Source organism: Triturus cristatus, chromosome 3_2, assembly GCF_964204655.1.
Source record: "Triturus cristatus chromosome 3_2, aTriCri1.1, whole genome shotgun sequence".
NCBI lineage: Eukaryota > Metazoa > Chordata > Amphibia > Caudata > Salamandridae > Triturus > Triturus cristatus.
The window spans coordinates 1,039,668,411-1,039,790,306 of NC_140584.1; the positions used below are offsets into that span (position 1 = coordinate 1,039,668,411).

At 48.4% G+C, this 121,896-nt stretch overlaps 1 protein-coding gene across 5 annotated transcripts; it reads left to right on the forward strand.

Moving 5' to 3' along the window:
* Positions 1-33,438: 33,438 nt before the first annotated feature.
* METTL27 (methyltransferase like 27) lies at positions 33,439-119,626 on the forward strand. 5 transcript variants are annotated; one of them, XR_014980058.1, is made up of 8 exons: positions 33,439-33,561; positions 66,139-66,269; positions 86,723-86,849; positions 91,205-91,333; positions 106,368-106,503; positions 107,057-107,149; positions 117,431-117,791; positions 117,937-119,626. XR_014980058.1 is itself a non-coding variant. In XM_085649710.1 (8 exons), exons 4-8 carry the CDS (start codon positions 86,730-86,732, stop codon positions 117,652-117,654), a joined length of 702 nt encoding a protein of 233 aa, XP_085505836.1. In that variant the 5' UTR covers positions 33,446-33,561; positions 48,391-48,513; positions 66,072-66,269; positions 86,723-86,729; the 3' UTR covers positions 117,655-119,626. The 5 variants fall into 5 exon arrangements, 3 of the variants coding, with proteins under 3 accessions (XP_085505835.1, XP_085505836.1, XP_085505834.1); XM_085649710.1 differs by adding an exon at positions 48,391-48,513 and having other exon boundaries at positions 33,446-33,561; positions 66,072-66,269; positions 117,431-119,626; XR_014980057.1 differs by lacking the exon at positions 66,139-66,269.
* The last annotated feature ends 2,270 nt before the right edge of the window (positions 119,627-121,896 follow it).

The window sequence follows — 121,896 nt, forward strand, 5'->3', positions numbered from 1 at the left end:
TTTGCTTACAGAGAGGTCCCACAAAAAGGAGTTGGCTACAGCCCCTTTGAATTGTTGTTTGGGCACCCTGTGAGAGGCCCACTGTGTTTGGTGAAGGAAGGATGGGAGTTACCTCTCAAAAAGCCTAAGCTAGACATAGTGGACTATGTACTTGGTCTCCGCTCCAGGATGGCTGAGTATATGGAGAAGGCATCCAAAATCCTTGAGGCAAGCCAGGCCTTACAGAAAGCTTGGCATGACCAAAAGGCTGTCTTGGTTGAGTTTCAGCCAGGACAGAAGGTATGGGTGTTGGAGCCAGTGGCCCCAGCAGCACTCCAAGACAAATGGTCTGGACCCCATACAATCCTGGAAAAGAAGGGAGAGGTCACCTACTTGGTCGGCCTAGGAACTCCCAGAAGTCCCCACAGGGTACTCCATGTTAACAGGCTTAAAGCATATGTTGACAGGGCAGACATGGGCTTGCTCATGGCTACAGATGAGGGACAGGAGGAAGAGAGTGACCCTCTCCCAGACCTGTTGTCTCAGAACCCTGAAGATGGCTCAGTTGAAGGAGTGACCCTTGGAGGCAACCTCACTGCCCATCAGCAAACTGAATGTAGACAGGTTCTACAATCATTTTCACATATGTTTTCCTTGATACCTAGTCAAACTGACTGGTGTACCCATGTGGTGGACACTGGTGACAGTCTGCCTGTAGAGAACAAGCTTTACAGACAACCTGACCACGTCAGGGACTGTATAAAGGCTGAGGTACATAAAATGCTGGAATTAGGTGTCATTGAACCCTCAGAGAGCCCCTGGGCTAGCCCAGTGGTTCTGGTCCCCAAACCTCACACCAAAGATGGCAAGAGAGAGATGAGGTTCTGTGTGGACTACAGGGGTCTCAATGCTGTCACCAGGACAGATGCACACCCTATTCCAAGGGCAGATGAGCTCATAGACAAACTAGCTTCTGCAAAGTTTTTGAGCACATTTGACTTAACAGCTGGCTATTGGCAAATCAGATTAGCTGAGGAGTCTAAGGCCAAAACAGCATTCTCAACCCCAGGTGGGCACTACCAGTTTGTGGTGATGCCCTTTGGTCTGAAGAATGCACCTGCCACCTTCCAAAGGCTGGTGAACCAAGTCCTTACTGGGTTGGATGACTTTTGCGCAGCATATCTTGATGACATTGCTGTCTTTAGCTCCACCTGGGAGGATCACCTGATCCACCTGAAGAAGGCTCTTGAGGCTCTGCAAAGGGCAGGCCTCACTATCAAGGCTACTAAGTGCCAGATAGGGCAGAGTAAGGTTGTATATTTGGGCCACCTTGTAGGTGGAGGCCAAGTTCAACCACTGGAGAGTAAGATACAATCCATCAAGGACTGGTCCCCTCCAACCACCCAGACTCAAGTTCGAGCTTTCTTGGGCTTGACTGGGTACTACAGGAAGTTTGTTAAGAACTATGGGTCCATTGTGACTCCTCTTAATGATCTGACATCCAAGAAGATGCCCAAAAAGGTTCAGTGGACAGTAAGCTGTCAAAAGGCATTTGATGACCTGAAGGAAGCCATGTGCTCTGCACCTATCCTGAAAAGTCCTGACTACTCCAAAGAGTTTATTGTCCAAACAGACGCTTCTGAGTTGGGTGTGGGAGCTGTGCTGTCACAACTTAATGTAGATGGTCAAGACCAACCCATTGCTTTTATTAGCAGAAGGTTGACCCCCAGAGAGAAGAATTGGTCAGCTATTGAGAGGGAGGCCTTTGCTGTGGTGTGGGCCCTGAAGAAGCTGAGGCCATACTTGTTTGGCACTCACTTCAAGATTCAGACCGACCATAAGCCCCTCTTGTGGCTAAATCAGATGAAGGGTGAAAACCCCAAACTGCTTAGGTGGTCCATTTCCCTACAGGGGATGGACTTTACAGTGGAGCACCGGCCAGGTACTGACCATGGGAATGCAGATGGTCTCTCCAGGTACTTCCACTTAGGACATGAAGACGAGACTGGTCAAGGCTAGTTTAATGTCCCAGCGTTTGGGGGGGGGGGTTGTGTAGGAGAGTAGGGTCTGCTATCCTATGGTCACCCCAAATTTTTGCTTTTTGCTTCACTGGTTTTTGACATATTGAGGCTGTGGGCCTGCCAATCAGACCCCCAGCCTGCTGTTCTCTCTACTAAATTAAAACTATGCACCCTAGGTGCATAACCAATTGGAAGTGGATCACCCTGTCAGCCCCTGTACCAGTGTACACTAGGTACCCAGGGCATTGGTGTACCCAAGGCCTGCCAAGGGCTGAAGCATGTATTATGCCACCCCAGGCTTGGCCTAACAATTTGACACAACTGGCTGATCACTCAGCTGGGGTAAGTTGGTGTAATCACCTCTTACTTAGGTGTAGTATACCTATACCTACCCTTAAATGGGACACCTGGTAACCTATAAGTCACTCCTATGGCAGGCCTTAACAATCCTGAAGGCAGAGTGCTTGGTTCCATGTGAGATGGTGCTCTGACATGAGCTGAGCCTGTCTGCAGTGGTCGGAACAACTTCCTTCTACTGTTTCCAGATATCGTCATACCATATACTCTTAAGTGCATTATGAACCTCGCGGTTAAATGCTATCTTTGGTTTGACTTTATCAAAACATGTCGAGTAAGGTGTCATACGAATTGGAATACTAACCCCTCGCCAATTCTGGCGACGGGGCTAGCATTCCACCCCTCTAGAGGGACACGACATGTACAGTACCTGAAACCCGGGTAAAATCAGACATAGCCTCAGCTCCACAAAATGGATGCTGCCACCACAGACACAAGTCTGCCCTCCTGCTGCTGGGAGTCCTTCCAGCTTGGGAGGTGTGGACAAAGGGTTTCCTGCCAGGGGAGGTGCGTGCACCACCCCAGACAGGATTTTGTGTATTGGTCAGGTAGGGCTTGAAAGAAACCAGACATGCCTGTGGCTCACAAGGAGCCTCGGTGCATATGCCAGTTCAAACCGGTCCTGGGGCACACCAGTCCCGGGCCTGGGGCGAGCTGGACAAAGGATTGGGGGTGTAACCACCCCCCTTCCTGGTCCCACCCATAGGGAGGGACCTAGCAGGTAGTCCGGCCCCTAGAATCCGCTTAAAGGTAGGAGCTGTGTCCTAAGACTTCAGACATCCTGGAATCAACTTAACACTAAGAAGAAGACGGGAACTTCGACGCTCTGCTGCACAGAGGACTGAAGCCAATCTCCCCTGTGGTCAGGGAGTGACCACCTTGCTAACGCAAGCACCATCCAGCGAATCAACGTCTGCTTTGCCGCCGCCTCCCGCCGGAGCCTGAGCCTGAGCCCAGAGACTGACAAGACCTGGACCTCCAGACCTCTCACCGCCCGATCCACAGTCCCTGAAAAGAGGAGACCCGTGGAGGCACCGAGACACGTGGAGCCAGCCATCTTGGAACGACTACGACAAGCTGACAAGTGCAACAACCGAGGCTCCCTCCAAGTTGTGCTTTGGGATCTGAGAAGCCCAACACCCGAGCAGCATCTGCACCAAAGGTGAGCCCTCCAGCATCTCCACGATCTGCGTGGGGCCCTTCTGCATTTTGCCACTCGACGCGCCTAACCGGTTGCTGGCCCGCTGGCTAGTAGCCATCTTGGCGACGAACTCTACGAAATACACCACTGGTCTGGTTGCTCCAGACTGGCCCTTGCTCCCCTCCAAAGGAGCAGTCCTTCTGACCTTGCTGGTCAGAACCATCAGCTTATTTCATCTCCTACAACAATTGCTTTTGCCAAGGCTTGATTGCTTCGATCAAGTCGCCGACACCGCCGACAGTGAGAGCCTGCGTGGGACAGCTCGTGAACCGACTCCTGGACGTCGTCGACCTCCAGGGATAACGTGGCTGCAGAGACAAGCTACACCTTTTCTTCCTGTTTGCACCCGACATTGCCTGGTACCCACCTGGTGCCACGCGGGTCACTGGCTAGTGACTGTGAACACTGTCCCCTCTGCTTACAGGTCTTCAACATCTCCGATCCACTCTTGGATCCACTGCATCTCTCCCGGACCGACCGCCTGCAGCATCTTTGTCTTCAGGCTCCACGGAACAGATAGAAGAAACCTGACGCACTCCGAGGCCTATGCACCCGCTTCCTGTGGGTGAGGTAAAGCTGGCACACCTGTGCCCAAGTGTAGTATTACATCTCTAGTGCCTGTGTTCCAAATCTTGAGTTCCTAGTCCATCCGGAAGATCCTCTTTGCAGTAACTTTGTACTTTTTACGCACCCATTGAAACCTATGGGAGCACGCGTGTGACTATTTGCTCTGCACACGCCACCCGTGGACCTCCTGGTCACTAACTGACGTTAGCTCCTTGTAGGCCCAGCGATTCTAGAGGCCCTAGGCCTTTTCCCTTTTCTGTTCGTGGTACTTATACCACTATTTTAGTATATGGTTTGAGTGGCCACCAGGGCCTATCCATATAAAGTGCAACTTCTGTGTATTCTGTGATAATCTTGTTTGACGATTTGTGCTCCTGTGCTCATAAAGAGACTAGGGGTTACTTTGAGAAATAAATACATATATATTTTGAATATATATCTGTGTGGTGTCCTTTCAGTGGTATAAAAGGGGGTTGCATTTGGTAAAACAGCTGGCTTAACACGTTTCAAGAGTTTAGCCTCAAAGACTGCTTAGCCTACGCTACCACTAGGGCAGCTAGTCCGAAAAGGTTGACTTACAACCACACCATAAGGGTTGCTTGGCATGGTACAAGGTGATCACTTTAACTAGTGAGCATCATATACCAGGCCAACTTCTCACAATTTCTTTGCTAGTGTTAGCACGTGTACTGCATTACAGAGCATGTTAGTTGAAATAGATGTTTTAAACTATACAGTGTCTCTGGTTACTCACAGTGTGAACAGGTAGGATTATCTAAGCGAAAGAGTGTCTTGTTCCCACGAATTCTGAGAGGCCCTGAGTCGCATGTCTTATCTTCCTCTACAAGGACGTACCGGCATTACTGACTACAGCCTTGACGGAACCTCACTTTTTCACAAAGCACTGAATCCTTACCGCGGATCAGTCCATAGGGGATGGATTCTAGTCTCCTCATTCCTCCAGCACCGCATCAGATTAACTCCTGAGAGGTATCGTCCATTAATCCTATCATCTAACACCAACTCGGAACATACTACTCCTTTTACGGTTACTTCGGATTATAGCGCTGCCTCTTACTTAACTTGCCCTGAAGAAGCCCCTTTCTGGGCGAAACGCGCTGGCTGTTCTGTTTTGTACCAAGAGCACATTGTGAATAAAAAACAAAAGAATCTTAAACAACGACGTGAAAATTCTTCTCTGTTTCTCCCTAACTGATGTATTCACTGTTAATAATTTTCTGTAATATTGCCTCTCATACCCCTGTGTTAATCTTGATTATTAATGGTCATATAGCAGCTGGTCATCTGAGGCGGGCAATATCTCACCACTTTTTTGTGACTTTTCCAGGCAGTGCGGACACCTATAACCCTGCTGCATGTTCTTTCTCTTCTAAAGTAGGCCCTGATTCTTATGTTCTAGGATATCCAGTCATTGGTAGCTCCGCTGTAGTACGGAGAACGAATGGGATACAATAGCTAGCCGGATAGGGGTCCTGGGCACTGAAGCGTGTTTTTGGTACACCACAATACACCAAAGTCCTGGTTTCCTGTGCATAGTTCTGTATATGTGCAGAATCCCTGCAACACAATCTCGTGTTTGATGGACAATTTGGTTCAGTTTAGTTCTAAGGAAATGTAAGAATTTCTGAGCAAGCGTGGAATTGTACGAGAAACGTGCTTTATTCCATTCGGAGTTTAATGGTATTGTGTAAAAGCTTAAGAAAACCATGGAAGAGGGAATCCAGTTGGCCAGATATAATGGGTTGTGTTGGAAAGAAATTTTGAAAAAGAGAATTGTGGAGTACACATTAGCACATCATCAGGTTACAGGAAGGTCTCCATTTGATATGTTTAAGGGAAGAGTACCTGGTACCTGATTTCAAGCTGGTTCCAAGATGAATGGAGTGGAATATAGGTCGAGTGTTGGGGTGGGTATGAGAGGAGGTGAGATTGGAAGAGTTGGAGTTGCAAAAGTGAAGAAAAGAAAACTATTGTAGGAAAGTAGGATCTGTGTTCATGGTTGCTCTCCACTTTTTTCTGGTGTTATGCTGTTTTCTGAGTAGCCTGAATGGGATCTTGCTAATCGGGACCGCAGTCACTGTGCTCTCTCCATAAATTTAAACAATAGTAAGTAATTTGGTACCTCCACAATTGGCTACTGGTGTACACCTGTATGTCCCTAGTATATGGTACTAAGGTATCCAGGGCATAGGTACAGAAGGGGTCTCCTATGGGCTGCAGCATGTATTATGCCACGTATGAGAGACCACTCAAACTGTGACTACATCCCTGCCACTGCAGCCTGTGTGAGAGGGTGCTTGCACCCCTCACCACAGATATAAGTTTCCTTATATCTGAGGTCACTACACTTAAAACCTATGTCACCCCTATGGCAGGCTCTTCAGTCTTGAGGGCAGGGTGCTTGGTTAAATGTGTGAGTGTTCACCTGCATGAGCAGGGCACCCCTAGAAACCCTGGAGTTGATTCTCCAAGCTTTGAAATTGTGGTCAGCCATGTAATACATATAGTAGACTGCAGCCTGTGTGAGAGAGTGCTTGCACCCCTCACCACAGATATAAGTTTCCTTATATCTGAGGTCACTACACTTAAAACCTATGTCATCCCTATGGCAGGCTCTTCAGTCTTGAGGGCAGGGTGCTTGGTTAAATGTGTGAGTGTTCACCTGCATGAGCAGGGCACCCCTAGAAACCCTGGAGTTGATTCTCCAAGCTTTGAAATTGTGGTCAGCCATGTAATACATATAGTAGACGTCAAGTCAATTACAAAATGTCTAACTATATATTGGCTGCACTGAAACTGGTCATGTTTGATTTCAAACATGTTGAAATCCAACCCCAACACCGATTCCAGTGTTGGATGTAGGATCACATATACAGGGGGCTCCCCTAGTATGGCCCCCTGTACTCCCAGTACCAGCCTTTCGGGGTCTAACAGCAAGCTAGTGCTGCTGCCGACCACAGACATGATTCTGCCCTCCAGCTGCTCAGCCAAGCTCAAGCAGGGGAAGCTAGAACAATAGGTTTCCTGTTGCAGGGAGGGTGACCACCTCCACAGACAGAACTTAGTGTATTGGGCTGGGGTGGGGGCACTTGCCAGCGCCACCAGACTGCTTTGAAGGGTACAGTTGGTGCCCTCCTTGCATACTCCAGTTTGAGCATGTTCAGGGAACCCTTGGCTCCTGCTCTGGTGTGAAACTGGACAATGGACATGGGAGTATCCTCCCCTCTGTCCAGCCCCTCCTCTTGAGAGGGAGCCTTGAATCGTTCCAACACTTTTCCTAGGGTACTTAAGGGATTACCTGTGGGTGGCACTTCAGATTCGTCATGAGAGAAGATTCAAACTCGAAACCACTTCAACTTCAACTGTTTGGGCACCTTACACTTAGCCTGGAAACAAGACTGCATCAAGAAAGACTCCTGCTGCTCCTGGTCTCGCTATTCTGCAAGTCTTCTTCATCGTCTGTGCCTGCACTTAATCCAGTTTCCTCTCTAGGCCTGTGGGCATTAAACACACCCAAAGGAATCTCCCTTGGAGTGAAGGAGTCACTCCCCTGCATCTGCAGGCACCACAACGAAGCTAACCGGCCTGCTGCTCCTGAAGTCCTAAGTACTCCGAAAGGCACAGCAACACAGGTGGTAGTTCTGCAACTCCCTCGAAGCTGACCTGTCTTCTCAGCAAGTTTGAGGCCAGTATCCTCCGTCAGAAATGCTGGAACAGAACCCCTGTGCACCGCGTTGATTTGCTGTTGCCAAGGCTTGTTGGCTCTGTCCTCCAGAGATCTTCGAGCTACAAGAAGCTCCAGCCTCCAACATCTCCTCCTGCCAAGGTCTTTGTCCTTACCACATCCTCTGCACCGTGGGCCTGCATATTTGATGAGCTGCTTGAGGTCCTCTTGCGACTACTGTGCCTTTGGCCTGTGGGTCCGCTTGAGGTTCTTCTTTGGCTTCAGCGGGCTCCCCTGCTTGCTCAGGCCTGCTCTGACTCTCCTGCACTTGGTGAGTCCGTTGGACCTTGCTGGTCCTAACGCTTTACCTTTTTCGTTTACCTCGTCTGTTGCTGCTGCCAAGGCTTGTTGGCGCTCCCGCCAGACACCGACACCCTGGTTCTTGACTCCCGAAACGGGCCAGCTCGTGAACGGCTCCTAATCTTCCACATCGTCCCCTGGTCCTCACAGCTGTAGCGACTATTTCAATGTCATCGCTTTTCCATGTTCTGTCATCTGGGGTCTTTTGTCTTCCGTACCTTCTGGTCACTTCCGAGTGGCATAGACCGTCCCCTCTGCTAGCAGGTTCTCCTCTTCAAGAATCCATCCTTGGATTCCACCGGACTCTTACACCTTCTTCGCCAGCTGCATCTTTTCTGTAGTCCTCCATTGTGGTCTACGGCGGTTTCCGATGTCAATTAACACCCATGCACCCGGCTTTCCTGGTGTGGGTATCCTGGTTCCTGGGGTATCCATAGATGAGGTGACTCTGCAACCTACCATCTTCCACTGGATTTCTTGGGTGGGTCTACTCGGAAGGGTCCTTCTTGAAAACTGCAACTGCGACTTCTCCATTGATTTGCATTGAGTATGCAGCTGTGTTTCCACTCTGCACACAGCCTCCGTGGGGTTCCTGGGTACTTACCTTGGGTGGTTCCTTGTGTCCCTAGCTCTTCTGAGTCTTCTGGTCCAAGTCCCGACTACAGTTGCAGTTCGCATTACACTTCTTTAGTACATGGTTTGGTTTCCTCCTGGAGACCACTGTGTATTTGTTCATACTTACCGGTTTACAGTTGAAGTATTGTGTGTATTGTGTTGATATCTCCGGGTAGGAGATATACCAATGTGTTAATGTGTATCATAAATATACTTATTTCTATAACTACCCTGTGGGGTTCTTTTTCGTTTAACCTACACTATGTGATTAGTTCTGGTAAAACAAGCTGCTTAAGACTCCTTCTGGACTAAGCCTGAAGGCTGCTCTCCACAGCTACCACTTAGAGAGCTTTCGATGGTTGTCTAAGACCACTAAAATCACCATAAGGTTGTCTGGATTACTGCAAGGTGCTTCACTTAAATAAGTGTGCACCATATACTAAGCCAGCATCCTACATCTATGAAGAGAGAAGAAGAACGTTTTGGAAGTGAAGAGAATGGGTGAAAGTGAGAGCTCCCACTGGAAGGGAAAGGTGGTCTAACTTTGCACGGCCACTTAGAGTAGTGAAATGATTTCGTAAAGCTGTGAAAACCAACGATGGCTGATGTGGAACCTAGGGCAGATTTCAGTGCTCTAGAAACATGGGTCTGGGCAACTGGATTGTGCAGGGGTTGCAGTGAGATAGGTTAAACATCAAGGTGGCAATTACGATCCGGTAAAAAATTTCCCCGTGCGACTCGTATCCGGTCTTTCTACCGTACGAATCGTACAAGTGCCGTACGAACTGGCAATCACGATTCGCATGGTAAAAAGTCCATACGAACCGCATCGGGAATGATTTCCCACACGTCCTCGGGTCGGAAAATGTGTCCGACACGTCCTCGGACGATGTACCGTACAAATGTGAAAGGTGAAGTCCGACCGAGGAATCACGATCCATCCCGTGCGTCCGATGTTACAACTGTATGGAAAAAACACCGTCCGCACCGAACTCCCATAGCAACCATGGAGACATGTGCCCGCATACGCGCCCAACACTCCCCCCCGCCCCCGTACATCCGAGACGTACCCCCCGTGTATGTACACCTCCACCCGTGTATGTACACCCCTGTACGTCCGAGTCGTACCCCCACCCCTGTACGTGTCGTACCACCGTCAATGTACACCCCAGTACGTTCGAGTCCTACCCCCACCCCTGTACGTGTCGTACCACCGTCTATGTACACCCCAGTACGTTCGAGTCCTACCCCACCCCTGTACGTGTCGTACCACCGTCTATGTACACCCCAGTACGTTCGAGTCCTACCCCCACCCCTGTACGTGTCGTACCACCGTCAATGTACACCCCAGTACATTCGAGTCCTACCCCCACCCCTGTACGTGTCCGACCCCCATGTATGTACACCCCAGTACGTTCGAGTCCTACCCCCACCCCTGTACGTGTCGTACCACCGTCTATGTACACCCCAGTACGTTCGAGTCCTACCCCCACCCCTGTACGTGTCCGACCCCCATGTATGTACACCCCAGTACGTTCGAGTCCTACCCCCACCCCTGTACGTGTGTACCACCGTCTATGTACACCCCAGTACGTTCGAGTCCTACCCCCACCCCTGTACGTGTCGTACCACCGTCAATGTACACCCCAGTACGTTCCAGTCCTACCCCCATCCCTGTACGTGTCGTACCACCGTCTATGTACACCCCAGTACGTTCGAGTCGTACCCCCACCCCTGTACGTGTCGTACCACCGTCAATGTACACCCCAGTACGTTCGAGTCCTACCCCCACCCCTGTATGTGTCGTACCACCGTCAATGTACACCCCAGTACGTTCCAGTCCTACCCCCACCCCTGTACGTGTCGTACCACCGTCTATGTACACCCCAGTACGTTCGAGTCGTACCCCCACCCCTGTACGTGTCGTACCACCGTCAATGTACACCCCAGTACGTTCCAGTCCTACCCCCACCCCTGTACGTGTCGTACCACCGTCTATGTACACCCCAGTACGTTCGAGTCCTACCCCCACCCCTGTACGTGTCGTACCACCGTCAATGTACACCCCAGTACGTTCCAGTCGCACCCCCAACACAACCTCCTAAGTACGGAGCGCACCCCAGGCCCCAACATCACAACCGCATGTACGAGTCGTACCAAGCCACACACAAGGACAGCACCGTACAACCAAATGGCCCATGTACACACCGTACACACGCTCAAAACGCACGTACACAACCAGGACAAAACAAAACAACACAAGAATACACTATTCGAATGGCACAAAGCCACTAAACATGGCCAACAAACACTAAAAAAACACATTCACTGACCTGCAACTGCCAAAAACAAACAGAGGCCCAAAACACCACCACTCCTTATAACACACCCACCCAAACTTCAAACACAGCCACACCCACCAATGGACCAATAAAAAGGGCCCACACACACAAACCATGAGCCTTTGCAACAGACTCACTGCTGCCAGACACCACAGAATCATACTACAAGCTACACCACACCTTACACTTGCACACCTCCACACAACCACCTTCACAAACACACCCTCATCACATTCACACACACACACCTGCACAACCACACCCACACACCCACAACCATCCACACACACCCCCCACCATCCACACCCACACCCCTCACCATGCCCACTAACAAGAATCCAAAGTTCAGTAACCGAGAGTTGGAGGTCCTTGTTGATGAAATCCTCAGAGTCGAGCCACAGCTCTTTGGAACATTGGTCAGACAGACCAGCATGGCAGCAAAAACAGCCATGTGGCAGACCATCGTCGATGCTGTGAATGCTGTTGCGGACACCAGAAGGACCAGGCAGGAATGCCAAGCCAGGTGGTACGATCTGCGGAGGAGGGTCCGAGCCAAGATGCTGGAGGAACACAACCAGGCCAACGCCACTGGAGGAGGGCCCTCCCGCAGACCCGTACACTACCAGCCCTGGGAGGAGAGGGTGATGGCCATACAGCCGGTGGAGGCAGTCGAAGGATTAGGAGGACTCCGAGACCCGGGTGAGTACACGAACAACGCACCTCACATGGGGGGTCCTCATCCACAACCAAAATCACTAACAGGCACGCAACCACCCCAACCTATCGCATGACTCAACCACACTCCATGAACACGCACATGCCACTGCCGCCACCATGCCCCATGCACCCAGCTGGACAATGTCAAGTCACAGGCCACAGAAGACACCAACACATGACACGGTAACCCGGATGGCGGGAGGGTGGGCCCCATAAATCACATAGTGCAACTCAGAAGCAGACAACAATGCCCTCTGCCCATATGGCCCAGGTCACAGCCAGACAAACAGTGTGTCCCCACACAGGAAAGACTCGCCAGCAAATGGCGGACGCCTTGCATCAACACATGGGGGTGAAGGCACTGTTTTGCACATGACATCAGCTAATGAACAGCCAACACTGTGAAAGAGTGGCAGCACACACAACCACAGCAGCAGCGCACACACAGACACTACACCCAATGGGTGCCTGGAAATCAGAAACAAACTCACATCAACAAGCCAAGGGCCATTCAAAGGACTGGAAAAAGTGTGTGTCTAGGAAGCTGGGCTGAGGTGACAGAGGGTGACACACAGAGGGAGGGAGAGGGGGACAGAGAGGGAGGGAGAGGGGGACAGAGAGGGAGGGAGACACAGGGACACGGACAGAGGGAGGAGGCTGACACACGGAGGGAGGGAGAGGGGGACAGAGAGGGAGGGAGAGGGGGACAGAGAGGGAGGGAGAGGGGGACAGAGAGGGAGGGAGACACAGGGACACGGGCAGAGGGAGGAGGCTGACACACGGAGGGAGGGAGAGGGGGACAGAGAGGGAGGGAGACACAGGGAGACGGACAGAGGGAGGAGGCTGACACACAGAGGGAGGGAGAGGGGGACAGAGAGGGAGGGAGACACAGGGAGAGCAAATCAGCCGTGTGTTGGGTGGGAATGTCTGCTCGTCAGCATGTAGACTGCGTGCATGTAGCCAAGGGTGGCCAGTGCCAGAACCCCCCCTCTTCACCATGGCAAAACACAGGGCCATGTCACAACCTGTTCACGAGCACAACGACAGCTACCTGCATTATATAAGTGTGTGGATCCACTCCATGTGCACATGTACAGTGCTACACGGAAGGCGCCAATGCATGGCTCGCCACACCTGCCCACTCCACTGCTGACTGCAGTCACACTTGACGCAGCAAGTAAGACTGTGCCACACATAGTTAAAGGGGCCAAAGTGCTGCACAAGGGACACACCCATGCACAAGTGCACTGTGAGTGGAATGCAAGACAGATCCTAATTCCAAGAGGAAAATTGCCAACTTTTAAACTGATGAAACATGGATGTTGCATGGACCAAAATTAACATTGTCTCTCTCACACACAGGTCAACGTCGTGGTTCACCCCCCAACACTGGGGGGGAAGACTCACAGGACCCGGATCTGCGGGAGCCCGATCCCACCGGCAGCGACGACTCTCACCACTCTGTGGACGACCCCGACCGACCTGGCCCCTCTGGGGTCCAACCACCTGCAGCACCTGCGTCAGGTACAACTGTGCCAACCACCACCCCCACTCCTGCCACATCCCAGGAGACACCCAAGATCCCTGCCCCACCACCACAATGCAGCCAGGCTGGCCAGGAGGGACACGGTGTCCCGGGCACCCAGGAGGAGGCAGGCGACAACGCCTATGCCACCCCTCAGGGGTCCCGGAGACCCGATGTACCCACAAGGGCAGGCCAGGTGCAAGTGGGCAGGGGTGGTGGGAGTGGAGGACGGCGGAGGCGCGAGCCTGACCAGTTGACTGGGAAACCGGTATTTTCCCATGTCCGTAACATCATGGACACATACCGGCAGGACACCACGGGCATGGCCCAGGTCGTGTCCACCCTCAATGAGATCAAGGGGACCCTCGATGAGATGAAGACCCAGCAGGCCCAGCAACATGCGGAGCAACATGCCTGTCTACTGCAACACCAACGGAGGATGGAGGACAGACAGGCTGAGCAAATGACGGTGTTCCAGGGGATTCACGATACACTCCGTCGGATGGCCGACAACATGGGCAACCCTCCCTGTGCCAGATGGCGTAGAACATCACCACCCACAGGGAGGGATCAGGAAGAGGAGGAGACATCCGACGGAGCATCCCAAACATCGTCACGGCCTGCTTCTGAGGGTCCCCGCAGGAGGCCGGGTCGTCCACGGAAAGGACCGTGAGGGTCGGCGCTACATCACCATCTCCCAGGACACCTGGCCTGGCACCTGGCCCACTGGAGCAACAGCATCACAGCATCAAGAGACATTCTCTGCCACATGGCCCTGCAGGTCACTGTCTGACCAATGTTGACAAAGACTGTGGCATGGACTATGAGGATTTCCAATGGCAAGGACACCAACTCCCCTACTGAACTTTGGATTCCAAACTCCCGGAAAGCCCCTCACTTTATCCCCCCCCCCCAAAAATAAAAAATCACACCATGAAGAGAAGATGCCTGCTGGTTGCATTATTACCTTACATGTGTGTTGTAAAGTCTAAACATGCCTGAGTTCTCTTCTGAATCCAACCATCCACACCCTGGGGCCTGGGTCTGGCACAGGACACACGGGTCACAGTGTATTAGGCAAGACAGACATGGAGCACCATACACACCCGTGATGGGCCCAACCAGCTGAGGGGGTGGCCGCACTATGGTGCTGACAGACACATTGAGTACAGCAACAGTCATGCGCAGAGGTCAGGGATCATGTGGAGTGTCCTGGGGGGCACCCAGGTATGTGTAGACAGGTGGCAGAACCATGTCCTGCAAGCCTGAGTCCGGTGGATGCAGAGAATGGGGGCCTGGCCAACGTAGGATACATGGGGATGGCACATGTCACAATACCCACACAGTCATGGACATCATGCCCAATACACAGTCTCAGCCCACACACACAGCTTGCATCTTGCTACTCGACACATCGACACATAGCCACTATCCGGGAAAACCATGCCAGACATGCTGGATGCACCGTGGCAACACACCAGCATTGACTGAGAAGAGGCACCTTGGAGGCATAGGGACACCTTTATTAGTCATGTTTTCGGGATTGCAGAGGCAACTTGAAGTACACATGAACACTTCTTGCGGAGTAACATGTGGGTCCAACACTGGCACCCCCCTTCTGCAGCACAAATGCGTGTTAGCCATGGAACTGGCACACAATTGTCGGCTAACAGCTAAACACCCACAGCTGCTCACGGAGAGACTGCCATACACCATTGATCCGCTGATGTGGAAGTCCCACACCATGTCAAACCAATGCTAACCGTATGTGTCCGAGGGCAGTGTCACACACATTGATGCCATCATCACAATCCACTATCCCATCACTGATGACTGTCAACCAGTCAGACCATCTATTCAGGTGTACACAGCTGCATGTCGTGTCCCATGGTGATGCTACATGGCTGCAGAGGAACCAAACATCGACAGGGGCAGTGTGCATACATCGTGAACAACTGCCACACCCAATACACCCCTGATGCATCCCTTACCCTATGGAGACTTCCAAACGTGTCCGTGCCTGTAACGCTGAGTCAGCCCACGATGACGTGTCCATGAGGAATAGCAGTGCCACAACAATGCAACCAGCAGGCGGCATGCGCAAGTACCTGGGGAAGAGAGACACACAAGAAGTCAGCCACAAAAAGCACAGCCACTTGCATGTGCATTTACTCGGCACATGTATGGATGACAACATGCTAGGTGACAATTATGACTGGGGAAATACAACCATCACTGCCACCATCACTCCAGTGACACACCCACGCACACCTCTGACTCACGTGCCATACATGCAGGTGGAGACACACATCACAACACATGCCACACGGGGACCAATGCGTGCACACTCAGACACTGGTACTCACCACTAAGCAAAGAAGTCGCGTATGAGCCGACTCCGGATGTCCTCTTGCGGCTCCACATCCTCCACATCACTCGCCCCATTGCCAAGCCCTTCGTCCTCCACGGGTGGATGGTCCTCGTCATGTTGATCCAGGATGAGTGGCACAGCTTTCTCAACTGCCATGTTGTGCAGCATGCAGCAGACCATGAAGATTTTGCAGACCTTCGCAGGGGCATATGGTAGCGCGCCGCCGGTCTTGTGGAGGCACCGAAATCGGCTCTTCAGCAGGCCAAACGTCCTCTCTATCACTCGCCTTGTCCGGCCATGGGCGGTGTTGTAGCGGAGCTGGGCCGGCGTGATGGGGTTGCGGAGAGGTGTGAGCAGCCATGGCATGTTGGGATAGCCAGCGTCCCCTACATGGGAAGCACATGGACATCGTTAGAAGTGGTGAAGCGGTCGTGCTGGTAGGCTATGCAAAATACAGGACAGACAGACTGTACCCACCAACAACACATGCTCTTTCGTTGCGCAGCTGCATCATCATTTCAGGCATCCTGCTACGCCTCATGATGTAGGCATCGTGTGCTGATCCTGGAAAACGAGCACAGACATGTGAAATCACCATGTTGGACTGACACACCACAAGGGCATTGATGGAGTGGTAGTGCTTCCGATTGCGGTACGCTACCTCCCGTGCGTGTGGTGGTACCAAAGCTACATGTGTCCCATCTATGGACCCAATGACATGGGGCATCCCTCCCAGGGCATAGAATCCACGCTTGACCGCAGTCAACTGTTCAGGGGTTGGGAACTTGATGAAGTCATCCAGGTGAATCAACATGGCCTCTACGAAATCATGCAGCACACGGCAGAACATGCTCTGGGACATGCCACCAACATGAGCTATGGTATATTGAAAGGTACCCGTGGCAAGAAAATGTAGGGCAGCCATTACCTTCAGCTGGGGTGTCAGTGCCGTAGGATACCTGTGCTGCGGTTGCAGGTGTGGTGCCAGTCTCGCCGTCAACTCCAGAATCAACCGTCGTGGGAAGCGGTAGCACCGGATCCGATCATTCTCCCGCATGGCAGCCAAGTCCGGAATTGGTCGGGCAAGAGGCGGCGCTCTGCAGTAATTTGGAAGTGACAAGGAAGAGTGAGTGCACTACGACAACAATTCATATGTACTGAGCACATGTTAATCTGTCAATACACATATGCTACATAGGGAGTCAGGTATGTGCTACATGCCCTGGACACGTATGGCTGCCAGGTGACACTCCTACCAAGACCCAGCTACACACGGAGATTGAGAACCTCCCCATGCCATGCCATGGGAATAGCTGTGTCCCAGTGCAAGTGAACAGCCAGACGCAAGACAGGAGTGACATACGCCCACACATCAGCAGAAGTAGGATGCCGATTGCAGAGACTGGTAGCGGAACACTAGAGCCACAGGTCACATGACATTACACTAGGACAGGCCACACACCTTGCCATGAAGGTGCACATGTCATGACTCACCACACATTCATTGTGAGGATGCAGACATGTCCTTGTCACGCTATTCCGTGTCCCATGCATACATGTGCACCTCACATCCGATACCACATGTGGCATGGTGTGCGGAACAGTGTGCAATGTCAATCTACACACATGTTGGTTGCTGCAACAGCTGCAGCTTTTGAGGGTGCTCCAACATCAACCTGATGGGAAGCCCCCACACATACATGACATAGTCACATTGTGCACCGTGGGTAGTGACAAGTCAGGTGTGGTAACCCCGGTACCGGGCATCAGGGGACACTTCCATGTGTTGGTGTCCGTGCCATGCCAGTGACGCTCACCCCAAGTGTGCAGTACGACATGCACACATGTCAAAGGAGTCAAGGGCATGCCTGGCACACATTGCACCGTCACACAGTACATCTGTACACATCTCATCATACATCTGGTGCCTTCTCGACTCAGGAGTAATGTTCCACATCACAGCCTGTTACACCTGTGCCCCACACATGTAGTAATGCACAGACGATGCCTTGATGTCCATTCATGGACAAGTATGTCCATCCATGGACAAGTATGTCCGCCCTATTCCTACCTGTGTGCCGCCTGTCACCACTGTGATGTGTGAAAACCGCCGTACTGCTGCTAAGAGGGCCTGTGTACGTTCCCATATCACTATGGGAGTGCTGCCGTATGTGTACCCATCGTGATGGCGAGCGTACAGGCATGTGTACGGCCCGTACCACTACGAGTACGCATACGCAACAACACCCATAGTGGTAGGGCCGTACGCACGCCTGTACGCTCCCTATCACTATGGGTGTCCTCGCGTATGCGTACTCGTAGTGGTACGGGCCGTACACACGCCTGTACGCTCCCTATCACTATGGGTGTCCTCGCGTATGCGTACTCGTAGTGGTACGGGCCGTACACACGCCTGTACGCTCCCTATCACTATGGGTGTCCTCGCGTATGCGTACTCGTAGTGGTACGGGCCGTACACACGCCTGTACGCTCACTATCACTATGGGTGTCCTCGCGTATGCGTACTCGTAGTGGTACGGGCCGTACACACGCCTGTACGCTCACTATCACTACGAGTACGCATACGCGGGGAAACCCATAGTGATAGGGAGCGTACAGGCGTGTGTACGGCCCGTACCACTACGAGTACGCATACGCGAGGACACCCATAGTGATAGGGAGCGTACAGGCGTGTGTACGGCCCGTACCACTACGAGTACGCATACGCGAGGACACCCATAGTGATAGTTAACGTAGGCACGCGTGTACGGGCCGTTGCAATGCATTTGGGGTGCCCTAGGGCCCCGGGACGCACCGTACCTGTGTGTGAAGCTCCAAATTACATAGGGGACACATGAGGGACAAGTATTAAGGCCTACATGCATGCTGGTTGTCATGGAGACCAAGTTCAAATTTTGAATTTGTTCTGGAAGGTGCACAGCAGAAGTCAGTTGGAATGAATCTACTTTGTTGCAATGTGTTTGTGGGGCTGACATCATGCAGGAGAAAAAAACCGATAGAGAACCCACAGACTGCTAGGTTTGAAGGGATTGGAGGAAACATAGGATGCAAATGTGAGTGACCAATCACTCTGTACTCCTGTGCATGAGATGGGCCAGCAAGGCAGATATAAGGCAGCCAGGTCCCATGAGGGAGCACTTGCCTGCACATCTCTGTATTCCACGACCCAGCTGCTGCTACTGATTCCCTGGAACCATGTCAAAGGCTGTGGAGAGGTCACAGCCATTCACCCTGGAGGAGAACATGGCTTTGGTGGATGTGATCCTCCCACGGTACCCCATGCTGTATGGGCGACCAGGTTATCAGGTGAGTGCAGTGTCCACTGGCACAGACTGTGTCCCTTTTTTGCGACTGTGACTTCTGCCATTGTGTCCAGGTGTGACACACATGCTATGTACTGTAGGGGGGGTCCCAGGGGGGGGGATGCCTGATGTCTCCCAGCAGTGCCCTGAGACAGGAGGGGTGGGGGCCTATCACTCCCAGCAGTGCCCTGAGACAGGAGGGGTGGGTGCAGAGTCCTCCCAGCAGTGCCCTGAGACAGGCGGGGTGGGGGCCTATCACTCCCAGCAGTGCCCTGAGACAGGAGGGGTGGGTGCAGAGTCCTCCCAGCAGTGCCCTGAGACAGGAGGGGTGGGTGCAGAGTCCTCCCAGCAGTGCCCTGAGACAGGAGGGGTGGGGGCCTATCACTTCCAGCAGTGCCCTGAGACAGGAGGGGTGGGGGCAGAGTCCTCCCAGCAGTGCCCTGAGACAGGAGGGGTGGGTGCAGAGTCCTCCCAGCAGTGCCCAGAGACAGGAGGGGTGGGGGCCTATCACTCCCAGCAGTGCCCTGAGACAGGAGGGGTGGGTGCAGAGTCCTCCCAGCAGTGCCCTGAGACAGGAGGGGTGGGGGCCTATCACTCCCAGCAGTGCCCTGAGACAGGAGGGGTGGGTGCAGAGTCCTCCCAGCAGTGCCCTGAGACAGGAGGGGTGGGTGCAGAGTCCTCCCAGCAGTGCCCTGAGACAGGAGGGGTGGGGGCCTATCACTCCCAGCAGTGCCCTGAGACAGGAGGGGTGGGTGCAGAGTCCTCCCAGCAGTGCCCTGAGACAGGAGGGGTGGGTGCAGAGTCCTCCCAGCAGTGCCCAGAGACAGGAGGGGTGGGGGCCTATCACTCCCAGCAGTGCCCTGAGACAGGAGGGGTGGGTGCAGAGTCCTCCCAGCAGTGCCCTGAGACAGGAGGGGTGGGGGCCTATCACTCCCAGCAGTGCCCTGAGACAGGAGGGGTGGGTGCAGAGTCCTCCCAGCAGTGCCCTGAGACAGGAGGGGTGGGGGCCTATCACTCCCAGCAGTGCCCTGAGACAGGAGGGGTGGGTGCAGAGTCCTCCCAGCAGTGCCCTGAGACAGGAGGGGTGGGGGCCTATCACTCCCAGCAGTGCCCTGAGACAGGAGGGGTGGGTGCAGAGTCCTCCCAGCAGTGCCCTGAGACAGGAGGGGTGTGTGCAGAGTCCTCCCAGCAGTGCCCTGAGACAGGAGGGGTGTGTGCCTATCACTCCCAGCAGTGCCCTGAGACAGGAGGGGTGGGTGTGATGCACAGTGTGAGCCTGGCTCATTGATTGTGTAGTTGCCCTCATTCCACCTGTGTCCTTTCAATGGCACGTACTGCTTTTGGCCTTCCCCCAGAGGATCATGTCCCTATGACAAAGTTGCAATGCGTTGGATGCACACTATGCCTTGTTGTAAACAGCAAATGTGTTCTAATCTGTGTCCCTGTGACATGTGCAAGGTCTATTGATGTGGTGTCACTTGTTCATCCTCACAGGTAGACGCCTCTGCCAAGGAGCAGATATGGCTGGACGCCGTCAGCGCCGTGAGGAGTGCGGATGGTCGGAGGCGGCACCTGTCCCAGGTGAGGAAACGCTGGCAGGATATCCGGTGCTGGACGCGGAGGATCGCACGGGTCCTGCTGGGGGACTCACCTGAGAGCCACAAGAACCGCGGGCGCCGCCGTCTCTCCCACATCCAGAAACGTGTGCTGGCGGTGGTCTTTCCTGACTTGGACAGGCGTCTACAGGACATGCAGCAGCCGGAAGGGGGTAGGTACATGTGTGTGTTTGTTGTGTTTCACCAGCATTTGTAAGTGCACTGTTCCATGGATACACTTCCAGGGTTTATGGTGCTGTGCAGATCCTGTACCCCATAGTATTGCAGTGCTCTCCTGCCTCCCTTCCCCTCCTTGCAATGCGTTCCCTGGTCTGTGTGTAGTCACTCCATCACAAGGTTATGTAGCCTGACACCTTCTCCAAGTGTACAATGCCTGCAGCATCATGTGTGGGGGTGGTGTGTAACAGGTTTTGTGACCTTGCCTGTGCCCTGTCCAGTTCTGGACTTGTGGGTTCCATGTCAGTTGGCACCAATGCTGAGTCCAGACATGGGAGTTAATCTCTCGAGTGCCAGGCCTTCCAGCAGGCATGTCCCATGTGGTGGCCTGTGACATGATGTGCATGAGTGTGCGTTACGCATAGTGCAGGGATGTTAGCGTGTGTTGCAGTCATTCCCATTCAGGAGCATGGAGTTGTGTGGCCACTACTGTCCCCAGGGGCATATTTTCCTAGGTATCATGTGTGTAATCCGAGAATGTCGACAATCTCTGTGTCTACAGCATAGGTTGTGCTCTGTGCCATTGTCCCCTGGCACCATGTTTCTTGACGTGAGATGTATTACAAGTGTCCACTGTCCAGCCTGACCTGATTTTCAAAGTACATACTCACGGTGGCCATTGCCTGTGTGTCTTGTTGCAATCATCTGATGATGCCCATTTGTACATGATTATTTGGACAGGTGCACCTTGGGTATTTGGTGTGCAATCCTGAATAGTTGCATCCCATGTGTATTTCACACAGACTAAGAGATGTAAGTGCTTCCTGTGTCTCCACAGATTTGTCTCATGTAGGGGGTGGGTGGGGCGGCCATGGCCTACATGTCAAGACCTGTCATGTCCTTGCTCGGACTGGCCAGTGTGTGATGTTTGTCTGGACATGCACTCAAGGTGCAGCGTGCCAGTCAGGGTGGGCATGTTATCAGTATTACCTATGCTGCATGTGCCTCTAGTTCCTGGATATGTTCCCTGCTCATCCCAATTTCCTGCCACGCTGTGTGGTGCAGATGCAGTGCTGTATTGTCCCCAGGGCCTTGCTCCTCAGTCGAAATTCCATGTCATCTCATTTGCTATTGTGTCATGCTCTCCATAGTTTTTCCATGGCATGGTGGGTCACACAACTGTGTCTTGCAGGGCCGACATATGTACCTTGTTTTGTAGTTGTAACTCTTCCTTTGTTTCAGGCTATGCACTGTAACCTAAGTAGATTTGACTCATGTGACATATGTATACAGGTGTATGATTAATTTCTGTCTCTTCACCCTGCCCACAGCATCGTCGGGGGACACGGAGGGAGACATGGACACAGACGGCGCGGAGGGACCGAGCACCAGTGCCAGCGGTGACATCGGGGCTGGCACTTCGAGTGGGACTGAGGCGGAGGAGAGTGAACCCGGGGACCTGTCAACTGGCACAACAGAGTATGAAGCTGATGGGTCCGAGGATGATCTCTCCGAGTGGGCGGTGGCTGCACCACCATCTGACAGCAGCCCTACATCTGGCACCGCTCCCTCCATTGGCATCAGCCGCCTCCCATGTGCTCGTGTCCCTTCCCAACGTGCCCGGTCACCACATGTCTCCTTCCTGCCAGGCACCGCACCCCCTGCCCCTGTCTCCACTGCTGCCGCCAATGCTGAGTCTGTGGACATCCAGTGGCAGTTGCAGATTGGTCAGACTGCGATCCTTAATGTCCTCCATGCCCACAGCCAGGTCCTCAACAACATGGAGGCATACTTGGAGGGCATTCATTCATCGCAGGCTGACCAACGCAACTTGCTGAGGTTCATAGACTCCACACTGACTGCAGCAGTGGGTCTCCTGCAGCGCTACGTCCCACCCCCTACCCCTGCCCCTTCCACACTTCCCACTCCCATGCCTGTCCCACATACACCCAGACGTAAGCATGCACCCACCACAACAGACACAGGCACCACACCAGCAGGGAAGGTCCGCCGCACACCTCCTGACACGCACACACAGGGTGAAGTAGGCACACCCACTGGGTCGGGGGGAAAACGTGTGACACGCAGCCAGAGTGGGAGTCCGCATTCCACCAAATCCACTCCCTCCAAATCCCCTCCCCTCAGCTCTCCTGGCCAGATCTCCCCCAAAGACTCCTTCATGGCCGCTCTGTCCCTGAGCCCCACAGTGACACCACCCCGCAAGCGTTCAAGGAAGTCCACGGTCAGGGTGCTTGAGTCCCCCCCCCTGTCCACACCCTCCCGCAGTGGCGCTGCGACCCATCCCTCTGACCCCCCCCCCTCCTTGGGGCCTGTGGTTCCTTCGGGTGCAGGGGAGTCCCTGGAGGACCTTGCCGAGGTGTGCAGCGCGCTCCTAGAATCCACCTTTGGCCCTGCCCCACCCCCTGTGGTGGAGTCCTCCATCCCTGCACCCACGTCGCCTACCCTTCGCCCTCCTGTCCCTGCGGTGCCTGTTCCTTCCCCCCAACATGATGCCCTCACCCCTGTGGAAGACAACGGCTTGTAACTGTGCAGGCAAGCTAGGGGACACGCATCCCACTGTGTCCCCCATCCAGCTGTGACTCCTGGACTGCCCTATGGGCTTTGTAAATATTGAACTTACTACATACCAGTTTTTGGATCATGCTGAATAAAGCTATTTATTTTTTGGCCTTGGAACACTCCTGCTTTGCTGGCGTTGCTGTTGGTGGGGCTGCTACATGGTTGTGGGTGTTGGTCATGTGTTGGGTGTGTGGGTAATGTAGTAGTGTGCTGCTCATAGGGGGGACCCTGGGATCTGTGTGCCATCACACGGTGTTAGCTACCTTTCTCCATTCATGTAAGCAGTTGCTGCATGTTGCAATTGTCCCAAGGTGTATTCCTTCCTCTGTGTACCCTGACTTCTTCCCTGCAGGGTGTCCCCTGACTGTAGCACAGAGCTGTGTGTCCATTAGCTGGGTGTGTGACGTAGTCCTTCACCTTTGCACATGCATGCTGAGCGATGTCTCCACCTGCATCATTCGTGGCATCCTTGGTAGTCATTGTACTTGTGTATGTGGCCTATTGACATGACTTCATGTGTACATGTTTTCTTTTCTGCGCTATGCATGCGTATACTCCCAGCCTCGCACACATGTGGTACATGTACTGCAGGGTCTTTGTGCACCTGACTGACATTTGTGGGCATGGTATCTGTGACTACTCCACCCTTTGCGTTCCATGGGCACTGCTGGGAGTGATGGGCACCCACCCCTCCTGTCTCTGGGCACTGCTGGGAGTGTTAGGCACCCACCCCTCCTGTCTCTGGGGACTGCTGGGAGGACTCTGCACACACCCCTCCTGTCTCTGGGCACTGCTGGGAGGACTCTGCACCCACCCCTCCTGTCTCTGGCCACTGCTGGGAGTGTTAGGCCCCCACCCCTCCTGTCTCTGGGCACTGCTGGGAGTGTTAGGCACCCACCCCTCCTGTCTCTGGGGACTGCTGGGAGGACTCTGCACACACCCCTCCTGTCTCTGGGCACTGCTGGGAGGACTCTGCACCCACCCCTCCTGTCTCTGGCCACTGCTGGGAGTGTTAGGCACACACCCCTCCTGTCTCTGGGCACTGCTGGGAGGACTCTGCACCCACCCCTCCTGTCTCTGGCCACTGCTGGGAGTGTTAGGCACACACCCCTCCTGTCTCTGGGCACTGCTGGGAGTGTTAGGCACACACCCCTCCTGTCTCTGGGCACTGCTGGGAGGACTCTGCACCCACCCCTCCTGTCTCTGGCCACTGCTGGGAGTGTTAGGCACACACCCCTCCTGTCTCTGGGGACTGCTGGGAGGACTCTGCACACACCCCTCCTGTCTCTGGGCACTGCTGGGAGGACTCTGCACCCACCCCTCCTGTCTTTGGCCACTGCTGGGAGTGTTAGGCCCCCACCCCTCCTGTCTCTGGGCACTGCTGGGAGTGTTAGGCCCCCACCCCTCCTGTCTCTGGGCACTGCTGGGAGTGTTAGGCACACACCCCTCCTGTCTCTGGGCACTGCTGGGAGGACTCTGCACCCACCCCTCCTGTCTCTGGCCACTGCTGGGAGTGTTAGGCACACACCCCTCCTGTCTCTGGGGACTGCTGGGAGGACTCTGCACACACCCCTCCTGTCTCTGGGCACTGCTGGGAGGACTCTGCACCCACCCCTCCTGTCTCTGGCCACTGCTGGGAGTGTTAGGCACACACCCCTCCTGTCTCTGGGGACTGCTGGGAGGACTCTGCACACACCCCTCCTGTCTCTGGGGACTGCTGGGAGGACTCTGCACACACCCCTCCTGTCTCTGGGCACTGCTGTGAGTGTTAGGCACCCACCCCTCCTGTCTCTGGGCACTGCTGGGAGTGTTAGGCACACACCCCTCCTGTCTCTGGGCACTGCTGGGAGTGATAGTCAACCACCCCTCCTGTCTCTGGGCACTGCTGGGAGTGTTAGGCCCCCACCCCTCCTGTCTCTGGGCACTGCTGGGAGGACTCTGCACACACCCCTCCTATTTCACAATATGTACGCTCATGGCATACACGGATGTGCGTACGCTCCATGCATTCGAGGTGAGGGTACGGGTCGTACTTCCACTGTTGGGGTGGGGGTACGCTCCATACGTACGCGGGTGGGGGTACGGGTCGTACTTACACTGTTGGGGTGGGGGTACGCTCCATGCATTCGAGGTGGGGGTACGTGTCGTACTTACACTCTTGGGGTGGGGGTACGCTCGATACCTACGCGGGAGGGGGTACGTGTCGTACTTACACTCTTGGGGTGGGGGTACGCTCCATGCGTACGCGGGTGGGGGTACGGGTCGTACTTACACTGTTGGGGTGGGGGTACGCTCCATACGTACGCGGGTGGGGGTACGGGTCGTACTTACACTGTTGGGGTGGGGGTACGCTCCATACGTGCGCGGGTTGGGGTACGGGTCGTACTTACACTGTTGGGGTGGGGGTACGCTCCATACGTACGCGGGTGGGGGTACGGGTCGTACTTACACTGTTGGGGTGGGGGTACGCTCCATACGTACACAGGTGAGGGTACGGGTTGTACTTACACTGTTGGGGTGGGGGTACGCTCCATGCATTCGAGGTGAGGGTACGGGTCGTACTTCCACTGTTGGGGTGGGGGGACGCTCCATACGTACGCGGGTGGGGGTACGTGTCATACTTACACTGTTGGGGTGGGGGTACGCTCCATACGTACGCGGGTGAGGGTACGGGTTGTACTTACACTGTTGGGGTGGGGGTACGCTCCATGCATTCGAGGTGAGGGTACGGGTCGTACTTCCACTGTTGGGGTGGGGGTATGCTCCATATGTACGCGGGTGGGGGTACGTGTCGTACTTCCACTGTTGGGGTGGGGGTACGCTCCATACGTACGCGGGTGGGGGTACGGGTCGTACTTACACTGTTGGGGTGGGGGTACGCTCCATACGTACGCGGGTGGGGGTACGGGTCGTACTTACACTGTTGGGGTGGGGGTACGCTCCATACGTACGCGGGTGGGGGTACGGGTCGTACTTACACTGTTGGGGTGGGGGTACGCTCCATGCATACGGGGTGGGGGTAGGGTCCGTACATATCCGTCCCCACGCTATGTGATGCTTGTGCGGCCCGTACCCAGGCCGTTGCCATGTGGGTACGAGCCGTCCCGCCATTGTTGGGGTGACGTGGGTGTGGGCGTGGTACGACTCGTACACACGCTCTTCAGGCGTGGGTACGGGACGTACCTGTCTGGTTGTGTTGCCGGTTCGCGTCGTGACGGACTTCCGTTGTGGCGGTTGCTGGCTTAGCTGGACACGCCCCCACCCCCTCGTAGTGACATGGGAGTCAGGTATGTCCAGGGCATGTGTGCTGTGTGACTTTGGTGGGGGGTTTGTGGCCTGCCCTGGTCCTGCCACCCCCACCACACCCCACTTTCCCCCCTCCCTTAGTTGTTCTGACCTTCTGCGGCGTCTGCGTCCGAACCTGTAGAGGAGGTCGACTGCTATGAGGGCCGGGATGACACGTAGGTTCGGGTCCATGTCTGTCCGTCGCGTACGGGTCCTCCTTGTTCGCGTCGTCCTGTCTGTCCGTCGCGTACTGGTCCTCCTTGTTCGCGTCGTCCTGTCTGTCCGTCGCGTACTGGTAGTCCTTGTTCGCGTCGTCCTGATTTCCCGGCAGTTTTTGGCAGCCGGAAAATATTCACCGTGCGGGATGACGTCGGTGCGAATCGTAATTCCTGGTTCGTGAATGGCAGGCTGCGAGCGTCCCGACGTCAGGTCGGCGCTTTCACGGATCGCATTTGTAGGTTTATTTTGTTCGGTCGGGGTTTTTTACGATTCGTACGGAAATGGTGTTCCCGTGCGAATCGTAATTCCATGTTTTTAAAGTTTTACGACCGGGTATGAGTCGGATGGAAAAAAGCCTCCGTCCGACGGTTCGTACCCGGTTTTTACAGGATCGTATCTGGCACCCAAGTGTTTTTATCAATTTTTTTCTTTCTTTGCTAAAACAAGTTAGTTTTCAATGTTTTCCTGAAAGGAGCAGTGCCAATATATTTAAGGGCATGGCTTACACATATACAGTATAGTTTGCATAGACTGCCACCCTGCCCACACATTTGCATAGATTCAACTGGCATACATGATCACTGCTTTGTGCACTTTGCAGAGAGGCCAAGGATTGGATGACCAGTTTTCTGACACCCTTTTGTCGCACTGACAGGTACTAATAGAATCTCACATTGCCTTCTGCTACAACTCAATTGTGCCGCATTAAAGAATCAATTAAAATTATGTTCTAGACAAGGGTAATATGCTGACTGGAAAAAAAACTTAACGCAACCTCTTGGAAAAAGAAAACATTCATAGGGAATGCAAGATTAAGTATTTGTTCAGAAATCGATCAATGTGGTTTGCAAGAAAAGTTGAGGACATTAATGCAGGGTCCGCATCATGGGACTCGGCTCAACGTCCGTTTTAAATTACTACCGGTTCTGAGACCAGGAGAAACCTGGCCCATTTAAAGCCTTGCCCTCGCACTTCCTTGGGAGAGCTCCCTATCCTCGTGCTCAAGGTGTCAAGGTTCAGCAGACAATCAGAGAGACTGGCAGCCCCGGGCCACCATTACATGAGCCTGAGACCTGAGATTCACGGCAGGCGTCGCAGCTCCATCTTGCGGTCAGAGGTCAGGTTTTGCAGAAATCGCTGGAGAGGTGGGACCCCCGTTAAAGTGTGAAACCCAGTCACTAATAACCTCCTACCTCCATAGATTGAGCAGTGTTTCTGAACGAGGTGTTAATAGTAAATGGATAGGGAAGGGATCTGGTCCATCGGCTAGGCTGCCGACTTTGGTGCTGGAAACTATTATGTTCTGGGCCCTAGGCCCACATGCTGTCGGAATGACAACACGGACACTTAGGTATGGTACTGGAAAACTAGCCCAGAGCACGTGCACTCTGGCCCTCTTATTAGCGTGGTCACCTGACTGGTGACATCTGTGTTGGATGGGAGAGGGGGTGTGTGTGTGGGCCAGCCCTCGAGGAAGTGGCTGGCAGAAACACTAGACTGTGTCCAGCAGGACACAACATTCCTCTCAAATTTTATTGAAACGAAGAACAACAAACAAGAGTCCAACCTATGGGAAGAAATGAGAAAACAACTAAAATAAAGGAAGTGTCACAGTTCAGAGATGTAGCTCGCAGGACAGCGGTGGACAGGTGCAGCGGGGAGCACCCGGACGACTTGGCACATGTCCATACTTTCACCAGGTATATCTGGGGAAGAACACAGTGCTGATGATATCCGGACCTTTCAGCTTCGCTTCAGTTGAGGGATGGTCCACCTACGTGATGTTCATCGGTCCTGCGTACTCTTGCTGTGAGGCAATTAGTGTCTTATTGTTCAACATGGATGCATCAGGAGCGTATAGATGAGTCCACTGTAACACACTGGATGATTGTGTCGCTTGATCCTTTGATGACAGTCTTGGCATTGTGTGATCTGTTGATTCCCTGTAGCGGGGCCTGGATGCTTCCCGGAATCCATTGGTGGGGCAAAGTAACGTCTATCTCTCACGCTCTGGGAGGCCCCTTGGATGAGTTGCCCCGGGACTGCATATGGGCTCTGACTCTAGAGCCACTGCCTCGTCACTCGTGCAAACTTCAGGGGTGGATGTGTCTTGGTCAGAAAACATGCTTTCGCTACCAGGATCAGGATCAGGATATGCGCTGGTTAAACAGATGGTCACTGTATTTTCGGATCGTCGCTTGTTCTGGCAAATGGTGTAGGACTCCAGTTATTGTACTTGATGCTCCAAGGATGGTAGTGATGCACATGACAAATGATGAAGTGGATGCCATGAGACGACTCGCACAACATGTGGTGATGACTGGCAGTGAGTAGGGATGACTGGCGAATCTTTGCAGTCATGATACTCGTCGGACACTTGGTTCAGATCTTCTGATTTGGCATTTGTGTAAGCAGAACAGGGATGCCCTTTTCTTCACGCAGCCGGCGACAGGTGGCTGACGGTCACTGAGAAGAATGACATACCCGCTCCCCAGTGGCTGGCGTGTGTTAGAAGGTGCACTCTGGTGAACGGAGTCCCTTTGTTGACTTTCACTGCGCACCAGTTGTCGTCTGCTTTCTTATCCTAGGACCATTACCGTCCTATATTTCTCCACTCCGTATCTTTTCTGAAAATGTGGCGAGAAGGCCACGCAAACTTGTAAGGATTTCCTGCTCACTCTGTCGTGTTCTTTGAGCTTTGCATTTGCTCCCGCCACAGACCTCTCACCGGTCCGGTCCTGTCAGATAGGACGGCGTCTTCTCAGGTGCGTCTGCCAATTTCAGGGACGGTAGTAGAAGTAGGCATGCTTTGAGGGATCCCTATATTCCGGCTGTAATTTAGGGTTGCTGTGAGAGGTAAGTATCTCCCTTTTCTTGCGTCAGTAGTGGTGACGCACCACTCGGAGTGCTGGACTCTCCTCCTGCCCTGTAACGGATTGTTGCACACCACAGTCTTAGGGCAGTATCGGGGGCACTCTCTGAATATTTTCTGGCCCACTGCTGGGCGATGTTGGTGCAGGTGGGGTGATCACGATCTCTCTTCCTCCTGCTTTCGGGCCACACGGGGCCCCTCTACCCTCTGGGAATCTCCTCGGTGTTTTGCAGATGGCGGGTAATCGCCCTTCTGTCTCCTCTTTGCTTTGCCTCTGCTCTGGAAGCAGTGGCGCTGTATACTTGCTTTTCTTGCTGTGGTGGTCACTTGCCACAAATAGTGTATATACTTGTCTATCACTTTTCTGAGAAATATCAGCCAGGTTCTCTTTACTGCGACGGAACCATTCCCCGCAAGTTGGCATGCAATGCTTGTTTTCCTCATCAGAGCTTGTCACTGTTGCGTGGCTTCTTCTCTCGGCCCACTACACTTTCAGCTTTCCAGGGTAGGTTATTCTCTGGCTGAAGGCATTGGCATCCGGGTGTCTCTCTCTTCTGGTCGGGCCCTGTCTCTCCACTGGCCTGGGGGGGGGTCTCTCTCTCTCTCTCTCTCCACCAGCCTGGGGGGGTCTCTCTCTCTCTCTCCCGGCCTGGGGGGTCTCTCTCTCTCTCCATCGGCTTGGGTGGGGGTCTCTCTCTCACCACCGGCTTGAGGGGGTTTCTCTCTCTCTCCACTGGCCTGGGGGGTTTCTCTCGCTCTCCACCAGCCTGGGGGGGGTCTCTCCTGTGCGCCGTGTCTTCATGGGCTTTATTGTTTCTCAGTCCTGTCGCCTTCACTAGACCTTGTTTGGCCCCTTGATACTTCTCTTGTCTATATACACTTTTGCCCAGTTTGTTCTGTGTTGTAGTGATGATGTCCTGCTATCAGGATCATGAAGTGCTCTTCCCCTCGTGTAGGAGAAAAAGTCTGTAAGTTTCCTCTTCACTGCTAGGATAGCTTTCTTGGCTGCCAACGTTGGGCCTAGCAGTCAGGCATGAGAGTTAGTAGTCTCTATTGTCACTCCAAGTGAGCTCATCTGCACTGCCTCTTTTGGAAAACAGTCTGGGTTCTCTCCCTCTGGTGCAGTTGTGTATTGGCTCTCCTTAGGCTTTACGATATGGCTGCTCTTGAAAAATAGGATCCTTGGCAACTTAGGTGGGAGACCATTGATAGGGGGCGTGCACGACGCTCTCCTCGCCCTCTCTGTTTTCTTTGTGCTCTCTGTGATACTGTGAAATTATATTTTGGTGTTTCAGGGTATCTGGGTCTGGTGAGGGAGAATGGTGCAGCATGCTCTCCGAGTCAGTCCTTACCGTCACCCTTTCCTCCATTTCAGATGCAGTACTGCTCATTGGCCACACAATGGCAGTGTTGCTTTTGTAACGCCCCACTGTCTGGAGCTTCCCAACGCTGCGGGCCTCACACAGCTCCTCCGATCCGGCACTACGCACGTGCAGGAATATTCTTCCACCGGCTCCTATCCTTTGATTGCCAGCCTCATGACGAGGCACCTTCCATGAAGCATGCTGACTGCCGGCCTCCACAGGACCTCCATCTTCACCGTGGTGAGTCTTTTTTTTTCTTCTTGGGAGTGAACAGTCATGCTAGGTGCACCTTCAGTTAACTGCATGAAAAGACACTTCTTCCCCCTCTCCGCAGTATATTTCTTGGTGGCGCCTACCGCAGACAGTCACTTTTGATTTTTCCACAACCTTCTTGGCCGCATTTGCTTTGCCACGCGCTTCCGCTCCTCTGCAGCCGCTTCACTCGCTGAGCAGGTCTCGCTGCTGCCCGAAGCCACTCTACGGGACTCGTCATATGCGGCAAGTCTGCCTTCCTTCACAGTGAGTCAATTTAACCGGGCTGTGCAGGGGGTAACGTGTACTTTAAGTGCTCGGGGAGGGAGACCTCCACCTCTCGACTTTGCAGTGCACATTCTTCCGCGGCGCTGGCCGCACTCAGTCTCTTCACTCCTCTTCACCCCCACCGCAGCAACCTCACTCAGCTCACGCGCTGCGCGGGGTGGGGGGGCTGGATCTGCCACCTCGTACACGGTGTAGCTCAGCCGTCGGGGTCGCACACAGCTTGCGGCCAGTCTTCTTGTCAACTGCCCTCAGGCTCCCTTCGCTGCACCCGCTTGAGCTCACCTCATGCTCGCCGGGTTCTTCCTGCTGCTCCCATGCGGGGTGAGCTCCTGCTTCCGTGGGCTCTTCGGTCGGGCCTCACTCGGCCTCACGGCAGTCATCAGCGGCGGCGGCCGGCGTCACAGCAGTCCGGTCCCGCGCTCATCCGCTCTTCGCCAGCAGGCGCTTCGAGGCGGGGTGGACTTCCGCCCGCCACCTTCACCCTGGGGGCACTTCACACCACGAACCGCCCGCTTACTTCCAGTATCACGATGGGGGTCTCACCTCGTTTTCCTGCTGGCCGCGTCTGCTGGGTCATCGCGGCCGATGCGGGTGGGCTCCGTTCGGGCCTCTGTTGGGGGCTCAGCAAGTTGGTGGCAGGGCTCGCCACCGGCTCCTCTCTTACAACACCGGAGCCTCAGCAATTCTTCAGTTTGGGTGCCGCCACTTTGCATTTGCCATGCATTGACGAGCACCTCAGGTGCAGGGTGGGCTCCCGATCACCACACTTACACCCCGGGGCTCTTCGCACGCCCGGCAGGACTTCCGCTGAGCTACGCTATCTGCAGGGGGTGCCCTAGACACGGGCAGCACATTCCTTTCACGCTACCTTCACAAGCGGCGGCAGCACACGCTGGCAAAACCCGCTCGTCGCCAGTGTTATGTTCGGGGCCCTAGGCCCACATGCTGTCGGAATGACAACACGGGCACTTAGGTATGGTACTGGAAAACTAGCCCAGAGCATGTCACTCGGGCCCTTGTATTGCGGGGTCACCTGACAGGTGACGTCCGTGTTGGATGGGTGAGGGTGTGTGTGTGTGGGCCTGCCCTCGAGGAAGTGGCTGGCAGAAACACTAGACTGTGTCCAGCAGGACACAACAGAAACCAGCGTTCGAGCCTTGGGGTCGCGTCCACATCCTGTGATTCTGGGCAAATAACTTAATCTCCCCGTGCCTGAATGTGTAATGTAAATACAGTGCTCGTGTAAAGCACTCCAATACCTTCGGGTCGAGTTCGCGCTATCTAAAATATGCAACAACAAAAAATAGGCCCCACTAGATGGCGCTGTGTGCGATGCGAGAGTTTTTGTGATACGGTTCTCGTGGATAGGCCCCACTAGGTGGCGCTGTGTATGATACAAGAGTTATAGTGGGAACTGCCGTCTGAAATTATAGTTAATGGAATATGGCTCAAACCTTGCGTTCTTGGCAGAACTATCAAGTTCCTCGCTATGTTGTGTGGCAATGTTGTCAGTCCTGAATTTTCAACAACAAACTAGGTACATCCTGGGACTTGTAGTATTAATGTTTACAGTCTTTTTAGTAAATACGGCTCCAAATTCCCCAAAGCGCTGTAGGCTGAAAAGCCGGACTTCCTGCGGGAGACATGGAGCCACTTAACACCTACACGACGATAGCTGTGGATACCGAATAGTTAATTTTACGGTGTCCGCGTGTGTAGTCATATGACCCCGTGTTGTGTGATGTCACTTCCTACTGTTTAAAGCTGCTGATCTGGTGCTCAGCAGCATGCAAGCGTCAGAATCGCAGCAAGGAAGTACAGCAAAGAAACAAACGGGGGACTAAACGCTTTGCAGGGCTATTAAAGGTGAGTGCGGACTCGCGCTAGAAGGTGTCTGTCACAGCTGTCTGTCTGAGATGCTGAGCGAGAGTGCATGCTGTAAACTATAATCGGAGCAGCCCGTGGGTGTGTACAAATCACGTGCTAGCATCTTGGAGACAGTATTGTATCCAGAAAAGTTTGTGGCTGCTCCTACTTTTCAATGTGAGCCTGTTATTGCTATAAAAACAGACAGGTATCTGTCTCCGGGAGGGCAGGTGCGCTTAGGCATGTAATATCTGGAATAACAAACTATTGGGAGAAGTGGGTGCAGGTATCTGTCCCCAAGACAGATATTATCAGTAGAAATGATTGGTGAAGGTGGGGGGTATCTGTCCCTGAGACTGCAGGATATCATTAAAATGGATGCTGGCATCTAACGCCTGCACAGCGGATTAAGAGTGAAAGGGGCTGCAGATGTCTGTTTCTGGAATAGAAAGTTATCATTCTACATGCATGCAATCACCCACAGTTGATGCTAGAATCAGCTAGCATGTTCATACATACAGTTGTTACCAGAGCACAAGTCCTATAAAAAGAAATGGGGGGGACTGACAATATGCAAATGACCTCATGACGTCACATGCTGAACGTGTCGCGGTGTCTGAAAATTACACCGGGGCACGTTCAGCTTATTTCTGTGGGGCCCAGCTTCTTGGCAGGGGGGACGGTGTCCACCCTGTGAAAAGAGTCGGGGGACGCTGTGTACCTGCGTGTACCCCCGACTCGAGCCCTGGTTGTTACTGTTACAGGGTCTGGTGGCTTAGTAGACTAATGCGTCCACTGTAGGGGTCTGTGTTCGACCTCATGGTCACAGGTTCAAATCCAGTTGCGTAGCAAAGGGGGGGCCGCTCCAGTTTTGGGGGTGGTGGCGGCCTCCCCCATCTCTTACCTGCCGCTCCGGCGGGGCAATCTTCCCTACCCTGCATTTTAGTGTGTTGAGGCGGCAGCAAGAATCCGAGAAAACCGCCAGCCCCCCTTGCCCCGGCTCCTCAATGCGGCTGCCGCAGAGCAACAAACGCAGAGACTGCCCCCTACGCCACTGTTCTCGGGAGGTCCACTCAGCCTTTCATCTTTCTGAAGCAGATAAAATGAGTACCATTGAGTTGGGTAACAATAAACATCTGTTCTTCAGCGCCAAGATGCCCACAGGTGAATGTGCACTTTACAAATACACTTTATATGTATGGGACAAAATGCATGTGGTAGAAGTGTGTGTGGTGTGGGATATTAAGTAAAGGTTCACAAGGGTATTTGTCCATTACACAACAGATTATTACCTGTGTAGGAGAGTAGGATCTGCTTCTTATAGTTACCCCCACTTTTTAATGATGTATCACTGTTTTTGACTTAGACTGACTGGAATCCTGCTATCCAGGACCCCAGTCTAGATGCTTTCTCCTCTAAATTGATTGCATGTACTTTAGGTATACTCCAGATTGGATACTGGCGTACCTTTATCAGTCCATAGTATATGGTACCCAGGGCATAGGTACCCCAGAGGCCTCCCAGGGGCTGCAGCATGTATTATGTTACCCCTGGGAGACCATTCAAACTGACACCACAGGTCTGCTACTGCAGCCTGTGTAAGGTGGTGCATGCACCCCTTACCTTACTTAGATATAGTTTCACCATATCTATGCTAAATCACTGCACATATAAACCTATCAGTCACCCCTATGGCAGGACTTATCAATCCTGAAGGCAGGGTGCTAAGTTTTATGTGAGAGGGTGCCCCTGCATGAGCAGATCCCCTCTGCAGACTTCGGAACCTATTTTCCGGGGTTGTTTGTGATGCAGCCAACCATATATATTTAAGTGCATTATAACCTCGCGGTAAATGCTAACTTTAAAACGGCTGCTTAGAAACATGTTGTGTTTGGTGTCAAACGCCTTGGAATCATACCTCGGGGAGGTATGATTCCACCCTCCCAGAGGGACTTATGTGAAACATGGGTACACCCGGTACCAGCTTTCTCGACCTGGGCATCACAAAATGGATGCGGCCAGCCACAGACACGAGTCTGCCCTCCTGCTGCTGAGCTAAGCTCGAGCAGGAGAAGGCTTGATAATAGGTTTCCTGTCACATGGGGGTGTGACCACCTCCCAGACAGGATTTAGTGTATTGGGGCTGGGTGGGTTTACTCTCAGAGTGTTTGAAAGTCTGCACTGGGGGCACATTTGGTGTCCCTGTGCATAGTCCAGTTCAAACCGGTAGCAGAAGCCATTTGCTCCTGCTCTGGTGTGAAACTGGACAAACGACATGGGTGTATCCACCCCTCTGTCCTGACCCTCCCATAGGTTGGTCCCCAGAGTTTGTCTCACCCCTTCCTTGGGTATAAAGTAGGAACCCTGACTACAGGACTTTAGATTTTACCTGGACTAAACTGTGCAAGCAGAAACCAAGTACTTCGACGATCTACACTTCGCTGGACGACAGAAGGATCTCCCTTGGAGTAAAGGAGTTACTCCCCTGCAGCAGCAGGCACCTTAACGCATCTGACCGGTTTGCATCTCCCAAGCTCCTGAGGACTCCGAAGATTTCTGCAACACAGGAGGTGAGTTCCCGAGCTTCCCTGAGGTTGATCTGACCTCTCAGCAATTCTGAGACCCGTATTCCTCGTGGGGACCGTGCAACCCGAACCCCTGTGCACTGTGTACTTTTGCAGCAGCATATGCGTTTTGGCGATCCCTGAGGCTGTGCTTTGGGCTACGTGTAGTCCTGACCCTGAGTAGTATTTCCACTGAAGATTTCCGGCCTACACTCCACAAGTGTTCCGTGGGCTGGTATTTCGTGATTAAGCTCGAGGTCCCTTCGCGATCACTGGTCCATTGGCCTGTGGGACCCTGTGAAGGTAACCTTGACTTTCTTTGGGCTTCCCTGGTTGCTCCAAACGTGCCCTGACTCTCCATTGCTTGGAGAGTCCCAAGGACCTTGCTGGTCCTCACCTTAACCTGTTTCCTCTGCCTGCATGGGTTGCAGTTGCCAAGGCTTGTTGGTGTTCGATCCGGACACTGACCCCCCCCCCAGCACTCGACATCCTTTGTGGGACAGCTCACCTCTGGACTTTGGTCATCGTCGACGTCTCCTGGTCCCCGTGGCTGCAGAGCCAAGTATCCTATCTTCTCACCTGAAGCACCTGACATCGGTGGGCATTCGTCTACTGAGCCCCTGGTCACCCTGAAGTGACCCAGACTCTGCTTTCAGGTTCTTCTCACCTCGGATCCAGGCTTGTATTCCACCGGAAACTTTTTATCTTCCCGGCAGCAGCACTTCTCCGCATCACGCCATTGAAAATGACTAGGGTTTTCCGACACCACTTGACCCCTATGCACCGGCTCCTCTGGGATAGGTAACACGGGCACCTCGGTACTGACAAGGGTGCTGGCCTTAGAACTTTCTATGTTCCAAAGGGTTTGCTTGAAGTCCTCTCCGAAGTAACCTTAAACTGACACTGCACCTGTCCTCCGTGGGACCCCTGTGTCACTACTTTGGGTGGTTCCTTGGGGTCCCAGCGATTCTATGTGCTCTAGGCACTGTTTCTAGTTAAGTCATGGGTTGTTATACCACTTTCTTAGTATATGGTCTGGTCTCCCCCGGAGCCCGCTGTGTATTGTGCTTTTTACTGTCGTTGCAGTGATTTAATATTTTGTGCTTTGTGCTCTGATCTCATAAAGAGCTTAGTAGAGAGTGTTTAGTAATAAATACATATATTTTATATATCTCTTGTGTGGTTCTCCTTTCATTTGGTAATTCAGGAGGTTCTGATCTGGTAAAACAAGCTGCTTTACATTCCTTCGAAACTTAGCCTGAAGGCTGCTCTCCACAGCTACCACTAGGATAGCTTTCTATAAAGGTTGTCTGTAACCTAATCATCAATGAGGTGTGTTTGGACTGGTGCAAGGTGCCCACTTTAATTAGTGGACAGCATATACCAGGCCAACTTCTCACAACCAGGGCCACTGGAATAAGGCAAGGTGGGACCAAATTATGCAGCTGGGTTTACGGAATTATGCGGCATGAACATACACATTATGTTGCATAATGCAGCACATTTTGTAATCTTATCAGTTCATTATTTTATCACTTGTACACGTTGTAATACTGCCTGGAAAAGGTTTTTACCTCATGAGTACTAGTTGACACCAAAATTCAGCACACGTTTCTATATTTTTAGTACCTTTTTGGTCTGTTCTAGAAACAAATTTTTGTTGTTAAAATCTGCAAATTATGTAGCAGATGGTGGTTATGTGGCAATCCATATTCATGCAAAAAATGCCACGGTCGCAGAATAGCATACTTCGAGTGGCCCTGATTATCACCATTAGCAGGTTGTCAGAAAAAGTGCATGTCGGTGTCTGTCCCAGAAAAAACAGGGTCTGAGTAAAGGTGCATGTTAGTATCTGCCCTGAAATAGCAGATTATTATTAAAACTGCATGCTAGTACTTGTACCATAGGTAGCGGGTTATCCGTGAAAATATATGCATCACTCCCTGTGGCATCATAGTATAAGTGAGAATGCATACTACTAACAGTTAGCCTTTTAGTGGAAGTACATGCATATATCTGTCCTTGAGACATCAGACTAATAGTACAAGTGCATGCTGCTAACTGTCCTTGAAGGAGCAGGCTAATAGTAGAAGGGCATGCCAATATCTGTCCTTGAGGCAGAAGACTAATCAGTCAATCAATCGATAGATTTGTAGAGCACTGATGTCACCCGTGAGGGTATCCAGGCGCTGGCAGGATCCAGTTGATAGCTGAACAGCCAGGTCTTCAGGGACTTACAGAACTCTGGAAGAGATATAGATGTCCGTGGATGAAAGGGTAGCTTATTCCATGTCTTTGCTGCTAGGTAGGAGAAGGAGCAACCTCCGTATCTAGGACTTAGGATGTGGGGGTGAGCGTTGGAGGAAGGGACGCTGAGTAGAAGTGTCTGGTGGGCTGATAGAAGTTCAGGCGGTGGTTTAAGTAGGCAGATCAGCAGTTGCGTACGGCCTTGTATGTATGGGCCAGGAGCTTGAACTGGCATCTTTTTTGTACAGGGAGCCTATGAAGTTCCCTGAGGTATGGGGTGGTGTGGGTTTGTCAAGGGAGATCCAGGACGAGTCTAGTAGTGGGGTTCTTCATGGTCTGTAGTCATCAGAGAAGGTGAGCTGTGATCTCTGCGTAGAGAGCGTTGCCGTAGTTCGGTCACCTGGGGATGAGGGCCCGGGTGATGGTGTTTTTTTTTTTTTTTTTAGCTGTGGGGTAGCCATTTGAATATCTCATGAAGCATGCGAAGGACGAAGAAGTAGGAGGAGACTGAGTTGACCTGAGTCATCATGGTTAGCTTGTTGTTCAGAATGATGCCTAGGTTCCTAGTGTGGTCAGTTGGGGTAAAAGTCGGTCTGAGTTCCGAGGGCCACCAGGATGCATCCCAGGGGGAGCTCTTGTTTCCAAAAACCAGTAACTCTGTCTTGTCCGAGTTGAGCTTCAGGAAGTTGACGACATCTGTTTATGCAGTTGTGGAAGTTGGTCGTGGTGTTGGTGGTGTATTCCAACAGGGAGAGGATGAGTTGTGGGTCGTCGGCGTAAGAAATGATGTTGAGTGTGGCTCAGGGGTTAGAGGCGGCAGACCCGGAAGCTGAGATCGGTCATGGACCAGGGTTCAATTCCCCGCATCGGCGGGTCTTGGGCTAAAAATTCCACGGACTCGATAATTCTCGCCCCGGTACCTCCTCGACTCACGGGTTCACACTCTGCGACTCTGGGCAATAGCTTGCTTAATCTCCACAACGGCCCCTCGCGGCGGGATGCCTGACTTTCACCTTGTGGATACCCTGCTATCTCACAGGGGAATACCAGGACGGGTTCCCTAAGCAAGCGCCGGGAAACCCACAGCGGGTAGCTGTGCGCTATATAAGCTCAACTACATTTACATTTACATTTTGGCAATGCTGGCTAGAGATGTCATATAAGTGTGGAAAAGTGTGGTGCTGAGTGAGGATTCTTGTGGTACTCCACAGATGATTTCCTTGGGTTTGAAGGTCAAGGGGGAAAGGCAGACTTTTTGCGTTCTTCCAGTGAGGAAAGAGGCGATCCATTTGAAAGCGGCTCCTTGGATGCCTGTGTTGTAATAGTAGAAGTACATGTCCTCGAGGCAGCAGGCTAATGGTAGAAGTACACACCAGTATCTGTCCTCGAGACAGAAGGCACATAGTAGAAGTGCCGGTATCTCTCCTTAAGGTAGCAGATAATAGTAGAAGTGCATGCCAGTATCTGTTATTGCACCAGCACCCGTTCTGAACACGCCGCCACTGACCAGTATACGGTGAGGCATGTACTACCTCTGTCCCACCTGGCCCATCAGTCGCCGGTTCGAGTGACTGCACTTGTCCAATCCTCGCGGATCCCTGCCTATTATCGGTTAACAAGCTACTTAGCCCGTTCAAAATCCTGTTTCTTGCAGTTGGCAATTACACAGGCATGTAAACTAATGTCCGGATGATGATCCTGCAATTCTATGTATGGGATCCAAACGTCGTCGACTCCTCAACACACTAACACAACCATACTTATTTCAAATGTGTAATGGTGTCTCCCTTTATTTGTGCTTGTTGAATTGATGAAGTTATTTCATTCACTAAGCTTTGCCTGAGCCTTTCTGTTTGTCCATTTCTTGCTTGACGCAAGACTGTGTTCCCACTTCATTGTTTGTCCCAATTTTTGTTACATTAAAGAGATTCCTGTGAGAAGTTGGCCTGGTATATACTGTCCACTAGTTATAGTGGGCACCTTGCACCAGTCCAAACAACCCCTTATTGATGATAGGTTAAATACACCCTGTATTAAAAGCTATCCTAGTGGTAGCTATGGAGAGCAGCCTTCAGGCTAAGTCTTGAAGGATTGTAAAGCAGCTTGTTTTACCAGTCTATAATCTCTGGAATTACGAATGAAAGGGAACCACACCAGGTATATATGTAAAATTATATGTATGTATTTCTAAACACACCCTACTAGTCTCTTTATGAGGCTAGATGTCCAAACACATAAGTTACACTTCAAATATTACAGTAAAATAGCACAAATACATGTCAGGCCCTAGGGGCAAACCAAACCATATACTAAAATAGTGGTATAAGAACCACGATTTAACTAGACACAAGGCCTAGAGCCTGTAGAATCGCTGGGACCCCAAGGAACCACCCATGGTATTGACACAGGGGACCCACGGGGGCCATGTGCAGTGTGAGAAGACAGCCGCGAGCTCCCGTTCGCTTCTATGGGTAAAGTCGCGGTTAGAGTTTTAAAGATTAGGGACACTTAGAAATGAGTCAGGACCAAACCCTTTTGGACTTAGGAAGTTCTAGGGTCAACACCCACGGGAGCACCGGAGTACTCGTGTTACCTCACCCAGGGAAGCCGGGTGTATAGCGGTCAAATGGTGTCGCATCGCGTCATTGTTTTCAATGGGAGCTGGCAAATAAGTGCTGCTGCCGGGAAGATGCGAAGTGTATGAAGAGATCCAAGTCTGGATCGAAGTCGAGAAGAACCTGAAAACAGAGGGGACAGAGTTGGGGTCACGTGCCAGTGACCAGGGGCATGATAGACGAATGCCCGCCGATATCGGGTGACTTCAGGTGAAGTTTGACTCTTCAGCCACGAGGACCAGGAGGCGTTGAGGATGACCAGGAACTGGATTCAAGCTGTCCCACAAAGGATGTCAAGTGCTGCAGCGTCGGTGCCCGGATTGGACACAACAAGCCTTGGCAACAGCAACCCACGCAGAAAGGAGAAAGATGCTTCGGTGCAGACCAGCGAGGTCTGAGGGACTCATCACTTGGTAGGGAGTCAGGGCATGTCTGGAGCAACCGGGGAAGCCCAAGGAAAATCAAAGTTACCTTCACAAGGACCCACCAGTCGACGGACCAGGGATCGCGAAGGGACCTCGAGAGGAATCACAAAATGGCGGTCCACGGGTCACTTGGGGTGACTAGGCCGACAATCTTCGGGGGATTCTCTGCTCGAGGTGGGGGCTATAAGTAACCCCAAGCACGACTTCAAGAGATGTCGAAGTCAATGCACTTGCAAATGTGCACGGTGACCAGGAGTTCCGGTTCCACGTTACTCACGAGGGCTGCGGGTCTCAGCTTTGCTGGGGACTCGGGTCAGCCTCTCAGAAGTCTGGAAATCCTCTTCCTGTGTTGCAAAGTCTTCGGCATCTGGCGGGAGCTTCGGAGATGCAGACTGGTAATTGCTTCGTTGGTGCCTGCCAAGCAGGAGAGTCACTCCTTGACCCCAAGGGAGATGTCTTCAGTCATCTAGTCTTGAGTAGAGCGTCGAAGTTCCAGGATTCAGTTATGTTATGTGTTAGAACCGGCGGTCTCTAGTTGGCAGAGGTATACACTTCTGACAAATAGGGACCCACCAACTCTAGTCAGGGCAAGGGGTTTACACACTCAGATAACCCCTGCTACCCCCTTGGTAGCTTGGCAGAGCAGACAGGCTTATCTCAGAGGCAGTGTGTTAAGCATTTATGACCACATACAGTAATAAAGTGAATACACTACAAATGGACACAACACAGGAGTTATTATAAAAATAGTATTTTTATATAAGGCTTAGCGCAAGACCAAATAACGACAAAAATATACCACAATCTTAATAAATACTTTTTGGAAGGAAAAAAAAAAAATAGTCTCATTAGGGGGCAAGATGGCGGCCGTCAACCTAGCGGTGTGAGTCGTCTCCGCTCCCGCTCCCACTATTTTACTCCCTGACCCGAAGAGAAACGGCGCCAAAGGAGGACCAACTGATCGGCTTGCAGCAAGGTTCAAGGTGGAGATTCATGAGCCTCCGGAAGGAATAAAGGAAAAACGCTAGTCTATTCACAGATTTATCCACGCTGACTTTTCAACGCTATCGGCTGTTCCGGTTTAAGCTTCCATCTGCATACGGCTTATCAGCTTTTCTCGGCTTCCCTGTTCTCTTCAGTGCCGAGTTGGTCTCATTGCGTCTGATACTTTGTTGCTACGATTTCATCGTTTCATCGTTTCAGGACTGCCTGTGTTCTGTATTGGCTGCGTCCTATGTGGCTTGCCTTTCTCCAGCTCCCCCGGCTCTGCTATTTCACCCGGCGCCTCCCGCTCTGGTTTTGGCGGGTTAGACATCCAGTGCCCTGCTCTATCCTGCGTTCTCACATAATGCCACCAAAAAACATCAATCAGCAGGCGAAACCCCCGAATACTCGCAGTGGCAAGAGCAAACATGCTCCAACCAACGACACAGAGGAGCCTGAAGTCGCTAATCTTATGCGTGGGACAGCCAAAGCTGGTGAGTCTACCTCTGTTTTCTCTACCAAAAAAAAACGGGGAGAGCCTCTCTGTAGGGGCACAAATCAAACTGTACCTGCACTTTTCGAGAAACACGCTGTTAAAAATACTATCAATCAGCCCATTATGGCATCAACTGTCTCCCTTGCACCTGCAGATACAAAAGCAGACGGTAATACTGTTGCAAATTCTGTAGTCAATGATACCTCATGAAATCCTGACTCTGAATCTGTTGTGATGCAAGTCTCTGATCCTTTGACTGTATCTGGAACACTATCGCACAGCATTCTGGGACTTGCAATTTCAAATATCTCGAACTCTCTTGGCGGAACCGAAACAGGTGATGGGGAGCTATCTTGCGATAACGTATATCCTTCGACTAGTCCCGTAATTCTTACTGATCAGCTTGTGTCAGTCTCTACTGAAACTTTTCTTCAAGATACTGCTCTGGAGCCCACTGAGAAATTTTTTTCTATGTCTGATTTAATATCTGATGAAAGTTTGGATAAGGATTGGGCTGATTACCCGGAGGACGGCAGTCTGGGTGACGAGACGGGGGCAAGTGAGACTTCTCCTGGCTCTAACATAACGGTTAAGAAACACAGGGTCAGGCGGACACCTGCATCTAGGAACAGATCTAATGGTGCTGAGGATTTTCTATCTGTACAGCCGGATTCCCTAAATGAGCAAGCTATTTGTGAAGAACCTACCTCTGATCCATCTTCGGTAGTGACTCTCGCCATGATATATCAAACAATGTTGGCACATAGATCAGATACCAAAATGGAGATTGCACGCACACAAGGCACTTGTCAAAAAGTTAAAAATGCTCTGCGCCGTTTCACAAAATTCTGTACTGACATAACTGCCAGAGTTTCGGAGGCCGAAACCCGGATTTCTACCCTGGAAGATGAAGTCGCCACACAAAAGAAGGAACTTGCTTCTGTTAAGGCACAACGGGACGATGTCAGTTTTAGGCTTGCCGAGTTGGAAAACCAATCGCGGAGAAATAATCTGCGTGTCTTAGGCGTCCCTGAGAATCTTGGGGGAACAGATGTCCGGAAATTTATTTGCGATCTTTTTTCTACAGCATTTCCGGAACTTACTTCTTGGGACTGGCCGCTAATTATTGAACGTGCCCATCGATCTCCACTTCAAAGTAAATCTAAGCCTAAAGATGGAGAGTATCCGAGAGCCATTCTGGTCAGATTTAATAACTTTTTAGCCCGAGAAGCTATTTTGGATCTGGCCAGACCTAACAAAAAACGTTCTGCTAATGGCTGTTGTTTTTTTGTCAGGCCGGATTTCTGCCAATCGACTGTCACTAAGTGGTGGCAGCTACGGCAATTAATTGCCGGCTTCCAAGACAAAAGGCGCTACTGTTTATTTACTAAATCCAGCCAAACTCAAAGTTATCTTTAAGAACCAAACAAGATTTTTTGCTTCTGAAATTTTGGCCAAAGAATATCTGGATTCTCTATAATCTAATGTTAATTTCTTTACAGCGCTGTCCCTTTTTTTTTTTTTTTTTTTTAAATTTTTTTCTGTCATCTAACATGTTTAACATGTTATAGTTCTGGACAAATTGTTAAAATTGATATTGTTTGCGGGCTGGATCAAGCTGATTTTTGAATGTTTCTTTCTTTCTCTTCGGGTTATCTGGGAGGGGGGCGGGATGGTACTCGCTGATCCCAGGGACTGGCTGTCCCTGTGCCCCATAAGGTGGGTAGGGGTGGGGGGATGGTGTCAGGGGAGTGTTTGCTGGGGTGGTGGGGGTGTAATTCAACATCAGTCAGAGTTGAGCAAGACTGCTCGACTGGTTATTTGTTGGTCACGGAGTGTAGTTCAGATTTGTTTTCTACTGATGTAATATTTGGTAAAGCAGTGGAATTTTTTGCTATTTTTAGTGGTCTCCAATCTTATAGGAAGCTATGTGTGATAGACCATAATTTTTATAATTCTTTTTTCTGCTTCTTTATTCAATGCATAAAATAATCAAAATATGTACTCTTAATGTTAATGGTCTCAATGATTCAAAAAAGAGAGCCATGCTGACTAGAATGATTTATCTGTCACAGATCGACATACTCTGTCTTCAGGAGACACATTTATCTTGGGAGAAAAAAGATTTGCTAAAGTTTCTTGGACTGGACTTGTTAATAGCCTCTAGGCAGACTTGCATTAAACGAGGCGTAGCTATACTTATGCACCGGAATCTGGGTACAGTTATTAAGATCGCTGCTGATAACTGGGGCCGGTGGGCTATGGCAGAACTTCTTGTTTGTCAGTGTAGGTTTTTACTTTATTCAGTTTATGGCCCTAATCTTGATGATTCTGAATTATTTAATTATCTAAATCAGGAGCTTGCTCTCAGCAATATCCCTATTATTTTTTGCGGGGATCTTAATATCCACTCCTATGCCGATGTTAATATTAGACAAAATTCAAGATATAATGGTCTGAAACCACGGTCTTTTAGGGCGCTGAGGTCTCTGGTATTAGATAATGCCCTATCTGATGCTTGGCATATTATCCACCCAGACGAGTCTGGTTTCAAGTTTTTTTTCTGCTCCGCATAAGAAGTTTGTTCGTATCGACTATTTTTTTTATCCCAGCTTTTTTTGGATAAAACTGAGGTGGAAGTTCTGCCTAGACTGTTATCTGATCATAATCCTCTCTGCTTAAAGCTTAGTTTGCCGTCAGTTGGACAGTCACATAAATCAACTTGGACATTTCAACGGAATTTACTCTCACAACCAGATTATGTTCAATTTATGTCTAATGTTATTCAGGAGTTTTTTTTTAGATAAATAATGATTCGGCCTCAATCCCAGTAGTTTGGGATACATTTAAATCAGTTGTACGGAGAGAGACACTAAAATATGCCAATCTTCAATTAAAGGACAAGCGGAGTAAATTTAAAAGCGACTGTGATATGGTTCTGAATGCAGAGAAACGGCTTGCGGAGAGTATTAAACTGAATAAAGACATAGAAGAATCTCAACAAGATCTCTCGATTAAACGTAGTTCTGTTTATGCCCATATAGCCGACCAGGTTGCTTCACTCTATAATCAATATCGGACAGAAAGCTATGAACTGAGTGAACAAACTGGGAAAGTTTTAGCACAAAGATTACGCCAAAGAGCTATGGCTAATGAGATCTTTAAAATCCAGGATCTCTATGGGGAGTTTAAAACCTCTAAAGCTGATATACTAGCAGCATTCAATGAATTTTATCAATTGCTATATCATCAATCTGACACTGTATCCGGTCTTGATATTAAACATTTTCTTGACAAGATTAAAATCACAGAAATGTCATTAGATTCTTCGGAGTCTCTTAGTACCTTAATCACTTGGGAAGAGATCGAACTGGCCATTACTGGTCTCGCGGTCGGAAAAGCCATGGGTCCGGACTCTATCCCTCTAGAATTCTATCAAAAATTTAAAGGAATTTTAAAGCCTGAGTTGATGAAGACTTTTCGCTCTGCTTTCGCTGGTAATCCACCGGAGTCATGGTCTCATGCTATTATTGTAATTTTTAAAAAGAAAGGTAAAAATAGCGAAGAACTTGGCTCATATCGACCTATCTCCCTGATCTCCACTGACAGTAAGATCTATTCTAAAATCCTCGCCAATAGACTTAATCCATTGATGCCGACTCTCGTATCCATTAGACAACACCGCTTTATATTGAAAAGAGATACTACAGACCATGTTAAAAAGATAATAGCATTACTTGACTGGGCTCAGATCTCTGAATCCCCAGTTGCGGTGGCCCTGTTGGACGCAGAAAAAGCATTCGACAGGGTCTCCTGGGAGTTTTTATGGTCTGTCATGCTCTGGATGGGCTTTCCTATCGCATTTATTAATGCAATTAAAACCTTATAGACTAACCCTAAAGCCGTTATCAGAATCACCAACTCTCTTTCTAGTGGTTTTGCGACAACAAGGGGGACTAGACAAGGCTGTCCCTGTTCTCCCCTCCTGTTCGCATTATACCTAGAACCATATCTCCGCAATTTATCTTCCGCTGCTGACATCATACCTGTACAAATTAACACCAACTTATTTAAAATCTTTGCATATGCAGATGATGTAGCTGTCACCACCACAGACATTAGACGTGCATTACCCAAAATTATTTCTCTTGCGGAAGAATTCGGTCTTTTATCTGGCTACAAATTGAATGTGGCTAAAACTCAGTTAATCCATTCCGATGCTGGTCGACCTAACGAATTGGTTTGTGATGCTCAGGCCCAATATTTGGGGATAACGATCTCTTCCAGGGTTGACGAGATCGTACGCTTGAATATTGAGCCTGTCCTGAACTCTTCTAATAAAACTCTAGAGAGATTAAACAATCTACAGTTCTCTCTTTATGGTCGAGCTAATATAATCAAAATGCTAATTTTTCCTAAGTTTTTATATTTATTTCGAACGATACCTCTTTTGTTCTCTGCATTTTATTTTACAAAAATTGATAGAATGATTTCTAGATTTCTGTGGGGGTATCGTCGTTCTCGTCGAGCGCTCAAGTGGTGCTTTTTACCCAGGCTGAAAGGGGGCTGGGGAGTCCCCAATTTCCGGCTGTATTATTGGCTTATCTCTATAAGATCTATGGGTATACTTATTTTCTCGGACACTGTCACTGAAGATTCTCTCTATCCATCTGTCTATGAACTATTATTGGGCAAGGCAGCCCCTCAATGCTTAGTTAAAATCATTGAACCCAGTTATTATAAAAAAACTAAATTTAAGATTATCCTAGCCTGTGCTGCAATCTGGCGACAATTTAGGAAAAAAATTCTTGGTTTGGGTGTAATTAGTTATTATTCTCCTTTGCATAATAATCCTGCTTTACCCTCTGTTTTTCATGATCAAATTATTAGAGCATGGTTTTTCTTAGGAATACAGACTCTTGGTGACTTATATCAAGATACTCAATTCTCTTCATTTTCTGTTCTCCAGACTAAATTTGGCCTATTACCACATTATTTCTTTAAGTATCTTCAAATTCGGAGCTTTCTAGAATCAAATGGCCTTCTCACTCATTCTTGCATGAACTCTAATAAGATATTGGAAACTATCAGGAAAACAAAGAAAATTGGCCCAGTGTATCAAATGATTAGCAATCTATGTGAAGATGATCTATTCTCGGCTGAGAATAAATGGCAAAGGAAGTTAGATTTATTAAACATTGATATGGGAAGATCAATTGAAATATCTATGAAAGTACTTTTTAATGGATCTCTTCAAAGTCAACACTATATGTCTATTTTTGACCTTTACTACTCTCCTGTTAAGATAGCTAAGTGGAAGGTTGGGGGAGAGTCAAGATGTAATCGTTGTGTAGAGGTGGATGCGGACTCTATTCATATGTTTTTTAGATGTGAGAAACTTTCTCGCTTTATTACTGATATTGAATCTTTTATTAATAATACTTTAGGCATTGTTGTGAAACTTTCTCCTGAATTGGTAATCTTTGGCATTCAAACAGATCAGGCCGGGATAAGATCCCAGGTTGAAGAAGCATTTCTGTTCATTTGTATGTCTGTTTTTCGGTTCTGCATCACCTCCCGCTGGATTGATAATGAACCCCCAACCTTTCATCAATGGCAATGTAAGTTACTCCATATTTATCATATAGAAATGGCTATGTATAGGCTTAAGGGGATAAGGAAAAAAAAGCAAGGTTTAAAAATGTGGGACCCAATTACTAAATGGATTTAAAGTATTCTCTCTATTTCTGCATTATTGTTGTCAACTTCTCTTGCGTGTAAACTATCTTGAACTTTTTTTTCTTTCTTTTTACTCTGCTCAATGTATGACTGATTGTTGAAATAAAATAATAAATAAAATTAAAAAAAAAAAGGAAGGAAAAATAGTAGTTCAGGTAAAGTTTCTTCTTAGGAAATAGTTCTTTAGCAACAAAAGTACGTATTCTTCTTAAAACACAGTTCTTGGCAACAATGTGACCCCCACAGGAGTCACACGACGTCGAGTTTACGATATTCCCAAGGTTCGGCGTCGACCGCGAGGAGCGCTACGTCGAGCCTGGAGTCGCAACAGAACCCCCAAACACAGTACCTTTGGAAATGAAGAAACCGATGATCCACGACGTCGAGATGTCGGCGTTGGTCGTGCCTCGGATTCGGGTCGATCTGCAGCGGCGTCGAGAGGTGTCGGGCCGGAGCAGCGCTCACAGCGTCGAGAAGGGCGTCGAGTCGATGCGATCAGCAGCGGCGTCGAGACGGGGTCGCTTAGAGCTGGAGCCGATACTCACTACTCAGCGGCGTCGATACCGGCATCAAGACGGGGTCACTTGGAGCTGGAGCCGATACTCACTACTCCTGGCGTCGCTACTGGCGTCGATCGGGCCCGGCGGCCGGCGTCGAAGGCTCGGAACACTGGAGCCGTTACTCACGATGTCGAGCTGGATTCGGCGGCGTCGGCGACGTCGAGACTGCAGATTGCCCCTGTGCACTGGAAATAACACTTTCCAGCAACCAGCAATTCAGTAGAGGGTGAAGTCCTTTGACCCTGTGACTTCAACAGGAAGCTGGCACTCTTCCAGCCCTTGGAGATTTTCTAGCAAGCTTTTGAGAGTACACACCAAGTTCCTTTCTCCTTGTTCCTTGGCAAAAATAAAGAAGCAGCTTCAGGTTCCCCCCAGCAGACAGCACACTGGCAGAAGGGGGGGGCAAGTCCTTAGATCAGCAGGCTTCTTGTCCTTGGTAGAGGTTTCCTTGTCAGAAGTGATCTGAGTTCTTGGTTCAGGGGTCCTTCTCTTATACCCCTTTTCTGCTTTGTTCCCTTTGTCCAAGCAGGGAAATTACCCCCATCCTGGGTTTGTTGTGGGTGCTGCCAGGCAGAGGCACCTCGCCAATTCACTGAGCAGGGCAGGGTCCTCAGCCGCCCAGCAGGAGGCGGAGCCAGTATTGTGTCAGGCAGGGCAAGCTATCAGGGACTACTCTTCCCCCACTCTAAGTGTAGATGCCTCATTCACCCCACACTGACTCATTCAGACCTCTGGAGCCACCCAGCCCCTGACACACACACCAAACCAGCAGAGACCGGTGGATAGTTGGACAAGAAAATAGCCACTTTCTAAAAGGGCTATTTTCAAACACAGAATTTAAAAACCATCCATCCTAAAGGGTGTGTTATTAAATTCTGAGTTCAGGGATACTAAACTCTACCTGCTACCATGCTCCCTGAGTCAGATAGATTATAATGGAGTTAATAATCAGTCTGCCCAGTCTGGCCTATTGGAGGCAGGTAGCCCTTCAATAGTGAAAAACGAAAATGGCTGTAATTCACTATTAGGTCATGCCACACACATCGGGGCATGACCTACCTTTTACCCACAATGCACCCAGCTCTAGGGCCTACCATAGAGGTGTCTGAGATGTGGCAAAGTGAAGGTTTAAGAGACTGGCAAGTAGGTTTTCCTTGCCAAGTCGACATGGCAGTCAGGGACTGCACACAGGCTCTGCGATGGCAGGCCTGAGACACATTTTACACGCTGCTTCTGTGGGTGGCACAACCAGTGCTGCAAGCCCACCAGCAGCAGTTGACTTACACGCCCTTGGCACACGCAGTGCACTAGACTAGGGTCTGAACAGTAAGTCAACCAAGCCAATCATGGTAACACCAATCAATGTAACAATTTAACATAGGGAGCACTTGCACTGTGGCACTGATCAGCAGTGGCAGAGTGCCCAAAGCAATATTCCAGCCAAAACATCGTAAACAGAGGAGGCAAACGGAAAAAAAATGGAGGAGAGACTCATGCCAATGATGCCAGGTCTAACACGTGTCCCCTCCCGCTGAAATGTGGGGAGAACTACCCTTCACCCAGGGAGTCCTCATCACTAAGGCGGAAAAATCTGGACAGACCATCAGCATTGGCGTGATCTGTACCAGGGCGGTGTTCCACCGTAAAGTCCATCCCCTGTAGGGAAATAGACCACTTCAACAGTTTTGGGTTTTCACCCCTCATCTGCATTAACCATCTGAGAGGCCTGTGGTCTGTCTGAACCCGGAAGTGAGTCCCAAACAGGTAGGGTCTTAGCTTCTTCAGCGCCCAGACCACAGCAAATGCCTCACGCTCTATCGCACTCCACCTTTGTTCCCTGGGAAGTAACCTCCGGCTGATGAAGGCTACAGGTAAGTCTCGGCCCTCCTCATTCATCTGTGCTAGAACAGCCCCCACACCATGCTCTGAAGCGTCTGGACAATGAACTCTTTTGAAAAGTTGGGTGCCTGGAGGACCAGTGCTGTACACATTGCAGTTTTCAGGGTGTCAAAGGCTTTCTGACAGGCGTCAGTCCAGATCACAAGTCTCGGCTGCTTCCTGGAAGTCAGCGAGGTCAAGGGGTGCACAATGTTGCCATACCCCATGACAAACCTCCTGTAGTAACCCGTGAGACCCAAGAAGGCTCTCACCTGAGTCTGGGTTTTGGGCGGCTCCCAAGCCAGGATGATATCTATCTTGGGTTGCAGGGGGGCCACCTTGCCGCTCCCTACTTGGTGCCCCAAGTACACCACCGAACCCTGCCCAATATGGCACTTACTGGCCTTGATTGTGAGGCCTGCTCTGCGCAGGGCCAACAACACTTCCTGGAGGTGGCGCAAGTGTTCCTCCCAGCTGGCGCTGAACACTGCTATGTCGTCCAGGTAGGCGGCGCTGAAATCCTCCAGTCCAGACAATACCTGGTTGACCAACCTCTGTAATGTGGCAGGGGCATTCTTCATCCCAAAGGGCACAACCCGAAACTGGTAGTGCCCATCTGGTGTGGAGAATGCAGACCTCTTTTTTGCCCCATCGGTCAAGGCGATCTGCCAGTACCCAGACGTTAGATCAAACGTACTAAGGTACCGGGCAGCCCCTAACCGATCTATGAGCTCATCAGCTCTGGGGATGGGGTGCGCGTCAGTCTTGGTGACCGAATGGAGTCCTCGGTAATCCACACAGAACCGAAGTTCTGGTGAAGCACCAGGCGCTGCAGCCTTTGGGACCAAGACCACTGGGCTGGCCCAAGGACTTCTAGAGGACTCAACCACCCCTAAGGCAAACATCTTGGAGACCTCCTCCTTGATGTATGCTCTGACCTTGTCAGTCACCCTGTAGGCCTTGTGCCTCACAGGAGTGCTGTCCCCGGTGTCCACATCGTGGACACACCACTGAGTGACACCAGGGATTAAGGAGAACAGATCAGGGAATTGTCCCAGCAGATGGCGACAATCTTGCTGCTACTCAAGGGTCAGTGTGTCAGAGAGGACAACACCATCCACTGACCCATCTTGCTCTTTTGCACACAGGAGGTCAGGAAGAGGCTCACTCTCCTCCTCCATTCCAGCATCTGTGGCTAGGAGCATGCCCACTTCGGACCTTTCTAAGTGGGGCTTTAACCGGTTGACATGCAGGACCCGCAAGGGGTTCCTGGGAGACTTCAAGTCCACCAAGTAGGTGACATCGCTCTTTTTCTCCACAACCTCAAATGGTCCAGTCCACCTGTCCTTGAGCGCACAAGGTTCTACAGGGGCCATGACCCAAACTTTCTGACCAGGTTGAAGCTCAAGTGGCATTCTGGTCGTACCACCGCTTCATTTCTTCCTGGCTGGCCTCCAGATTTGCCTGAGCAAGATCTCTGAAGCGCCGAGTCTGGTTCCTAAAGGCCAGCATGTAACTGTATACATCCTGGGGAGGTTTCCTGGGAGATTGCTCCCAGCCTTCTTTGACCAGACTCAAAGGTCCTCTTACCGGGTGTCCATACAAAGCTCAAAGGGACTGAACCCAAGAGACTTTTGTGGCACCTCACGGTAAGCAAACAGCAGGCATGGTAAGAGGACGTCCCATTTACGCCTCATTGGTTCTTTAAGACCCATAATCATGCCTTTTAGGGTCCGGTTGAATCTCTCAACCAGCCTATTACCTTGAGGGTGGTAAGGAGTGGTAAACTTGTAGGTTACCCCACACTCCTTCCACAGAGACTTCATATAATTAGAAATGAAGTTGGTGCCCCGGTCTGACACCACCTCTCTGGGGAACCCCATGCGGGAGAAAACACTCATCAGTGCCCGTCCCACCACGGGGGACGTCACTGTGCGGAGAGGGATGGCTTTCGGGTACCGGGTGACATGGTCCACAAAGACCAGGATAAACCTGTTGCCCATGGCTGTCTTGGGGTCCAGTGGCCCCACAATGTCAATCCCCACTCGCTCAAAGGGGGTACTGACTACGGGAAAAGGTTGGAGGGGAGCCTTCTGCTTCCGCCCACTTTTCCCACTTGCCTGGCAAGTTTGGCAGGTCCTACAATGGATGTCTGAATCCTTTCTCATCTGGGGCCAATAAAAATGGGTGACAAGCCTGTCATAGGTCTTGTCCTGCCCCAGATGTCCAGCTAACGGAACGTCATGAGCCAACCCCAGTAGGAAGGCTCTGAAGCGCTGGGGTACCACCAGCACACGGGCTGACCCAGGTTCAGCAGCCTTGGGCTCGCTATACAGGAGGTCGTTCTCCCAGTAAATCCAATGTGATCCTGACTGATCACCTGTCGTTTGGGCTGAGGCCTGCTGCCTCATACCCACAAGAGAAGGGCACACTTTCTGTTCAGCACAAAATTCCTCCCTGGAGGGACCACCATCCTGCTGCCAATGGGGTCAGCTCGGGCAAGTCTCCCAGTTCAGCCACTTGTTCCCCTGTAGGTTCCAGGGCATCCCCCTCAGGGTCTGCTCCCTCCTGGACCGTGGGAACGATGGGGGACGGTTTCCCGCGCCCCCTGCCTCTTCTCTTCACGGTTTGGTCCTGGGCCATACTTTCAGGCTCCGGGCCCCCATCAACACCCTTACTAGCTGACATGGACCGGGTGGTCGCACACACCCACTCCGGCAGACCCAACATTTCCAGATGCGCTTTTCGCTTCACCTTAGCCCAAGGGGAGTCCTCCAAATCATTGCCCAGGAGACAATCAACAGGCATGGCGGGCCTCACAGCAACCTGAAGAGTACCTGAGACCCCCCCCCCCCCACTCAAAAGGAACTTGAGCTACTTCACACTTACTCTGAGTTGTCAGCCTCTACAACGGGGTAGAATGCATGAGAGACCACCTGCTCTCTGGACACCAAGTGACACTTGACAGCTGTCACACTCACTCCGGTGTCTCTGAGAGCTTCCACCCTATGGCCATTAATGGTCACCCACTGCCTATATTTCTTAGTGTTACTAGGCAGCGGGGTTGGAGGGACCATTTCCACGTCTCCTAAAGAGACCAGGGACATTTCTGCGGGACCCCACCCACCGGGGGCACCCGTCTTACTCCCTCCCAGGGCTACATTCACTACCTGCCGGGGGGGTGCACGCGGCGGTGCATTCGAATCCTTCATGGGACACTGGGGATCATAATAACGGTGTCCCACCTGCGTACAAACGTAGCAGGTCATTGGGCCCCTGGGAACAGGTTTACCTGTCGGGGCCTCTGGCTTCTTTACAGGGGGAGGCTGGGAACCCTTCCCTTGGTTCCCTTGGGGATTACTTTGGGGCCCTTTCTGAAACTCCCTCTGTTTACCCCTGTCCCCCCCACTCTTCTGCTGGGGACCCTGCCCACCCTTGGCTGAGTCTCCCACTGGACCCTTGTGGACCCTGGTACTGACCCAGCGGTCCGCCTCCTCAGCAAGTTTTCTAGGGTTAGATATCTTGCTATCAATAAGGTGCTGGCGTAGCTCTGGAAAACAGTTATTAGACAAGTGCTCCCATGCAAACAAATCATAAAGAGCATCATAACTATCCACCTTGCTACCCTTTACCCAACCATCCATGGCTCTGCAAAAGAAGGACACATATTCAACCCACGTAGTACCAGGCAACTTCTTACATTCTCTAAAGGTTTGTCGGTACTTTTCTGGAGTTAAGCCATACCTCAACATTAAAGCATCTTTGATATGAGTATAAGACATCCTATCCTCAGCAGGTATGTCCAACAAGGTATCTCTCCCTTCATTGACAAAGCGACCCCACAACCCCGCTCCCCAATCTTTCTCAGGGACCCGGTGGGCCAACAATGCTAACTCGAATGCTTTAAACCATTGACCAATATCCTCATTTCTACTGTAATCTTTTATCACATCTTTGGGAAAATAAAACCTACTTTCTGCAGGCACAGATGGAGTGCTGCCACCAGAGGGATTCAACTCTAAACTCTTAGTTTTAAGCTCCATCTCCCTCAACATCTTCTCACGTTCAAACGCTAATTTTTCTCTTTCTAAATCTAATCTTTTGCTCTCCATTTCAGCTTCCCTTTTGCTTCTTCCATTCTCTAATTCCAACTGCCCTCCAAATTTAAGTTTTGCCATCTCTAACTTGTATTCCCTCTCCTTCTCCCTGTCTTCCAACTCTTCAGGAGAAAGGCTCTTAGAGGACACACTGCTGCCGGGAGATGCCACGTGCCCATTCATGGGCTCTTCCACTTCCTCTTCCTCTTCCGGTACCACCCCCGGATCAGAGGGATTTCTGGCCTCTAACCAGGCCTTCAGTGCTTTGAGGAAGTCGTCTCTCAATCTGAGACCTGTGGTAGGAACTTTAAACTGCTTGCAAAATCGCTCTAGATCCTGCTTCCTGTACTTATTGATCAATTTCTTATCAAATTCCCCCACAACAATCTCAGCAGGTATAGCAGCTCCGGCATCCTCCATGGTCAAAACTGGCAGTGTTTAAAAAATAAGTTCCAGGAAAGCGGAGAACAAAAATAGAATATCCTACCAAAACAGATTGTGGCTGCGTTATGGTCTGCTTTCACTAAGTAGCGTACACTAATCACTGCACATGAGTCATAAATGCAAAGTTCAATTCTCACCGCTGACCACCAATGTTAGAACCGGCGGGCTCTAGTTGGCAGAGGTATACACTTCTGACAAATAGGGACCCACCAACTCTAGTCAGGGCAAGGGGTTTACACACTCAGATAACCCCTGCTACCCCCTTGGTAGCTTGGCAGAGCAGACAGGCTTATCTCAGAGGCAGTGTGTTAAGCATTTATGACCACATACAGTAATAAAGTGAATACACTACAAATGGACACAACACAGGAGTTATTATAAAAATAGTATTTTTATATAAGGCTTAGCACAAGACCAAATAACGACAAAAATATACCACAATCTTAATAAATACTCTTTGGAAGGAAAAATAGTAGTTCAGGTAAAGTTTCTTCTTAGGAAATAGTTCTTTAGCAACAAAAGTACGTATTCTTCTTAAAACACAGTTCTTGGCAACAATGTGACCCCCACAGGAGTCACACGACGTCGAGTTTACGATATTCCCAAGGTTCGGCGTCGACCGCGAGGAGCGCTACGTCGAGCCTGGAGTTGCAACAGAACCCCCAAACACAGTACCTTTGGAAATGAAGAAAACGATGATCCACGGCGTTGAGATGTCGGCGTCGAGGTCGGCGTCGGCCGTGCCTCGGATTCGGATCGATCTGCAGCGGCGTCGAGAGGTGTCGGGCCGGAGCAGCGCTCACGGCGTCGAGAAGGGCGTCGATGCGATCAGCAGCGGCGTCGAGACGGGGTCGCTTAGAGCTGGAGCCGATACTCACTACTCAGCGGCGTCGATACCGGGGTCACTTGGAGCTGGAGCCGATACTCACTACTCCTGGTGTCGCTACTGGCGTCGATCGGGCCCGGCGGCCGGCGTCGAAGGCTCGGAACACTGGAGCCGTTACTCACGATGTCGAGCTGGATTCGGCGGCGTCGGCGACGTCGAGACTGCAGATTTCCCCTGTGCACTGGAAATAACACTTTCCAGCAACCAGCAATTCAGTAGAGGGTGAAGTCCTTTGACCCTGTGACTTCAACAGGAGGCTGGCACTCTTCCAGCCCTTGGAGATTTTCTAGCAAGCTTTTGAGAGTACACACCAAGTTCCTCTCTCCTTGTTCCTTGGCAAAAATAAAGAAGCAACTTCAGGTTCCCCCCAGCAAACAGGACACTGGCAGAAGGGGGAGGCAAGTCCTTAGATCAGCAGGCTTCTTGTCCTTGGTAGAGGTTTCCTTGTCAGAAGTGATCTGAGTTCTTGGTTCAGGGGTCCTTCTCTTATACCCCTTTTCTGCTTTGTTCCCTTTGTCCAAGCAGGGAAATTCCCCCCCCCCCATCCTGGGTTTGTTGTGGGTGTTGCCAGGCAGAGGCACCTCGCCTATTCACTGAGCAGGGCAGGGTCCTCAGCCGCCCAGCAGGAGGCGGAGCCAGTATTGTGTCAGGCAGGGCAAGCTATCAGGGACTACTCTTCCCCCACTCTAAGTGTAGATGCCTCATTCGCCCCACACTGACTCATTCAGACCTCTGGAGCCACCCAGCCTCTGACACACACTCCAAACCAGCAGAGACCGGTGGATAGTTGGACAAGAAAATAGCCACTTTCTAAAAGGGCTATTTTCAAACACAGAATTTAAAAACCATCCATCCTAAAGGGTGTGTTATTAAATTCTGAGTTCAGGGATACTAAACTCGACCTGCTACCATGCTCCCTGAGTCAGATAGATTATAATGGAGTTAATAATCAGTCTGCCCAGTCTGGCCTATTGGAGGCAGGTAGCCCTTCAATAGTGAAAAACGAAAATGGCTGTAATTCACTATTAGGTCATGCCACACACATCAGGGCATGACCTACCTTTTACCCACAATGCACCCAGCTCTAGGGCCTACCATAGAGGTGTCTGAGATGTGGCAAAGTGAAGGTTTTTGAGACTGGCAAGTAGGTTTTCCTTGCCAAGTCGACATGGCAGTCAGGGACTGCACACAGGCTCTGCGATGGCAGGCCTGAAACACATTTTACACGCTGCTTCTGTGGGTGGCACAACCAGTGCTGCAAGCCCACCAGCAGCAGTTGACTTACACGCCCTTGGCACATGCAGTGCACTAGACTAGGGTCTGAACAGTAAGTCAACCAAGCCAATCATGGTAACACCAATCAATGTAACAATTTAACATAGGGAGCACTTGCACTGTGGCACTGATCAGCAGTGGCACAATGACCAAAGCAATATTCCAGCAAAAACATCGTAAACAGAGGAGGCAAACGGAAAGAAAATGGAGGAGAGACTCATGCCAATGATGCCAGGTCTAACACGATGTTATATGTTTTGTAGAGTGCTCAAATCACCCTGGGGCATCTCGGCACTGACTAGGAAAGTAAAACTGAGAGTTAGTAAGCCCGGATTAAAAATGGATATCTCCATTAAAACAGAAAATCTTCCAGCTGTTTCCTAAAAATGCTAAACATTGGGATTTTGCGCAAGGCTGGGGGGAGCTCATTCCAATATCTTGGCGCAAGATATGAGAAGGCTCTACCCCCAGTGCGGATGAGGCAGATTCGAGGAACCTGGAGGAGTTCCAGAGTACTGGATCTGAGTTTCCTACAGGGGGAGTATTTTAATCGTTTTTTCCGCAAATAGAGGGGGCCTCTTTCATTCAACGCATTATGTGTGAGACAGCAGATCTTAAAAAAAGATCTCTTCTTTACTGATAGCCAATGTAATTCCCTTAACAGAGGAGCCGAAGCGGAGCCTGCCGGACGATTTAAAATCATTCTCGCTGCGGTGTTCTGTACTACTTGGAGTTTGGCCAACAGGGTCTCTCCCACTTCTGCCAGCAAAGCATTACTGTAGTCCAGACTGATGACCATTGCCTGGACTAGAGTTCTGCGGTGAGAGGTGGGCATGTAAGGAAATTTTTTCCTAAGAAGCCTCAGACCATAATAGCACAAACTCGTAGTAGCCGCGATATGATCCTTCATAGTCAAAGCCCGGTCCAGTTTTATACCTAAGTTTATTACTGACTGTTTGGGGGAGGGGGCAGTGCCCAACTGAACAGGCCACCAGTCATCCGACCATTAACATAACCTCTGTCTTTCCGGATTCAAATGGAGACAGTTTCTTGTCATCCAGTTGGAAATGGCAAGCAAACCAGTGGCAAAACTGATTTTGTCGAGCTCTGGGTTTGGTCCGATGGTAAACATATCATCAGCATATGAGATGATCTCAAAACCCAGCTGCTCGACAATCCTTGCCAGCGGAGCCATGTATATATTGAAAAGAGTTGGACTTAGACAAGAGCCCTGCGGAACGCCCTTGTCAAGTTGCATTTTTGCTGAGGAATAGGTTCCCAACATGACAGTTTGGGTTCTCTCGGACAAGAAGTGTTTGAGCCATTTCAGAGCTGCCCCATTGATACCACAAGAAAGAAGTCTCTCCGCCAGCTTAGAATGGGAGATGGTATCAAAAGCTGCAGAGAGATCTAGGAGAATCAGAATTACTGAGCCTCCCACATCTATAGTCTGTCTGAGAGAGTCGGTTACAGCCAAAATGGCAGTCTCCGTGCTGAAACCTGGCCGAAAATCCGATTGCGAGGGATCCAAAATATGGTTATCTTCCAGGTAAAAACGTAGTTGTCGATTGATACTTTCCAATATTTTACCCAGCAGCGGTAGCAAAGAAATAGGACGGTAATTACCAAGAATTGAAGGATCAGCAGTGTTTTTTTTAAATATTGGGCGAACAAATGCCTCCTTCTAGATGGCTGGAATAGTGCCAGTATGGATGGAATGATTAAATATATCTCGGATTACCGAGTCACAGCTTGTGGCTAGAAGCGCCATAGTTTTTGGCTGACAGAGATCTAATGGTGACCCAGATTTAGCCACAGCAAGGCCTTTTGTGACCTCCTCCGTTGTGGTTGGTTCAAAACTGTTAAGGGAGCTGGCTGCTATCTTATCCTGCTCCTCAAATTTGGTAGAAGATACAAAGTCAAGAGCGGCTGGTGAAGGGAAGTTCTCATAGATTTTTGATATCATCTCATTAAAGTATGTCGCCAGAGAGTTACAGAACTCCTGGGATTCCATGTGCGCCTGTCTACAGACTTTAGGAGATACAAAGTCCCGTATTATGCCAAACCGTGTTTTCGGGGAGTTGCTAGCATTTTCTATATGGTTAATGATAAACCGACGTCTGGCTACTTTTAAGTTCAGATGATATTTGGACAGAGACTGTCTATAAAGAAGTCTGTTTTGATGAGTCTTACTAGTGCGCCACGTTCTTTCCAAACTCCTGCAACTGTCTTTTTCCATTTTTAGTTCCACCGAATACCAAGGAGTGTAAGGCCGCCGTTGAAGGGAGCCCTGTTTTTGTTTTTGGAATAACAGCATCAAAGGCTGTTTCTAAGGTGATATTAAAAACCTCCAACTTTTTGGATACTTCCATGACGTTAGTTATCGGTTTCGGGGAAAAAACCTCAGTTGCAGGGTTTCGTCCAGGGATATCTAAAGTCCTGTTGCCAGGGGTTCCGTACTGATACCTAAGGAAGGGGTTGGACTAACTCTGGGGACCCACCTATGGGAGGGTTTGGAAAGAGGGGTGGCTACACCCATTTCCTTTGTCCAGTTTCGCGCCAGAGCAGGGACTGGAAGCCCCTGAACCGGTTTGAGCTGGACTATGCACAGGGACACCAAATGTGCTCCAGTGCAGGGCTTCAAAGCACTCTGAGAGTGCTCCCACCCAGCCCCAATAAACATCAGCCTGTCGGGGAGGTGTTTACACCTCCCTGTGACAGGAAACCTATTGTCCAGGCCTCCCCAGCCTGAGTTTTGGTCAGCAGCAGGAGGCCAGGGCTCTGTTAAGTTGGTACCGGGTATACCGGTGCTGTCATGTCTCTCCCTCTAGAAGGGTGGGATCATATTCTCGAATCAGGAATTGATGCGGGGGTATGATCCCAAGGTGTTTGACACCAAACACGACATGTTTCTGTGCAGTCAGTCCAAAGTTAGCATTAACAGTTTTAGATATAATGCACTTAATAGTATATGGTCAGGCTGCACAACTGACAACCTCGGTGGATAGGTTCTGAGGGCTGCAGAGGGGCTCAGCTCATGCCTGGGCACCCTCTCTCATATAACCAAGCACCCTGCCATCAGGATTGATAAGGCCTGCCTTAGGGGTGAATGATAGGTTTCTATGTGCAGTAATAGGTGAGATATAGTGAACCTATATCTCTGTAAGGGATGCATGCACCATCTTACTCAGGCTGCAGTAGCAGACCTGTGGTGTCATTTTGGAGGGCTTTCCAGGGGTGGCATAATACATGCTTCAGCCCCTGGTAGGCCTCTGGGGTACCTATGCCCTGGGTACATAGTATACCATATACTAGGGACATATAAGGGCACCTCAGAATCCAATCTGTGGTTTACCTAAGGTACTAGGAATCAATTTAGAGAGGAAGCAGCTAGGCTGGGGTCCTGAATAGCAGGGCCCCAGCCAGACTAAAGTCGAACAACAGTGAAACACCAGCAAAAAGTGGGGGTAACCATAAGAGGCAGATCCTACTCTCCTACAATTTCTGTCCGGCTGGACAGCGCAATATAGATCTAATTGTATTTCTATAGTTATTTCTTCTCTCCCATTGTCCTTGTGAGGGACCACTGTGTTCATAGCTTATCTGTCCTTCAGGCAGCCGGCTAATAGAACAAGTACATGCCGGTATCTGTCCTCAAGGCTGAAAGTAATGGTTGAAGTGCTGCCAGTATCTGTCCTTGAGGTTAGGAGGCTAATGGTGGAAGTGCATGCTGGTGTCTGTCCTCGAGGCAGCAGGCTAATAGTAAAGACGCAAGCTGGCATATATGCCTCCGAACAGCAGGGTATCAATAAAGGTAAATGCTGATCAGTTGACAAACACTAAATGTGCTTACTAGTAGGCTATCAATATAGTTAGTAGGTTGTCAGTAAAGGAAAACACTGCTACCTTTACCTGCACTATCACATTAAATCCAGAGCAGGAACATATTAAGCACAAAGCTCACCACCAAGGCACCTTGGCAGTATACAACACCACCTGTTAGATTGCCGCAGGATCGCAGCTTATAGCAGAACACATTGGGCTTTAGAGCGTTTCTAAAAGAAGCATGACCAGTGATGTATTGTGGAATGAATGTAGAATCAAGATCATACTACAGTTTTGGACCAATCAAAGAGAGGTATTTCTCACCGGTTCTCATTTCCTAATGGCAGGGTTTAATAAAATATAACTATTAGAAGGCTGAGCTCTTGGTGGCTGGTGTTGCATAAAGGGAAGAGCGAGTGGGGGTTTCTCAATGCCATAAAAAACGTATGCATACGATCGTAAAGACCAGTCTCCTCTTAGCAGGGTTCCAATGTAGGGCAATTCAGACCTGAAAAATGTGACCAGATCTCTATAGGCCGCAGACTAATCACCCTGTAAAATGTCGGGTTAACTGTATTTGTGGCAGTGCGAACTCTGGAAGCCCTTGATGGATCAAGTTGAAATATTCTATCCTATGAAATATGCAGCCAGATGCCACTCGTGCATGGTGCTGCATGGAGGGGAAAGGCAATATCTTAAGGTATAAAAAGAAGGGTGAGATGACTGAATTAATCCGGGATATTGAAGATACATAGAAGTCTAGTTCTAGTCCAAGTCATTCAATCTTAGATGACCGGTAAGAGGTTTCCCCAGTGAGCTTGAGCAAAAAGAATCCTGTCCATCTCTCTGTGTTTTTACCAATCCGTACAATCTCAGTTTTACTGCTGCTCGTTTGTAGGAAGTTATGAAACCTCCAACTCTGGACTGTAGAGAGACACATTGTACTGTTAGCAGCCATGTTGAATACTAACTGGTCCAGCCGGACAATCGACGGATCATGATCTGCATAGGAGGTGGCAGAACATCCATGTGCTCTCACAAGCTGAGGCAGAGGTGGGATTTAGATGTTAAAGAACATCGGGGCTGAAGATGAGCCCCAAGGGACTCTGCAGCTGACCACACGCGTCGTAGAACGACATGAAGAGAGCACCAGAGTCATGAAAGAAGCAACCCAGGATAACGCAGAACCGTCCAATCGCACCTTCGTCATGCCCTTCAACAATTTATTATCATCCACAGTATCAAATGCCATAGACCAGTCCAACAACCGTGCTACAGAGTCCACAATTAATGAAATGAAAGTAAGATTTGTAAAGTGCTCTAATACCCTGAAGGTGTCTAGGCGCTAAGCTCAGTGGAGGTAGCTAATAGATTTGAGAGTGATGAGAGGGGAACTAATGATAGAAAAACCTGGTTTTTAAAGCTTTCCTGGATAACACCAGATCGGCTGTTATTTTCAGTTCATTGGGAAGAGAGTTCCAGAGTCGTGAGGTACTGGTTATGAAACGCCTTCCACCCCAATAAGATTTTTTTACATCTGGGAACCATCAGATTAAAAGCTGTGGCAGAGCGAAGTGTTCTAGAAGGGATGTACCATCTAAAACTTTGATTAAGGAACTTGGGGCCGCAGCCGTGTTAATCTTAACATGTCCAGTGCCAACGGAAATACTGTTTCTGTGTCTTCTCTTTGCCGGAACCCTAGTTACCAGGGATGCAGACCAGGTAAGTCGCAGATTTGTTAGTCGCAAGTCGCAGATTTGTTAGTCACAAGTCTGTCTCAGATTTGTTCACATGTCGTTGTGTTTTCTTTCTGTGTACAAATTGAAACCTCTGATGGAGGCTAACCGCAACTCCAAATGCACTGATGCTTTAATGAGTAAGAAGTACCTGGGGAGAGCATATGAGCAGTGAATTAAGTTAATTTGTCTGCATGGAACTTTCGGAATAACGGTGAAAATCAACAATAAAGGTATCAGAGCGCAAAGAATAATGTACAATTGACTTCATAACCTTTGTAAACAAAATGGCAAACCGTTAACCCCTTGCATGCCCGCCCCTTTCCCCGCCCAGTGCCGCGCCTTGCATTAGCGGGCGGAGTTCATGACGAGCTGGACTCGTCATGGGCACAGCGCCACCGCAGCCCATGACGAGTCCAGCTCGTCATGGGCACTGAAGGGATTAAAACAAAATTACAAATTAGGTAGAGTTCAGGTACATTGTTGTTGACAGGGAACACGGTGCAAACGTTTGTGCTGTGATAACAGTTGGCTTTGTTGGGCCTCATCAGGGTGGTGCAGGTGGAGTCCTGTGGCACAGTGAGTGCTGGGACCCAGACATGCCCAATGCCACCGCATTCTGAGACTCTTTCCTTTTTAGGTTTCGCCTGCACAGCACTTGTGCTGTGTTTGTAAAGTCTATTGTTTTTCATATACATCTTAAAAGGGGCTTACATCCTGCCCCTGGCTTTTCATTGGTTCCTGGGCTTGACATTTTCTTTTACTCCATTTCTATTGGCTGTCGCATATTTTCCTGCATTTTCCAATACTTGTTCCTTGCCTGCTATTCTGATCAATTTCCCGTAGCCGAAATACTATTTACATCTGCTTTGGTGGCACTATTTTTTCATAGAGTTTTTTAATGTTTCTGATTTTTCCTTTTGCGTAATACTTTAAATTAGCAGATTTATATAACCCAATTTATCACCCGGAGAGATTTTGATACGAACAGAATCAACAGATGTTCCGCCGAGGGAATCGAACCAGGATCCCTTGCCCTCGAGTTAGCAGCTTTGGTCACTGTGCCACATCTTATGCACTCCCTTGATACTTGTTTTCCCTGCTTTCTCCCATGTCTTTCATTTAAACTTTTTTAACCCGTTCCGTGCTCATGACGAGCTCAGCTCGTCATAACTGCCGCGGCCCACCCACGTGCGATTAATTCCCCGCCTGTGCGAGAGAATTGATCAGTGGGCGGGGTCGTGACGAGCTGAGCTCGTCATGAGCACAGCTCCACTGTGGGTCATGACGAGCTGAGCTCGTCACGAGCACAGCGGCGCCGCGGCCCCCTGCCCCCCGCACCGCGGGGGAATTACCCCCGCAGGGAAGGGGTTAATACACATTTCAAGGGGCATTGTTTGTTATTTACCTTTCATTTCTCTTACACAAGACTTGGAACGCGCTGCTCCCAATCCGTGCTTTCAGCAATGAGCCCCGCCCCCACGTTTTGCATGCAGCAGCTAGAGACACTTGAGGGAGAGATGCAGATCGGGGCTTGGTACTCACAGAGACTGCTTGAGCCATAGGTTTTGCACGCACAGCGCGTATTTCTCGCTGCCCTTCATGTGGACATCATTCACTCTGCTCTGATGTGACGCAGTTCCTGAAGTGGCTTCACAGTCTCCTGGATGCATGTGCCCGACGGACCGTGCTGTGTATGCGGTAACAGATTTTATATATTAAACGACCTCAGGCTGTCGATGTTGTCCGCAGTGGCACCTGACTACACCCACCTGCCTCGCATAACTCCAGTGTTTGCCTGTCAAACGTCACCGGGCTTGCAGGATCTGCCTTGTGCTTTATGCAGAGCTTGTCTGCTTATCTGTTTGAGTTCCGGGGCTGCGCTCTGATGTGTATGGGAAACATGTTGAATTTATATCCTGCAAAATTAATTGGTGCCTGGTGTCTTCTCTCTCACCCACACCCACTCCCATAGTTTGACCCAAATGACTACTCCTGCTATATCTGACCCGAAGGTATTGGAGCTTTTCTATTTGTATTTAAGACACCTGGGAGATTGCAAGATTTGTCCAGGATTCAAACACGGTCCTCAAATTCGCAGCTCTTTCCATTACGTCACATCTTTATGGTCACAGCACTTGCTTTATTGTCACAGTGTGCCAGGGCACTTATCCGCAGTCCTTCCGCAGTACCCTTTAAACCCTGGTGGCTCTCGTGGTTTCACCCAAAGGAGTTACTGTGTGCACCGGCATGGCTCCCAGTGTAGGTACAATAGATGAGACAAAGTAACGCTCTATTTGTTTATCAGAACTCGTTGATACAGCAGTAGTTATGGAAATAGAAAAGGAACTATAACAATTTTGTCCAATCCTGGCAGCGCACTAAACATCTTCCTTTACTTAGTTTCTGGTTCACAGGTACGTACAACACCAAAATAAAAGAAATATGAGCTGTTGCTGAAAATGTTGTGAATGACGTGTTATTGAAATATTAAGCATGAATATATTTTTATATTTACAATCAAAATGCTGGATGTGCACTATAACAGTTGATTGTTATTCGTGTTTTATTTAGCTAAATTAACATTCTAAATTATAGTTGAACTTTTTAAATGCAAGCCATGCTAACTCCAGAGTCAAAATATTTAATTATCAAAATTACAGACATTTGGTGACTGCTTTAAGATTGCAGGCCACTGGCCTCAAGTCGTAGTCTTCTACTTTTTTGTTTGTTCTCTAGTGCCGTATGACGTCAGATGGTGACATCATTATATGGGCTCCAGGTACATTTCACAATTTCGTTTAAGGCACAGGGAAGATGATGTGATTTGCCCAGGATCACATTGTTGCGCTGACGCTGAGACTCAAACTTTCCACTACCCATCATCGACACAGAAGCAGACTTCCCACTCATAGTACCCTGACACCAGCACTACAGGTGAGTAAACTTGCCATTTCATTCTCAGAAAGCTTTGGCACAGGTTTCTCATTTGCGAGATCTAGTGGCTTTGTCAATGTTTTTTTTTTTACACGTTGCAAAGCAGCAGGAGCTGATGTGCAGTATGGCTTAAAGTTTTTTTTAATTTTTTATACGCTATGATGCAGTCAGTGCTGGCCGCGTCATAGCGCTTTTATTCATTTTACACAGCAGCTTCTGGTGTAAAAAAACATTGATAAAGTCATTAGATTTTGCTTAGGTGAACCTATTGGCTTTCAAAGGGCACTTACAAATAGCTTTTTAGGTGGGGTTTGTGACTTTAGTTTGAAAGTACCAATGATACAACCAAGTATGCATATTAATGAGGCCTTAAGAGGAAATGTACCTCTTATTACACTGATTAGCATAACTCTTATTCACTGCATGGCTAAAGTGCATGTCTCCCCCTCCCTCTCTCCTGTTGACCTCATGTTTCGTTTTTAGGTCAAGCCTGGGCAGCGCATGCGCTGCTCTGCGAGGCATGCTGTATTCAGGTAGGGACTTGAAGCTCTGCCCATATCCCACCCATATTTTCAATTGCCTCCGGTTACTGTCCTTTTGAAATCGTTGCTTTTCATTAGTGAATAGGCTTAGTAGTCCCTCCTTGGTACCGCCTTGTCTGCAATTGTAACCTCCCATGAGGACTGGACTTCTTACTTGTGTTGTTACACAGTCTGCTTTATCTGGTATGGGAGCACTATTTTTTTAATGATTTTCCCCTATTCCACCCACAACATGCTTTCCTACAAGGCAGCTCGCTGCCTGCTTTTATATTTTATTTACTAATGGCGGTCCACTTTAACTATAGCGGCTGCGTTTCTATATTTACTTTTGGCAGTGTGGTCTACTTTAACTTTAGCGGCCACGCTACAAAACTTTTTTTTTGTTGTTTTTGCAGGGAAAGCCCCCATGCCATGGTTTCACTTACATAGTGGCCGTTACTTTCTTTAGACTCTGCTCGCCGTATTCAGGTTACAGCGAACCGCGTCTAAACAAAGGGGCGGTGCCTCCATTAAACTGAAGCACAGGATGGGGCACTTTTGCACACACAAAAACATTTTTTACACATACACATGATCTGTCAAGCAACACATTGGCGAAAGCATGTGCCAAAAAATGCAAAGACTACCAGGCGATTCTTCTTTCAAGCGCTTCAAGTGGGATTTATAGGCCTGGTAAAGCTATATCTTTTGACTTAATGTCTCCTGAAAATAAGATCTATCATGTGCTGGGTTCCGAAAATGTATTTCTTGTCTGAGTACATGTACGTGTGTGTTTATGCTTTTGCATCTTTTTGCGTTTATGCATAAGCACGTGTGTGCCTGGCATGGTGGGTTTGGTTTGTGAGAGTCATACGATGTATGTATATCTATATCTGTGTGTTTATTTGCTTTTGAGTTTGTGTGCTTTTCCATTGTGTGCATGTGGTTGTGTGTGTGCACGTGTGTGACATAGTGTATTGTATGTGCGCGTTGTTAGTGGTTTTGTTTCCCATTTCTCGAATGAGAAACATGTTCCTTGCGTCATTCCAACGTACTCCAAGGTAAATGAGGCACTTTTTATTCTTTCCCTATGTCATCCTGTGCAATATGCGCGATGTATACATCACACTGTTAGAAAAGTTCTGAAACACAACGGCCGTGGAGTCATGCTGCTTTTTAACGTCCTATTATTGCGCACAAACATTATTCAAATCTTGACTCCTGCTCCGAGACCTTATTAGATCTATATTGTGCAGCAAGAATATGGCTGCATCACCAATCTCCCTCGGTGTTATGGGTAAGTACTCACAGTTATGCCTGATCTAGCTTCATGAAAACCAGCACAGCAATTTCAGAAACACGTTTCTCACGCAATGAAGAGGACAGAAGTACAAAAATCTGTATGGATAAAGGCACGTGCAGATAGGTAATAACGGGAAACGCAGATATTGGAAGCAGAAACCCTTGACCAGTCATATGCATAAATATTATCATATCAAGCCTTACATAGGCAGTACGTTATGCAGTAACTAAGTTGTTCTGCATTACACTGTGTACTCATTACTGACCTACCCAGCGGCCCTAGTACTTGCACAATGCCTCCAGTTCGAGCAATGATTATTGAGGCACTTGCCATTTTAAATAAAAGAAGCCAACCGGTAAAGCATGTCCAGGAGCGATTGAGGGCCACAGAACAGCAATGCCTTTTATTTTTGTGTTGGTTTTTTAAACAGAAGTAAAAGGCATTGTCATTTACAATGCCAATAGCTTAAACTCTCGCAAATGCGAGACCTATTGCATTGCAAATTGTGGTAAATATTTCTCCTTTACCGGGACTGAATTTGATACAGGAACATAGTAAAATAGCTCAATAAAATGAGAGGCAGAATCCGTGGTATTAGAGGTTCGAAATGGGCTTTATTCCATTAATTCGATTATAATCGGTTGCTCCCAATGTTCCGTCACCACGAAGGTTCAGGAAGTGAAAACACACACTTTATTGACAAGAAGTAACTTTTATAGTACATACATTATAATGAAGTGAATACAGTAGGCGTAACAATTGATAAGGAAATTGACGTTTGGTCTGCGTAACCGAAAATGGGTGTAATAATGAGTAAAAAGGAACATGATTGGTTGTGATGTAATACATAGGTGGATCTATAAGATAATACTTGGCATAGATGCGCGCGCAGCAGTATGACGTGTAATTGACGTGTAACTAGGGGGGTGACGGGGACTTGACATTTAGCTCTATATGTGGAGACGAGAAGTCTGGGGGGTCAAGTCAACCTTATCCCAAATCATATCTAACATCCTATGTTTAAAGAACTATGTTATCCATAAAAGAAGGACTCTCGGACAGAATCTATTCTATACTGACTGTGCGTGCGTGTACAAGCGTCTAAGTGTCTACACTGAATGCAAGGGGGTAGGAATATTCCATGGTAACAGGGCTATGAATTACTTGCATGAGGACAGAGAAGTCGGCCTTTTGCTCGGTAACTGGAAGAATGTTTACTTAAGCTACTAGGCAGGAATGCATCGGCTGAGGGGGAAGCAGATAATTCGAAGGTGAAATACAGTTCTTGGCAGAGAATAGGCTGATGTCAGGCTTCGTGAGCCGCGCAGAGAATGAGACAAAGTTCATGGTCACAGATGCAGGCTCAGACTGGAGCTTTCAGAGGCAGAAGGCAAGAAGAGTTTGATGACAGAATCAGGGCCTACTTGCCTGGACTGTAAAATGGCATAAGTGAACCATATAAAACCGGTGGCCTTTCGTACTTAGGAAGGGAATATCCGGCCTATTCATGGCGGATCTGACAAAGGACATGTTGACGGTGGACGCACATGTATTTGCGTCTTCATAACTGGAACTGGAGGGAACATACATGTACTTGTGACATGCACATGGAACCGTTGGGGTCCAAGATAGGGGACATAACTGACCAGAAAAATCCATATTTCCACATTCCCTCCTTGTCCCCTACTTGCCCTTCAAGAGATATCAATCTTCATCAATCCATTGATCTGTTCATATAGCATCATTTGTTCTTCTTTCTTCTTCCGGGATCTTGAATGAAAATCTTGATGTGGAATGCACGATGTGGCACACAGACCACAAATCGCTGGTCCACATTGTAGACATAGACAGCAACTGAATAGTATGAGAAGGCCAATACCTAGGAAGGATAAAACTCTCCATCCCCAGGCCGATACCGCATTCCAAAACCAACTGGACCAAGTCCAAGTGCCTGGGTTCTGGTGTATCTGGCTTACAATCTTATGAAGGCGAGTGATGGCTTTATATACAGATGGCGAATTTTCTGGTATGAATACGCAGCAGCTTGATCCGATGACCCTACAAGCTCCGCCCCTATCAGCCAGGATGACGTCAAGGACAAGACGATTTTGAAGCACAACAATCCGCATAGCAGACTGCTCTTCTGTTAAATTGCCTAAGGCGGAAATAGTTTCATTTACTACTGCTTCAAGGGTTCTAGTTAATCTACGTATCAGCTTACTATTGGTAACTGTACCTATATAGGGAAAGATGCCTTTATTGAAATCTACATACTTGTCCCATGCCGTCTCAGTATAATCGACAATTGGGAGATCTCTCCGCTCTCTATTGTGTACTAAATGAATATTTCTATAATAATCAGGAGGAGCTAGGAAAACAGGTGGCAAAAGGAATGCTACGTAGCAGGTACCATCCCAATCTAGAGGTAGACGCATATATGCAGTCTGACCACATATAAAGTAGGAGTGGCGATAAGCTCTGAATGAAGATTTGCCTTGATCACTGAATTCTACTGTAGTAGTGCATTGACTATGGCCCATATGTATGGAACCAACCTTTCTTACACACAATTCACCTTTTGCTGGGAATACTGACATGGTGGGTAAGACTAGCTCAACTTCGGATACGACATTTAGAATCATGAGATTAGGTGTAAAATTACCTAATCCATACACTTCATTTTCTAGATCAGTTCCTGTTCTTTTGGGGCGACCCTCCTTGTCAGGGTAGCAGACTTTGAGTAAAACTAGGTTCAGGTTTCCCCATATCCAATGATCTTGGTAAACTGCTGTGTCTGAGTTTATGGAATTGATTAAGCTGAACCATGCTCCACAGGAGCCATTATGTGTGAATGGATGTGGAAAGAAAGGCAGGACTCCTTCATAATTCTGATAGGGAGGGAGTCGGCCACACACCCAACAAGTGGTGGCATTACTAGTCTGATGGGAATGATGTAACATACTAATGAAAGTGTTATTGCGCAGCGCAAGTCTATAAGACAATTCATGCGGAGGTAAATCACTAAAAGAATGTTCAGCAGCAACATTATAAACATGTCTAGAAATAGGGTAATATATGTGCAACAACATACTTGTAATGATTATTAAAAGACTCAATAAAAACAAAATTAATAATGTCACTATGCAGTGGCTACGCAGTGATTTACAATACGCCTGTCGTTTCAACATTTTTCGGGTATTTTCTCTACTCAGGTCCAAGGGATACATGTCAGAGACAATTCAACCGCTTCACCTTGGAGAGGACTTAAACAATCAAATTGCTCGACTGGTTGGGCCTAAGCTTTAGTTTGTAATTTTCAGATTTGTTAGGTTCAACAAAAGGGAGTTTTGTATCAGTCTGTGAGGGAGTGCAGGGCACAATGTCTATATCCGAGGATAGTCCATGAAATTTCTTGATGTGGCTTGAATGAATCCAGCCCTTGCGGCCCTCGATCTTCACGGCTGTTCTTGTGGTCAACAGGACCAACTTGGGTGCTTTCCACCTGGGCTCCAGCTGAGTCTTTCGGTCGAAATTCCTCACAAAGACGAGATTACCCGGAACAACGTCATGGGGTTTCACCTCAGTGTTGTCGGGAAAAGCTGCAGCTACCTGTGAACGAGAAGATTGTAGTGCAGACATCAAGGAAGCCAAGTAATCTGTCAGCATATTACAGTCAATATCAGTTATTTTGCGTGGTATAGGCGTCCCCCACATATTCGGTGGTCTACCGAAGATCACCTCATACGGGGATAGCCCTGTTCGAGAGTGTGCTACCATTCTCATGTAAAAGAGTGCAACTGGTAACGCTACTACCCAGTCGACACCTTTCTCTCTGCATATTTTGGACATTCTAATTTTCAGTATCTGGTTATGTCTTTCTACGAGACCTGCTGCCTCGGGGTGTCGGACACAGTGGAATTTCCACTGATAACCTAACAGAAGTGAAACGTGTTTCATTAATTCGGATGAGAACGGCTGGCCGTTATCTGAGTAAACAGCACGTGGTAAACCGTATCGTGGGAAGAATTCTCGAACCAACTGTTTGGCAGTAGTCGGGGCAGTGTAATCTGAAACCGGGTATGCCTCCGTCCAACGGGACAGAGCACAAACAACTACGAGAACATATTTGAATCCTCGACATCGTTCCATCTGGATATAATCCATCTGGAGTACTTCAAAAGGATGATTAGGGGTATGAAATCCACCCTGTTCTACGGGAACACTTTTTCCTGGGTTGAACTGACAACAGATCATACAGGTACGGACCTTTTGTTTTGCTGCTGCTCGTAAATTTTTATTGAACCAAATGTGTTGAATGCTGTCAAGTCAACTTTTCTCCTAAATGTGCTGGACTATGTATAGTGTTAATTATGACTTGGACCATTTAATCAGGAAGGAACCATACAGACCTTTCCTTCATCATCCATCCTTGGTCCGTTTGGATCCCTCCTAATTCAGTCCATTTCTTTATTTCGTCTGGTGTAGCATGTGTCTGTATGTCAATTACGTCAAGAGTAGGATCTTTAACTGTCATACAATGTGTTGGTGTCGGGACTATTGTCTTTGTCATATCGGGGGTTTGAGTTTGAGCAGTCAGTTTAGCTGTTCTGTCGGCTAGATCATTGCCTTGGGAAATGATATCAGTAACCTTTGTATGGGCCTTACATTTCATAATTGATATTTCAGTGGGTAGATGTATTGCATCTAATAATGCATGAATGATGGGTCCGTGCTGAATGTGGGCACCGTGGGAAGTTAAATAACCTCTCTCTCGCCACAGCACGCCGAAGTCATGTACAACTCCGAATGCATAACGCGAGTCAGTGTATATGTTGACTTTTTTATTTATGGCTTGAATACAGGCTTGTGTCAGAGCGATAAGTTCTGCGGCTTGAGCTGACAAAGTATTTATACGATTAGTTTCAATGACTTCAGTATCTGTTGTGACTGCGTAGGCGGCTACTAACTCTCCTGTACTTGTTCTCATGCATGAACCATCTACATACAAGGTCAGGTCTGGGTCTGACAATGGGACATCGGTTAAGTCTTGTCTGGGTTTTGTTGTTATTGTAATAACTTCAATACAGTCATGGGCTAGTGGGTCTGTTCCGACTACTGGTAAAAGTGTGGCAGGATTCAATGTGTTACAGCGTCTGATTTCTATATGTGGCTGAAACAATGTAAGTTCATACCCTGTAAGTCGTGCTATGGTCAAGTGTTGTGTTTGTGTTCTATTTACAAGAACCTCTACTGCGTGTGGTACTTGAACTGTCAATGGATGTCCTAACACTATGGCATCGCTTTGTCTGATTGCTAAAGCTGTCGCTGCCACTGATTTCAGACATGCAGGCAAAGCCTGAGCTACGGGATCTAATGTACTAGAAAAATAAGCACATGGTTTGTGTGCTCCTGCTTGATCCTGTGTGAGTACTGACAAAGCAGTACCTTCGCGTTCTGTAACAAAGAGTGTAAACTGTTTTCTGTAACATGGTGTTGCTAAAACAGGTGCTTGACATAAAGTTTTCTTTAAGCTTTCAAAAGCTTGTGTATGTTCTTGAGTCCAAGGGAGAACAGTCGATGTGGCTGCCTCCTGGGTTGTCAACTGAATGAGTGGTTTTGCCAGAAATGCATATTGCGGGATCCACTGTCTACAGTATGAAGTGAGGCCTATGAAAGCCCGCACCTCCTTTTGTGTCTTGGGTATTGGCATGTTAGCTATCAACTGAATGCGGTCTGGTGTAAGCTGCCTTCCCTCCTTGGACAGCGAGTGTCCAAGATAAATAACTCGCTGGACACAGAATTGCAGCTTAGAAGGGGACACCTTGTGCCCTTTTTCGGCTAGAAATCGTAAAACTGTCAGTGATGCTTTTTCACATTCAGGTTCGCTTCGGGCGGTGATCAGCAGATCATCGACGTATTGAAGCAGAGCAGTGTTAACTGGCATGTGGATACTGTCAAGTTCTCGTTTCAGTGCTTGGCTATAGATGCTGGGGCTTTCTGTAAATCCTTGAGGTGCGCGGGTGAATTTAAAGCTACGCCCATTTAAACTAAATCCGAACAAATATTGGCTTTCCGGATCTATTGGGACGCTGAAAAAGGCATTTTTGAGATCGATTACAGTGAAGAATGTCGCTTCGGAATCAATAGCTGTCAGTAATGACGAGATATCTGGGACCACAGGGAATTGTGGCACAATGCATTTGTTTAACTCGCGCAGATCAATAACCAATCGATATACTGGCGGGGCCTTCGGATCTGTTCGTTTAAGAATCGGTATTATCGGTGAATTACATATATTGGAGTCTGTTTCCACAACTACTCCTTGGGCAATGAGCTCGTCAATGATTTGTAGTAAAGCCACTACAGCATCTGGTGGTAACTTGTATTGTCGCATTCGTGGTAGCACCACTCCTGCCTTTAATGTGACTTGATATGGTGTAATATTCATGCATCCAACATCAGTAGGGCCTTGTGCCCATAGACGTGTAGGTAAAATCTGTAATCGGGGATCCATGTCTCTAGACACATAGTGACCTTTAAAATCACGTAAAAACAATCTTACTCCTTCCGGAGAACAACATATTATGGCTCCTAGAGCTTTTAACGTTTTTATTCCTAATAGATTTTCTGGACATGATTTAGTAAGCAATAAATCTGTGGTTCGGGTCAAAGGTCCTATCGTAAGTGGCAGAGGTTGTGACACTTCATTAACAATAGGTTTTCCTGAAAAACCAAGGGAAATATTCTGTGAGCCTGAGAGGGGTGCCCCTGGAACTTCACTACGTTTTATGGTCGTTCGACTTGCCCCTGTATCGAGTAGAAATTTTCTATCTTGGCCTAATAATTCACTATGTACATAAGGTCCTTCTTGGTCTACTGGGATTTCAATAAGGGGTAAGTCAACTTCCCTCTCTAGGCTTGTTCATGCGTAACGCTGATACTCGGGATATTCATACTGTGCGGTCTGATACATTTGTCGTGTTGTTGTCTGTGTGGCAGCAGCAGGCAACGGTGGTGCAGCTGGCACAAACTGTATTGGCTGTTGTGCGGCTGGCATGGCCTGGGCATGCTGCGTAGCTCCTTGTTCATTCTGATCTTGTCTAAGTGGCCGTGATCTTTCTTGTGTTTTACCTATGGCGATATTATGTTTTAAAACTGGACAATCGTGTACGTAATGGCCTGGCTTTTTACAATAATTGCATGTCCCTTTTACAGGTCCTGCTGAATCGGAATGTGTCATACCCCTTTTATGCCCTTCAGCTGGAACTGTCTGGGAAACTAGCATTTTCATTTTCGTGTCTTTCATGCGTCTGTGTTCATGTTCTTGTTCCTCTCTAATTCTATTGTGATGGTACTGTAACATTTGTAACATTTGTGATGGAGTGTTACCTTGCCAGGTACTCTCGAATTTTAATACTCTATTCTTTACTGGGGGCAGAGCATTTTCTACTAATTTTGTTACAAACAGATGTGGGTATGATTCGCTACTTGCTTTTATGCCACTATTTATACCAAAACATTTTTCAAATCGGGCATAGTAATCACTAGTGTCTTCATCTTGCTTCTGCTTACAGGCTGAAATTGTACCCCAATCTTCCTTTTTCGTAGTTAATAAACGTGGCAGTACCTGTACTAGTAGACCTGGTAGTGCTTTAGTTTTGTCCCCAAGCCCCGAACCTGGACCTCGGGCCCTTTCTTCTGCTTCTAATGCTGACCATTCTATCTTTTGGTCACCTACCTCCCACTCTTTTTCCTTGAGTTTCTCATAAATGCCAGCAGGCATCAACACCTTTAATATTGTCATAATGTCGGGGTAGGTATACTCTCCCATGAGTAACATGTCTTTAATTTCTCGGTGAAAACCCGCTGGGTCCTTGTCATGACTGGGTACCACTTTCTTCATTTCTAACAATTCTATTTTCGATATGGGCGTATATACAAATACGCGTTTAAACTGATTGTCCTCACCCTTTATTGGGTGCACTTCTCGTAAGGGATTCTGTCTATCTATGTGATACGTAGTTCTTTCCTTGACGGACAATGGAACATGTTCTGAACATACAAAAAGAATATACTGCTTTCTTGATTCTAGAATTTCTTTAATTAATTCAGTACCTGGTCCTCTCCATTTATTCATAAGTAATTCAGTCAGTATGTCAGGCAAGGGACCAGGGTCCGAATGCTGACTCCGATATAGTATAATGAGTTGTTGAATCATATAAATCCCAGCTAACCTTTGTTCATCTGGGGTAAGATTCAAAAATGTGCGTACTACTGTATCATCACTATATTTTCCGGGACTGTCCACCCAATGGACAGCTGCCCTGGCTAAATCTTGTTCATCCATAGAATCGAGGAAATGATAACCCCTTCGTTCTCGGAGTAGTTTGTCGGCGGTTTGGAACGAATGCTCGTTAGACCTTATATTAATTATAGGTATTTGAAAATTCCTGTTATTATCTGGACATATCGGATGTATTGAGTCAGTATGATATCTAGTCTGATTCCTATTACAAGATCTTCCTTTACCTACATAGGCTATGGTGTCCGACTGTCCTGTGGGCAGTCCTGACCCTTCTTCCTCGTTTTGTTCGAACTCGTCTACCTCTAATCGCTCTTCGTGTAGGCGTTCTATTTCTTTACGGATCTTTCGGCACATGGCTATTATACAATTTTGTTTATCATGTCTCCCTTCCGATATATTCTGGCTCCATCTTGTAAGAATTTTCATTGCTTCCGGGTCTACCCCCGGTCGGTCTTGATTTCTGATCACACAGTTTATGAGGAAACGTAACAGTTCCCCCTGTATCTCTACTTTCTGGTATTCCATAGCTCTGTAAATACATTCTGGATCTCGCCCCGTTTGGACAAAATGATATATATTATCTAGATGCGCAGTCATTCCTGGTAACTTCGCTAAATACACTGCGGCTCGTCTGATACGCAATGATGCTAGGGTCATTTCGTCCTCTTTTCCAGGCACCGGGTCATATCTACAATCTATAAGAAGTTCCTTAAGCGCACGGGCACTAAGGAGTTTGGGTGTACGTGAATGCGCTGACTCTTGAAAAGTAAGTTTATTTATTCTGGGTGGCGTAGAAAAGATATTGGTAGCTCCTCCCGCGGCCCCATCTGGGGCGTCGGGTGTAAAAGGATTCGTCGAACGTGACACCGCAACTACAGGTGTGGGCACAGCCATAGAAGTAGCTGTAGGAGCGGATACAGAAACAGATGTGCTTGCCGGAACTTGTGACTCGATTTGTTGCTGTAGGGATACGGGCACTGGATCTTGGCGTTGAACCTCCCTGGTATGCGGTCTATGTGGGGCGGAATTTGCATACTCGGGAGCTGCGTCATCTAAATATGAGGAAAGAAAAACATCTTCTGCGGTTCTAGGATGCCCCTTAGGATGTACCTTTATTGGGAACAATGGGGTTGGCAAGTCTTTTGGTGTTTCTGGAGTAGCCTTAGGTAATCCTTCGGCCAGAAGGGGATACATACCATTCATAAGGGCATTTCTTTGTCTGTCTACTTGTTCTGATTTCACTCGGATACCTTCCTCAATTAATAGATTCTCTCGAACTTTATTGGAATTCTCTTTACTCTTCTCTTCCTGTCTACGTGCTTTTTCTGTTCGTCTATGTGATTCTTTACGCCATAATTCAACGGCGTCTTTCTGTGACTGTCTGACTTTCCTTTTCCATAACTCTTCCTCGACTTTCATGATGCACTCTGCATCCCAGGTCCCCGCTGTGGGCCACCTCTGACTTTCTGGTAATCCCTTGGTATAGTCTACCCATAAATCAAGAAATAATATAGCGTCTAAGCCATGTTTGTGATACATAAAGTGCCCTGGAGTGTCCCTAGGAGGAATAGGGACGGCTTCTTCGAGAACCCCTTTTCTGGTAGTGATCTGTCTTAATTTCGAAAAGAGCGGCATATTGAGAGCTGACCTTATACTTGATTTTTGACCTGATACTTGAATTTGAACAGACTTAATACAATAAACACGATAATGAACAGTCATTCATACCACGATATACAGAACATACTTAAACACTTTAAACATTTAACATTAAACCTTTAACTGAAACAACAATGATGATCGTCTGCATAACTAATCACCAAGCTTAATTCTCGACAATAACTAGACAATAACTAGACTCTTCGGAATACTTCGGAATACTTGATATACTGCTAAACAGTACAGATACACTGCTAAAACAGTGCAGACCGGATTTGTGTACCCAAACCCGTCTTGACCGGCACAACCTATGTGCACGTCAGAAATGCCTCCCCAGCAATGGTACTCACCGGGTAGCTTCGGAAACGGAAGGCCTCAGTAACTTGAACTTGAACCGGACCGGACTCGACTCGACTCGACTCGTCGGACACTGGGCTTGACTTCGGACTGGTGGGTCTCTGTATACCTCGGATCTTGCTCTCTCAGCTAGGCTCTGGTCGGGATACTTCGCACTTCTCACCGCCTCGTCTGGGTGTTGATCGCAGTCTCAGTCGCCCCCGCTTGACCGGAGGGAGATACAGGAAATCCTGCTGGTACGCGTTGTTGTCCGTCCAGCTGTGGCAGGAGACCGGGCCTGCAACGCACCGCCGGCGCGTGAGATGAGAAAGTGTCCCTGTTCGGGCGCCATCATGTGGTAAATATTTCTCCTTTACCGGGACTGAATTTGATACAGGAACATAGTAAAATAGCTCAATAAAATGAGAGGCAGAATCCGTGGTATTAGAGGTTCGAAATGGGCTTTATTCCATTAATTCGATTATAATCGGTTGCTCCCAATGTTCCGTCACCACGAAGGTTCAGGAAGTGAAAACACACACTTTATTGACAAGAAGTAACTTTTATAGTACATACATTATAATGAAGTGAATACAGTAGGCGTAACAATTGATAAGGAAATTGACGTTTGGTCTGCGTAACCGAAAATGGGTGTAATAATGAGTAAAAAGGAACATGATTGGTTGTGATGTAATACATAGGTGGATCTATAAGATAATACTTGGCATAGATGCGCGCGCAGCAGTATGACGTGTAATTGACGTGTAACTAGGGGGGTGACGGGGACTTGACATTTAGCTCTATATGTGGAGACGAGAAGTCTGGGGGGTCAAGTCAACCTTATCCCAAATCATATCTAACATCCTATGTTTAAAGAACTATGTTATCCATAAAAGAAGGACTCTCGGACAGAATCTATTCTATACTGACTGTGCGTGCGTGTACAAGCGTCTAAGTGTCTACACTGAATGCAAGGGGGTAGGAATATTCCATGGTAACAGGGCTATGAATTACTTGCATGAGGACAGAGAAGTCGGCCTTTTGCTCGGTAACTGGAAGAATGTTTACTTAAGCTACTAGGCAGGAATGCATCGGCTGAGGGGGAAGCAGATAATTCGAAGGTGAAATACAGTTCTTGGCAGAGAATAGGCTGATGTCAGGCTTCGTGAGCCGCGCAGAGAATGAGACAAAGTTCATGGTCACAGATGCAGGCTCAGACTGGAGCTTTCAGAGGCAGAAGGCAAGAAGAGTTTGATGACAGAATCAGGGCCTACTTGCCTGGACTGTAAAATGGCATAAGTGAACCATATAAAACCGGTGGCCTTTCGTACTTAGGAAGGGAATATCCGGCCTATTCATGGCGGATCTGACAAAGGACATGTTGACGGTGGACGCACATGTATTTGCGTCTTCATAACTGGAACTGGAGGGAACATACATGTACTTGTGACATGCACATGGAACCGTTGGGGTCCAAGATAGGGGACATAACTGACCAGAAAAATCCATATTTCCACAAAATGCTTGTTTATTTTATTATACTGTGTTTCCTGAAGTTGTATCAATTATCCTGGGACAATAACGAATAGGGAAAAAGAGTGGGAGGGCCGGGGTCTTAAGCGGGCTTCGGTGTAAAAACTGCGAAATATGGTAATTCGTCCTTTTTCGCAAAGGACTTGTGGAGTAAATTCATGCTAAATAAGCATTGCCAATGCGAACACGTCTGGCGTTGCCTGCCAGCCTTTTAGTATTGCCAGTGAAGAAGCAGGGCAAAATCAAAGGCTTACATAATAATCCCAAGCATCGTTTACACAGTGACACTAACTTCTATTGCTGAACAAGAAAGAAAAGGCATTCAATGGAATTGGGCAGTGTGAGCGCTAGCAATGTGTGGAGACATTTTTCAACAAAAAGATTGACACTCTGGTTTTCACAGCATCACCCAAAGGTACATGCCCGCTTTATATAACCCGCAGATACTGCACAATATATTGCCTTTCTCAAAAAAACAAGTCATAACACTATTACAGAGTTTCTGTAACTTACACTGCTCACCAACTTAAAACTTACCAAAAATGTTTTTATTATTAATCACATAAGTGAAACCTAATGCATTTACCAATGCTTGTTATTAACAGCATTTCTGATGGCTGTATATTTTTCATGAAAGTGAGAAAAGGGCAGTTAGTGGCCTTTTGAAGCAGGTCAAGCGGGCACATAAAATGGCACCCACGCCCTGCATTAACACATTGTTTAGTTTTATTGAGGAGCCCTCCTGACATTGGGAGACATTGGTAGAAAATTCAAGCCGGTGGTGGCCTGAATGAAGAACAGAACTCAAAGATCTATGGGTGCAAGAGGGTGTTCACTTCACTGCATGTTTAATCTAGGCCTGGACAGGAGTTTCCTGGGCGAAGGCATTCCTCTGCAGCTGAACACATCCTTGGTCGACTAATTACCGTATTGACTGTAGAGTGTTCTTCCAGCTCCTGTTTTTTTAGGTCTCACCTGAGCCAGCGCATGCGCTGCTCTGCGAGACGTTTAGTAAGTGGGCTTTTAAAAGTGCTACCACACGCTTTTGCTGGCCTAGCGCTTGTGGTTACACGCGTGTGCACGCGCGCAGCTTTCAGCTGGAGCGCGATCACTTTCACTTTTGCCGCTGCTGCGCGCGCTCCAATCGGGTGCTTTCTTTTTTTTATTTCCCTTGCTTCCTCCGCCCTCTTTATCGTGCCATGTGAAATAACAGAGCAAGATCGGTTTGTGAAGTAATAATGTGAACTCGTGCAGTGCCTTAACCACGTCACAGTTGTTATGTGCATACCCATCTTGAAATGCACAGGAATCCACTGACACCGTAGTTCTGAATATTATATTGCAGTAAGCTGTCAGCTTTCAGCGCCCGAGGCGCCATCTGGAGCGCGATCACTTTCACTTTTGCCGCTGCTGCGCGTGCACCACTCACGTACTTCGTTCAAGTTTGTTCCCAGGCATGTCTCGTAAGTCCGCGACTGACGCATTGCACACCCCCAGTCCAAGCGCTCGTTCGCCAGGGCTTCCCAGCAGGGTCGGGTTACTGCGGCAAACGTGTTTTTTTTTTTGTACTTTAACATAAGCCCGTAATATTGTTACATTTGAAATATTTCAGTTTCGTTCATAGTTTCGTTTGACTTTGTTCCCAGGTATGTCTCGTAAGTCCGCGACTGACGCATTGCACGCCCCCAGTCCGAGAGCTCGTTCGCCAGGGCTTCCCAGCAGGATCAGGTTACTGCGCCCATGGAAAACATTCCCCATGCTGACAGGCGAACTTCACTCTCTACTCCTCGGCCCTCTTGAATACTAACCCCCCATCCCACCCCAATCCCTCCTCTTCCCCACAGAACGTCCAAAACAGAAACGGAACATCGAACATGAGCCGCTCTTTGGTCGGCATTGCCATACGTATTTCGGAAAATTTGCGCTGCAAATATTATTCCCTCATTGCCAACTCTCACGCAGACGAAAACAGCCGTAACCTGCTCTCAGATCCGGTCTTGCTTTTTTACATGTCGGTTGATGCCCCGATCGTGATGCTTGTAGACAACCCTTTAATTCACAATAAAGTAATCGGCCCAATCAAAGGGCAAAGGTTTGGTAGGAGTTTTGAGTCTACTGCGTCCTCAGTTTCATTTCTGAATCCACTGCATTGCATTCGCGCACACCTTACTGGCTATTTTTTATAGTCACTGCTGCTCGCCGAGCTTTGATGTAACCGCGATGACTCAAGAGACAGGAATTATTTTGATTGTAATCCCACTAGTTTGTTTCGGTTAGGTGCGGACTGGGCAATAAATTCAAATATTTGTATTCTCGCCTGCTTCGTATTGCTGTTTAAACAGAAAGCAAACAAGAGGTACTGTTTCCAAAGTGGAATCCTGTGCAAACATCTCTCTCCTCACTACAGATAGGTCATCACGAAAGTTAATGCTTCAATTAAAATATAGCCCTCCCTCGCAGAAGATAAATCTGAAACCGTGTCCTCCTTCGTGTGCGCGTGTGCCCCGCCTCCCGGCTTCTCCCGCTGCTCGTGCTACAGATCTCTTGGTAGTCTCTTTCCCAACATGGCTGCTAAACTCTGCACGGTACAGCCTGCCTCTCTCCAATCCATGCATCCCTCACCTTACACAGCCTTCCGTTTCCAAACACGCCTCTACTGGTGCTTGCTTTGGGACCGAGCTTACTGATATTAGACACGCTACATATACCATTACAGCCTGCACACCAAAGGAAACATTTCAGTGCCTCGAAGTCATATATGCTACATCCCAGACAGTTGTTAATTTAAAGCATTTGCGTTTACCGATATATCTAATAAACTACAAGGGTGCTCATGAGCATGTCTCAGAGCCGCATTGATTAAAATATATGCCTTTTCAAACTGCAATTTAATTAGTGTTCTTCCTAAAATAAGTAAATTCAAATAACGAGTACAATGCACTTCCTCCCGTTTTACATCCTTCTGGAAATGTAACTTCATATTTTGCTTTTTAAATGTTTCCCGTTAGTTCTGCAGCAAAGTATCAGGAGGGAGCGTTGTTTGGAGTGGACAGATTGGGCATCTGCTCCTCCCTGCCAGCTTTTTGTGTTTTTGCCCTCACCACTACCCATTTTTCTGTTGCTTTTTATTTTCCCTTCCGTCAGCTCCGCGACCTTGCTGCACCTGCGTGTTGCTTCCTTCTCTTCCTCTGTCACCCTCCTCTGCTCTTCTGTTGCTCCCACCAGTTCTCCGTTGCTCTGCCACCCCTCCTCTCCATTGCTTTTCGTCCACCACTTCCTAGCTTTTCACTGTTGCTTCTCAGTCTCTTTCCTTCACTGATTATTTTTCTTCTTAATAAATTATTATATATTTTTTTATATAATTTACATGTATCTCTCTCTCCCTCTAAATCTTTCTCTCTCGCTCTCTCTCGCTCTCTCTCTTTCTCTCTTTCTCTTTCTCTTTCTCTTTCTCTCTCTCTCAATCTCTCTCTCTCGCTCCCTCTCTAAATCTCTCTCTCTCGCTCTCTAAGTCTCTCTCTCACGCTGGTCGGTTGACATGCTAGCGGTCTATTTGGGAGTAGTACGTAGCTGATACTCAACAGTTACTATGTAAACAAGCATTGGCATAGCCAATAGGTCTCGCTTTTGGGACCTTATAAGTGTTTAGCCATGCAACAGTTGATGTTGTTACACCAAGGATATTGTGCTGCATAACTAAATACTTATAAGGTCCCAAAAGCGAGACCTATTGGCTATGCCAATGCTTGTTTAAAATGTGAGCAGTAACTGGCATCAGCTATGCCAGCATGCCACGCGCACAGAGGTACCAGACAGGCAGGAGCAGAGCAAGCGTCCTTCAAATACACAGAAAGGATGCAGTGGTAGTGAAAGACACGGGTGCTCAAACGTACATACATAAAGAGGCTCACACCACCAACCCTTTCCCACCACCCAGCTATAGTGCAAGCTTGGCTTGCAAATATTGCGTCCAGCCTCTGCAGCACGAGCCTTCCCTCATACGTACACATATACAGCGAAGGCAGCAGCAGTGTGGAGTAGTGGACTGCCCCTTTCATCAGGTGAGTGGCACATCAGCATTACCTCCCATGTGGTGGTGGTGGCAGAGGCCTGGCGCGGTGGTTGTAGGAGCAGAAGAGGGGCTTTTAAGGTGAATGTGCTGTTCCTTAGGCAGTGTGGCTTGATGCAGTATTTGAATGTGCCAACATGACCCACAAATCACTTCTATCCTAACCCTGCCCTAGTTTCTCCTTAGCGGCGCTAAACCGCCCACAGTTGTACGTCTTGTTGTAGTGGCGCCACAGTGGTGAAATGTGAGCTAGATGCCGTTTTTTGATGCATAAGGGTATCTCTTCCCTCCAATGTCGGATGTGGTTGATTCATCCTGCATTTATGTCTTTGCAACATGACACAAGGGGGTTTAGTTTTCTTTTATAACTGCAGGATTACGGATATCATAATAGAGACTATACATATCAGTATAATAATTTTATTAGCATGTCCTAGTACACAGATATTTCCAATGCTAAATATCTGCCATGTTCCTCAGGCATATTTGTCTCTAAATGAAATGCTCACCCTAGCCAGAAACATATAGTACTCTATATAAAATGTTTTAGTTTTTTTAAGATTTGAAGAGGCGCTTAAAAAGAAACCATATGCTGAAGCTCTTTTCGCCATCGTTTGACGCAGGTACCCAGTCTGCTGTTGTGCATTTTTTAAAATGCAACATCCCAGACGACGCGGTGCTTTGGCACCCAAACAAGTAGAAATTAAGTTGCAATGGAGTTGAGATCTTTGTGAAGGTTAAAAATTGAAAAAAAATAGTAGCAACTTGTGATTTATTTTTAGATTTTTGCCTCTCTGCAGACAATCTCAAGTTGATGAGCCAAATGAGGGATGTGGAGTGGTTTGGGCTTTGATTTATAGATTGTGCCATTCCTGTGTGAAACACGCAGACTTTTACTTGGGTGCCGGCTTTACCAGCCCTTTAGTCCCACTCACAGCTCACAAATACACTACAGCAAAGAGACACAGTTAAGATATAATTGGCATTGGAGTGCCTTGCTAAGGCGTTAGACCTCAACCCGCTGCAAGACAACACTAAATAGAATAGACGCAAGGAGGAGGGGAGAAAGAAAGTCAAGAGGAGGGAAAGAAATGTTGACTGGGGTGGCTGAGGTTGGAGAGAGACTGCTCCTTTGGTTGTTGTGCGAAGTCTTTTTTTTCCCACCAGGGTGCCTAGGTAACTGTCAAGTCCACCAATGCCAGCCCTCGCTGACTAGGCTCTATTCTGCGAGCAGGTGATGACGGGAGGCTCAGCACAAGAGCACATTGGCTAGCATGGGAGTCTGCTCAAGAGAGTGGCCGGTGAGGCATCCACTGTCAGTAATGCAGTAGTCTTCTTTCTAATCTGAACAATTAAGCTGAAACCAATTTATTGGTTCAAACTGGAGGAATTACTCCACTGTCCATGCTGTTGCAACATAAAGATATCTTATGTAAAACAGACATGCGTACACGGGTGGGGAGATGAGGCATGATTATGAAAGGTGGAAAGGCATCTCAAAAGGACTGGCTGGAAAGTTGGTCTTTGGGTGGTGTGGAATGTGTGGCACACCAAGAAACACAGAGCGGAAACTGAGCACTGATTACGGAAGGAGGCAGCACACACCAAGAACGACATTGGGAGACCAAGGTAACTGAGCGCACCAACAAGGACAAAGAATGACTGATCATTGGGTGAGAGAGGAGGCGCAGTGCACCAACGAGAGCAAAGAATGACTGATCATTGGGTGAGAGAGGAGACGGAGTGCACCAACGAGAGCAAAGAAGGACTGATCATTGGGTGAGAGAGGAGACGGAGTGCACCAACGAGCGCAAAGAATGACTGATCATTTGGTGAGAGAGGAGACGGAGCGCACCAACGAGAGCAAAGAATGACTGATCATTGGGTGAGAGAGGAGACGGAGCGCACCAACGAGAGCAAAGAATGACTGATCATTGGGTGAGAGAGGAGACGGAGCGCACCAACGAGCGCAAAGAATGACTGATCATTTGGTGAGAGAGGAGACGGAGCGCACCAACGAGAGCAAAGAATGACTGATCATTGGGTGAGAGAGGAGACGGAGTGCACCAACGAGTGCAAAGAATGACTGATCATTTGGTGAGAGAGGAGACGGAGTGCACCAACGAGAGCAAAGAATGACTGATCATTGGGTGAGAGAGGAGACGGAGCGCACCAACGAGAACAAAGAAAGAGACTGATCAGTGGGTGAAAGAGGAGGCGGAGTGCACCAACGAGAGCAAAGAATGACTGATCATTGGGTGAGAGAGGAGACGGAGCGCACCAACGAGAACAAAGAAAGAGACTGATCAGTGGGTGAAAGAGGAGGCCGACCATAAAACATTTTTTAAAAAAGATTGGAAAGGTCTAGGAGATTGAACATTGAGCCAGTGGAAATGTGGGACAGGCAGATTTGCAACTGTAAAGGATATCACTGATAGACATTTGCTACATTTATTGATCATGTGGGTTAATCTCAGACAGTGCTCTAGTAGGTGATCCAAACTCTCCAGTTTTTGGACATTTGTTCCATTTATGAGATGATAGTTCAGTGCAGAAACTTTGAGTGTCCTGGTGCTTCTTTCGTCAGATGGAATATATGCCCTTTGTGATGCCCACTGTTGGGGACCCTGAACTTCGAGCACTTCTCTTTTCTGTTGATGTCCCTGTCTATCGCTGAGGGTAGGCTTCTCTGAGTATTTCTTACAACTGTCCCGTCTTTTCTCATAGGTTGGGCATGTCGGATCCAAGGAGGAACCTATCGGACGTACGAAAAGTGATCACATCTGCTCATAAGGCCATCTCTGTGGGTGAGAAACTCCAGTTTTATGATAACTGGGCCCGGGACTATGAAAGGGTAAGTGAGCATAGTCTCTCCTTATGTGACCTGATACCAAAAGCGAATCACCCAGTTGGTCGTTAACTCCCTGCCCTGGTTAAGACAAGCGTTACTGCTTTCTGAATAACAGTCACGCAGAACTGGGTATCATTGAGCGGGGACACATTCGCGCACACACTGCCCAAACTGATACTGATCATGTATGTTGGACCATTGCCTCCTGTGGCTTCCAACACTATGGAATGAGAGAGAGAACCTTGGTGAGGCATGAGGTGTTAACGCATAATGTCTGTCATTCACTCAATGAATGCCCTGGAGGATGAGGTACAAGGACAGTGAGGTGGGAGGAAGCCCGCCCACTTTATATAGTGCACTCAATCCGCTAGCTGGGTGAAAACGTTTACTTGAGCTGGTAATGGAGGTCGGGTCGGCAAAGGGTTCCCCATGTAGCACTGTGCTTATTTTTAAGTGCTGTTTATGTCACACGAGCATTTTCATCGGTGATTGTGGACCCTTTGGTCAGGTTTTCATTTTAAGCAATATGTAGCCTTGGGCGTTGTCACTGTGGACAGTGTTTGTGGGACACTATTTACTCTGTGTGTTTCAGTTTGAATGTAGGTGTCTGGATGAAGCTGCAATCTGATAGGCCACCACCTGTGATGTCACATTACACTTGACCAGTGGGAGCTGCTGTGTGACTGGAAATCTTGACAGTAGGATGCTGACCAGAGCAGGAGGTTCCGGCTCTGCAGCGTGCCCCTGAGCAAGACCTGAGGCTGGAGCTATTTTGAAATGTAGCCAAAGTCCTCTCCACGCTACTCCCGAGGAGATTCCCCGACTCCCATGCTCCCATCCCAGAGTGGTTGAGCCTGCCTGCCCTACTTCAGAAGGTCTGGACACGAGGAGAACTCCGAGGTTCTAGAATTGAAGGTGATCGATCAGGAGATGCGAGAGTGGGCTGGCGGTCACTAGTTCTGTAGAGGCAGGAGGGGAGTAGTATGTCAGAATATGCAGTCATTCTTATGCCCTACATATGTGTTAGTATGACTAGTTTTCATTTATACAGCGCACAAACTGTCACAGGTATGGCATTGCAGAGCATCCTGTAATGCGGGGATGGCTTTCCAACCGGTTGCAAGGTTTTGATGACATACTGGAGTATGACTTGATTTGTGGAGATTTAAGGGGAGTGGAGTAAAGTGTGAAAGGTTCCTCTGTCAGCTCAAGTGTACTGGTTTGAAGGGTGAGGCCATATGGCTGTGCCAGCTTCTTACATTCTTTCATTTGGTACACCCCATTGCCTGGCAGATGTGTGTGTGTGTGTGTGTGTGTGTGTGTTGTGCAGCTGGTCGTTGTCCTGGGAGCTAGTTAGCTGCACATTTGGGAAGTGTTAAGCATATGTTCAGGGTTCTCGCCACCGATCCTGTTGTAGGAAGGTGTGAGCCCATATGGTAGATGACTCACTGTGCAGGTCAAAGAGGCTAAAATAGTCAAAATCCACAGCATCCTCATTTAAATCTTAAAATGCTGAAAGGTTTATCCGGATATTCATTGCAATCAGTTCCGTATAGCTCTGTCTCAGTCTTCTGTACTAAATATTTGGAGACTGCTAATTGTCTTGGAGCATGTCTCAGTGGCGGCTGGTGGAATTGGGAGATTGGTGAGTCGTAAGAGCAGTGGATGAATTATTGGCCACGAGTTAGCGAATCTGCGGTTTATTGGGTAGGGTACGGGGGGTCCCCCATGAGAACATTTAAAAAAAATCTTGGTATTGTTTGGTGCAATGTTACCTGAATAATAAGGGTTAGAGGGAGTACCACTGGTAGTAGTCAGGAGTCTGGGAGCAGGCCCTATATATTAAGAGCTAAGGCCCTGGAAAAACACAGTTGGAATTAAAAATGTAACAGTGATTGAGATTGGCAACAGGATTTTATTACTATCCAAAACTCAAGAGCCGTCCTTGTGTTCTGTTTCCTGAAATTTGTAACCATGACATGTGGGTGAGCATCACGTCAACTTACCACTAAACATGAAAATGAGTAATTTTGTAACAGAATTGGCGCTACTGTTGCTAAAGAAGTATATGCCCATTTGGACAGTCTTGAAGCTCTTCCACAAAGTGTTATTCACTCATACCTTATACCTCCCTCAATAGATCCTCTATCGTCACTCTCTGACTCATCCGCAATCCCATTCTACTACTATGATCCTCAAAATAACCCTTTCTAGACTCTTCCCTCCTCTCCTGATCCTTGGATCATCTCAAACTTCTTTTACTATTCAGATCTCCCAAACAAGCCTTTCTAAACCCTTCCCTCATGTATCCCTCCTAGACTCATCCGATACCTCATCTTTCGCCCTAATCCACTTCTAGAGAGCCTTCTCTCCTTCATCTCTCCTTTACTCATCCCAAACCTCCTCCACTGCTATTAGCGCCAAATAAACACTTTCCAGACCCTTCCCTATTCTATCCCTCCACCATCCTTTCCAATTCCACATATAGACTCTCATGTTCACCGCTTAAATTAATTTCATATTTCCCTATACAAATTCACCACTAATCCTTTTTGGGTTCTGGAGTAGAATGCTACTCACCGAAAAGGGATTCGACACCTTGTCAGGTGTAGTAAGCGCTACATAAATACAATTGAAATGACAATATTGTAAACTCCTTCTTGGCAGTCGCGGCGTTGTAGGCCTGCGTACAGCATGCATTATTCAGGAAAGGGTTTAGCGCATGTGATGCAGAACCACCAGTGAGCTTTGGTACACCACTCACATAAAACAAGTGCGAAAAACACACACTCACGCCTTGACCTTAGTCGGAAAACTGTTGTTACTAGCTGTCCCATTGGAATACAGAACAGGTCGAAATAAAGAAGAATTTTACAGTTTTAATCGGTGTATGGATGCATACTGTATGGTCTCCATGCATTGCACACGTAGTCAAGAAAATGAGGGCAAGCCACCAGGGAACGCCATGAATACACATGTGTATATTGACATGCTGCTGACCGGTTGTCTGCAGAAGGACAACGTGCCGGCTTGAGGTTAGGGGAAAGGGAACAAATGCCCGCTGGAAAGAAGCAGAAATCCCTTTCCTTTAACACTTAAATAGATTAAACGTGTCATCATTATTGTCATCCCTAATGTGTACTCTCACTCGTGCGTTTTTCAGCACTAAAAATCAAAAATCGAATTGAATGTACAAAGGTATATAGAAGGTTTACGAATGAATACCCATCGGTGTGCAGCATGTTCCTAATGTCCGCAGTCCTTCCCACCCCTGGCATCACTCCTGTTTCTAGCCCGCACCCCCGTCCGCAACAAACTTGCAGTTGCGTATAATCCGCCATACTCGTTGAATGTGCACACTGGCAGAGGTATGCTCTTGTGATGCCAGCATCTGGGATGGATGAATGAATATCTGTCCTTTGAGGGGCAGGTGGCGCCTTATGGGCCCTTAGTACGCAGTGTTTTCAGTTGTTCCGGTAGATCCTCTACACCAGGCTCCTCTGGAGATATCATTTCAGTAAGACAAGGGCGCTTCATCCCCCCGTTCCTACCCCCGCCCCCTTAAGTTGGGCTCTCTTGGTATCATTCACATGTGAGCATTTTTCCAACAAATGTAGGGGGAGTTAATGTGTGTGTTGTGTAAAACAATGGAAGCAAGCCAAACGTTTTAAGTAAGATTAGAATGGATCATATTGAAGGAAAAGTAGAACAAAAACAACATTCTTATTTTACATACACATGTTGGCTCCCTCATTTAAAATTAATCCAGTAAAAAATATTGTAAGAAAATTTGGATAAAAGAGCTCTTATTACCTTTTATTTGTTAATATTATAAAATTTAGCATTTCATGAAGTTCAGTTATCCCTTTTACACAAAGACACTTTGCCAGGTATATTGACACAATGCTGTTGGTTTTCAGAGACACTAGGGCAGTGTCTGAAAAAGGTTCAGTCATCACCCAGCCACAGGCTCGCTCACCTCTGACCTTCTTTTAGTGCCGCTGGTAGTCGGCCCCCCAGTTTGGAGACCTCTGAGTTAGACTGTTAGAGCGTCCTTCTTTTTAAGCTGTGGTGAGTCTCTTTCCAGAGAATTACTTCAGGGATAATTGCAGACCATCCCTCCAAATGAGTGTTAGAACACCCCCTGGCTTTGTGATATGCAGTAGGACTTACTGTGCGTTGTTGGGAAACACCCCATTCCTTAAGCTGTGATGTGTCTCTTTCCACAATGCACAGGTTGCCCAGTCAAACCTTTTTTTACCATTTTAGGTCTCTGCTGTCACACCTCCTGTGTTCCCATTGGAGCCTCATTCCACCATTCCAGTTCTCTGCTGTTACAATCCCTCTATTCTCTGCAGGATGTGGACGTTCTGGAATACCGTGCTCCCCGGCTGGCCGCTGACTGCGTGGCATCCGCTTTCCCGACTGATCGCGACTCAAGACTGATCCTAGATGTGGCCTGTGGCACAGGACTCGTGGCTGCGGAGGTAACAAAACGCCTACTACTTACTTCATAGTAGTCCCTGTAAGACTACTATGTAGTCAACAATGCCGCCCCACTCTTAATGGTTTGCTAACTGGATTACCATCCTCTTTAGCACCGCCACATCCCGTTTCCTTGCTCACGGGTTTAGGTCTGTGATGAGCCATCCACCTCTTTACCACAAACTCTCCATTGCAAATTATTTTTCTCAAAAAAGATTACACTCTAATTTAATCCCTCTCTTCACCACCCTTCTACCCTTCTACATGGATTCTCCGGGAAAACGTAGTTGTGGTAATTGGCATCTTATTTTCCCCAGGTTGGGTTGGCACACAATTTTTTCAAATGTCAATATCCCCAAAATGGGTATTGTGGGATGGTCCCTGGGGTGTTTGTACCTCTCTATTCTTGATGTCACCCCTTCAAACTCAAGGTCTGGAAATTGAGTAACCAGGACTCAAGGAGTTAGCCAGTTCTGGCCTAGTAGCATTACACATTCAAGCTTTGTTGGCCTTCCTCAAGAAAGGCGTATAACCTACATACATCGTTCTTCCAGGGTTTGTGAGTGAGTGGTGGTTTGACTACACTGAGCTGTGAAGCGGACCAAGCATTATATTTCTAACATGATGGCTTTCACGTGGGCTTGTTGACGGCTGAAGTATGTCGCCAGTGTAAGGCCATTGATGGCTTCAGAGAAACTCCCTCACGGGACTGGAATCTGAGGGGAAATTTGGAGGGAGAATTGTCAGTTGTTTTTGCTGATACACCTCCATTTTGTCCTTTTGCTCCTCCTTCGGATTTACTCCGACAACATCACGCGACCTAACCTTTGAACCTGTGTACGAAGTGGCAGCAAAATTACCCACATAACAAGTATTCTATTTGGTGATCGTTACAAAGGTAAATCAGAGGGGGTAACATAGGCGGCCATCATGTTATCCGATAATCTTGCAGGAATGAAATGGTACTAAGACCGAGGCAAACTTCATGCCAAAAGTTCAGTTTTCCAGAAAGAAGTAGGAGATGGAGTTACCAAGTTTCTTTGTAGATCAGTGTCAGTGGTTGATGCTCCTGCCCGGAGCTGGATATTGTGATGAACTATAAATGCGCTTAAAGTCTCCAAAGACCGGGATGTCTCTTAAGAAGCCAGACTCCTCCTTGGATGTAACGTTTAGGATGAGGAGTGTTAACCAGGAGTAAAGGGATTATCGATAAGTAGTTTGAGCATGACCAGTACCACCACTCTTTCTACTTTCATAAATGTCGCTACACTCTTTCGATTTCGCTCACGGGGTCACCCCACTCTTACTGTTTCATAACCCCCTCCAGGCGGCGAGTCTCCCTTCCCCGCTTCCCCCCTCATTCCATCCAACTGCGCTCTGCTACCTTAAATCACCACTGACAACTTTATTGGGTGCCTGAAAAGGTCGCAGTTTATTCGCATAATAACAATTTATACATTTGTATCACATTGTTCATGGTTATGTGCATGTTGCTGTAATAATGAGGCATCAATCAGGTAGCCAGGTAACGTAGAACAGGTTGTATATTTATTAGGCAGGATACAGGATTAAATATGAAGGTAGATCACAAGTAAAGCCTCTGTCAAGTCCCTATGAGAGCCCCACCAGGAGCAGCCTCCCTGCTGCTCAGCCCATCTCTTCCAACTGCCAACTCCCCAGTCCCTCACACCCAACATTCTAAGTGACATCACTCATGGCTGAGCAGCAAGGGACAGAATAGTAATAAGGAAGATGCACACAACACAACAGGTTATAACACATCTCCCTTCCTTACAAAAACAAAGCATAAAGATACAAATGCATAAAATCAAGATATCACCAAAATACCATTGCATACATAAACAGAAAATTCATTACGCAAGTAAACATACAACAAATCAGAAAATACTTGCAAGAAAATCAATAATGAACCCCATCCCCCTCCCTAGAGAACCTAATTAGATGGTAAACACCACCAACAAACGAACAGCAATGGGGTAAACACACCACCCCATAGGGGAAAACACCTCCCAAAAACTCGGAAATAGGGAAAATAAACCTCCCTATGATACAAATCACAGAAATAGGGGAACAACGTCACCCTATAGGGGAAAACACCTCCCATAAACTCGGAAATAGGGAAAATAAACCTCCCTATGATACACCATAATGCAACACAGAAATAGGGGAACAACGTCACCCTATAGGGGAAAAACACCTCCCTTAAACTCAGAAATAGGGAAAATAAACCTCCCTATGATACACCATAACGCAACACAGAAATAGGGAAAATAAACCTCCCTATGATACAAATCACAGAAATAGGGGAACAACGTCACCCTATAGGGGAAAAACTCCTCCCTTAAACTCAGAAATAGGGAAAATAAACCTCCCTATGATACAAATTACAGAAATAGGGGAACAACGTCACCCTATAGGGGAAAAACACCTCCCTTAAACTCAGAAATAGGGAAAATAAACCTCCCTATGATACAAATTACAGAAATAGGGGAACAACGTCACCCTATAGGGGAAAAACACCTCCCTTAAACTCAGAAATAGAGAAAATAAATCTCCCTATGATACAAATTACAGAAATAGGGGAACAACGTCACCCTATAGGGGAAAAACACCTCCCTTAAACTCAACACATAGTAATAGGGAACCAACTCCCTGTGAACTGAAATGAACCGGAGCACATAACTCCCAAAACGTCTCAAAACTGGACATTCAGCTACAAAACTCCTCAAACACCACCCAATCACCAGGGTACAAACATCCCTATGGAACAAAAATTGGGGTACACACCACCCCACAACCTCAACTAAATCAGAACACACACCACCCCCACAAGATAGAGGCACACACTCACACCCCACAAAACAGTATTGTAACAACGAAAATAAAGAAAAAGGAAATCTCATACTCCGGTGAGCGATCTCTCACCCGAAGTCCTTGTCCATAAAATCCAATGTAGCTGTAATTCAATACAGTGCCACAGGAATGATGCACAGTAGGTGCTTAATAAGTTTTCCCAAATATGTCCATACGGTACTCCTTCAACGCTCATTCAGAGATGTACTTTTGCACATCACCAACAAACACAACAGGTTATAACAGTTGCATTATTAGTATTCTTGACCCAGCTTTATCAATCACCTGGGAGGGGAGGGAACCCTTTTTGGGTTTTCTGATTTCGGGTCTAGGCTTCAGCTTGCTACCGATTTGGCGGGTCTCCGTTTGGACCTGTCTGGGCCGCAAGCGCCGTCCCGCTCGCCCTGTACCCTTTCGTGGGCCCTCCCTTCACCCAGAGGTCCCTGCCGGATGGCATCCCAAGGACCTTTCTTGAGCATCTACTCTATTTTCTTGTGACTGGGTCCTTTGCTTTTGTATCCTTCTGAACCCCTGCCGTGAGGCATCCCAAGGGTCATGGGAGAGCATTATCTCTAATCTTTGCTGGCGGCGTGCCGCCCTCTGGCTCCCTCAGTGCTCCTGCTGTGCGGCATCCCAAGGACACTGTGAGAGCCTCCCATCTATCTTTTGGTGAGTTCTTCCCTTTCGTTTGCTAATTTAGTTAGGTTAGCTCCGCCACGCTCCCTATGGTTTCTCGATCAGAGGGAGCTCCCCCCCAAACGACCCCTGCCTTGCCCTAACGTTATAGGAAACCCCTCTGCTCCAGTACCCCTACAATTATTGCAAATTAAGCAGTGGACGCAGGAGGCTGGTCTCCTTTGTCCATGGGTGAAGGCATGTTTTTCTGCCAACCTCTCCCTGTCTGTTTATCTTCCCTTGAGACCATGCAGCTAACTCAACCCCTTCCCTGCTCATGGCTGAACCACCCCGCCATGAGCCACGGGCGCCGCGCGCCCACGACGGAGTGGCCCCGCCACGCCGCGACCGTTGTCGCCCGCTCCGCCCACGCGGCGCCAATCCCCCGCCTGTGCGGGCGACTAGCGCCGCGGGCGGGGTCATGACGGAACCACTCCGCCACGAGCACAGCCCAACCGTGACCCCCGACGGAGCGACCCCGCCACGACCACGGCACCGCCGCTGTGCCCCCAAGCCCCCCCCCCAGCGCCGCGGCGGAATTCCCGCCGCGGCGAAGGGGCTAAGCTGCAGCAGACGCCAGGATGAATAAAAGATTTGCTTGGAAAGTGCCTAATGTCAGCAAGCCCGCTGCCCCTGACCCGGTTTAATTTCTTGCTTGGGGTTTATCAGTAGCATCCTTGTTCCTATCTATAAATGAAGTTGCTGTTTTCCAACTGTGTTTATTCGCGACTCTGCCAGCTGACCTGGCCTTTATTTAGCCCTGATGAACTAGTTAACTCCCGGCTGTGCAGCTTTGTTAAATATGTCCTATTTAAGCGACTTAGTTATTGCCATTTAGCCAATTTCAGACCATAACCTATCCATTCCATGCCTATACTTGGTTCCTGTAATTGATGTAACTATGTAACCTGTAACTAGCTGATAATTATGTAAAGCGCTCTGATCCCTTCGGGTCTAGTCAGCGCTAGATAAAACTTTGCAAATAAATAAATGAATTTGTTAGATCCGTTGCCCTGAATTGGGTTTTTAACGCAACTACACTTCTTTCTGGACCGTCAATGGTTGCAGCAGAACATCACACGCTGCAGGTGCTGGGTAAGAACTAAGATGGAGTGACCCTTCCCCTTCCGATTCTTGCTGCATAACCTTAGCCTGTTTCTCCTTTACTTCGCACCAACTCATCGCTTCCTCCGTGCCAAAGTATGCTTTTGGCTGGTGGCTGTAAAATAAGTAACGTGTGGCATTCGCTTTTCCCATTTAGCAAAGCCATCGGTCCTTAACCGGACTTCCCAACCTCTATGCGAAAGGCAGTTCCCTCCAAACTACACTACAATTGTTGAATAGGTTCTTATGCGTGCCCACTAAGTCACCGACCGCAGACCCACGAGACTTGGGTAGTCAGATCTCTGCGCGCCAATATCACTGTTACTGTCATGTACATAATTTTTTTTTTTTTATTTTTTTTTAATTTTATTTTTTTTTCTCCGGCTCCAAAAGAGTTCGCTGTGGACTATTGTCTCTGCGGGGTTGCTTACTAGTCCGAGGGTTAAATGCCTCTCTTCGATTGCCATTCTAGGAGCAGCAGTGTTCCCGCTTCTGTGCAGGATTCCATGCCGTCTCTCTTTCATTCCATCTACTTGTTGTACACAGGGCAATCTCCCATGTTACGTAAGCCTGCACTGAGCTGCCCTTATACCCACTCACTTAAAATTCTCTCTGGCCCCTCGGTGATTCTGATGACAATGTTAGAAAAACAGTCACATAAAATAACCTTCATAGGCCTCCGTGTACTCAGGACTTTGTGTAACATGTATCTCTCATTCTCTGTTTTGCGTGCATGTTTCTCACCCCTCTTATCACCACGCAGTACAATTTTTCATTTTTTTTTTTTTTTAACTGCGCGCGCCATCTTAGCGGTATAGGTCAAACAGGGGTTTTGTCTCTTAACTATGTGTATAATATTACGTCCCTTGAGGAGAGTTGCGCCTTGAAGTGAACGTGATCTCAACAACTGACCTGGTCCTTTTCCCCTTCGCCTTAGTTTATTTAATTCTTAGCTGCCTCAGTTTTACTATATTTGAGAGGTTCCTCAGCTTCCTTACTCCATATCACTATCAGCAGAAAACAATACAAACGTTTTCTCGTCCCACTCTTCTCCTCGGTCTGAGCGACCAAAGGCCTACCCAACTAAAGGCAAATTACCCGCCGGATTCGCATTACCCAATTGACCTTCCATGCCACGAGCATATTTTAATGGTTGGACTCGCCGGCTGTTGAGCCGTGATGCTCGGCCATGTTCTCTCAGCTGAGAAGTCAGCTGCTCTGGCCACTACGCCTCACCACTTTAGTCGGTGCCCTTAACCTCTAACGCCTCCGATGATTTGTTCGGCTCTACTGTACCCAATAGTTTAATAGTAACTCTGCAAAGCACTAGTAAGAAAATAAATCAACAACAGTATTCAGAGGTTGCTCACTATTGAAATGGCGTGTACTGTTCTGCCATCCTCATTTATTCCCTGCAAAGACCTGCGCCGTAAACCTCAGAAGGCCGCGGATATTGTGCGTGGTAAGTGCCTGTTTCTAAAGCTGGGATGGGAGGGCTCTGGGTTGCTGAGGGGGGGTGACTGCCGCTAGCAGCCTTGCTCTGGCAGTATGTGGTCCACATTATCCTGACTCAGACCCCGCACTGATCTAGAGCTTTTTTCACGAGACCGGTTACCATGTCACTGCTTCGGAAGTATACCACATTCCGTGCGCATCAATCCCTGGAGAATAACTAGAATAAAGCACTATGCATCATATACTCTTCTGGTGTATCCTGACATTATTCTAATCGGAAGTATACCACATTCCGTGCGCATCAATCCCTGGAGAATAACTAGAATAAAGCACTATGTATCATATACTCTTCTGGTGTATCCTGACATTATTCTAATCAAGTATTCAGTGTCCTTTAAAATGTCGTCTTTTTTTAGGTCTGAAATGGACTGGGATAGAATTAGAAACCAACCCAGAAAGCTGCTTGAGGTCATGAAACACAACGCCTCCTATCGCACCACACACGCCTCGCCAGAGTCCCAAGTCAAATGAATACTGTGACCAATTCTCCCATTTTCTAACAATACCCGACTGTCGCCTTTCTCTCAGCTATTCACCTGCCACTTTAGAGAGATTATTTTAACCCAACGGCGCCGTTTCCACCCCATAGCAAACTGGGCAGGGGTGCCCAGGTAATCCCTCTCAGCCGCGTTGAGGCCTATAATGCCAGGCTAGATTCTCCCGGTTTTCAATCTTAGAGCCTCCTGTTACAACTCGTGCTCTAACGACTCTTCCCATGCCGACCCTCTATGCCCGGTACGCCGCAGCATTGGCCCCCTGGCTACACTGCTATTGTGCTTACCTTCACTCCGTGATGCTATCCCTCGTTCCGGGGGCACCAGCGCCCGCACCGACACGCAATAAATGCTTCCTTCGCGAACCCGCAGCTTGTCATCCGTTTCTTGATTGAAACCACATTTCTTGCCCCGCAGCAGTGTGTCACATACATCAGGAAATCTGTGAACGGCGAGGCCGTTCTGAGACAGTGGGGTCTCTCTGTGCTGCAGACCAGAGCGCTTTTCTCTCCACACGCTGAGTCTTGGCAGCTGCGATAAACACCTTCCAAAGCGCGGGCTCGATGCCACGCGCAGAGGCGCCATCTTATGGTAATGCGGGAGGTCCCGCTCAGGTTAACCTGTCCCCTCATCAATGCCGCTCTGTTGGCTCCTTGTGCCCCCGTTAAGCCTGCCCCCTCTTCTACTGAGCACTGCCGTTCTGGCTACAGGTGCTGGTAAATTCAACGCGAGTGATCCTGCTTCTTCCATCCATCCTCGCCGGTAGAGGGAACGTGGCCACGCCCGCTCGGCTCCTCGATCACATGAAAGGGCCGCTCCTATTCCTGGCTCTCGTCACGGGCAGCTCGTATTCGTGTTCTTCTTGCAGGGGCTCAAGCGTGCTTTCCAAACACGGCCCCCAGCGATGCCGCGCAATGGCAGGAAGGTAAGATCTGCACACCCGATAACGAATTCTTTCTGCCGGAATGCAGACAGTGCATGTAGCCACGTGTAGGCCACCAGCTTGTGCCTCCCGGTTTGAGCTGCCTGCGGCGGTGGCAGCTCCACTCCTCTCGTGCTTTTCCGGCACCGCGTCGTCGTGCGCAGCCGAAGGTACTTGGCGGCCGGATGCCTCGCTCCCCTGGGAAAGGCGAAGGTGGGGGGGGATCCCTGTGAAGCACTGTGGACGCCCGCTGCCGGCGCTGCCGCTGGAGGGAAACCAGATGCCTCGGCCCCCTTTAGCTTGGACCACGCTGGCGGGGGTGGTGGCTTCCTGTGCACGCTGCCCCATTCTTCCGCCGCTGAAGGATCGCCGTCGCCGGTCCGTGCTCGCTCACGGGTTCCCCCGCGCTCTGGAGTCGCCGTCGCTTGGCAAACGTGGGCTGGAAATTCGCTGGAGCCTGCAGAGTCCTTGCCGCGCTGGTTTTAGGCGCCAAACAAAAGCCCGACGGTCGCCTCCAGGTATGCCCAGCCATTTCTTCTTCCTTTGTCCTAAGCCCGGGGGGGGGATGTGTGACTCCAATAGGGCCCTGCGTCCCTCTTTTATCCCCCCACTGGCCCCTATGCTCGCCCCCTGATTGGGGGGGGGGCTTGTTCACGCCGATGGGGGCCAATCCTGGCCCCCGTTGGCCTAGACCATATGCTAATGTAGGAGGAGGGCGGACGGGGGAGGGCCTCCGCCACCAGATGGCGTTTTGCCCGGGCCTCTAATGGGTCCGGCTTTGCCTACCCGGCCCGGGTCCTGAAGTGCCATTACACATACTTCTTATTAAGAGTGTCGTCAGGCACAGACTGCATGATTGACAGGCTCTGCACTCTTGACGCTTCATTGAAAGTGTCCTGTTCTGAAAATGTTTTTGCAGCAGGGCAAACTCTCACTTCCATCTCTTCAGCCCTTCTCTCCTGTGAGCCTTCTTTCACTCACTACTTCATCCTTCTCTCCACGACTCCTCTTCCCTTTCTTACAAGATGCCACCGTTTTCTCCGCCCAGTTTCTCCATTTCTCTGCTCACTTCATCCTTGTCAGGCCATTTGTCACGACCTGGGCGACTCGAGGGCAGGCAGTCTTTGTGACAAGCGCTGGCAGTGCCCTTTGTAGCAAAGGAACAGGTGCCAGCTCACTGGATTGCCCAGCTCTCTTGTTCAGGGACCAGGGCTCCCTCTTGCGGGCGCGGTGGGTAGAACGTTTAGTCAGGACTTGTCTCATTCACAATAAGCACTATGTCCGAGCAGTATCATTCCTAAAACAAATCTGACTTTCACTATCATTAAGATAACATGACCAGGTTTATGGCATTAAGGGTCTTCTTAACGTGCCTCTCAGGTACTGTAATTGATCCGTGTCTCGTGCCTGTGTGCACTGTGGAGATGCACTAATGCACTAACCCTACTCTGTATACAAGCTGCGCATCTGCTTTGGGCATTCTTGACATAGCAGTCGATGCAAGTCTCAGCTCTCTAGGGTCCTCTCTTTACACCGCTCAGCAGGAGGCATAGCTAGGGCTGCACTGCCTGACCCCTCCTGGGCAGCACTGGCCATGCCGCCTGAGGTCACCCGAAGAAGCGGCGGTGCACTGTGCAGCACAGGTCTGTGGACAGCAGCGGTGGTTGGTGGCTGCTCCAAGGAAGAGGTTCTTATGCGCACGAGGATGGGGAGGCACGGAAGCCTCCATGGCCATCTGCATTGTATGACGAGACGTTGCACAGCGAAGTAGTGCACAGAGGAACTGTCCTCGCACAGACATCCTCTCTGCTCAATACAACAGACATATGGCAAACGCAAGGCGAAGGCACATGAGCCTTACATGGACACCAGCATTGCCCAATGAAAGCAGTGCAGGATGCAGGCATGCTGGCCTCACATCCACATCCATGCTGCACGGAGGAAGGTGCACAGCAATTAATGGTGCACGCACACACAGGTTTCATAGAGACATGAGCAGCACATGGAGAAAGATGCACGGCAATACAGGCTGCATGCACACTGCCTCATAAGAGACGTCACTGCTGCATATGTCCATGACAATGAAGGATGCAGGAACATCAGAGCTGTAAGATGAAAAGTCCAAGGCAATGCAGGGTGCAGGTATGCACACTTCACATGGATAACAGCATGTGGCACAGACTCATAGCCTCACATGGGCATCAACACCACATTGTGTAAGGTATGAGTAAGGTATGGTGTAAGCAGGTACGGCTTTAGCATTGGTGGTGGCCAGTGCGACAATCATTTTTGGTGCCCCCAAACCCTATGACCACCACCTCGGATTCTCTCACTTCCACCGGGCAAAAGTGCCCCTCATCTCTCCAATCATAAGTTATTGCTAAACACAGCCCCCTCTCCACAGTCCAGCGCCCAGTGCATCCGCACTGGTTGCACTGCCCTAAAGCTAGCACTGGGTGTAAGGGTGCAGATATATGCGCTGGACGTGGCAAAAGGCGCATGGAAATGCAAGAACACAGGCCTCGCAGTTAGCACTGGCGCATGATTGTCAAAACCTGACTGCAGCCTTGATTCAACCAGTGGGTCTAACTGCACCCAGAGCTGGCAGGACAAGGGTACAGAGCAGGGTAACGGGAGCTAATCCCGTTTCCTTCATGGATTCGTTCCTCACCTCCCTTCCCCCACTGGCCCAGTGTATGGGGAGATTGAAGTGCCCTAAGCCACAGCGGAGACATGATTGTGTCTCTTATATTGGCGCCGGTATCTCAGCATAACTTGGAAAAGCTGTGGCCTTCCTTTCTTCTGGTGGCGTCTCCCCCCCCCCCCTCCCCCCCCCCGAGCCACTGACTTGACAATATGTGTTTTCGTAGGAGGTGCTTCACTTTCTATGGTGGCATTCAACAGCAGAGTCTAAGCTCTACCTGTATGAGGGTACAATGAGTGTACTCTGACACGTAGTAGTCAGTGGTCCCTGACCCCATGACTGGTGATTGGTAGGACCTGTTCGCACTCAGAGAGCCATAGGTGTTTTCCGCGTAAGTAAAGGACCATCAGTCTCCCCTGTAATATCATCTCCGCCCCCTATAACCAGCTTGTTGTGTTAAAGATATTGGGTGATGGACCAGGAAACCACATGCATGTGAGTGGTGTCCACAACAGGCACAGTATATGACTACACAATGTGGTGACTCGCATGCAGGTTGCTTTTGTCCTCTGTGGACATGCTAACTTGTATGTACTCTGTTTCCTGGGCCCTTGCCCCAAAGCTAAAAGTCCGTATTTTGAGAGGAGAAAGCAATTCTGCTTCCCTGCCAGCCAGTTTTCTTCAAATGTACCCGAACCTGCCTCTTCTTCCTCTTACTGCGTTATGCTGGGTGAGGCTTGGAACCCTGGAAGCCAGTGCTGTGTGCGCCCAACCAGCCAATCCCTCAACCCTAGCTAACTCTTCCCCTGCCATTGGGTTCACATGTCTGGGAAAGAGATGGAAACATCCAGGAAACCCCTCGCTTTTTGACTAGAAAAGGGTTCGTTTTGAACAATGCTTTCACTTCGGTTTATTTTAGCTTCTGACCCCTGCCTCCAAAGAGTATGAAAGCTGGCCCCCTCGAGCCAATGTTTTGGAATTTCGACGAGACTGTGCACCTGCTCACAGAGAGTGTTTATTAGTGAAATGGCCTTGTGGGTAGATGTTTCCTCCCCAAGGAAAGCACCAGACTAGATGCCAGAGAAGACCTGCTGGGAAGAAGAGATGATACATTTCCAGGCACACAAGAGAGGTTGATTTCCAATACCAAAAGGCAGACTGGCTCAAGCCAGGCTGACAGAAGCAAGCCCAGCATGGATGATGTCTTGGGATGTGAGCCATCCAGGAGGAAGGAAAATCTTGCAGCCCGGAGAGCCAGAATCAACCTGAGGCACTACTTCGCAGAGAAGTTGAGGAGCTAAAAACTGCTATCCAGGACTGTGTTGAGGCTGCACCATCCCCCACCCGCCCACTGTGATGGGAGAGCACGTTATCAGGCATGACCCAGCCTCAGAGGGACCTTGAGGTGTTCCCTCTTCCTCCTCTTCATCTAAGCTCTTGGCGTAGTGTCCCCTTCACTGCAACTGCGTGTTCAGGTTCGGGAAGCACTTGAATGGTCTCTCCAGCCCCACCCATTCAGTTGTTGTGCCTGTTTAAAGCTTGAGTTGGCTGCTGACACTAAATGCCAGTTCTCATATCCAATTGGTGGAAGCTGTGGGTTCAGTGACTGTTCCCAGCCCCGTATCTGGAGCCACCAACCGAAGATATTGACAGAGAGTAGCGCATTTCTGTATAAGAGCTCCTGAGTTTGTAACACCCCCCCCCCCCCTGTTGCCCCGTGCCCCCGTGACTTCGTTGTTGGTATCCAGTACGAGGCTAAGTGAAATTCGTTTTGTGCTTAAGGGGTCTCATCTTCTCTGACTGCCCAGCACGCCATAACCCTGACTACTGGATTCCTTCCCAGCCCTGTGATCTGCACACTGATACTATTGTGTGAGATTTTCTTTTTGACATCCTAGACAGATTTGAACTTGAGTATGACCCCTTCTCCCGTCATTGATGGTAGGATTCTTTTTGGCTTACAATTTCTGAGGTACTCACCACTTCGGACCCAAACCCAGTGAGTTATCTAATTTTGCACCCAGGACTGCCCCATTTACAAATGTCCTACCACCCAGCGTTCCCCCAGGTCTCCCGATAAAAATGGTGCCTCACTCGTGTGGGAGGCCCAAGTACCCGCGACAGGCAAAGGCCCAAAACATTTTGTGATAGGCAATTTTGATGTCGCCTCAATACGATTTGGGACCTTGCCTGTCGCGGGGACTTTTGCCTCTCACACAAGTGAGGCACCATTTTTATCAGGAGACCTGAGGGAACGCTGGGTGGTAGGAAATTTGTGTCAACCTGGTGATGCCACAACTTTCCCACACAAAAATGTGTAGAAAAAGTGATTTTTTTTCCAGCTAAATTTGAGGTTTGCAGGGGATTCTGGGTAAGAAAATGTTTGGGGGTCCACGCAAGCCATACCTCCCTATAATCCCCTGGGTGTCTAGTTTTCAGAAATGTGTGGGTTTGGTAGGTTTCCCTAGCTGGCCGCCGAGCATGGGGCCAAAAACCCAGGTGACCCCCCCCCTCTTGCAAAACCAGGTTGTTTTGTGATAGGCAATTTTGAAGTCGCCTCAATACGTTTGGGCCCTTGCCTCTAGCGGGTACTTGGGCCTTCCACACGCTTGAAGCAATATTTATATCGGGAGACCTGGGGGAACGCTGGGTGGTAGCAAATTTGTGTCAGCCTGGTGATGCCACAACTTTCCCACACAAAAATGTGTTTAAAAATGTATTTCTTTTCAGCTAAATTTGAGGTTTGCAGGGGATTCTGGGTAAGAAAACGTTGGGGGATCCACGCAAGCCATACCTGCCTGGAATCCCCCGGGTGTCTAGGTTTCAAAAATGTATAGGTTTGCTAGGTTTCCCTAGGTGCCGGCAGAGCTAGGGATCAAAATCTACAGCTAGGCACTTAAAAAAAAAAAAAGGGTCAGTTTTCACTGTGAAAATGTGGTGTGTCCATGTTGCGTTTTGGGCCGTATCCTGTCTTGGGCACCTAGGCCTACCCACACAAGTGAGGTGGCATTTTTCTCGGAACACTTTGGGGAACGCGGGGTGGGTGGAATTTTGTGGATCCAAACAGATTCTAGAACTTTCCACCACAGAAATGTGAGGAATATGTGTTTTCTTTAAAACAAATGTTTAGGTTTGGAAGGGATTCTGGGTAACAGAACCTGGTGGGAGCCAGTCAAGTCACCCATCCTGGATTCCCCTGGGTGTCTAGTTTTAAAAAATTTATAGGTTTGCTAGGTTTCCCTAGGTGCCAGCAGAGCTAGGGTTAAAAATCTACAGCAAGGCACTTTGTAAAAAAAGAGTCCGTTCTCACTGTAAAAATAAAGTGTGTCCACATTGCGTTTTGGACCGTTTCCTGTCGCAGGCACTAGGCCTACCCACACAAGTGAGGTACCAATTTTATCGGGAGACTTAGGGTAACACAGAACTGTAGGTCAACTGTTATTACCTATTGACTTTCGATGCATTTCTGCTTTCCAAATGATACAATGTGTAAAAAAAAAGTCATTTTGAAAAACGACCTATAAGTCTCATGCTAGTATGGATACTCACAATTTCGGAAATGTGCAAATATCTACTGTTTCTAAACTCTATATTTTGTTCCAATTTCAGAAATACATAGGTGTCTTTCATACCGATTTTTCCATGTATATATTTTCCCAAATTAATTGCTATATACCCGGAACATAATGAAAAACCATTGCAAGACGCTGCTCAGTTATTGTCTCTGGGTTCGTCGGGTTCTTGGTGGACCTACAAGTCCTATATATCCCCACAACCAGAAAGATCTAGTGGATGTAACGGTATATTGCTTTCAAACAGCTGTCACAATTAGAAGAAGTTACAGGTGAAAACGTTGGCACAAATGTCTGTTTGTTTTCAACTAATTTTCAATTTTTCCTATATTTAACTGTTAGTTTCTATGAAGAAACCTTGAAGGATCTACACAAATGACCCCTTGCTGAATTTAGAATTTTTTCTACTTTTCTAAAATGTATAGCTTTCCAGGCTCCATTATTGGTTTCATACTCATTTCTACCATTAACTGGAAAGAGGTTGAAAGCACAAAAAATAGCAAACATAGGCTGTGTCCCAGAAAAATGCAAAAAAAAATAAAAAAAAATTGGTTTTCCGACAAAAGTCTGCTTGTCCCTGGAAGCTGGGAAATGGTGATTTCAGCACCACAACCCCTTTTTCGATACTATTTGCAGGGAAAAAAACAGACTCTTTCATCTGTAGCCCATTTCCCCCCCGAAAAAAGTACCTGTATTTTGGCTAATTTCTGGGTCCCCTCCAAGGGAATCCACAAACCCTGGGTACCTTTAGAATCCCCATGATGTTGAAAAAAAAGGACACAAATTTGGCGTGGATACCTTATGTGGTCAAAAAGGTACAGGGGGCTAGGCGCGAACTACCCCAAATAGCCAAAAAAAGGCTTAGCACAGGGGGGAAAAGGCCTAGAAGTGAAGGGGTTAATGAAAACCTATTTCTTATAGCTTTGAGAAGACATGAAGCCTTGTGTATTTTATCTACTGTGGTATGTTTTATTCTTTTATTCCAGTTTCAGACCCACCTCCACCTTCTAGAGCAATCCTTGACCACTTAACTTTGCCACTTTATGGAGTTGGGTGTCTAATCAGTGTATCTTGGTTATCAAGTAGAAGTGCTGCAGTATTTCTGAGTCTGGATCTACAGTAGTTCGCACACACCCGGGGGGGAGGGGGAGGACCTTATTGAACTCTATCATGTGTCCCAGTTTTCCATTGTATGTTCCCTCGGGCTCCATTTCTTGTTTTACTCTTTGCCATCAGTTATCGAAGCATGGATTCCGGCTCTTTCATGGCGTGGATGGCAGCATGCAGATGCTGGAGCTCGCGCACCAGAAGAAGCTTTACCTGGAGCTGAAGCAATGCATGTTGGGACAATGCCCACTGCTAGCGCCTGCAGGTAACCTGCCAGGGAAGTGGCAAGAGAGGGCGGGAAGGGAGAGGGGAAGCAAGAGAACGAGAGGCACTAGTGAGTAGTATCTGGGGAGGATTGCGTCATCGAGCCAGAGAGGGCCTTGAACGGAGAGGTAAAGGCGCACGTAGAAAACAGGGAAAATCATATAGAGGAAGTGACGTTCAGTAATTAAGTATTAAGAGTTAGAGATTCTTTTCAAGCCCTCCGCAGTGGCCACCGCAGCGATTGTGATACCTTTACCTGCTGTGTTCACGCCCAAATTATTGTCCAACAGGTAGAGTTGTGGATGACCACGTCCTTTTGCGTCTAGATCTTTCTGGAAAGTATAACATGATTGTCTTTAAGTCCAGTCCTCAAATTTATAGAGGTAAAATGTAGCTGTAGAAGAAAGCAGTAGAATGGTCATGTTGAATGGGAAGACATCTGTGCTGTCCCTGGTGTGTATATTACCACTTGGGTGACAGCATCGCTACCTATGGTGAGATGCCTCCTATGAGTAATAAGGTGGTGCTGACGTCTGTTTATTCTGCCCCTGCAGATCAGTATGATGCTGTCGTCATTGTAGGAGCTCTAAGTGAGGGGCAAGTTCCCGGCAGCGTGGTACCAGATTTGCTCCATGTGACCAAGCCTGGTAAGAAACTCATCCACCGCATCTTTTTGTGTGTGCTTGGCTGTATGCTGGGTCGGAGCACTGCACATTAAGTGGTGTGGCTGTTGGGAGATGATTTAGGATTGTGTACCACATTTTAAGTATTTACACATGTAAATTGCTATTGTTGGAATTAGAACATTTGTCCATGTACGTTCTCTGAATGCAAAATCTTTGTATGAGTAATATCACATTTTCTTATAACCCAAAAGCCCCCATATGGATGTTTTCTGTCCCTTTCCCCATGTCCTTTTATGGCATCTTTAAAGCTGCTAAATATTTTGGGAGCGATGAGGAAGTCAACCTGATTTTAAACCTTATCTAAATGTATGGACTGAGGTGTGATTTTAAACTCTGGCCAATGTTTTACCCTTTCTGAAAAATGAATACTCAATAGATGATATAACCGAATTTTAGTTCAATAAATGTTTAAACTGCACCAGCACACACCTTGACTCTGTGGGGTAGAACCCTCTGTCAGATAAAGAGCTGGGATGTACAGCCAGGGATTTTAATCTGGAAAGAGCCAAGGGTTATTAATCTGAATTCTAATTATACTTTCGAATTTGGGAAAGGGCTGGTATGTACAGCCGGGGATTTTAATCTGGAAAGAGCCAAGGATTATTAATCTGAATTCTAATTATACTTTCGAATTTGGGAAAGGGCTGGTATATACATCAGTCATTGGTGAGGTGTACACAAGTATTCCCTATTACTAAGTGCAATGAAGAAACATGGAAGCGCATCAATGGACCACTGTGTTTCTTGGGAAGATGCAGTGCTGGTGGGGAATGCGCTCTGATGCTTGCAGATGAGCTGTTGAAGCAAATGTGCAGCATCTTGAATGCTGCAACCTGCATCGAATGACAGAATCCTGGTCCATCTGCTGTCAGGACAGAGCACCGGTTTCCTCCCAGACAACAGGTGGATGTTGAACCTCAATACCTTCACGTTGGTCTTCTAAACATTGAGTCGATGAAGCAGATGTCCTCTCCCTTCCTTGAAGATAAAGATATCGGATATTTAAAAATTCACACACTTCATTGAGGATGGGGATTTGGAGGGGAAGATTTGATAATTGAAGTCCCAACAGGTAGGAGAGTCTCCGGTGAGGATCTGCGCTGAGTTTCTTCTCTGTCTGCAACTTCTTTTTTTCTGTGCGTCAAGTCTTTCTGTGCTCCTGGCTTTGCCTTCATATGTCCGTATCCTTTGACAATTTCTTATTCTCAAGAGACCCTCGATCTTCCAATCTGAAAAAGATGTCCATCTCCGTTTACCCCTTCCCAACTGTTCATGTGAAATAAAAGCTGTGTTTGTCCATCCTGAAGAAGTATAAAGTTTCAGATGCTGTTTTATGGATCTCCTCTTGTTTGTTACTTCCTTCTTGCTTTTCGGAGGACAAAAGAAACTTTGGGTGGAGTCCACACGTGATCTCGCAGCTGCACTCTGCTTCTCAAACCTTCTTTTGTAGGTCTCTTAACCTAGCAATAGGGTTCATCTTGCATGACTATATTCACTTAGTAGGCCTTCTTCTCTTTCTATGTTTCTGAGGAATGTTCCAGAATGCTGAATCTTCTCAATGTCTTGAAATTGTAGTTGAGGGGGTCTTCATCATTATTTTTAATGGTCGACTACCAGTGTGGGCATTTACCTTGGTGTTGTTGTGCTTCCCTCGTCCTGGACTTGACATTCCTAATCCCAAAAAATAGTTTCTTCTTCCTCCCCTTCCTTTCTAGTTTCTGCCATTAGCACAGTGTACCTTGTTGTGGTGTTTTTACTCCTCTGCAGCTTCGTCCAGCCAAGTGCTTTGCGTGTTGTACAACGTTTGTGACAGCTCATGACTTATTTTCTCAATCTCTGCATGGTGTCATGGTGCTGTGTCTGTCCTGAAACTGTCTGCTCTGTGTATCTCCAGTCAAGGTCATTCTGTGGCTTTGCTGCTGATCAGTGTGGCGTGTAGTGTTGGAGTTGGGTAGAACCCTGGGGACTTACATGGAGAAGATCAGCGACTTCCATCTGCCGCAGCAAGTTTTCTATTCACAATCTGCAATTTGGATGGGCAGCATGACTGATGGTGTTTTTACCTGAGTGAACTGGCGCTGCACGAGGGAACTTTGTAGGCAGCTCTAGTAATGTGGTCACATGCACAAACTTGTGTGTCCATAATATGTACATACCTCAAAGCTACCTTCTCTGCTCAGTCTACCACACTCCATAGCCCTCTGTTCAGGGTCATTCCCTTGTGTAAAGATTTGGCCTCTTTTCCTGAAGTCCCTCACTGTAAAGCCTTGGAGCCTCACTGATAAAACTATATAGTTATAAACAATAATCTGTGAATATTGGATCTCAGAATACATATTTATCATTTGCCCATCACCAAGAAAAGTGTTCTGATTTTATTTTATTGCTTTAAGATATTTTTGTCATCACACAGAAGTACATACAATGGGCCTTTGTAGCTACTGAAATATATTTTGAAATGTTTGTATAGTTGACTTATTAGCTACTTAAATGTTGTGTGTTAGGAAAAACCTGACACCATGCAGCCTTACATTTCACACATTGTACAGTAAGTCATACAGTTTGCTTTACAAAATCCTGGAACGCTACAGTCAGAGAAAGAAAAGTAATTGTAAGAAGACGTAAACTGACTTCTGCCTCTATCTCTGAACATAAAACAAATTGGACAAGATAAAGATAAGATTTAAAGGCATCTTTATTCCTCCCATAATTTCTGAGTAAACATAACATCTGTTCTTTGTCGACTCACTAGAATGGGTGAATAGGTCCTAAATATAGTTTGCCCTGATAAAATCTGCTTCTCCACAGTGAGTGAGTGAGTAGATTTCTCGAGGCCTGGGTGCTCGTGCCATGGTGTGTGCTCACAGAGAGCCTCAATAGTGCAGGTACAGTGAGACAGCCGCTCCCAGGGGTGGCAGTCCCATAGATTCCCCTGCGGACAAACCTGGGTCAGTGAGGGGATGGACAGATGGACTCACGGCCAGTGGCTTACTGTGGGGAGGCCTTGAGATGGTGAGGCCCAAAGAGACGTTGCAGCATCCCCCAAGGGAACCGGAGCAGAGCGTGAGGGCAGACAAAGTGGGGATGAAGCAGAGCTGATCTTTCGGACGCATATAGCAACAATACTGGCAGCACTGCAAGAGACGAAGACTGCCCTGTAGCTCAAAATCGATGCTATAGCACAGGATGTGGGTCTATTGACGACAGACCACCACAAGTCAGCAGATAGTGTGTCGGAGACAGAGTCCACAGTCACTCACTTGACACCGGCAATGTCAGTAGAGAAAGTGCATTTTAAGGCATTTGGAAGATACTGTGACGGTCCTTGAAACCAAATTTGATGATGCAGAGGTGCGATCTCGCCGCAACACTGTGCGACTGGTGGGTGTCCTGAAGATAGTGAAAGGCCCATGTATGGAGTTGTTTCTTGAGGACTGGCTGTCCTCAGTGGTGCTGGGGGGGGGGGGGAAGGGGGGAACACTCCAAATGGCTTACTTTGGAGAGGGCCCACAGGGTTTCCTGCCCCCCCCCCCAGTGCCTGGAGCTTAGCCAAGAGCAATAGTTGCCCACCTGCTGAATTTCCAGGACACGGACAATCTCTTGCAGGTGCCATAGAACATGGAACATGGCCACTGGAGGTGGGGGAGGGGGGTAGTGTGGATATTTATCCCAGCAAACACGATGGTGCAGCAACAGCAGGAATCCTTCCTCGGGGTTAAGAAGTACCTCCGCCTTCTGAACATATATAATATGCCCTCTTCTTTCCGCCACGGCTCAGGTTTGTAGACCAGGGAGCCTCCAATTATTTCACGGCAGCGGAAGACGTATAACCTGGCTGGAGGCCATGGGCTACCTGAGGCCAGATAGAGGTGAGGGGGCCCAGGCAGGTGGCTGGCAAGAGCTCCGTAAGCGCCTTCTAGCACGTGGATGCCCGTTGTTGTCTCCATTGAAGGTCCAGGCAAAATCTGAATGGACTAGGGTGGTGGTGGTGGCATTGCAGCAGGCCCTGGAGGAAGTCAACCGGTGGGATGCCCTGACAGTGGACTCTGGTGCGTCAGAGAGTAGCTCACTATCCTGGAGAGGCTCAGAGAGTGGGCCGCCACTCCCTGGTTTGACTTTAATGACGGCAGATGAGATAATATGAGAGGGAGACTGATATGTACACTGGAAACTATGGTGGTTCACTGAGCCTGCATATATATATGTGGGAAAGTGGGCGGGGGGCTCAACTGCAGATCTGCAGGGCAGCACATGCCACAAATTGCCTCATGCAACTGTGGAGTGAGTTAATAGTGTTGAATGTTAACATGGTTGTGGCGACAGGCAACTCGGCAGTCAGGGAAGGAGGTAGTTTCAAACCTGATGCCAAAGAGTGTAAGGGGGGGACGGTCCTCAGAAGTTGGGGGGGTACAGCATGTTACCAGTAGCGGGGTCACTCTGTCCAGGGAGCTGATATTACGGGGACATTCTCCAGGACAGGTATAACTGAGTCCATAGCAAAAGAGGGGGGCTGTTGGACCAGGTCCATTCTGCAAGGTCACCCCCAAACCTTTTGCTGCTTCCTCATCGTTCTGCTAAATTTATTTTTTGTTAGCCCTTGGACTCTGGGCGCTTGACCACTGCTAAGCAGTGCTGAAGTGCATGTGCTCTCGACTTTAAACCCTCTAACATTGACTTAGACACTATTTGCATATTTAATTTACTTTTATGTCCCAAGTAAAGTGCACTACTTGTGCCCAGGGCCTGGAAATTAAATGTTACTAGTGGACCTGAAGCGCTGGTTGTGCCATCCACTTAAATAGCCCTTTAAACATGTCTTAGGCCTGCCACTGCAGAGCCTGTGTGTGCAGTTTTAAACTGCCATGTCGACCTGGCAAGTTAACACTCTCTTGCCATGCCCAACCCTTCCTTTTTAAAACATATAAGTCACCCCTAAGGTAGGCCCTGGACAGCCTCAAGGGCAGGATGCAGTGTATTTAAAAAGTCGGACAGGTACTTTTAAGTTTTACATGTCATGTTAGTGAAAAACTCTAAAATTCATTTTTCACTACTGCAAGGCCTATCTCTTCAATAGTTTAAATTGGGACTACCTCATTACATTTTGTAAGTGTAATTTCCAATTGTGAAATGATAGACCTTTCAAGTTTGGTGTCTCTGGACTTGCAACTTAAAATCCAACTTTACCATAAGTCGTGATTTTAGACTATAAGTCTGAAAATTACACTTTTAGAAAGTTGGCATTTTCTCACTTTAACCATTCTGTCAGTCTCTGAATACACGTCTAAGGTGGGTGACATCTGGGCTTTGTGCATTCCCTCCAGACAGCCACACACAAAGGGAGCTTAGGGGGAACTGATGGTCAATCAACATCCTGATGGGTCATCCTGGGCAGGATGAGAAGGAGGAGCTGACAGTTGCACCTAAATAGGCTGTACCTGTCCCCATACAAAGGCCTGCATACCCCCCAGTAGTAAGTCTGGAGCCAGGGCAGAAAGGGCAGGGACTTTGTGCACTTCAAAGACTTCTGTTTGAAGTCTCCCCCTCTTTAAAGGCACAACTGGGTAGAAGTACTGGAACCCTGACACCAACCGAGTAGACCTCTGGACCTGAGGACATTCTGCCAGGAAGGACTGCTGTGCTGCTGGAAGGACTGTCACTCTGCTGGACTTTGTTGGACTCCTTCTTTGCTGTGCCTGCCCTGCTGCCCTCCTTGCTTGGGAGCGAGAAGGGCTGGACCTGCATATCTTCATCCACAGAACCAAAATGACTCTTAGGGCTTGCTGGCCTACCTCTTGTTCTGAAGTCACAAGGACATCAAAGACTTCCAGTAACCTTTCTACAGCCTCTGTACGCTACCAGCTGTGAGCCCTGGCCTACCAAGTGGTGCCAATCCAGACTTGGGCCCTTGGAATGGGCTTTTCTGGCTGTTTTCCTGCAAAATCCATGCATCACTGTTGTTGCGCCGGTTGGACCTGACGTATCTTTCCTCAACGCAGGCACACCACCCTTGCTGCTCAGCACGAGGACATGCATCGCCGGCTGCACGGCTCGAAAAGAATGCATCTCCTTCATCGTAAAGGGTTAGCCAATGATGCATCACTGACTACGCGGATTGGAACCGATGTATCACCTGCATCCGAAAGGATTCATGTTGATGCATCGCCTCCTCTGCTTCCCACATCAGGTCTTCGACGTCGATGCATCATCCATCCAAAGGTACTTTTTCAGCAGAATAAGGTTGGTCCCTGTATCCGACCCACTCTCCATTGCGGTTGGCCTAAACGTTCAGATTTGACCGGGCCAAGCGCAACCAGATAGCCCCAGTTGGCGCTGTATTTTTCTAAGCACTGATTTCAAGATAGTCTTTAAAAATTCATAACTCCAGTTCTACTTATTGGATTTTTGTCATTTTGGTCCTGTTTTGTTGATTAAAGTAAGCTCTATTTTTCTAACCTGGTGTGGATTATTTTTGTGTGTGGTGTTTTCACTGTTTTACTGTCTTAAGTGTTGCACAAATACTTTACACATTACCTCCTAAGTTAAGCCTGCCTGCTACATGCCTAGCTAACCGAGAGTGAGCACAGGTTAATTTCTGGTGTGTAACTGACTTACCCTAACTAGGATTGGGATCCCTACTTTGACAGGATGCATACCTCTGCCAACAAGAGACCCAATTTCTAACCAGGGCTCTCCCTGAAAATATTGTCTTGCAATGTCAATGGCCTCAGGAGTACGTTGAAAAGAGGTACAGTGCTCAGGTACCTGGCCAACCATGATCCCAACGTGGTTTTGTTGCAAGAGACATATTTGGTGGGGTATAATTGTGGCTTCCTGAACTAGGGGTGGTATAAGCTGCTGGCCCATGCTGGTTTCTCGAGGGGATCAACGTGTGGGTGTGCTGGTGCACAGGTGACTGCCACTGGAGGTGGCCCATACATTGGTGGACCCACAGGTATACTATGTGGCGGTCGGGGTAGCTGGAATAGCATGGGGTTGGCAATGGCCTTGTGGTACTTACCACTAAGATAGAAGGAGGAGGGGCTGGTGAAGCTTGGGGAATGGATAGCACATGATCCAAATGCACTGTTGCTGGTGGGGGGGGGGGTGACTTCAACTTTATGCTTCGGGAGGCTTATACCAGTTGAGTAGATCAGGGGTCTCACCTGCGAGATTTCTTAGCCGCGACCGAATGGTGGACTTGTGGCGGGCTCATAATCCCCAAACGTGTCATTACTCCTTTGCTTCAAATTCAATGTGGTCAATGTCCAGACTGGACTACCTGTTGGTGCCTCATCATCTGGTGGAAACATTTGGGAAAACAGACTACTATTCCAGAGGGATATAGGACCATGCCCCCATGGTAATGACGCTCCAGACAAAACTGCCCGGACCTGGGAGTGGGTGGAATTTCGATCCCTGGGCAGTGACCGATAAGACCATGTCGGACATGACTAGGCAAGCCACCAAGCACCACTCTTAAAGAGAATGTGGAGACGGTGAACTCTGGTACGACAGTGTGGGAAGCGTATAAGACTGTTCTGCCGGGAGAGCTAATAGCTCATTTCACGGGGAAAAAGCAGGAGGGGGGATTGCTGGGAGTTGGAGGAGGAACTGGTGCATGCAGAGGCTGCGTATGTGTCTCACCATACCACAGAGCGGGCCCGGGTACAGGAGATATTGCAGGAGGAATATCGGAGCCTGGCCCAACAGCCATTTTCTGAAAATGTGCCTTGCCCCCTGAACGAAATGGAAAACAAAGCTGGGAAGCTGTTGACTGGCTGGCCAGAAAGGAGGAGGGCCTAAGATGGGTACATTGGGTAGCAGCCCAGGGGGGATACAAGGCGAAGACTTTGCATGCGATAGCACAGGAATTTGCGGAGCACTTGAGTAGGTGTACGGTTCAACATTGAAGGAGAACTTGGTTGGCATGGGGCAGTTCGTTAGATATCTTCTGGTTCTCCACCTTCAGAACGGGAACTAATGGCAGAGGAGATCTTGGAGGCGGTATTCCAGCTCTGGAGTCAAAGGGCCTTGGGTCTGAATGGGTTCCCTGTGGAATTTTTCAAAGGGGTGAAATCCCACATAGCTGCCCCATGAAGGGGATGTTTGAGGAAGCGCCATGAAGTGGAATCCTTCCTAGAGATCTGCAACAGGCAGAAATAGTCCTTATCCATATGGAAGGAAAGCCGAGCGATGATTGATTGTGCCTCTCACAGGCCGATCTTCCTACTGAACATGGAAACTAAAATCCTGGCCAATGTGCTGACATCCAGGTCCATTATGGTGATAGACATGATCATAGCCAAAGATCAGTCTGGGTTTGAGCCGTACAGGGCAACAACGCACAACGTTTGTTGCTTGCTTGTTTGGGTGTCTGGACCCAAGGGACCAGATTGGTGAACCCAAAATACTGCTGTTACTATATTGGCTTCCGTGGAGTGGCCATACCTATTGGCAGTTCTGTAGAAAATGAGCTTTGGGCAAAAGTTCCTGTACTGGGTTGTGCTGCTGCACAGGGATCCAGTAGCCCAGGTCCACGTTAATGGGGCAATGTTGATGGGACTTTAGGCTGGGGAGGGACACCAGACAGGGTCAGTGTGCACATTTAAATTGAAGAATATATCCACATTTTACATGTTATTAATGGTGCATGAAAACTCTCACATAGGCAAGCATGTTACTGTTCTGCTTTAATTGATATGTTACATTTCAATGTCAAGATTTGGGGCCACTCAAGAGGGAGATTCTGCATCAAAAAGGGGGCAGTCATCTTTCCCTTTTCTCCCTTCCCACTCCATTTGCATTGCAATGCCGACTATTTGAGCAGGGAGAAAGCAAACAAGGTAAGCCTAACGTACCTGTAAGGCAAAGAAACGGAAGTATCTCTTCTAAATAGGGTAGTTTGAATGTATATTTCACCCAAGATTGTGCTCTTCTCTGGTGAACAGTAGTTCGGCCTATTTGTACTTTTCTGTAGGAATCTCCCATTTTAAAAGCTGTCACTATTCTGGTCGGTTACAGTACCCTGCACATGCCATCCTGTACACACTCATCACACACTACCCACCACAGGCGGGCAACTAAAGCAAAATTTCGGGGGGGGGCTGAAAAAATTTCGGGGGGGGCTAAGTCTTCCAGCCATAGGCAGAGCGGCTGTAAAAAGGGGTGAAAATACAACAAAAGCCTCATTAACGAGTAAATGGTCTTTTAAAGACCCGTGAAGTACTCTGGTGCGGCTGCAATTAGACGGACGCCAGCCCGCGAGGCTGTCTCAGCCGGGATGACACACATGACGGGGGGGGGCTGAAGCCCGGTGAGCCCAATGGGTGTTGCGCGCCTGACCCACCATACGTGCACACACATCCAGGTACACCGGGAAACATCCTTTACCACGCAACCATTACAACGCCGTATGGTTACATCGTGGTTTTAACAACGCAAGTCGTTACACCGACTTGCACTGGAGGGCGCTGTAGGATAAGGAATAGTGTGAATTACTTTCCAACACCTTCCCTACTGTACGTAGACTGGAGTTGGAATAGTAATTCACACTATTCCTATGTCCAGCGCCCTCCAACGCAAGTCGATGTAATGACTTGCGTTGTTAAAACCGCGATGTAACATACCGCGTTGTAATGGTACGCGTTGTTACATCATACATCCGGTACACCCCTTCATCACAATCAGATACTGACCCCCACAGTCACGCGAGGGAAACCTGCACTGCTCCCGCCTGTGCTCTACCTCTTCTTGCAGGGAGCAGCTCGTGCTGCAGATGCCCATGTGATACCTGTTTTCTTTTTGAAGCTTGTGGGTAGCTGGCACTGGGCAAGAAACAAAACGATTGGCGCTGCCAATGCTTGCAATGAATCCGCTTCAGAGATCAGCGGGTACTGAGAAGCTTCCTGATGGCATTGGAGAGTACAAACTGCACCAGAGGCATTAGTACCAATCTTAGCAGTCATACTGTATACTGACACTACCCTCTCTTCGATTTATTCATAGGCCCAATGCCCTCCCTCTCTTCTGAGAGGTATATTCTAGAATATGTGTTGTGTAAACTCCGTTATAAAGGTTATGTTGTCAGTCTCTTTTTGACTTCCTGCTTTCTTGTCTTCCTTTTATAACATTTAACTCGCTGTTTTTGTTATATATCCTTCTGCACTTCCCTCCTGTGTTCTTGCCTCTCGCCCCTTTCATTCTATTCACCGCTCTACCGAACTTCCAACCCCCCTTTTCCAGGTGGAATCGTCTGCCTCACCACCAGGTGCAACCCCTCCAATCTACGATACAAGGCTCACCTGGAGGAAGTGCTGCAAGAGATGGAGCGCAAAGGATTGTGGGTACAGGTGAACGTGCTGGAGGTGGAGGACTGGGAGAAGGCGACCTCCGCACAGGAAGCCAGGCCGGGCACAGAGTTCATTTCCGGGATGGTGTACCTGTTTCGCAAATCAATGCCAAAATAACTGGAAAGTTAATAAGAAGCCCTCAACATTATCAACAAACATTTTTCCTACACAAGCAATAAAGTTCGTTTTTTTTCTCATAGGCAGCTTTCAGTAACCTTCATTTTGGGGTTTTATATGTCGGCCGAAGTACAGCCGCTCTTAACCTCTTCTGTGCCCATGACGAGATAGTCTCGTCATGGAGCACGGTTGCGCTGTGCCCATGACGAGACTATCTCGTCATGAACCCCGCCCGCTAATGTAACGCCCGGCACAGGAGGGGGAAAGGGCGTGGCACTGAAGGGGTTAAAAGACCTCTTGAGGTCCAGGGACAGACCCCTCTCCCGTGTCTTTCTGTAGCTAAAATGATCGTGTCATATGCACTTTGGCCAGTAGGTGGCGCTGCTTCCTAATAATTTAGCAAAACTTGTAGTTTCTTTTGGTTTTATGTATGACTCGCATTGGACGGCCAGTAGGTTTGCAGTAAATCACTATCGCTTTCACCTCCTCTGTAGTTTGAGATAAGCTCAGATTCTGCAGAGGATCCTGGTTAGAGAGGCAGCAGAAAAGAGATGAAAAACAGAAATAGAGAGGATGCAGGGAAAGAATAATAATTTGACAGTAAAAAGCTGGTAGCAGACATGCCTTCCATGCTTGCACTACTGCAGGCAGGAAAGGCATGTGTGCTTCTGTTTGTCAGGAGACTTAAAAAATGCTCCTGCCAGACAGAAGCAGACACATGTTAGCACATCTAGGGAAATACGGTGTCCCAGGGGTGGGCTCCCTGAGACACAGTAACCGAGCGGGCCCTGGGTGATGGGATCCTTTTGCCTTTAAAGTGTCAGGGAAGGAGAACACATGGCCCCCATCCTCTAAAGTTAATCTCGGTCCCGGGTCCTAAGGGCCTACAAAAGCTTGGAGAGAGGGCACATGGCTCTCTCGCCTTTTTCTTAAGACTTGGGCCTGGGAGATAAGGTCCCCCGGGGCACAAATTGGCTTTGTAGTGGGGTCCCCCATTCACACCCCACCCCAAAATATTTTTAAAAGTGTGTGAATGTTTTGCCACCATCCTGTGAGGGTCCCACAGGATCGCGGCAAAAAGTGTGTTTTTATGGGCCTCAGTGGGGATCCCTTACTTTTACACTTCAGGACAGGGGATAGAAGTCCCAGAGTCCTGAAATGGCTGCCAGCAATATTTTTCTTGATGTTGCTGGCAGCCAATCCGAGCACTCGCTCCCGTGGGAGGCTGACTCCCTCCAAAGCGAATTGGCACAAGGGAAGAAAAGCTCCCTCAGCACAATCTATTTTTAAAAAATTGGTTTGAGGGCCTCAATGGAGAGACCCTCAAACCCAACCAGCCCGATATACAAATATTTTGCCATTTTAATTTCACAGTGAACCTGTATCGGTATGGACTTGTATTTCGGCATTTGTTTCCAGTGACACTGGGAAGGGAGCTTACCACAGACTTCCTCGAATCTCTTATTTACTTTACCGAAACTATGGATCGTTGGAACCGTGCTTTAATTAATTGAGAAATGTACTTTTATATGTGAAACTTGAATTTAACCAAATGAGCCAAGGATACCGCATATGGTTTACAATTAGACTCATGAATGACACCCGTTATTTACTTCTAATATTAGAAACTTGGACTAGCTTATTGCTACAGCTATCAAACACAGACATTCATGGTGTTTTCTGCAACAGTGAACTATCTATGGCCGTGGTGACCCGAAACTCCCCGATGGAGTGTGTTTCCCATCGATCGCAACGGTAAATGTGTTGGCCTTCTCCTGCCGTCTAACCCAATACCTTTCTTTGCAGTGACCGCTGTGGTCCCTGTATTGGCAGCACGTCTGCCTTGAACTGAACTCTTGAATTATTGCTTACTCTCCGAACATTGCAAATTGATATCTCTGAAACCATTTATCCTAGATCTGTGTTCATGGTTGTATAAATTATATAAAAATCTGTAATATTTTTACAAAGATTGGTCTCAGATTGTCATTGAATGTGTGTAATCATTTGTTGCCTGTGTGTTTATCCAACAAATGCTTAGCACTGCCCTCTGATAAGCATAAACTACTTGCCCACACTTCTACAAAAGACAGCATTAGTATTCTCTACATTAACCTTTGTAAAGCCGCTGGGTATCCAAGGGACTCTGTGCACACTGTACCTTACTTTGGTATAGTATATACAGAGCCTACTTCCTACACATCTGGCATGCCGCGCGGCGCCATTCACGCTGATTTTTCAAGACAGAACAAGCTTCTGGTGTTAAAAATCAGCGTGAGCAGCGCTACATGCCAATTTCTGCCTGTTCGCTGAACGTCCACTAAATCTCGCTGAGTTTTCGTGCGTGTGTGTGTGTGTGTGTAATAAAGTGAGTGTGTGCTTGTGGGGAGCCATTTTTGCTTTAAATGGTGTGTATGTTTCTGTGCAACTGTGAGTTCAGGACAGTGTGTATTTTATGAATGAGTATGTGTAATAGTGTGTGACACATGCATATTTGTGTGTGTTTAAATACGACCATGTGTATGAAAGAGTCCATGTGTGTGAGGCTGCATGTCCATTTGTGTTTATTTCCTTCCTTTCCACCCAACTGGTTTGTTCACATGGGCAGCTCTGGGTCTCAAAAGATCTGTGTCACATGTGGAGTTCTCCAAGGTGCTATACAGTCCACAGTCATCTTCAACTGTTACATGCAGCCACTTGGGGCTGTGCACACAGATAGCATTTGAAGGATAGCGCAGCTCCTGAAGAAGTAATTTCTCAAAATGTTTATCAGTTGGTTTTACTAAATCCAACCTAGATATATTTGAATGTGCAAAAAAACAAAATCATGAACATTCAATGTTATCCAGAATAGCTAGATGAATATGTCAGGTTCATCTGGTGCAAAAGCGTTTATACTTGTTCAATTATTTTGAAAGGCACAGTTGTTTTCAATTTCAAAACAAAACTTTAATGGGTAATAACTCACAGAATCGAGGGTCAGCATTGTGGCACACACTGACTTCAGCCATAAATATGAATAATTCCACCCATCACCTGGCCATCTTTGGTGTTTCATCTACATAATCATAAATATGAGGAAAGTATTTTAAATGATAAAAGTGAAAGCAATCGCTGTTCAGATTGGTAGGTTGATGTGGGATATTTGCAGACATTTCGCTCTCATAAAGTGCCAGTCCAGAAGACCATTTTCTGGGTAAAGTGAACTGAAACGCTGAAACATATATAAATGACAGCAGTGGACCAGTCGCCTCTGGAGAAGCAATAGCGATGGCAAACACCTGACCAAAACGCTAAGCAGGATGGTCATCACCAAATGCTATATGGAGCCACTGGGTTCTCTGCTCACAGATGACAACATCAAGATTCACCAATATGCTGTTGATCTACCTCTCTACTTGAAAGTTTCATTTTTCAGACATCCAACACCTCAATCTGTGTATCATCCTGACCTGGATGTCCAGCGCCTACCTGAATCTCCACTCCGCCAAGACAGAATTCCTGTTATATGCCAAGAACAAGATAGTAGAAACAGTACAAAGCTGGCTCAATGACCTGAATCTTGACGGGTTTGAGTCCAAACTTTTACCGAATGCCATGTCACTTGGACTCATACTGGACACCAACCTCACCCTCAAGGAACACAATGCCAATAAAACAAAAACTGCTTCTTTCAGCTAGCTCTTCAAAAGAAAGTAAAACTATTTCATCCAGAAAGATATCTCAGAGCTGCTGCTCAAGCACTCATACTCATGCATCTGGATTAAGATAATGCCTGCTTCATTGCCCCCCCCCCCCCCACTCCACAGTAGCACCCCGTAAGGGCATACTACGTGCTGCAGTACATCTAATCCAGGGCCTGCAGAAATATGAATACATCGCCCACATCCTGATGGAGCTCGCATAGGCTCCCCTTGCCAGCCCACAGCTTGTTCAAAATCAGCTACATTATTTTCAAAATCATTACGACCAGCACCCCTACTTATCTTGCAGACAAACTCATTATCTCTAGTGGTCCTTGGCACATGTGTAGTCACTACACCATCAAATTGCAGAGTAGGAAGTATAAAAAAGAAAAAACAAAGCAGCAGGTCTTTTCCATCTATGCACCCAGGATCTGGAACAACATCCCTCTATCCTTCAGGACTGCCCCAATACTATTTGAAATTTAGGAAAGAGTTGAAGACACACTTATTTAAATATTACATCACAATGTATTGATTGTCCACAAACAGCTACCTT

Coding starts and splice junctions, on each gene's coding strand:
- METTL27 (XM_085649708.1), top strand. Junction 86,850..91,204: donor GGGCCCGGGACTATGAAAGG/GTAAGTGAGCAT, acceptor TATTCTCTGCAG/GATGTGGACGTTCTGGAATA. Junction 91,334..106,367: donor CAGGACTCGTGGCTGCGGAG/GTAACAAAACGC, acceptor CTTTGCCATCAG/TTATCGAAGCATGGATTCCG.